The following is a 131,116-nucleotide window of genomic DNA, read 5'->3' on the forward strand; positions in this document are numbered from 1 at the left end:
CAGAGGACACGGGTTCGTGCCCCGGTCCGGGAAGATCCCACATGCTGCGGAGCGGCTGGGCCCGTGAGCCATGGTCGCTGAACCTGCACATCCAGAGCCTGTGCTCTGCAACGGGAGAGGCCACAACAGTGAGAGGCCCGCGTACCACAAAAAAACAAAAAAAAGAAAAGAAGAAGAATATGCAACAGAGACCGTGTATAACCTAAAGTATATTCTCTCTGGCCCATTAAAGAATATCTGTGAACACCTACTTAAAAAAAAAATATATATATATATATATATAGTTGTTGTTGTTGCTGTTTATCCATTGACTTCTTGTTTTTCAGCACTAGCAAAGGCTTTTCACATCCTACATCTTAGCCAGAAACAGAACTCCTTTTATTGTGGTTGTAATTTGTATTTCCTGGATTTGGGATGATGCTGCACGTCTTCTCACATATTTGCTTATTTGAACAGCCTCATTTTGTGGATTCTTTTGAAGCATCTTGCATGTGTTTCTATTTGATTGTCTGCCTTTTTATTGGTTTGTAGGTGTCATTTATCTATTCTGGATATCAGTTATTTGTTATATGTGTGGCAAATATTTTCTCCCACTGTGTGACTTGACTTCTTATTCTTCCAGTGGTGCCTTTTGTTGAATAAAGACTTTTAATTTTAATGTATTCAAATTAATAACCTATCCTATATGGTTAAGTGCTTTTAGTGTTTGGTTTAAACTATAGTCTTTTTTTTTCAATTTTATTTAATTTATTTTTTTATACAGCAGGTCCTTATTAGTCATCCATTTTATACACATCAGTGTATACATGTCAATCCCAATCCCCCAATTCATCCCACCTCCACCCCCACCCCCCTGTGTTTTTCCTGCCTTGGTGTCCATACGTTTGTCCTCTATATCTGTGTCTCCATTTCTGCCCTGAAAACTGGTTCATCTGTACCATTTTTCTAGGTTCCACATATATGCATTAATATACGATATTTGTTTTTCTCTTTCTGACTTACTTCACTCTGTATTACAGTCTCTAGATCCATCCACGTCCCTACAAATGACTCAATTTCGTTCCTTTTTATGGCTGAGTAATATTCCATTGTATATATGTGCCACATCTTCTTTATCCATTCATCTGTCGATGGGCATTTAGGTTGCTTCCATGTCCTGGCTATTGTAAATAGTGCTGCAATGAACAATGGGGTCCATGTGTCTTTTTGAATTATGGTTTTCTCAGGGTATATGCCCAGTAGTGGGATTGCTGGATCATATGGTAATTCTATTTTTAGTTTTTTAAGGAACCTCCATACTGTTCTCCATAGTGGCTGTATCAATTTACATTCCCACCAACAGTGCAAGAGGGTTCCCTTTTCTCCACACCCTCTCCAGCATTTGTTTAAACTATAGTCTTTTTAAACGATAGTCTTTATTTGCAAATTCCAGGAACTCAGAGAAGACCCAGTTGGCACTACTCAAAGGAGACTAAGAGGGTGACTGGTATACATTTGAGTTTTAGGTTATCCTTGAAAGCAGCTTTTGTAAACAGTAAGACTATTTGTGGCTTGGGTTTTTTAATTAATATTGAATTTATTAAAATAACAAAATTAAAAGTGAATATTCCTATTTTTAAGGTTAATTAAAACCTTAATATTCTGTTTATGAATCTAAGAGGACCTTTACAACTTATTGATCAAATTCCCCTAAATATTTTATGTTGCCTATATACTAGCATAACCAAGTTTCTTTCTAAGTTTGTGTATATTATGTAATCAATTTTCTTTTTAAACACTGCATTTGTCTCTAACAAGCATAGCTATCCCATGAACTTTGGTGAATCTTATAAATTTAATAAAATAAATTTTTACAATTTTGAACTTTAAGTTTTCCTTATAAAATTGGTTTAAAATAGAATAATTTTCATCGTTATAATCACAAGATTAAATCTCTTGCTGAAGCACATCATTAAAATTGGGATCATGGGCTTCCCTGGTGGCGCAGTGGTTGAGAGTCCGCCTGCCGATGCAGGGGACACGGGTTCGTGCCCCGGTCCGGGACGATCCCACACGCCGCCGAGCGGCTGCGCCCGTGAGCCATGGCCTCTGAGCCTGCGCGTCCGGAGCCTGTGCTCCGCAACGGGAGAGGCCACAACAGTGAGAGGCCCACGTACTGCAAAAAGAAAAAAAAAAAGAAAGAAAAACTTGGGATCATAACTCCAAAATGGCACATATACCAAATTCTTATGCACAAGTTAAATGTTCAATATGCACTAATTATTCTTAAAATGAATGCCCAAAATATGAATAACATTGGTTGTATTTATTTTATTTTCTCTTGAAATAGTTATAAACATTCCAGGTTTTTTAAGCTACTGCCTAAGATGTTAGTTTTTAACTGGGATGGTACTGCCGCCTAGGGGACATTTTGGAAAATTGCTGGCATGTTTTTAATAGTCGCAGTGATGGAGGGATGTTCTAGTATTTAGCCTACCCGGACCAGGGATGCCTGACATCTGAAATACACAGGACGGAAATGCACAACTAAAAGTTATCCTTTAAAAATTTCAAAGGTCCCTTCACATAAGCAAAAAACTCGTAAGTATCTAAGCCTAGAACTTCACCATGTTTTACATGCAAGTATTTTTTGCATAATTTTAATACAGATTGAATTTTCTAGGAATTGCAATTATCTTGCAAATCGGGGAGACATTGTACTTTGATTTGTTCTGGACTTTACCGAGAGTTATTAACCACTTCAAAAAGCTGTATCATAGTAGCAATGTCACTACTTGACATGGTACTTGAATCAGTCTGTATGTGCAGCTGTCCCATGCATGGTGATTAGATATAGATCTATGAATGTACAGGTATATGTCTTAAGCCCTTGCTTCAAAGTATCAGCTATAAAAAAAGTGTTAATAAGTTTTAATTGAGTAATTATATTAACCTAAATCTAAACTTAAATGGATGCAAACAACTGATTCATTTTATCTTCTGGTATAATTGTGCTTGGTCACATACATATTGAAATATACACTTTTTAATTATAAATAGATTCCTTTTACTTCTCTTTCCTATTACTTTTTTGGCAATGTATTGTGTGTAGCTAGATGATGTTACCTATGAATTCCATTTCAGGACAGTAGAGATCATTACAAAGTATTTTTAAATGTTTACAAAAAATACATAGCACTGGTTTAACGATTCTGATACTGCTATGCTATACACTGGAACTGAACAATTAAGTAAGTGGATGACAGGTGGAGAGAGCAATGTTTTTCCCCATTGGAGTGGGAATTAAGATAAAGGAAGAGAGGTTAGAATGACCCATGAAGTGATGGATTAGACTTGGAGATATCAGTGTGAACTCATGTCTGACTCAACATCAGTACACATAGAAATATTTACGGATGTGTGTACATATATGGGTTAGTATACATACCTATATTTCTTTGACCTGCAGCTGAGAGGACGTAGAGGCAATGATACCCCAGCAGCAATGAGCACACCTAGCTTGCAGAAGTTGCTGTCTAATACCATGCTCCAATGAAAGAAACCAGGGCTCCAATTCTAGGACTGGGCCAAGGACTATGCAAAATATTTCCTGGAGCATCTTATAGAGGCAGAAAGTAATGAAGTGCTACACACACACACACACACACACACACACACACAATGCTGAGGGTATGTCAAAGAGACACAGAAATCAACTGAGAGACACCCAGTGGCCAAAGCTGGAAAAACTTGAGCAACCAAATAATTAAGGTAGTATTGGATTATGCACCAAAGTATAAAATAAATATTAATGAGTCCATACTGATATAAACAAATGATGAAATTAATAAGTAGGGGAGAAGAGCCAAATCTCCTGGGCATAATTGCAAATAATTTATGAAGATACGCCATCCTCAAAGAGGTGAGGCGTCAACTCCCATTCCTGAGATGTCGGCTGCAGTGATTTCCTTCCTTAGAGGATGGTATGGAAAGGAATGGGGGAAAGTAGCTTTGTGGCGGAGACACCTGACAAACACTACCTCAGCCTGGTGATCAAACTCAACATTGTCAGTGGAAATAATCAAGAAGCAGTCTATAATAGGAACAGAAAAGAGTTCTATTCAAGCCAAACGAAGGACTATAATGCGGGAAATACAGATTCAAGAAGCACTTGAGTTGTGTTCTGCCGGACTACAAAATGGGGGAGGCCTATCTGGGCAAAAAGCACGACGTGACGTAAGCTGTTTGTCGAGAATTAGGATTGGGATGGACCTAGAGTCTGTCATACAGAGTGAAGTAAGTCAGAAAGAGAAAGACAAATACCGTATGCTAACACATATATATGGAATCTAAAAAAAAAAATGGTCATGAAGAACCTAGGGGCAAGACGGGAATAAAGACACAGACCTACTAGAGAATGGACTTGAAGATATGGGGAGGAGGAAGGGTAAGTTGGGACAAAGTGAGAGAGTGACATGGACATATATACACTACCAAACATAAAATAGATAGCTAGTGGGAAGCAGCCGCATAGCACAGGGAGATCAGCTCGGTGCTTTGTGACCACCTAGAAGGGTGGGATAGGGAGGGTGGGAGGGAGGGGGACACAGGAGGGAGGAGATATGAGAACATATGTATATATATGGCTGATTCACTTTGTTATAAAGCAGAAACTAACACACCATTGTAAAGCAATTATACTCCAATAAAGATGTTAAAAAAAGAAAGAATTATGATTGGAACTGGCAAGAAGTAAGGGTGTTTCTTAAGCAAGAATTGGTTGGGGTCCAACCAATTGCATAGTTACCAGGAGAGACCTTGAGACCACAAGGTGGCAGCTGTTAGCTGTTAGCAGATACTGTTTTGAGAATGACTAGTGGTGTCCTTGAGTTGGATACACTTCAGAAAATTCAAGTTCTCAGTGATGCAGGAATGTGTCTGGAACCACATCCACAATGGCCAGCCGGATCCACGTTGGATGCCTGAACCACAGTTCAACATCTTGTCAGAACAAAGACCGAACATGAAACATGACGGGGTGCATTCCTTCAAGGTTTCAAAAGAGACAGTCTAGCACGTGCACATGACCTTGGTGTCTAGTTGGGGGACTCTCATCTTCAAAGGAGTGCTAGCATTGATGTCACGGGAAGGGGGTAGGCATCCATCCATATCTTCAAGGTGGACATTCTAAACAATCGGGTATAACTGCATTCTTTTTGTTGTGGTGGTTAAGGCAGATGTACAATGGATATTTGACAGGCCGTCCTAGTTATCATCATAAAGTTCAAGCCAAATCACATATAAGCCAAAATGACTTCCCCATACCTCAATATGTGAAAATGTCTCCCATCAACATCAACAGTTATAAGTCAAGCATGTACCTTTGATATGCTGCGATGAGAATCGCAATTTACCTCTGTGACCTTCCTCCCCAAAACTCATAACTCAACTAATCATGAGAGGGAAAATTCAGACAAATCCCAGTGAGGTAACATTCTCCAAGATACCTGACCAGTACTCCTCAAAATTATTAAGGTCATCAAAACAAAGGAAAGCATGAGAAATTGTCACAGCCAAGAAGAACCTAAGTAGACATGAAGACTAAATGTCATGTGTTATCCCGGATAGGATCCTGGAACAGAAGGACATTAGGTTAAAAATAAGGAAATCTGAATAAAGTATGACTTTGATAATAACATGCCAACATTGGTTCATTAATTGTAGCAAATGTACCCTATAATATAAGATGTTAATAATAGGGGAACTTGGGTGCAGGGTATATTTGAACTCTCTGTACTATCTTTGCAATTTTTCCTTAAATCTAAAATCTTCTTTAAAAATAAAGTTTAGGGCTTCCCTGGTGGCGCAGTGGTTGAGAGTCCGCCTGCCGATGCAGGGGACACGGGTTCGTGCCCCGGTCCGGGAGGATCCCACATGCCACGGAGTGGCTGGGCCCGTGAGCCATGACCGCTGAGCCTGTGCATCCGGAGCCTGTGCTCCGCAACGGGAGGGGCCACAACAGTGAGAGGCCCGCATACCGCAAAAAAAATAAATAAATAAATAAAAAATAAAGTTTATTTAAAAATATGTAGTCCTTGTACAAAGTCCTTGTTTATTTAAAAATATGTATCCTTACACAAGGATATGGAAAAAGAATAAGTAGAAAGACTTATCATATACCTTGATAAAAAATTACTTTTGCAAAAATGTTTCTCCCGGAATATTTATTCAAAAATTTAGCTCAATTTCAATCAAAACAGCAAAAAAAATTTTTTTGAAATTAAAAAAATTTCATCTGAAGAACTAATAGGAAGGAAGAGCCAGAAGATTTTATTAAACCTAAATGAAAATGAACACAGATATTAAATATTAATTATTATTATATATTATATTATATTATTTATTATATTATATTATAATATAATATAATTATATTATGTTATAATATATATAATATTATATATAATATTAATATTAAATTTATAAACATTAAAAGTGTGTTCTTGTTGCCAGAAAAGATAGCTCATTGGAACAGAATACAATATTCCAAAACAGGTATACTGGCATATATACAAGTATATGAATATTGAATATAAGGTTGGAATTTCAAATCAAAGAGGAAATAGAAGATGATTTAATGAATAGTGTTGGAATTTAATAAATGGTGTTTATATCTGAGCTGGTTGTCTAAGACATACATAGATATGTAAAGTACCCTATATGTACCAAACTAGATTCCATATGGATTAAATAATTAATTTTAAAAAGTGAAAAAAAAACCCCAAAATACAGGTGATGATGTATCTGATAGCTAGCAGAAATAGCCTTTTTAGGCACACAAAGGAAAAAATAATAAAGTAAAATGTTGGCACATTTGCATAAATATTAAAAACTTTTCTGTGTTAAAAAAAAGTCCCCCTACCCCCTCAAAAAAAAAAGTGATGAACTGGAAACAAAACTTTGCAATGTCTATGAGAAAGGATTAAAATAGTTAAATATAAATAAATTCCTATATATCTGTAAGGAAAAAAAGTAACACTGCAACGGAAGAAAGGTCCAAGAATACTAGAAGATAATTCACAAAATAAGACTGCATAAGCCTAAGTAACTTAAAAATGGTTTAGCCTGATTAGAAGTAAAAAAGAAATGTAAATTAAAGTGTCATCATCTTTCACCTTCCATCAGCAAAGGTCTTTTTTATTTTAATGACAAAGCTAACTGTTGGTTAGGAGTAGAGAAAAATAGATCCTCTCTCATACTTTTGGGGGGAGTGTAAACTGATGCAATATTTTTGGAGGACAACCTAACAATGAAGTATCAAGTGGCATAAGACATGTACAGTTTCTGACCCAGCAATTCTTCCTCTAGGACTATATTATCAGAAAATACTTGTGAACCGTGATGTAAGCACTTCAAGCCAGGATAACTTATAGAGGAAAAATAAGAATTTAAACCCTTAAAAAGGGAGTCCTCCCTGGTGGTCCAGTGGTTAAGACCTGGCACTTCCAATGCAGGGGCACCAGTTGGATCCCTGGTAGGGGAACTAAGATCCCACATGCTGCGCTGCGAAGCCAAAAAAAAAAGGCTGGTGGTGGGGGGAGGCGCGGACTGATACATTGAACTATAGTTTATCCCCAGGACAGAATGTTTGATGACAAGCAAAAATCGTGTTGAAATTATACAAAAAGGCAAATGTTTAGGGACGGAAAACTGATCATAGGCCGCTACGGCCGGAGCTCAGGGAGGGGTTGATGAGGAAGGAGCATGAGAGAATTGGGGGATGGGGGAGATGGGTGATGAAAACGTTGTGTATCTGAGCCGGTGTTTCACGACTGTGAAAGTTTGTCCAAACGCATAGAAAAGTACACTCAAAAGTTGAGCTTTGGGACTTCCGTGGCGGTCCAATGGTTAAGACTCCACCCTTCCATTGCAGGGCGTATGGGCTCCATCCCTGGTCCAGGGAAAGCAGGGCGGCCAAAAAACAGTTGAGTTTTTCTCTGTGTAAATTATACCTCAATAAATTTAACTTAAAAAATTCTGTTGAAGGATATTAAACAGCCTGGGGAAACAAAAACGGCCGATTAAATAAAATGAGTAATTTACAAAGTAGTGTGCAAGTGTGATTGGAACTTGGAGGTGAGGTTACACATTCAGAGAGTGACGGAGATGGGGCGGTCCTAGCGAAATAGCCTGGAAATGCACCAAAATCTACGACTGTCTCCCTCTGGAAGTGAAATTAAATTTTCTTCTTACGTTCTGTTTTTTGTTTTGTTTTGTTTTGTGGCGAACAACTCTTCTGTCATCAGGGGGCAAAATGTTACAACTTGGAACCCCGGTCCGCTTGCAACGGCTTCCAGGTGCTTTAGGGCTCTTTTCCTTTCGGTGGAGCCACCAAACAAGAGAGAACCACCCGGGGGGAGCCAGCAGAGGCGGCGCCGGGAGGAGAAGGACTAGGGGGATGAAGGCAGGAGGCGGGTAAGACCGGCGAGTAGCGGTGGGAAGTGGGATGGGGGGCGGGCGAGCAGGCGCGCAGAACGTGCGTTCCTGCGTTTTGCTGGGGTCGAGATGCTGCGAGACGCCGGTCGCGTCCCTAGTGGTTCTCCAGGAAATAACAGCATCTCGTGGAGCTTAGTCATTTCCTGAGCTCAGCTGCTGCGAGGAGGGCGTCACCATGATAAGTAAGTTTCTCTTCCCCATCAGGCTGGTGGCCTGGGCAGGGGGCGGGCCTCCCAGACCCCAACCCACGGAGGGCCAGAGGACTCGCTTCTTTCCCTCACTCCCTCAATCAACTCTCTCTCTCTCTCTCTCTCTCTCTCTCTCTCTCTCAAGGACGGGCAGCTGCTGCTGCGATAGGAGGAGGTGACTTTCCTGGATCCCCACATCGCCAGGCCTTCAGCTGGCCTGGGTCCCAGGGTGGGGGGGAGGCCTTAGAGAGGTGGCGCTGCCGGGCGTGTGAGAGCTGGTCCGTCAGCCTCCCTCCGCTCCGGGAGCCACGCGGGTGAATCTTAGGGGCCGAGAGCCGTACTCGCTCGGAAAAGGTCACCGCGATCCCCGACGTAGCTGCAACTCTAGTCCTTATATGTAATGAGCATGTAGAGAAGATTTCATTTGAAACGGGGTTTGCTGCTAAAAACAGCAGTGGTTTATTGGTTTATTTCACCTCTACATTTACACAGACACAAACCTGAAGCCCAGGGTGGGGTAGTGACTTCCCCGTAGTCACCCAGCAAGTTAGAGACCCAACCAGGGGCCTACGCTAACCTACTGTCCCAAGCTGGCTCCACAGCCCCATCTTCTTTACCTTGGGACCCCTCTCCAAGCGGCTGCCTCCCGTCTGCTCCCAGCAGACAGTCCCCAGAAACTGTCAAGGAATTCCTAAGGGAGTCCACTCCTCTGAGCCCACGCCCCGACCCAGCTCCTCTCCCCCTACAGCCCTGGCCGTGGGGGCTGTGCCCGTGGTGCTGGGCGCCATGGGCTTCACCGGGGCAGGAATCGCAGCCTCCTCCTTAGCGGCCAAGATGATGTCAGCGGCCGCCATGGCCAATGGGGGTGGAGTTGCCGCCGGCAGCCTGGTGACCACTCTCCAGTCCGTGGGTAAGTGTCCGGGCGGGAGGAAGCGGGGAGGGTGTGACACAGCAGCACAGGATTCAGCCCAGCGGCTAAGCCGGAGGGAGGGCCTGTCTGCTCTCTCCAGTTTCGTGGGCATCAATGTCCCTGGTCCTTTGCCTCTGCCGCAGTGTCTTCCCTGAGTCCTGGGTGAGGTTTGGGGGCAGGAGGGAAGCGGAGCGGTGAGGGTGTTCTGGAAAAGAGAAGGAGGGAAGGAGCCCAGGATATGTGATAGCTGGGCTCTGGGTCTAGCCCTACCCAAATCTGACACCTGGGTGGCCTAAGCAGGTCCCCTCCCCTCTCTAGGCCTCAGAGGGACCTGTAGCTCTTGGGGTCTGTGGCTGACTCTCCCTCTGTCTCTCACTTCCCATGAATTCACCCCTCCCTCTGTCCAAAGCAGAGCCCTGGGGGATTCAGGACCCAGGGGAGGCATCCAGGTGGGATCTCTGGGCCTCAGGCCTCCTGAGGGGCCCCAGCCACTGGCCACTGCACCCTTCCTGTGCTCACCTTCTGTCTCCCACAGGGGCAGCTGGACTCTCCACATCATCCAACATCCTCCTGGGCTCCGTCGGATCAGCTTTTGGGGCTTTGCTTGGAGGTGCAAAAGCGGCACCTTCTTCCTCTCCTCCAGGTGGACCCAGAGCTGAAGGGGACCAGCCAGGAGAAAACGTACCCCAAGTCGAACCTCCAAAACTCCCACTCGGTTCCGAGAAGCATGAGAAATAAAGATCATCTGCAGATGCACCTGCCTGTCTTTGTTCCTTGCAGCCCTGGGGGGTTGTGAGTTGTGAATTGGAAGTTTGGAGTTCTCCCCATCCTCCCAACCTGCCTTGTGGTAGAGGGGCAGAGGGGGGTGGCAGGCTGATCGAACACAGACTCACTTGGCAAGAGGCTCCGGTTGGTCACCATCCTACAGGGGATGGGCTGTATAACCCAGGGCCATTTGTGCACCATCGGTGGGTCTCAGTTTACCCCTCACTCAATGATGGGGTCGACAAAGCTTCCTAGGGAGGCAGAGGTGAGGGGTAGCCAGGATGCATATCGAGCCACTGACCCCAGAGCCCTCGGCCCTTGCTCATTAATGGGCACCAGACATCCAGAGGTGAGCAGGACCCTATACAAAGTGCTGTGGGGAGGCTGACATGCAGACCACCAGGGCAAGGACAGGACAGTGTACCAGTGTTACAGTGGGGCTCTGGGCACCTCGAGAGGAGGAGATGGAATCAGGAATGGTCACTACGCTGTGTCTGGAAAATCGAAAGGCAACTGGCATTCACCAGTTCCTTTGCGGCCGACAGGCGTTCCTGGTGTCCCCTAAGACTCCATTCACCTTCAGAGTGAGGTCTCACTTCCTTCCAGAGTGGCCTCATTTTCTGGAGTCTTTCTAAAGGATGAGATATCAGTTCTAGCACTTCTGCTTACACCCCCAATAGATAGTCTTGAGGAGGCGTCCAGCGTGCAGGCGCTGCATTCTGTGGGCCACTCGCCGACCTATCAAGAAGGAAGAGCTGCTTAGGATACAGGAAGCTGGAGAGAGCATTACTCCCACCCGACAATAAGAAAAAGCCGGAAAACCTACAAAAGCGTAACTTTCCTTGAACCCCTAAGAGAGCTGAAGAGGCAGGGCCACCAGATGGCCTGAATTCTCAGGGAAGTCAGGTGCCTCCAAGGAGAGCACTGAGCCACCTGGGGCAGAGCACAGGAGGGAGGTGCAGCCAGAGCAGGCAGTGCAAGTTCAGCTAAAAACCTTAACTGATCGCTCAAGGGCAAGGATGGGCTACCATGAGCGCAGGGAACTCTGGGAGCTACAGTCACAAGGATGGATGCTTCAGGCCAACCTTAAGGTTTTTTTCCAAGGACCCTCTGGGTGCTCCCGAGGAAGACTGGAGTCAGGAGAAACTTCCTTCACTGAGGCAAGACTGGCGGAGGGGAGCTGCAGCCCTACCCCCTAGGGAACAGAAGCCTCATGCTGCTGGGGGAAGGGCAGTAAACTCTGCAGCCTGCAGAGCACAGGTGAAGGTCAGTGTAGATGGGAAAGAAAAAGGGAAAAAAACCTCTACCTCTGAATTTGGGGTGTTAAACTTTCCGGGGCTCACACAGTAAGGATCAGTCCACTACTAGGGAAGCAGGGGGAGGGGAACGCTTCTGAGAAAATCCCGCCCCCAGGCCCAGGCCTACAGCGCCTGCGCAGACTGAGGCTAGGTGGGACCACAGAGAACCCTTTTGCCCTTGCTGCCAGGCTAGCTAGTGACAAGCAACAGATGTTTACACTGCGGGTGGAGCAGGCGTGCAGAGACCCTCTCCAAGATGCACAGACCAAACGGAAGCCTTTAGCCAAGGGTTGAGCAGACACTGAGAAAAATCAGCCTCCACCGCAAGCCCAGGGAACCCTAATTGGAAGCTGGTGGATCACAGACAGCAGCCATAGCAACAGCAAAGTCCAAACCCAGATGAACTCCTGATAAGATCGACCTCCCATGTGCAGGTCCTGGATAAATACTGTTCACCTCTGTCTCTACTGAACTTGGGCAACAGACACTGTCGGAGCCTAGCCCGTGTCCCCCGGGCATGTGTCTCCCAGTGTCCGCCTGCTGTTCCCACTGCCAGGCCCCGCCCCTGAGGCCTACAAGGCTGGCTGAAGGTGTCAGGTGTTGGTCCCCCCCAGAATAGCCCTCAGCCAGTGATGGATTTTAGTTGGGGGATAAACTACCCCAGAGGTCTGCAGCAGGAGTCAGCCTCAGTTGCCCCCAGTGCAAACTCACTAATGGGCCATTTCTCAGCTGCCTGTCTTTCCCTGTCACCCCCCATTTCCCTGTTGGTGCTCTCTGGGGTCACCTCCCAAATTAACTACTTGCACTCAAATCCTTGTCTTGGGGTCTCAGCCTAAGACAGCTTCCTGCCTTCTGCTCAGGCCCCACTCAGGAGCCCAGGGGTCTGACCCCAGACCGCCACAGTGCTCTCAGATTACTCCTGAAACCCGCCTATTTTCAGCCTTCACCCATCTCCTTCCATCAGGATGAGGCACACACAGGAGGCTCCACAGTCTGTCTCATGGTGACCCACCAGGTCAGGACCCCAGATGGGCCCAGATCTGTTGGAATCCCAGCAGAGAACACAGCTCAGCTTTGGGGCTGGTCCCCAGCTGGCCTACCCTGCACAAAGCCACAAGCCAAGGGCCTTGAGGGAGATCACTCAAACCAGTGGACAATCCCTAAGTCTCTGCAATTTGTCAGGGAAAGCCTGGCACAATTTCAGTTTGAAAAATGTTCCTTCTTAGTTTCCTTTTCTGCTGGAAAATCCCTGTTACCAAAGACACTGATGCCAAAAAATATTGACTCTCTGTGCAGGACGTTGAAAAGAAATACGGAGACAGAGTTTTGGAGGAATGAGGAAAATGGCTTTAATCGTTGCCTGGCAAAGGGGGTAACATAACAGGCTAGCACCTCAAGAACTGTGCCCCCTTCCCTGGGGAATAGGGAAAGGTTATATAGCCCAGGGCTCGTGGTCTGGGGTAGGTGATAAGGCTCAAAGTAATGAAGGTCTTTCATTCCTTTTCTTCTGCAAATTCATGGCCAAAGCTGGTGTCAGCTCAGCAACCGGGTCTGGTGTCCCTGAAGTTATCGGCCCCGACCTTCTTTCTTTTTCCTTTCTTTCTTTTTCCTTTAAATTTATTTATTTATGGCTGTGTTGGGTCTTTGTTGCTGCACGTGGGCTTTCTTTAGTTGTGGTGAGCGGGGGCTACTCTTTGTTGCGGTGTGCTGGCTTCTCATTGCTGTGGCTTCTCTTGTTGCAGAGCACGGGCTCTAGGCACGCGGGCTTCAGTAGTTGTGGCACGTGGGCTCAGTAGTTGTGGCTCACTGGCTCTAGTGCGCAGGCTCAGTAGCCGTGGTGCACGGCCTTAGTTGCTCTGCAGCATGTGGGATCTTCCCGGACCAGGGCTCTAACCCATGTCCCCTGCATTGGCAGGAGAATTCTTAACCACTGCGCCACCAGGGAAGCCCCATGACCTTCTTTCTGATATGAAGAGTGCTTTGAGGGAGTGTAGGGGGAGAAGAAATGCCACATGCAAAGCGTAATTCGTATGGAGTCAGAGAGTAATCAGCCTTGTGAAGGACACGTGTAGCTACAAGTGTGTGTTAGTAGTAACAGCTAAAGAATAACCAAGATTGCTTAACTCTTTCAGGTCTGTTTATGCTGTTTCCCAAGCCTGTTCACTGTTTCCTTATTTTCCTTGGCAGAAAAGCCTCTTTTCTATTTCTGCTGCAACAACATTCGAGAGAGTCTGTCCATGGCTGGCTGGACAAGAGTTGTAATTGTTGAACTACTCTATCCCCCACGCCAAATCTCATCAATTTGAAATTGATTCATTATGAAAATTATTTTATCTTCCTGAACACAGGCCGACTGCTTGAGAAGGCAGCTGGGACAGAGCAGGTGGGCAGCAAGCCAGGTAAAGACTCCAAACCTCCTGGAAATAACCCGCAAAGTAAATGCGAGTTATGGAAAGATGCCCGTCTTCAATAGCAGCAGGAGTTAGGGGCTTTGGATCATCTCTTATAGGTGCTTTCAACAACGTCTATGAAAACAGGGGCAGCAGTGTTGCCTGTCTTGAAATAGTGTGCGGATTTTATGTGGTGAGTCACGGGCAGTGTCTTAACCAGAGTAAATATATTTTTAATGTTATTTACTTTGATCCTCTTGTCCCAGGGCGTTCAGAATTGCTCTGTGGGTATTTAGGTTGCCCCAAAGGTGTCCCGGAAGTTGCTGTGGGGACTCAGGAGGACAGACGGTGGGGCTCCTGGGAAACAGAAGCCCTTTCCTCCCTCCCCCAGCCCAGGTGCCATGGATGTCCTGACACCTTGGTCTGCATCCCTTCTGGGCCCGCTGCACTCCCCCCACCTCTGTTTTCCAGCCTCAGACCAGCCATGCGGCCCCCTTGGTCCCTCGAGTCTTTCAGGGGGTGGGTAAGCCAGTGGTGAAGCTGCACTTCTGTCAGAGGGTGAGTGCCCCAGGGCCGAGGGTGAAAGGTGGGAGAGGGCCAGAGACGCGGGGGGTTAGTCTGCTTCCCATTTATGTCTGAGGTCTTCACAGATGTCCTATGACAGGCTCTGCCTCAGGAGCGGCTCTTGTCAACTTCGGGACCGTGTGTGGTCTGGATGAAACTTTCATTGGGCCTCCCCTTGCCAGGTGTCAGAACATGAGCATTTCTTTTCTTGGGCTGGTAAGATTCCCAAGAAGAATCTTTCTCCTTCTGTTTTGGATGTTATAACCTGGCTGCAGCGTTCTGGTGCCTATCAGTGAAGAAGACTGAGGGTCTCAGCGCTTGTGTGGAGACTGTCATTCTTACTGTGCAGCTCCTGGTGCCTCCTGGCCCAGAGACCCAACCTCACCAAAAGTAAACCTCCAGGCGTCTGCTGGAGGGGGCTACCTGGGGGTCTGCCTGCTTCCTAAATAGACATCCAGCCAGCCCTCTTGCTGCCAGTCCACCTTAATGCCAACCTCCAGTAGCCACTCCAACGGCCGAGGTTCTGGTGGTCCTAAGGGCAAAGTTGCCTCTTTCTCCCCTTCCCCACTGACACCTTAAGATTCAGCTTTCTCAGGACTGCTAAGTGGAACCCCGTGTCCAGGTGATTTCTGGCTTCTAAATTGTGTTACTCTCATCTTCTCTTCCTGTCTCTTTGTTGTTGTGGATTTAAGCCTTTCTTTAGTCCTTTACTGTTATTTTAGTGGGATTTTGAGAAGGAACAGGTAAAAGCAACTCTCTTTGTTGGATTGATTCTTCTGCTGCTTGCAATCAAAAGATCCCCCCATGTTCATGAAAATCTACGTTTGCTTGTTGTAAAAGACGCCCTCTTGGCTTAAACAAGAGAAGTTTCTTCCTCTGTTACTTGGTTTTGTAAGTGTCTCAGCTGGAGGGGTGGTTCTGCTCAGGGAGGCCCAGGCTCCTGCAGTCTTGTTGCTCTGCTTCCTTAAGGTGCTGCTGTCATCTGCAGGGTGGAAGATGGTCACTCCCCCACCTGCAGCAGAGCCCATGGGAAAGGGCCAAGGGGCAAGGCGGACTCACCCACTCCCCTTACGTGCATACCCAGAGAGTTGCATACTTCAGTTCCACTCACATCCCACTGGCCAGAACCCAGTCTGGTGAGCACACCTTCCCACAAGAGGACTCGGAATGCAATCCTTGGCTGGGAATCATGCACCTGGCCAAAAATCAGGGCTCTCTTTATATGCACCAGAAGGAAAGGGTAGGCATCGGGTGACTGCCTGATCAGCCTCTGCCTGATGAAGACAGGAATCTATCCTAGGTTCCCCACAATGAGAATTTGCCTCTGCCTCCCCGTGTCCTACTGAAACTGCACAACTCAGATGGGACTCAAATCCAGCTGAAACTGAGATTGGGACTTGAACCCACGGGCTGGGACTCTAACCCACACGATCTTAATTAAGATCACACACCTGGTCTCAGGACTTAATGAAGCTGGGGTCCTTTATGTTTCAGCACAGAAGGAATTCAGCAAGAGGCAAAGTGATAGGCAAGAAGTGGATTTATTTAGAGAGAGACACATTCCATAGACAGAATGCGGTCTGTCTCAAAAGGCAAGAGCAGCCCTGGGAGAAGCACACTCCACAGACAGAGTGTGGGCCGTCTCAGAAGGCGAGAGGCCCGGAAATACGGGGTGGTTAGTCTTTATGGGCTGGGTAATGTCATAGGCTGATGAGTGGGGGGATCGCTCCAACTGTATTCCAACTGTTTTGAGGATTATTCCACCTATTTTGGCCACTGCCCAGTATTTGCCCTTTAATGGCCTCAGAACTGTCATGGTGCCTGTATGTGTGTCACTTAGCGTGCTGATGTATCACAGCGAGCATATAACGAGGCTCCAGGTCTACTGGAAGTCGGATCTTCCACCCTTTTGGACCTAGTAGGTGTGGGGGAAGTTAACAGGCTTGTTCAGGCTTCAGAGGCCATAATAGGCCTTTGACTAAAAGAAGACCCTGAAAGGAACTACATGCCGAACTGCTGGACTACGTGCAGGTCAACAGAAACAGCGCTAACAAGTCTTCAGAACCAACAGATAAGGAAGGGAGTAAGTCACGAAGCTCCCTCGGCCTAGGGAATCTGGCCAGTTCCCAAGGATCAGTGAACATTCTGAGACTTACACTAGAGAGCAAAACATTTCTGATAACAGCCAGAGCTGCATATTTGCACATAAGCTGGTGATTATCAGCTTGCGGCTTGGCATTAAAAGCAGGACTCCTGGGTGTCCCTGGTGGTGCAGTGGTTAAGAATCCACCTGCCAATGCAGGGAACACGGGTTTGAGCCCCGGTCCGGGAAGATTCCACATGCCGCGGAGCAACTAAGCCCATGTGCCACAACTACTGAGCCTGAGCTCTAGAGCCCGCGAGCCACAACTACTGAGCCTGCGTGCCACAATTACTGAAGCCTGCGCGCCTAGAGCCCATGCTCTGCAATAAGAGAAGCTACCACAATGGGAATCCCATGCACCGCAACGAAGTATAGCCCCTGCTCATTGCAACTAGAGAAAGCCTGTGCACAGCAACAAAGACCCAATGCAGCCAAAAATAAATAAACAAATTTATTAAAAAAAGAAAAAAAAAAGTACAGGATTCCTTTGAGCAGTACTCTGAAGCCTCACCCACGGGGTGGCTGCGCTGCTCGGGACCTTCCAGCTGGGACTCCAGATCGCTGTTCCAGGGACTTCCCAGTGTTGCTTGGAGCTGGATGTAGGTGTTTCCCCACTTTGGTGATGTCTATACATTTATTTCTTGCTATGTTGCTTGTCCTTATGCTGTAACTTACTACTTCCAATCGGGACTCCGGATCGTTATTCAAGGGACTTCCCAGCCTTGCTTGGATCTAGATGTAGCCGTTTTCCCAATTTGGTGATTGTAAATTCATTTATTTCTTACTATTTTGCTTATCTTCGTGCTACGATTTATAACTAGCCTAATAGACTTTCTTATCTCTTACTTAATTAAGTGTAGAGTGGTTATTTTGCCAACAATCCTCCGAACCTGAAACCTGAGAGTAAGTCTCTCAGCAAAACAGTAGGTTCTAACCAGTTTGTGTTGCATCCTCCATGGCTGTGTCATTCTTTTAAACGTTGTGCCCTGCCCCCTTCCCTCCTGTTTCACTGCCCTGCAGCACACTGGGCCCCTGTGTGCAGGAACATGGTGATCAGTGGATGTGCCTGGCTTCTGACACTGGGGACTCCTGAGAGCAGGCAGGAGTCCACAGGGGCAGGGTGGGAGCCAGCTGAAGCCAGAAGTTTCAGGAATCCTGGGGTGGCCAGAGTGTGTTCAGCCAGCTCCTGAGTGAACAACCTCAGCTGGGTAGAGAGAGAGGGGGAATCAAAGCTGTATTAGTTTCCAGTCCTGTGTAATAAATTACCACACAATTAGCAGCTTAACATAACACGCTTTTATCATCTGATAGTTGTCAGTCAGAAGTTCAGATGGTCTTGACCTTCCAGGAAGGTGGTCTCCATCCTTCCAGATCCAAATCAGAGCAAGCGCCCTTCTTGTGGGAGACTCGGACTTGTAGCTAAGGCGGGGGCTTTTGCCCTTAGCGCCAGGAGGACCTTTGGAGGCTCTAATGAAGGACTTGAAGTTAGAGCATTATTTTGGGAATGTGTGCATTTTGGGGGGAAACATTCACAGCTTTTCTTAGATTCTCCAAGACATCAAAAAAATGGGGGAAAGAAAAAGAATCAAGTGTTGAATTAATTACTCCCCTAAGGAGTTTACTCCTATGGTTGGGTACAACGATGCTTCACTGACCTCACTGGGAGCCACTTGAGCACACGGATGAGTTAACGTTTAAAAGGTCCATAAAACCAGACTCACAAGTTTGGTTCTTGTTGGAAACTGAGATCCTGCCAGGCTGCTCATGGCATCTAGGACAGGGTGTGCAAGGGTGTAGTGTTAGGGGAACCACGGACCAAAACTGCCCACCCTGGCCAGGCAAGATAGTAGCCACTTGCATGAGTTATCCTACAACAGGAGGTCCTGGCAAAGACACAGAACTAACAAGATATCACTAACCAGAAGAATTCAAGAAAGGTCAAAAGGAGAGAGGATTCGCCCGTCCATGTGTCCTGCCAACCTCCCAGAATCCTTCTCACTGGAATCCATCTTGGCTGAGCAATGCCCACGCCACCAGGAAGGACCCTGAGTCAGAATGATTGGCCAGAGACAATCCAGAAGCTAACCCCATTACCGTAAAACCTGAGACTGCGAGCCACGTGGCAGAGTAGTTCTCCTGGGTTCCCTTACCCTGTTGCTCTCCACCAGGGCGCCCCTTCCCAATCAAGTCTCTTGCTTTGTCAGCACGTGTGTCTCCTCGGACAATTCATTTCCAAGTGTTAGACAAGAGCCCACTCTCGGGACCTGGAAGGGGTCCCCCTTCATGCAAAATAGGATCTGTGGTAGGGTCACGGTCATGTTGAAAACCCTTCAGTGTTTCTCCAAAACCCTCAGATAGAATCCAAGCTCTCCTTCCCCAATATACTTGCTATGGTCTGAATGTCTGTGTCCCCCCAGAATTCAGAAGTTGAAATATTAACCCCCAAGGTGATGGTATAAGGAGGAGGAAACACTGGGAGGTGCTTAGATCATGAGGGTGGAGCCCTCATGAATGGGATTAGTGTCCTTCTAATAGAGGCCACAAAGAGCTCTCTTTCCCCTTCCATCATGTGAGGACACAGTGAAAAGACAGCCACCTAGGAACCTAAATGTGCTGCAGCCTTGATCTCGTGACTTCTCAGCCTCCAATACTGTGAGGAATAAATTTCTGTTGTTTATAAGTCACCCATTTTATGGTATTTTTGTTATAGCAGCCTGAACGGACTAAGACACTGCTGTGACGTGCCTTCCCTCTGGGCACCCCCAAGGCCCTGGTCTGGTCTCTGGTGTCATCAGAGGGCAACATCAATGGCTGTCTGCCTGTTGGTCCACCCACGCAGCAGACCAAGAGTGCTACCTAGGAAAGGCCAAGTTTCCTAGCGCACAGCCCAGTGCCTGACCCACAGCTCACGCTCAAAGAGTTTGTGGAAAGGAAGAGTGAATCAACATGTAAGCGAATTTTCTGATGTTCTGGGATAGATCCCATCCTGGTGATGAGAAGTTTCTACAAGACCTTGTACTGGGGGGAGAAGGATATTTAGGGACCATGGTCCTGAAGCAGAAAGATCAGAGCCCTTGACAAACTAGATTTTCTTTCTAGCTGTTGGGGGAGAAAGGCCAGGGCGCTGGACTTTGACTTTGGGAGGAACCAGTGACGTCCTGGGGCCGTTGCTTTCTGAGCCTCAGCCAGGCCACTTAGGAAATAGCCATTGCATATGCAGAGGGTAGGAGTGGGGTGCGTGCAAATGAGGCTCCACACAGGATGCTCCCTCCCCTTCCATTCCTGACTCTGCACAGGAACTGAGCCAAAACACCCACCCTGGCTGGGACCTTTGAGGTCTTTCAGACCAACTCCCCATATAGAGAGGGCCGAATGCAGGCCCAGAGCAGAGGTGACCCACCCAGGGTCACACACAGAGTCTGAAGCTGGGCAAGGACAGGTTCCAGGCTTCACCGTTTGACTCAGTCCATCTCTGGGCACCCCGACACCATGTCGCTCTAAGAGAAGTGAGCCTTCCCCCACCGCGACTTCAGGCAAACAAGAAGGAAGGGATGCGGAGGGGTTGCAACAACTCATTTTTATTTCTTATTTTCCTCTGGGGGTGCAGCGTTTGGTCCCTTCCTTCATCAGGCTGGTGAGCAGGGCACTACCTGGTCCTCTTCTCTGCAAAGGGAGTGACAGGGAGCTGTCACAAGCCCACCACGAGGGACACAAGGGCAAACCCAGTGGATCCCAGGAGGACTTTGGGTGACAGAGAGAGTCCACCTGATCCTGGGGGAGAAGCAGAGGGTGAGTAGAATGGGATGGGCAGGCTGGGGCAGCTTGTGGGGCAGAACCATAGGGTCTGAGACTCCAGGGCCTGTCAGGAGGACCTCAGGCCCAGAGATCCCACCCAGAACCCTTCTCTGTTTCCCCAACCCCCAAGGATCTCTGTTTGGGCAAGGCTGCTGCAAGCAGGTACCCAAAGGCATGAACTCCGGTGGTGAAACCGAGTGCTGGGAGCTGCTTCTCTCTCTGGGGAAGAAGGCCGAGCCCCAGGTGGGACAGAGACGCCCCAGCTAACTCAGAAAGTCTGCTTTGGGCAGAGTCAGCCTGAGCCGAGCACACCCTAGGCCAGAGCACCTTCCCCCAGCAACGCACCTGCTTCAGAGACCCAGAGAGAGTGACCACGGAGGGTGAGACAAAGGCACAGGCAGACTGGGGCTCACCAGGGCTAAGGTCAGGGCTGGATGCTCTGAGGCTCTTGTCCTCCCTCACCTTCCACAGCAAGCCCCATCGGGGACACTCACCCACGGACTGGAGAGTGGCCGCCGGGCTGCCGGCGGCAACTCCGCCCCCATTGGCCATGGCGGCCGCTGACATCATCTTGGCCGCTAAGGAGGAGGCTGTGCTTCCTGCCCCGGTGAAGCCCACGGCGCCCAGCACCACGGGCACAGCCCCCACGGCCACGGCTGTAGGGGGCGAGGAGATGGGTTGAGGGGGAGATGGACACGCTCCCACAGCACACACGCAGAGCACATCAAGCTTGGGGGACTTCAGGGAGCCCGGAGAAGGGGTAAAGCCTGAGCTTGGGAGAGATTCCAGGCCCGGCCCGCAGTCAGGAGGCGAGGGCAGCACAGCTGGTGGGGAAAGCGGAGGGGAGGGCCGCGGGGTCACCGGGGTCAGGCCTCTGATCCGCAGCAGGACCTTCCTCGGGAAAGGCTTCAGTTTCTGCCTTAGTAAAATCCTGGAACTAAGTTGGGGGCGGGGCGGAGGTTTGCAAGCTTCTTGTCTTCGCTGAGGACATCTTTAATACAAGCAAATCTTACCCAGGGCCCAGCATAAAGCAAGGAGCACGTTCTGAGCCCGGCTTGGATCCCAACTCTGGGTCTCCACGGCATCACCGCAGAGCAACTGGAAGCCAGAGTCGCTGAGCCAGTGGCTTCTCCTTAACACACCTCCTGGGTCCAGACTGTGCGCGTGTCTCATCCTACGTAACCCTCACAATAAACCTGAGTGGGCAGCCTTGGCCTGATTTTCACGAGGAAAGCTGAACCCAGAGGAGTTCAAAGCCACGGGGCAGAGGCTCGGCAAGGAGGTTGGGCCCCCGCTGGGGCTGCCTCTGCGCCACACGGAAGCTCGCCATTTCCTCACTGTAGCGCCTCCTCCGCTACAACGCACAGGAAGCCTGGGGCAGGTGCAAGGCCAGCGGCTCCCCAAGTCCCAGGGCCTGGGGACGGACGAGGCGCAGGTTTCCGCGGCAGAGACTTACCTCCTCCCGCCACAGCTGCAGCAGCCTTGGCTGGAAACCGAAAGAACATTCTGTGAGTGGATCCACACTGGCTGCCCCTCCACTCCCTGAGCCCACAGCCCACCTATGGGGGGCCTTCCCCAGGCTGGGAGACACAGGAAGGAAGGACCCCTGCCTGCTTCTTCCTGAGAAGGTGAGCCACAGCCCTGAGCGTGGCAAGGGCTGCTGGGTAGGCGGGTGACCTGTCCTGAGTGGACCTGCATGCGTTGGCCTAGAGTAATCTGGAGACGGGGTTTGAGGGCCTTGTTCCAGAAAAATCCAACCATCAGACAGGGGTTTTGTTGCGTGTTTTTTAATGTCTGCGGACTGGTTGCTTGGGGGTTGTTTGTGGGAAGCACAGAAGTTCTTTTTTCTCTCTGCCTTCCTAGCCAGGTTTGGTCAAAAAAAAAAGCAAAACCCTTACAGATTTGGGAAGGAAGGTGTGCCGCTGCAGCCCCCTTCACGGCGAGTGTGGGACTCTTGGCAAAGTAATTTAGGGCGTGGTGGTTTGACTGGGGCAGGAAGAGGCGAAGTGAGTGTCACGCCCTCTGAGCCGGGACGTTAGTTCATCTGAAATAGGGTTGGTGTTTTCGGAGTGTGTGTCTGGGGGGCGCGTTATATAGCCTTCTCCTTTCATCCAGGGAAACCTCTTCGACAGCAGTAAATCCTTGTGGAGAGGTGTGTTCATTTTGCAGGACCCGGCTGAAATCAGGGCAAGCACTGCTGAAGGCCTGAAGGCTGCTTGAGAACACTGCTGGGACGCATTGAATGTTCCTGATTCTCCAAGGCCCCACCTGTTGCCCCTTCCTCTGGAAAGCTGACCCTGACCCTCCCAATCAGAACCATCCTTGATCCCGTGGCTGGAGCCGCTCACAACACTGGACCATAGTTGCCTGGCTCCCCAATGCTGAGAGTCCCTGGAACTCCCTGGTAGAGGTCTTGGTCTGCAGCAGCCAGTGGGGACCAGTAGTTCTAAAACTAGCAGGGTGTGCAGGTGTGAGCTCAGCCAGCTCCCCAAGAAGAGAGCTTTGGGGTGGCAGGGAAGGAATTAAAGAGATTAAGGGGTATGAAAGCTAAACCCTAAGTGACCAGTGGGCCACCTGGTTGGGGTATAGAACCAGAGACTCAAGAATCAGGAGCCCAGTTAAAGGGTATTTGAGGCTCAGCATTATTGTTTGGGAGGAGAGACGATGCCAGGCTGGCCAGCAGCTTGGCGCACCTGGGCCCCAACACACAGATGGCCCAGGGGAAAGGGTGCTGTCTGATGGCCTGCCTGCAGGGTCCCCCAGTGGACATCTCCGGGTGGAGGAGCATGGCCCTTCTGGGCTGTTCAGAACCTGCCCTGCCCTGAGCCTTCCTCCCAGGCCCCGACGCCTGCATTTCTGTTCTACTTCCTGTCCCAGGCTCCGGAACAGCTACCCACCCCACCTCACCTCCCAGCCTAGGGCCCGTGGACAACGCTCCCTTCATTTGTAAATAAGGGGCAATATCATCTTTCTCTGGGGTTCTTATGAGAATTAAATGAATTGATAAATGTCAACTGCTAAGCTTAGTGACTAGGATATCACAGGGTTTGATCAAATTCAGCTGTTCTGATTCTTTTCCTCTTATGAATCGTTTCTCGTAAGCTGAGGAGTCCCCATATTTCTGACCATGAGGAAGACTGCCAGTTGTGGCCCAGGTCTTAACTTTCTTGTCATACTCCCATGTGCTGGGTAGGCGTCCAAGGAGGGGTATCTATCACCCAGGGCCAGTTATCTCCTAGTGGGAAAGCGGTCAGGGCCGCAGCAGGGCATCCTAGCAGGTAGGAGCCATTCAGCGTCCCCAGCAAGGATCCCAGGGTAGATGTGGCCCCAGCCAGGGCAGCGTTGGATGACAGGGTGAGTCCTAAGAACAGAGGGTGATGCACAGGAGTCAGAGGTCAGAGGTTGGGCAGTGGTTGGAGGCTGTGTCACCGCCCACAGCCCCCAGCCAATTCCATCCTGTACAGTTTCTGTTGGCAGAAGTGGGAGGACCCCGGGGGTCCACCCTAGGGGCAGAAAGTTGAACGGTGGCGGATGCACACTGGAGCACTTTGCAGCGATTGAAAGCAAGGATTAGAAGCTCACCTATCGACCCTGAGGGATCTCAAAAACATAGCTGTCAAGTGTGGAATAAAAGAAATAAAATGAGATATACAGTACACTCTTCTGTATGTAAATTAAAACACATCCAAACAAAAAGCGACACCCATTTTACAGAAATATATACATATATACATATATATATATACATACATATATATACGAAAAACAGATACACGTTCAACATGTTAGAAAGGCTGACGTTCTAATATGAGAGGGGGGAATTGCAGGTAAAAGGGAAGATAAACAGAGAGAATAAATAAATAAAGCCAGAAAGGGGGCTTTCAAGAACTAATTGAAGAAAATGGGCCTGAATTGAAGAATTTTGTTCAAATCAACGCTCTGGATCTGAGATCCATCAGGACAAACTTACGAAAGGCTGGTTGGACGCTTAGGTAAAAACCTAAAGGAGGAGAATTCTGGTGGTGAATCCTGGGGAAGTGAGAGCCAGAGAGTGGGCCTCAGCCGCAGGGTCCCCCCTCTCTAAGAAGGAGAGGGCAGGGGGCCCAGATCTCCTGTGCCCAGGGACCTGCCTCCCTCTGACCCCTCTCAGAGAGAAAGCCAGGGCGGACACCCAAGGGGAAGGACAGGGGAGGGAGAGAGACTGAAGGTGATGCTGTTGTCCCCTCCCATGGGTCCTTGGGCAGGACCCTGTGCCCTCCCTAGCCCCCAAGCCAGCTCCCACCAGTCCCTGCCAGGGACACTTAGCCAAGGAAGTCCTGCCAAGACACCTCCAGAGGCTGCCCCGCCCACTTTGACCAGGCTCCCTGCAGACAGTATCTCGGAAGCCAGGTTAGAGGCTAAGAGGACAGCACTGGTAAATTCTATGGCATAGAAATTGACCGGCACCCAAACTGCTGAAACAGTGGAGCTTTGATGGGGAGATGAGGACGCCAGAACTGGGGTCACACCCACTGCCCTTAAAAATCTCAAGGGGCTCCAAGGGGTGGAGAGGCTGCTCTGAGCTTGTGGAAGATGCAGGCCTGGGAAGGGTCCAAGATATGGTACTGGGGTTACAGAAGGACCTGTGTGAGGGGAAGGTGGGGAGGCGGCTGGAGGGAGATTTTACTTCCCGAGGTGGGCTGCTTCCCTCCTCCTGAAACATAGATTTCTAGAACTCCCTTAGATCCCCATGGAGTAATTTAAAATATGCCAGAATTAGGAAATCAGAACGAATTACGTTTTTAAGGCCCATACCACGGCCAGGTTGTTCTGGGTTCCTGTTCTCATGCGCTCTCCTCACTAACTCAACGAGAAGGATGAGATTACTATCCCCATTTTACGATGAGGAAATACTGGCAGAGAGGGTAAGAGATTCATCCAAGATCACAAAGCTTGGCTTGGCAAAGCGGGACTCGACCCAGGTCCAGCTGCTTCCAAAGCGTGGGCTTGAATGGCTCTGATTCGGTTCCTCCTAATGCTTGTCTCTTCCCCCTACCCAGGCTCACGGCTTGAGGGTCACCCGGGCACGGACTAGGCTCTTGGCTTCCAGAGCCCCAGAGCCCAGTTGGGGGCTTAAGTCACTTCCCTCCCAAGACCCAGCTTCTCTGCCTGCAGCCACCCAGATGAGAAACATGAGACAGTTCTTCCAGTGGATGCAGACGGGTCTCCCCTCCACTCGCCGAGCCCCCCGCCCCCCGAGGGTAGGGGCGGCAGGAAGGAGCCGCCCCTGCCCACCCCTGCCTGTCTTACCCACAGGAGCAGACTTTCTGAAGATGTGGAACTGACCTGTGGGTCTTGAGCTTGTCTGTGTTCTGGGAGCCCTTGAGGCTAGCTGGGAGCTGTATGAGTGAACTGGGGCAGCATCTGAGGGAGAGAGCCTGGTGGAGGAGGGGCCGTGAAGGAAGACGGGGGTGAAGGCCAGAGTGGGGACCTGGGCCGGGGTCCTGGAGCCAACAGGACGAGATCTGAGACTCCAGTCTAAAGTGGAAGCAGGGCTGCCAGAAACTGGGTATGGGTTATCTGCATGGACAGACAGGCAGGTGGCAGAGGCCAGGTCAACACACATAGAATGCCCGCCACCTGACCCAGGGCCAGGCAGCCAGCGGGCCTTAGGAGACAGCTGAGCATTGACAAGCCTCTTGGGAGCACCACCAGGGGAGCGAGGCCTGTCTGTCCTTGCAGGTTCTGGCCAGTCTCCCTTGGAGCCCAAGGACCCTGAGCTCTACACCAACCGGCACAGAGCTCTCTGGAGAAATGCAAATTCTCTACCTACCTGAAGAGCTCCAAAGGCCACCAGGCCAGGCAGACAAGTGTTGCTGAGTTCCTAGACTCATGATACAGTCAGACCCAGAGTCTTGGGTGGGGAGGGGAGGGGTCAATAATCCCTGAGGATAAAGTGTTTCATAACTGAGGGTCAATGGCTCAAACTGACCCCAGGGCCAAGCCATCCTGTATTGCTGCCTCTGGCTGACATCTTTGAAGACATGTGATCCACGATCCCATCCAAAGAGCAGCAAACTGAGGCTCAAAGGGGAGACATGACCTTCCCAGCTGGGTGGCAGGACTGCAACAGACCTGGCTTCCTGTCGCAGACATCAGTGCCCATTCTTACAGACTTCCTGCTGCCCCCAACCCTGAAGCCATGGCTCTGCAGATGCACTGCACCCTGCCTGGTAGACAAGAATGCAGTGCAGACACTCGTGAAGGTCACAGCATCTCTTCTTTATTTCCTGTGCTTCTTTGAAGGATTTTAGGAGGCAGAGGACTTGTCATTTGGGGGACTGACATCCTGAGGCCCTGGAGGGTCATCTCCAGCCTGGGAGCCCCTCTCTGCTTCAGTACTGGATCCTGGTGGAGGACAGGAAGGGGCTTTCTTTTTTCTACCCCACAGCCAGGCCCCAAGAGCTGACCCAGCCGAGCCCAGGATGATGTTGGATGACATGGAAAGTCCGGCTGCCCCTGGGAGAGAGGAGGGGGTTAGAGCACAAGGGGACAGGCAGCCCCGGCAGCTCCCAGCAAGACTGGGGAGGACAGAGAACCCAGGACCCACAGGAGGCCCAAGACCCAGACATCCCAGTCCTGTTCCCTCCTCTACTTCCTGAAACCCCAGGAGGTCTGCTCTAGGGAGGGGCTGCTGCCCATGCGTGGAGACACGCACTCTGGCGGTGACTCCACCAGCGACAGGACAGACCCTCTGAGAAATGGCACAGGGTCTCTGCCTCTCCCTCCCCAGCACGAGGCTGGGCCCAGCGAGGGGAGGGCCCTACGCAGGTTTGCAGGGCTGATGGGGAACGCGCACCTGCTGCGCTGCACGCCCCCAGTGCCCCCAAACCCACCCCCACCAGAAGAGAGGACAGTGAGGGAGAGTCAAAGGACCAGGGACATTGATGCCCACGAAGCTGGAGGAAGCAGACAGGCCCTCCCTCCGGCTTAGCCTCTGGCCTGAATCCTGTGCTGCTGTGTCACACCCTCCCCGCTTCCTCCCGCCCGGACACTTACCCACGGACTGGAGAGTGGCCACGAGGCTGCCGGCGGCAACTCCGCCCCCATTGGCAATGGCGGCCGCTGACATCATCTTGGCCGCTAAGGAGGAGGCTGCGATTCCTGCCCCGGTGAAGCCCATGGCGCCCAGCACCACGGGCACAGCCCCCACGGCCACGGCTGTATGGGGAGAGGAGCTTTAGGGTTGGCCACAGGGGACAGACTCCCCAGTTCTCCCTGATACCTTCCTGAGGGGGATGAGGTGAGGGGTGCACGTCGCTCTCGTGAGAGCCACGGGGCCTGAGGCAAAGGAAGGCTGTAGAAGTGGACACGAGTGCACGGGGCCCTGCCGAGAAGCTGGATCCCAGGCCTGTGCATTTCTCTGTTTTGCTGTGGTCCTGGAAGGCTCACCTGTCCTCCCTGTGCCTCAACCGCCCTTGTGTGAAATAAGATGAAAGGAGCAGTGGTCTTCAAGCGCCCCCTTTTGGCAGGGAAAATAGCGTCTTTCCCCCTATCACAGGGCCCACAGAATAAGGACAGAGCTGCTCTTCTGAAGAGGTGCTGGGGTGGCGGCTTCTGCCCTCTGCCCTGCAGCTGCCTGTGGGCGTCCCCCCAGGGGTCCCCTACATCTCCAGAGAGTGCAGTCATAGAACTTTCTGCAACCAGGAAACGTTCCGTATCTGCACTGTCCAACACGCTGGCCGCCTGTAGCCAATGAGCACCTGAGACTGTGGCTGGTGTGACAGAAATGTTTTCATTTTCTTGAATTCTGGCCACCGTGTTAGAGGATGCTGGCCAGGGGCACAGCTGGAAACCTCTGGGCTCACAGGATAAGCTAGAGGGTTTGTAAAGCAGTCCGAGGAATCCCTACAGCTCAGCTTACACATCCCCTACAACCCTCCGGAGGTACCACTGGCCCTGCTTTCTGGGCAGGAATCATGGGTTGAGACAGATTTAACAACCCGCCTGGATCACACGGTTTGCACTTGGGAGAAGCTGAGATTGGACCTGGGTGCTTTGAATGGCTTTGCTTCGGTTCCTTCTTGGCAAGGTTCTTGTCACCTCGAGTGTTCCAACTCTGTCCCCTGCCCACTGCACCCTTACCCACCTATGTCCTGGGGCTCAAAGCAATCTTGGGCTTGGTCAAGGCCAGGTGGTCCCAGGGTCAGATGAGGGCTTGAGTTTCTTCCCAAAGAGACTCACCTCCTCCAATCACGGCTACAGAGGCCATACCTGGAGACAAAAAGCACCCCCATGAGTGCATGGCACTGGCCTCCCCCTGCACCCCCGCTGCTGCCACAGTGGGAGGGGGTTCCCTGGAGTTGGGATCAGAGAAGAGAGCAGCCCCTGCCTGGCCTCTTCCTGCTTTTCCTGAGAAGTCTGATTTTCTGAGAATGCAGAGGTGGATGGACGAGAGTCTGGAGCTCTGTTATGCTCCAGATGGCGAGGGGCACCTGCCTTGAAAAAGTTTCATGCTGCTCTGTGAAGTCAATACATTTGGTATCATTTTCTCAAAACAAAACAAAATCAAGAAAAGCATGCTATTTTCATTTGCGATGGAATAAATTTGACTTTTCTGGTCTTTCCCTCTTCCAGACACCCTATACCCTTCTCAGGCTACAGTTGGAGCGAAAGCCCCCCGTCCTCCAGGACTCAGCCTACTTGTCACTTTCTGCAGGAAGCATCTCTAATTCCCCCACCAGAAGGGACCCTGCTTTGGTTCCTTCTTGGCAAGGTTCTTGTCACCTCGAGTGACAAGAACCTTAAATAAGGTAAATAATTACCTTAAATGTAAATGGATTAAATGCTCCAACCAAAAGACACAGGCTCGCTGAATGGATACAAAAATAAGACCCACATATATCCTGTCTACAAGAGACCCACTTCAGACCTAGGGACACATACAGACTGAAAGTGAGGGGATGGAAAAAAATATTCCATGCAAATGAAAATGACTGCTTCCTGACAGTCATTGCCAGGAAGATACTGGAACTCACCAAAAAAGGTGCCCCACATCCAAAGACAAAGGAGAAGGTGCAATGAGACGGTAGGAGAGGCGCAATCACAATAAACTCAAATCCCATAACTGCTGGGTAGGTGACTCACAAACTGGAGAACAATTGTACCACAGAAGTCCGCCCTCTGGAGTGAAGGTTCTGAACCCCACGTCAGGCTTCCCAACCTGGGGGTCTGGCAACGGGAGGAGGAATTCCTAGAGAATCACTCTGAAGGCTGGTGGGATTTCATTGCAGGACTTTGACAGGACTGGGAGAAACAGAGACTTCGCTCTTTTTTCCTTTTTTATAAATTTATCTAGTTAGTTATTCTTGGCTGCATTGGGTCTTCGTTGCTGCAGGCAGGCTTTCTCTAGTTGTGGCGAGCGGGGGCTACTCTTCGTTGCAGTGCGCAGGCTTCTCATTGCGGTGGCTTCTCTTGTTGTAGAGCGTGGGCTCTAGGCGCGGGCTTCAGTAGTTGTGGCACGCAGGCTCAGTAGTTGTGGCTCACAGGCTCCAGAGTGCAGGCTCAGTAGTTGTGGCACACGGGCTTGGGTGCTCCGCGGCATGTGGGATCTTCCCGGACCAGGGATGGAACCCGTGTCCCCTGTATTGGCAGGCGGATTCTTAACTTCTGCGCCACCAGGGAAGTCCCAGAGACTTCACTTTTGCAGGGCACACACAAAGTAGTGTGCATATCGGGACCCAGGGGAAGGAGCAATGACCCCAGGGGAGACTGAACCAGACCTACCTGCTACTGTTGGAGAGTCTCCTGCAGAGGCAAGCGGTGGCTTTGGCTCACTAAGGGACAAGGACACTGGCAGCAGAACTTCTGGGAAGTACTCCTTGGCGTGAGCCCTCCCAGAATCTACCATTAGCCCCACCAAAGAGCCTGGGCAGGCTCCGGTTTTGGGTCACCTCAAACCAAACAACCAACAGGGAGGGAACCCAGCCCCACCCATCAGCCGACAAGCAGAATAAAGTTTTACTGAGCTCCACCCGCCAGAGCAACACCCAGCTCTACCCACCACCAGTCCCTCCCATCAGGAACCTTGCACAAGCCTCTTAGATAGCCTCATCCACCAGAGGGCAGACAGCAGAAGCAAGAAGAACTACAATCCTGCAGCCTGAGGAATGAAAACCACAATCACAGAAGCTAGACAAAATGAAAAGGCAGAGGACTTTGTACCAGATGAAGGAACAAGGTAAAACCCCAGAAAAACAACTAAATGAAGTGCTTTCCAGAAAAAGAATTCAGAATAATGATAGTGAAGATATCCAGGACCTTGGAAAAAGAATGGAGGCAAAGATCGAGCAGATGCAAGAAATGTTTATCAAAGACTTAGAAGAATTAAAGAACAAACAAACAGAGATGAACAATACAGTAACTGAAATGAAAACTACACTAGAAGGACTCAATAGCAGAATAACTGAGGCAGAAGAACGGATAAGTGACCTGGAAGACAGAATGGTGGGATTCACTGCCGTGGAACAGAATAAAGAAAAAAGAATGAAAAGAAATGAAGACAGACTAAGAGACCTCTGGGACAACATTAAACGTGACAACATTCGCATTACAGGGGTCCCAGAAGGAGAAGAGAGAGAGAAAGGACCCAAGAAAATATTCAAAGAGATTATAGTTGAAAACCTCCCTAACATGGGAAAGGAAATAGCCACACAAGTTCAGGAAGCATAGAGAGTCCAATACAGGATAAACCCAAGGAGAAACGCGCCGAGACACATAGTAATCAAATTGGCAAAAATTAAAGACAAAGAAAAATTATTGAAAGCAGCAAGGGAAGAACAACAAATAACATACAAGGGAACTCCCATAAGGTTAGCAGCTGATTTCTCAGCAGAAACTCTACAAGCCAGAAGGGAGTGGCATGATATACTTAAAGTGATGAAAGGGAAGAACCTACAACCAAGATTACTCTACCTGGCAAACATCTCATTCAGATTCGACGGAGAAATCAAAAGCTTTACAGACAAGCAAAAGCTAAGAGAATTCAGCACCACCAAACCAGCTATACAACAAATGCTAAAGGAACTTCTCTAAGTGGGAAACACAAGAGAAGGAAAAGACCTACAAAAACAAACCCAAAACAACTAAGAAAATGGTAATAGGAACATACATAGCGATAATTACCTTAAATGTAAATGGATTAAATGCTCCAACCAAAAGACACAGGCTCGCTGAATGGATACAAAAATAAGACCCACATATATCCTGTCTACAAGAGACCCACTTCAGACCTAGGGACACATACAGACTGAAAGTGAGGGGATGGAAAAAAATATTCCATGCAAATGAAAAGCAAAAGAAAGTTGGAGTAGCAATACTCATATCAGATAAAATAGACTTTAAAATAAAGAATGTTACAAGAAACAAGGAAGGACACTACATAATGATCAAGGGATCAATCCAAGAAGAAGATATAACAATTATAAATATACGTGCACCCAACATAGGAACACCTCAATACATAAGGCAACTGCTAACAGCTATAAAACAGGAAATCGACAGTAACACAGTAATAGTGGGGGACTTTAACACCTCACTTACACCAATGGACAGATCATCCAGACAGAAAATTAATAAGGCAACACAAGCTTTAAATGATACAACAGACCAGATAGATTTAATTGATATTTATAGGACATTCCATCCAAAAACAGCAGATTACACTTTCTTCTCAAGTGCACATGGAACATTCTCCAGGATAGATCCCATCTTGGGTCACAAATCAAGCCTTGGTAAATTTAAGAAAACTGAAATCATATCAAGCATCTCTTCCGACCACAATGCTATAAGATTAGAAATCAATTACAGGGAAAGAAAACGTAAGAAACACAAACACATGGAGGCTAAACAATACATTACTAAATCTCTTCACCAAGAGATCAGTGAAGAAATCAAAAAGGAAATTAAAAAATACCTAGAGACAAATTACAATGAAAACACGATGATCCAAAACCTATGGGATGTAGCAAAAGCAGTTCTAAGAGGGAAGTTAATAGAAATACAAGCCTACCTCAAGAAACAAGAAAAATATCAAATAAACAATCTAACCTTACACCTAAAGAAACTAGACAAAGAAGAACAAACAAAACCCAAAGTTAGTAGAAGTAAAGAAATCATAAAGATCAGAGCAGAAATAAATGAAATAGAAACAGAGAAAATAATAGCAAAGATCAATAAAACTAAAAGCTGGTTCTTTGAGAAGATAAACAAAATTGATTAACCTTTAGCCAGACTCATCAAGAAAAAGAGGGAGAGGACTCAAATCAATGAAATTAGAGATGAAAAAGGAGAAGTTACAACGGACACCACAGAAATACAAAGCATCATGAGAGACTACTACGAGCAACTCTATGCCAATAAAATGGACAACCTGGAAGAAATGGACAAATTCTTAGGTATAACCTTCCAAGAGTGAACCAGGAAGAAACAGAAAATATGGACAGACCAATCACAAGTAATGAAATTGAAACGGTGATTAAAAATCTTCCAACAAACAAAAGTCCAGGACCAGACGGCTTCACAGATGAATTCTATTAAACATTTAGAGAAGAGCTAATACCCATCCTTCTCAAACTCTTCCAAAATATTGCAGAGGAAGGAACACTCCCAAATTCATTCTATAAGGCCACCATCACCCTGATACCAAAACCAGACAAAGATACTACAAAAAAAGAAAATTACAGACCAATATCACTGATGAATAGAGATGCAAAAATCCTCAACAAAATACTAGCAAACAGAATCCAAGAACACATTAAAAGGATCATACACCATGATCAAGTGGGATCTATCCCAGGGATGCAAGGATTCTTCAATATACACAAATCAATCAATGTGATACACCATATTAACAAATTGAAGAAGAAAAACCATATGATCATCTCAATAGATGCAGAAAAAGCTTTTGACAAAATTCAACACCCATTTATGATAAAAACTCTCCAGAAAGTGGGCATAGAGGGAACCTACCTCAACATAATAAAGGCCATATACGACAAACCCACAGCAAACATCATTCTCAATGGTGAAAAACTGAAAGCATTTCCTCTAGGATCAGGAACAAGAAAAGGATGTCTATTCTCACCACTATTATTCAACACAGTTTTGGAAGTCCTAGCCATGGCAATCAGAGAAGAAAAAGAAATAAAAGCAATCCAAATTGGAAAAGAAGAAGTAAAACTGTTACTGTTTTCAGATGACATGACACTATACATAGAGAATCCTAACGATGCCACCAGAAAACTACTACAGGTAATCAATGAATTTGGCAAAGTTGCAGGATACAAAATTAATGCACAGAAATTTCTTGCATTCCTATACACTAACAATGAAAGATCAGAAAGAGAAATTAAGGAAACAATCCCATTCACCATTTCAATAAAAAGAATAAAATACCTAGGAATAAACCTACCTAAGGAGGTAAGAGACCTGTACTCAGAAAACTATAAGACACTGATGAAAGAAATCAAAGATGACACAAACAGATGGAGAGATATACCATGCTCTTGGATTGGAAGAATCAATATTGTGAAAATGACTATACTACCCAAAGCAATCTACAGATTCAATGCAATCCCTGTCAAATTACCAGTGGCATTATTTACAGAACTAGAACAAAAAACCTTAAAATTTGTAGGAGACACAAAAGACCCCAAATAGCCAAAGCAGTCTTGAGGGAAAAAAAACAGAGCTGGAGGAATCAGACTCCCTGACTTCAGACTATACTACAAAGCTACAGTAATCAAGACAATATGGTACTGGCACAAAAACAGAAATATAGATCAATGGAATAGGATAGAAAGCCCAGAGATAAACCCACATACCTATGGTCAACTAATCTATGACAAAGGAGGCAAGGATATAAAATGGAGAAAAGACAGTCTCTTCAATAAGTGGTGCTGGGAAAACTGGACAGCTACATGTAAAAGAATGAAATTAGAACACTCCCTAACACCATACACAAAAATAAACTCAAAATGGATTAGAGACCTAAATGTAAGACCGGACACTATAAAACTCTTAGAGGAGACATAGGAAGAACACTCTTTGACATAAATCACAGCAAGATCTTTTTTGATCCACCTTCTAGAGTCATGGAAATAAAAACAAAAATAAACTAATAGGACCTAATGAAAATTAAAAGCTTTTGCACAGCAAAGGAAACTACAAACAAGACGAAAAGACAACCCTCAGAATGGGAGAAAATATTTGCAAACGAATCAATGGACAAAGGATTAATCTCCAAAATATATAAACAGCTCACGCAGCTCCATATTAAAAAAACAAACAACCCAATCCAAAAATGGGCAGAAGACCTAAATAGACATTTCTCCAAAGAAGACATACAGATGGCCAAGAAGCACATGAAAAGCCGCTCAGCATCACTAATTATTAGAGACATGCAATCAAAACTACAGTGAGGTATCACCTTATGCCGGTCAGAATGGGCATCATCAGAAAATCTACAAACAACAAATGCTAGAGAGGGTGTGGAGAAAAGAGAACTCTCTTGCACTGTTGGTGGGAATGTAAACTGATACAGCCATTATGGAGAACAGTATGGAGGTTCCTTAAAAAACTAAAAATGGAATTACCACACGACCCAGCAATCCCACTACTCAGCATATACCCACAGAAAACCATAATTCAAAAAGACACATGAACCCCAATGTTCACTGCAGCAGTATTTACAATAGGCAGGATATGGAAGCAACCTAAATACCCATCAGCAGATGAATGGATAAAGAAGATGTGGCACATATATACAATGGAATATTACTCAGCCATAAAAAGGAACGAAATTGGGTCATTTGTAGTGATGTGGATGGATCTAGAGTCTATCATACAGAGTGAAGTAAGTCAGAAAGAGAAAAACAAATATCGTATATTCACGCATATATGTGGAACCTCGAAAAACCAGTTTACAGGGCAGAACTAGAGACACAGTTGTAGAGAACAAGAGGGGACAGTGGTGGGGGGTGTGCTGGTGGGATGAATTGCGCGACTGGGATTGACATGTATACACTAATATGTATAAAATGGAGAACTAAGAAGAACCTGCTGTATAAAAAAATAATAAAATAGAATTCAAAAATTCAAAAAAAAAAAAAAGAGAGAAGTCACCCTGCTTCCTCTGTGTGTCCTGCCTTGTGGCTGGAGCCCCTGGCACCACGGGGCAGAGCATGCCTGGACCATGTCGAATTGCTGAGAGCTCTTGGGGCTGGCAGGGACATCTGACAGCGGCAGGGACTGGGGTGCTGGGGCAGCTGGGACAAGGAGTTCCGGAGATTTCAGGAGTTGCAGGAGTGAGCTCAGCCAGCTCCGCACGAAGAGAAGCCTTGGTCCCAGGCAAGGGAGAGAAGGTACGAAATCAGCCTCAGACCTCGTCATTTCTTGAAGGCTGCAGCTCATGGCTCACCATCACCTCTCCCTCCATCAGTACCCCTGACCTGTCTTGAGGGTTTCCGTTTCTGCACAGATGATATTTCCAACAAACTGGCCTTGAAGTTCTCACGCCTCACTTCCAAGGATCTTGAACTCTATGCCACACACACCCAAGGTCATACACTAGGCCCATGCTGCCCACTATAGGAACCACTAGCCATGTGTGCCATGTAAATCTTAATTAAAATGAAATAAAATTTAAAACTCAGTTCCTCAGTCCCACGGCCCACATTTCAGGGACATGTGGCTAGTCCACATGCGGTTCCTCTGATTCTAGAGCATCATTGATTTCATCTCTCATGTATACTGTGCCCTTTTTCTGACAATGTGAGTGTCAGAGAGATTCTATCAGGAAGGTGGGCCTGACACTGACAACTCAGAAGGCTGAACTGAGCAGTGGGGAGTTGGGTGAGGGCCCGTGGATTGATGCTCAGGGATCAGTTACCTGCGTAATGGGCGAAATTGCTTCCTCCAGCCTTGGGTGGGTCTCTGGGGTCAGAGCCAGATCCATCTGGCCCTTGGGGTGGCCCCTGTGGTGGCTTCCCAGGAGAACCATCAGAGGCCTGGTCGGTTGACTGGGAAGGTTCATCCTCCTCTGGAAAAAAAAAAAAAAAAAAAGGAGGGGGAGCTCCCAGCGGGGTGGGCAGCTGAGGGACTAGAGGCCCCACACGGCGCCCTCGACCATCTCCCGAAACTCCCAAGAACTCTGACGTTGGGAGGGGACCTCAACGGCAGCTGTGCTAAGAGGTGACAAAGATGCTTGGAGGTGAACCCAAGGAGAAGACAGAGAGAGGGAGACCCAGCACCAACGCGGAGCTGGCAGATTCCAGACTTCACAGAGCAGGAGTCTGAGGCCCACGAGGTTAGAGACCTGATGGGGCACAGTGCACCTGGTGGCAGGTCCAGGCCAGAACCTAGAAGACCCCCTCTGCCCTCGTTCAGGCACCCCAAGCCCTGGGCCACCCCACCCTCTGGAGCTTCCCTAGAGCACTCACCATCAGAGGGATATTCCAGCGGGCTGAGCTCAGTGGCATCTCCTTCCCCGCTCTCTATGGCTTTAGCTGACATCTTGGAGGCAGTGTGGGAACACCAGATGCAGAGCCAGGGACACCACTATCTTTCTGAGAAACAGAGTATGAAAATCGGAAGTGCTCTGCCTGATTTATGATGGACTGGTGGGGGGAGGGCAGGGGCACCTCTCTGTTGCCCCAGCCTTGCCCTCTGTCCTATAGGAGCCTGTGGGCACTTCCATCTCTGCCCATACTGCCTCCTTGGTTATCCATCTCTGCCCCACCCACTGCCCGGCCAGCCTAAGTCCTAGGGCTTCAGAGTGACCTGGGTTGATACAAGACTGGAGGTACCCAAAGTCTCCTGGTAAAGGTGGGCTCAAGCCCCTTCCCAGCACACTCACCTCTGGTCACAGTGACAGCTGCCCTGGATGGAAGCAGAGAAGTAAATGTAATGATAGCACCTATTTTGTGAGTGCCTATGCGCATCCAAACTAAGGCCCGTCAAGGGTAATTCACTTGCCAACGGTCACAACTAAGGATTCCAACCCACGCACTGGTCAGAGATCATGCTGTTAACCATCAACCCGTACTGCCTCCTTGGTTATTACAGATATGAGATTAGGGCTCTGTGTCATTTGTCAGCCAAGGTAAAATGTTTTGGGCTATAAATTTGTAAATCATGGCAGGCAGGGGAAGGATGATCTCATACAAAATAAAGTTCACAAGAATTGCAGTCGAGTTTTATAAAAAGGAGGACTATGGATTTCTCGCATATCCAAGAAAGGATTTTGAGAGGGAAAATAATGCTCCCGCAGAATGACTCACCCACGCAGGCCTCATCCTTGCATTAGCATGCCAAGGTGAGTTCTGTCTGGCACCAAACCTGGGAAGAGATAGACTCACTTCCTCCTTGGGCTTTTGGGCTTAGACGTCATGCAGCATGGAGGGGATGGAAAAAGATATTCCATGAAAATGGAAATCAAAAGAAAGCTGTAGTAGCAATTTTCATATCAGACAAAATAGACTTTAAAATAAAGACTCTTCCAAGAGACAAAGAAGAACACTACATAATGACCGAGGGATCAATCCAAGACGAAGATATAACAATTGTAAATATTTATGCACCCAACATAGGGACAACTCAATAAATAAGGCAAATGCTAACAGCCATAAAAGGGGAAATTGACAGTTACACAATCATAGTAGGGGACTTTAACACCCAGCTGGTGTCCTCGGCAGCCTCACTACCTGCAGAACTTCTGACACTGCTCTTCCTTCCCAGACAGTGACCTCCCAGGGTAGGCAAGGGCATAGGAGGTGGGGGAGGGGAGAGAGCGACAGGACTCTGCTTCCAGATTAGTTCCCTAATCTCATATCTGTAATAACCAAGGAGGCAGTATGGGTTTTATTTTTTATTTTTATAATTTTATTTATTTATTTATTTATTTTATTTTTTATTTTTATTATTACATTTACTTCTTTCTGTTCCTTACCCCTAGTGGATTAAGTCTCATGAAAAGCGTAGATTTGTCTGTCTTATTCCCCTGGGTCAGGAGCTCAGTAAATATTTTTTAAAAAAAATTTTTTTGATGTGGACCATTTTTAAAGTCTTTAATGAATTTACTACAATATTTTTTGTTTTATGATTTGGTTTTCTGACCGCGAGGCATGTGGGATCTTATCTCCCCAACCAGGGATCAAACCCGCACTCCCTGCATTGGAAGGCGAAGTCCTAACCAGTGGACCGCCAGGGAAGTCCCAGTAAATGTGTTTTGAATGAAAGAATGAATAAAGAGAAAAAAGGGGGAAGTGAGAATCTCAGTGTGAAGCTGGGGGGAAAAGGAGGAGCAGGAAATGAAAGAAGGGGCAGAATCAGGGCTGGAAGAGGGCTCTGCTTGGAATATGCTTGAATGTCCTGGGAAATGAGGCTTTGTTCCTCGTGCAAGACAAGGACATGAGGGACCAGACCTAGGACCTGTCTGTTCCCCACCCCCACCCCTGCTTAGCTTTAGGACAACAGCCCCAAACAGCTCAGCAAAAACGGCTCCAGTTTTCCCTGGGATACTGGGGGACACTGTCCATGGGACACAGAGGGGAGAGGTTTTCAGAGCAAGGTTGCAGGAGCCCCTCTTCTGTAGTGGAACAACTGAGGACATGGAAAGGAGACGTGACCCATGAGCCGCCCCCCCCAGCAAACTGGGGGCTGGCGAATAAGCCAGAACTGCAAACAGTCCTGATTGCTTTGAGCCCCCCCCGGCAAACCGGGGGCCTGCGAAGAAGCACTGAGTGCTTTGGGCACTGATCCATGAGGTGTCCTCAGTATAATCAGAGTGGTGGGAGCGCAAGGAAGTGTCCTTGTGCTACTTCAGTATAATCAGAATAATGGTGGGAACTCTGTGCTGCTTTTGCGCTCAAGGACGAAGCACGGCAGGTTCTCACGAAAGCCAATTATTGCTTCTATAATTAATAAAAACATAGGTTGCTGCTTTGGCACTTCTGAAATGTTAAGAAAACAAGTCTTAAAGTGTAAACCTAGATAATGCTTTAATAAAAGCTACCACAGCAGGACAGACGGCGCTGTTTTGCCTGAGCGAGCAGCAGCCCTCTACTGCTGTGCTTTGGCACCATTCATCTCGTGTGATGAGCTTACTTTCGGCCCTGTCCTAAGATAAACTACAACATTCTTCCTCGTCACTTGGTATCCAATCTACTTTCCTGGCGGAATTCAAGGCATGAGAGGCATCCCCCTCCTGGAGAAACAGGCCTATTGGTTTCTGTGAATTTCCTGTCACTAGAAGACAGATAGAAAGACAACCTACGGAACAGAAGAGACTGGTACCATCAGACCACATGTGACATTAAAAACACCACAAACAAGGGTAAGAGACATGTAATCTACTGAGGGGGGAAAAAACCCACAATGCCCTTTGCATCATTAGAATCCCCAATGTAAAGAAAGTTCTTATGAAACAATTTTTCAAAAGAACTGTCTTTAAAAAGGAACTCAGACTAGAAGAGGTGGTTTCTAAAAAAAGAATTATACATGGCCAATAAATATTTGAAAATGTGTTCAATCTGCTAATACTAAAAATAATTTTTAAAAGAGAAAACTCTGTGTGTATGTGTGTGTGTGTGTGTTCCATGCACCTGTTAGTCAGGGTTTGGCTGCAGAGAACAGAAGTCACTCCAGGTAACTTAAGCAGAACAGGTTTTCTGGGTTGTTTTGGTCGAACTCTTGGGGTTCTGGGCGCCTGGGTCCCTCAGTGATGACGGCTGGGCAGGGTTTGGGGACCTGGCCCAGAGGGCACCACAAGCTGAGATCTGCCTCCTTAGCAGGGCCTGGGCACTCGCGGGAGAACCCAGACTGGGTGCTGGACTAAGGGTCCCGGGCAGGGTAACCTGTCTGCACAGAGACCCCCTCCTCTTAAGCACTGCCTGGACCTCGGAAGGTGAAAGTTGTGCCTTGGGACCTTGCCCTTCTTTGTCAGAACAGAGAATAACCTTTGTTTGGTGGAGGTTTACAGGAACATGGTGACCGTGACCTGACCTCAAGAACAAAGGATGTGACACCCAGAAGTTTGCAAACACTAACCACGCCCCTCCCTCACCCTTCCTATAAAAGGGCTTTGCTGAAAGCTTGGGGAGTTCTGGATTTTTAAGGCATGAGTCACCCGTCTCCTTGCAGGGCCCTGCAATATACCTTTCTCTGCTCCAAAATGACGTTTTGGTATTGTTTGGCCTCACTGTTCGTCAGGCACACAGACTTGCATTCAGTCACATGACCTCTTCCTTGGGTTTGATAATTTGCCAAAAGGCTCACAGATCTCACGAAAGCACTTTACTCACCATTACTGATTTATTACAAAGAATATTAAAGGATACAAATGAACATCCAGATGGTAAAGTACCTATGAGGAAGTCCGGAGCACAGGAAGTGCAGTCCCCGTGGACTTCAGGCGCCAGGTGGGTGCAGACTATGCCACCCAGGCTCTTGGGGACACACTGGCAAGTTCCTCCAAGAAATGAGTTGAGCTGTGTCCCATGGTGGCTCCGGGGTGGTGGGGAGGCTCACTCGACCTAAGCTTGGTGAATTCCCCCGTTGTCCTTTAGGACTTCCCAAAGTCACCGGACATAAAGACAGTGTATGGGAAAGGTTTCCCAGATGGTCTGGTGATGCCCACCTCGAAAAACAGAGTAACTACCGTGAAGCTGATTTCTCTGCATATAACAAAGGACCCAGTTTAGCTTGATTATTGGAGGCAGCCCGACCTTCCCCAACCATCAGTGAGCAACAGGCGAGGCATGAAAACCTAGCGAAAACAACACCTCCAATACAGGCTGGTTGAGTTGTAAATTAAATGCTAAAACTTCTGCGAGGCTCCAGGCATACAGCCAGTACGTAAACAGCCACTGCACTAAAACCAAAGCAAGAATACAAGAATTTACGTTCCCATACATGAGCTAGAACAGAGCCCCTTCAGAGGAAGTACGGCGGGCTCCACCTGTTGCTCCCGCTCCCTAAGCCCGAGACGAGGACCTATCAGCGCGGCCCCTTGCACTCACCGTCTGCGCTCTTGGTACCCGCACTGCGGAAGCCCGCCGCGCGCAGCGAATTAAGTGCGGGGTCTAGAATGGCGGCGGGACTTCCTTCCCAATGCGCACGCGTGCGTGGGCGCAAGCCCCTCCCCGGAACTGCGGTGGACGCTACCGAGGAGGGCTGGTGCAGCAGTGTCTGAGGCGGTTAGTCGGCGTCCCTACACGGTGAGTACCAAGGCCGGAGCCGGAGCGGGGCCGGGGCCGGACCCGGCACCCGAGAGGAGCTGGAGGCGGCCACCCAGCGCGGGTCTCTCCAGGCCGTTGGGTTCTCGGGACCAGAGAGGGCGGCCGCCGGCCTCGTCAAGCGGCCTGGCCGACCCTGCGCCGGGGTCCCCTCGGTTTCTCAGCTTCGTGAGCCGGTTCGTGCCTGACATGAGGCGCCAACGCCGGGCGCCTGGCCGGGCGCCAGGAGGAGGGACCCCTCCTGCTTGCTCTGCGGGTCGCAGTCCGCGTCCTCGCCCCCATGTGCCTCCCTCCTCCCCCCCCGTCGTTGATCCGGGTTGCTTGTGATCGCGGCGTAGCCGATGCTGGGGGTGAACCTTCGTTGCGCTCTGGCTTGCTTTGCCGTCGGGGCGCCATGCTGAGCAGTTCTGGACCTGCGTCATCTTTTTGTCTTCGCGTGACGTTCCAAGGAGACACAGACCCTCATCATCCCCATTTTCCAGACGAGGAACTGAGGCTCACAGTGATTAATACGTGCACCCCAGACCCAGAGCTGGCCAGTGACGGGTTCAGATTTGAACCAAGATTTCCCTTTGTCTTTCCACAGGATCTCGTTTTCTCGGCCTTTCTGAAAAGGGAGAACGTGGCTCGAGTTCCAGTCTGACGACTTGTGCATAGATCACTTGTTTTTAAATCACTTAAAAGGTAATGAAAAAGCTGGTTGGGTTTTAAGCCATTTGACAAAGGCCAGAGTCCTGGCAAAGGCATCTGCCCTCTTGGGGCAAGGCTTGAGAAGGAAGAAAGCTCTGTGCACTCTTAATAAAGCTGCCCTCCTCACCCACCCTCCAGCGACCCCCCGCAGATACTTATTCAGCCTTCAGAATGGCTTGGGTGTGGCAGGCTTCACCCTCCGTGCTTTACATAATGTTATTTATTGCAGAGAACATTTTGGGACTTAGCTAGTAAACCCCTCCCCCCTTTTTAAAATATGAGAACACTGAGGTTCAGAGAGGATTAAGCAGGACCTGCCAAGGGCACACGAGCAGTCAGTGTTGAATCTGGAATCCAAACCAGATCTAGCTCATATGTCTTTGCTACACCTCCTGTGTCCCCTCTGTTGCAGACCAAGCTGCCCACTGTGTGGGTACATTTCTTTCCTTCTTTGATCTTCTCTAGCTGGCAGCATCACCGTTAGAGCCATCTTTGTGTCCACTTCTTTGCAGGGCCTGATACTCTATAGGCTGCTTAGAAAATATTTGTTGCCTCAGAGCCCTGTGCTTCTCAGTTGCCAATCTAGTGGAACATTTTCTCTCCTTTTCAGCAGCCATGAAGTTGAAAGAGAAAAAATCGAGGCCAAAGCCATCAAACTATGGCCGAATTCAGAGGAAGGGCATCAAAGTTGTGGGAAAATGGAAGCAGGTGAAGATTGACCCAAATATGTTTGCAGACGGACAGATGGATGACTTGGTGTGCTTTGAGGAACTGACGGATTATCAGTTGGTCTCCTCTGCGGAGAGTTCCTCCAGTCTCTTCTCAAAGGAGGAGCCCAAGAAGAGAAAGGCACAAGCTGTTTCGGAAGGAGAGTCTACCTCCTCAAAGAAAAAGATGAAGTTAAAGAAGAGTAAAGATGTGGAAACTGAAGGAACCAGTGCCCAGAAAGTGTTTGAGGGCAAAGATACTGAGCCAGGGCCCCAGGGAGATGGCACAGTTTGTCCTGATCTAGAGGTAGGGGAGATGGCATCAGAAAGCCCGGCCCAGACGGTTCCAAAAAAGAAGAACAAGAAAGGGAAAAAAACCTCAGAGCCTTCCCAGGGTACTACTCCAAAGGCACCCAAAAAAGCAAAGACCTGGATGCCTGAAATGCATGATCACAAGGCAGATGTATCAGCTTGGAAGGATCTCTTTGTACCCAAGCCAGTTCTCCGAGCGCTCAGCTTCCTAGGCTTCTCTGCCCCCACACCAGTCCAAGCTCTGACCTTGGCACCTGCCATTCGTGACAAACTGGACATCCTTGGGGCTGCTGAGACAGGTAAGGGCATCCTTACCTGGCGGCCAGGGCAAGATTGCTTCTGGATTGAGCTTGTGGCTGCTAACGGGCTGGTTGGTTGGGAGCATGACCACAAAAGCACTGTTGAGTGAAGGTTTTTAGAAGTCAGCTAGCTCTGGGTTGAAATAGGCCATGTGCTGATTGGTGCCCTAGGCAGGTCACTTTATTTCTCTGAGCCCTGCAGACCCTATTAAAATGGAGATAGACAACTGCAGTACCTCCTTCTTTTGCTATGTGGGTTAAATATAAGTGCCTACTAAATTTCTACATTTACACAATAGTAAACTAGTAACAAAAAACAATAGTAAACTAAAATTTACACAGCACATTGTAAGTGATCTGCGAATGGTAGTTTTTTTCCAGGTCTTGAGCCTTTTCTGAATGGCTCAGAGGTAAAGTAGGGCTAATAAGATCAGCCCTCTGGAGAGGTCGATCTTCATTAGTATAAGGAAGAAGTGTCTCGTTCGCAAGAGTTGTCCAAAGATAAAAAGGGCTGCGTTGGGAGTTGGTGGGTTTATTGGCATTGGAAGGATTTGAGTTTGTGTAACCATTGGGTGGATTTTGTAGGCAGATTGGGGCAGGAGGTGACTATTGCGACTAGGCATTGCTTAAAGCTCCCTCATTCCTTGGGCCACCTGAGACTTTGTGAAGCAATGACAGGTACACTCACCCTGGGGAGACTAAACTACTGATGGGGGAAGGAGCAATACAAGCCTGGAGCTATTAGTCTAACTTGACCAGCAGTAGCCAATAGAAATATATACGTAATGTGAGCCACATATGTAACTTAAAATTTTCTAAGAGCCATATTAAAAAAGGTTTTTAAAAAGTGAACATTAATTTTAACAATATATTTAACCAATTACATAACATATTTCAGTACGCAATGAACGTAAAATTATTGAGATATTTTACATTCTTATTTTTATACTGTTTTCAGACTCTGATGTGTATTTTCAAGTTGCCGCCCATCTCAGTTTAGAGTAACCACGTTTTAAGTGCTTGACAGCGGTATGTGGCCAGTAGCTACTATATTGTGTGGCATAGAATTGTAACCAAAAGTGGGGTCCAGCTGCTCGCTGCTCAAAAGCCAGTAAAGAGGCCAGGTTGGTGAAAGGAAAGCTTGCTTTATTTTGGATGCCGGCAACGGAGGCGGGGGGTGGCGGGGCGGGGGGTGCTTCTGTCCGAAGGCCGACCCCCCCACCCCCCCAACCAGTGGGCAAGAGCTTTTATAGATGGAGGGGAGGGGGCCGCAACAGAAACAGCACAGTCGGCTGTTGACAGTCACCTTGAAATTGGTCATTGATGGTCTGACCAGCATCGTCTTCATTGTTTTAAGTACAGTTGATCTTCAGTTCCAGGGTCGGTTTGTTTCCATTTTCTTGAGGCCAGTTCTCGGAATGGCAGCTTATGTCATGGCTACAGTCTGGTCATCATGTAGTTAACTTTTTCCACCTGGTGGGCGTTTTATCTGTAGATACACAGAGAGAATCTACAAGACAGCTCACAGGATATGGCTCAGAATATTATCTATAGCCCTTGAGAAGGAACTGAAGGTCCTTAGCTATGCTTATTGACTAAACTATTATTATTTAGTCTTGTCGGACTGCTTTCCTTTGCTTCTGCATTTTCTCACTTCTCTGATTAAACTTATTCTTTGGCTGAAGTTTTTCCACAGACAAAATGCAGGCAGAGGACATGGGCGAGAAGGACCATAGAGTCCTGCTCCATTTCAGAGCTGGACCATGTAGACCAGCGGTCCCCAACCATTTTGGCACAAGGGACTGGTTTTGTGGAAGACAGGTTTTCCACGGAAGGGGGTAGGTGGTGGTTTCAGGATGATTCAAGTGCATTACACTTATTGTGCACTTTATTTCTACTATTGTTAGTTACATTGTAATATATAATGAAATAATCATACAGTTCACCATAATGTTGACAGGAGGCCGAGCTCAGGGAGTAATTTGAGCGATGGGGAGCGGCTGTAAATACAGATGAAGCTTCGCTAACTGGCCGGGCCGCTCACCTCCTGCTGTGCGGCCTGGTTCCTAAGAGGCCACAGACCGCTACTGGTCCATGGCCTGGGGGTTGGGGACCCCTGATCTAGACACTTTGTGCCTTGGATTTCTGGAAGAGTGGTCAGGAAACTTGAGGTGAGGTCTTGTATAAGAGTCATGAAGATGGAAGAGGGAGGAATCCCCAGGAAAGGGGATGGAGGTAACAGTAATAGCTTAGAACATTTATTTAACATTTAAAATACATCACGCCCTGTGTTACATGCATGAAGTCAGTTTCTGAAAACCACCCTGAGGTAGATTCCTTTATTCCATCTTACTGAAGAGGAAACTCGGCCTCACAGAGGGTAGACAGTGTCCCTAAAACTGCCCCACTGAAAAGTGGTAGTGCTTGAATAGTTCTAGGCTAGGTCTATGTGCTGTTAAGCATTCTGCTACACTACTTTGGTAGGTGCAGAGAGGCCTGGAAGTCTGTTTCTGGAAGGCAGAGGAGAGACGTGAGCCACTTTGGCTAGAGATTGACATTTGGATTTATACCACAGCTCCTATCAGGCTATTTCTATGGAATGCTGTGAATCCACAGGTCCAAGTCTCAAAGAGTTTTGGGGCTGTGGGCAAACTGCTGCCAATGCAGATAATGAATATCCATCACCCCCAAAAGATGTTTGGGCCCCTTAATAAATCCCTCCTTCCCTAGGCGCCCCTCCTTGTTCATCCCCAGGTAACCTCTGATAGTCTTCCTATCGCTATGAATTAGTTTGCATTTTCCAGAATTTTAAAATGGAATCATACAATATGTACTTTGGGGAGGGAGAGTGTCTGCTCTAGCTCAGCATACTTTGAGATTCAGCCATGTTATTGCAAATACCAATGGTTCATTTCTTTTTATTGATGAGTAGTATTCCACTGTATGGATATAGTGCAGTTTGTTTATCTTATCTATTGATGGATAGTTCTGTTCTTTTTAGTTTTTGGCATTTACAAGTAAAACTATCATAAATATTGGCGTAAAAGTCTTTGTATGGATATATGCTTTGATTTCTGTTGGGTAAATACCTAGGTGTGGAATGGCTAGGTCTTATGGTAAATGTAACTTTTTAGGAGTTTTCCAAAGTGATTGTACCATTTTACATAATCACCAGGTTATAAGAGTTCAGATTGGTCCATGTCCTTGCCAGTACTTGGTGTGGTCAGTCTTTAATTTGATTTAGACTTTAAAAATTTTAGTGATCTTTCCTTGTGGCTTTCATTGGTATTCCCCTAGTGACTCCTTGAGCAGCGTCTTTTTCAGTGCCTAATTGTATCCATATTATCTTCTTTGGTGGTGTCTGTTTAGTTCTTTTGCCCATGTTTTAATTGGGTTGTGGTTTTCCTATTATTGAATTCATAATATATTCTAGATATACCTCCTTTATCAGATATGTGATGTGCATTTTTTTCTCCCAGTCTGTGGCTTATTTCTTCATTCTCTTTACAGTGTCTTTCGAAGAGCAGGAGTTATTTATTTTGATGAAGTTTAAATGATCATGTTTTCTTTTACAGATGTGCTTACCTAAGAATCCTTTGCCTAACACAAGATCACAAAGATTTTCTCCTGTATTTTCTTCTAAAAGTGTTACTAGTTTTAGGTTCTGTGTTTCAGTCTGATCCTTCCTGTGTTAACTTTTATGGGGAGAAATACAGATCAAAGGTTTTGTTTTGTTTTGCACGTGGCTATGTAATTATTCCAGCACCGTTTGTTGAAAAACTACTTTCTCCACTGAATTGCCTTTGCATCTTTTTTGAAAATCAGTGACCATATAGGTGTGGGTCTATTTCTGGAGTCTTTTCTTTTCCATTGATTTATTTGTCTATCTTTACTGTTTTCCCAGTACCTCTCTATGTTGGATACAGTAGCTTTAAAATCAGGTAGTATAAGTCCTCCAATTTTGTTCTTTTCAAAAGTTATTTTGGCTGTTCTAGGCCCTTGGCATTTCAAGGTGAATTTTAGAGTCAGTTTTTCAATTTCAACCAAAAAGTCAGCTGGTATTTGGATTGGGATTGCCTTGGTCATAGAGCCAACTGAGGACATGACATCTGGACAATATAGAGTCTTCCAGTCCATGAATGTGGTATAGCTCTTCTTCTTTTTTTTTTTTTTTTTGCGGTACACGGGCCTCTCACTGTTGTAGCCTCTCCGGTTGCGGAGCACAGGCTCCGGACGCGGCTCACGGACCCAGCTGCTCCGCGGCATGTGGGATCTTCGCGGACTGGGGCACGAACCCGTGTCCCCTGCATCGGCAGGCGGACTCTCAACCACTGCGCCACCAGGGAAGCCCTCCATTTTTTTTAGGTCTTCAGTTTTCCTTAGCAGCGCTTTGTAGTTTTCAGTGTGTGCACATGTATTAGATTTATCCTTAAGTATTTCATATTTTTGATGCTTTTGTAAATGGTAATTTAAGATTTCCTATTTCTGATGCTAATAAATAGAAATCTGCATATTTGTATGTTGATCTTGTATCCTGCAACTTGGTACCATCAACTGGTTTCTTGAAGATTACATAGGATTTTCTTCAAAGATGATTATTCATCCAGTCTGGATGCCTTTTGTTTACTTTTGTCTTATTTATTGCACTGGCTAAAACTCCAGTACAATTGGAATTGAAGTGGTATAGTGGACATCATTGCCTCGTTCCTGATCTTTGGGGAAAGATATTCAGTGTTTCATCATTAAGTGTGATGTTAGCAGTAGGTTTTTTCCTATTTGTCCTCTATCAGGTTGAGAAAATTCTCTTCTGTTTCTAGTTTGCAGAAAGATTTGTATCAGGAATGGTTACTGTATTTTTTTAAACGCCTTTTCTGCATATATCGAGATATATGTTTTTTCCATTTTCAGTTTGTTGATAATGGTGATAAACAGAACTTAGTCGCAGTGTATTATTTGTACATTGTTGGATTTGATTTGCTAAAATTTTGTTGATGGTTTTTGAATTTCTGTTAATGGGATATTGGTTTGTAGTTTTGTCTTGTAATGTCTTTGACTGGTTTTGGAATCAGAGTAATGCAGGCCTCAGAGTGAGTTGAAGTATTCCCTTCAATTTTCTGAAAGAGTGTGTATAGAATTGGCATTTTTCTTCCTTAAGTATTTGGTAGAATTCATCTGTGCTTGCCCTTTTCTGTATAGGATGGTTTTTAATTATGAACTTAATTACTTTACCATATTAGAAATATTTTTATTTTTTCTTGAGTGATAGTTTTCTACTTGCAGTTCAGTTAGTTTTTGTTTTGTGAATGTTGAAACCCTGTTATTAGATGCATAAATGTTTAGGACTATTGTATCCTCTAAATGAGTTCACTTTTTTCATTAAGAAATGGCCCTCTTTTTCCCTGAAGTATTCTGTGTTCTAAAATCTCCTTTGTCAGGTTATTAATGTAGCTTTTCCAGCTTTATTTTGACTAATGTTAGCATGGTGTGTCTTTTTCCATACTTTTTGTACTTTTGTCCTATTTATATCTTTATATTCAAAGTGAGTTTTTTATAGGCAGCATATAATTGGGTCTTGCTGTTTAATCCAACTATCTTGTCTTTTAACTGTGTTAAGGTCGTTTACATTTCATGTGATTATTGATAATGGTTGGGTTTTAATCTGTTTTGCTATTTGTTTTCTGTTTCTCCCAGCTATTCTTTATTCCTTTGTTCCTCTTCTACCTTCTTTTGGATTGAATATTTGTGATACCATTTTATCTTTTTTATAGTCTTATTAGCTATAACTCTTTGTTATGTCCTTTTGGAGGTTGCTTTTGGGTTCGCAGATGATGTCTTCAGTATATTATACTCTACCTTCAAATGATAATATACTACTTTATATATACTACAAGAATGTTAGAAGAGTATATTTCCATTTTTTCTTTGCTTTGTGCTTTTTGTTTTATACTTTATATGTGTTAGAAATCCCCAAACACATTTTCATTATTTTTCCTTTAAATAGTTATTTTTTAAAGAAGTTTTAATAAGAAAATGACTTTTTATATTTATCCATGTGACCGTTTCTGGTACTCTTCATTCCTTCGTGTTGATCCAGATTTTCAGCCAATATCATCTTTTCTTCTACACGAAAGACTTCCTTTAATATTTCTTGTATACCAGGTCTGCTGATGATAAATTCTTTCAGCTTTTGTATACCTACAAAAGTCTTTATTTTGCATTTTGTTTTGAAAGAGATTTTTGCTAAGTGTAGAGTTGTAGATTGTCAGATTTTTTTCCCCAGGTCTTCAGATAAAAATGTCATTGCACTATTTTATTGCATTTGTTGTTTCTGATGAAAAGTGCTGTTTTTCTTCTCTGAAGTTTTATGAGTTTGTTTTTGCTTTCTTTCTTTTTTTTTTTTTGTTATAGTTCTTGCTTATAGTACCTCGTTCCTGAGAGATGCTCATTTTCCTCTGAAAATTATCTGTGAGAGTTCTTTGAGGTCTGTGATAAAAGTTTCTTTATACAGAGATCACTTATTTGCTTCTGCTTGGGGCATTTTAATTTTGGAACCACTTTAAATTCTCAGCTTGAAGTGGTTTGTTTTGTTTGTTTGTTTTTGTCCACACAGATGGTGTGAATACTTGGGCTCCATATACATTCAAAGGCTAGTTTGAAAATGTTCAAGCATAGACAAAAGTTTTAAAATTTTCTCGAAAACTACGAAAATTTTCTTTTACTCCCTCCTTCCCCACCAGAGAAAGGTTTTGGGAAAGTATTATACAGATTTCCATTCCTTACCCTTCAATTTTGTGTTCCTGTACAACAGCAACACACACACACACACACACGCACGCACGCACGCACGCACAAAACTTGCCCATCTCTTTAGGGTTTCATTGTTTGGACATTTGTCTGTAGTTTATTGGTGACCTCAGCCCGCAATGCCAGTCTGTCAGACTTTTCCTCAGACTCCTAATTACAGGTGCCCTCTGGTTGCAGTGCTGTAGGGGTACCATACCTGTGTAGGGTAGAAGGAGCTTTGGATTGGTCAGGGTGGCACTTGGCTATTTCAGGGTCCCTTATTCGGTGTAAAGGATAGAATCAGGCAAAAGTATGTACATCTGTTGATTCACACTGTTTTTGTTTGTTTTTTGTTTTGCTTCTAAGGAAGTGGGAAAACTCTTGCCTTTGCCATTCCAGTGATTCATGCAGTGCTGCAGTGGCAGGTGAGGAAGAAGCCTATCCCAGCTCTAAGTAACACAGGAGCACCGCCTGGGGAGACCAGTAATGAGGCTGGAGTTGAGATGGGATCACCAGGCAGGGCTGGAACTGAGTCTGGAGCTCTGCCTGTTGAGATTGGAATTGAGGGTGAAGCACTGCCCAGTGAGGCTGGAGCGAAGGCTAGAGCACCACCCGGCCAGGCAAGAGCCAAGATTGGAGCCACAGTCTCAAACCAGGTGCTGCCCTCCTGTGATGATGATGATGCCGGTGAAGGACCTTCTTCCCTGATCAGGGAGACGCCCATTCCCAAACAGGATGAAAACAAGGAGGAGAAGCTTGATGAAGAGCAGACTAGAAAGTTAAAACAAGAATTGGGTGGCAGAATTGCACATCCAAGGCGTCCTCTGCTTGGACTGGTTCTGACTCCCACTCGAGAGCTAGCCATTCAAGTCAAACAACACATTGATGCTGTGGCCAAGTTTACAAGTGAGGTTTAATTCCATTTAATAAATGTTGCCTGAAAGGATTCCAGTAGCTGGGGTGGCAGAGGTGAATCAGCTGTGCCCGCCCTCTAGAGGGAACCTTTCTCTTCTGCCAGAGAATTAAGCCCGACAGAAAACTGTTTGAGTGACACATTCTTTATTCTCCCAAGGATGACACATAGCTAATGCTATTCTAGCTGCGTAGGAAATTAGTTAACTTATTGGATACAGTAGATACTTGGGGCAGCGTTTGGCAAACCACTGTTTGGGTTTTTGTGGGTTTTTTTTTTTTTAAATAAAGTGCTGCCACACCCACTTACTTACATACGTCTATGGTCACTTTTGCATCACCAGTGCAGAGTGGAATAGAGGTAGTAATTGTACAGAGACCATTTAGCCCACAGAGCCAGAAATGTTTACTGTTGGAAAAGTTTGCTGACTCTTGCCTTCGGGCATTAGAACTTAACTTTTTCAGGGAATTCTTTGGGAAAGGCTGCAGAGTCGGGGTTTCAATTTTATAGTAAAAGGAGCAGTTACTTGTCAAGCTCTGACTGTATCTTACAAGGCACTTTACTAAGCACTTTGCTTGCCTGACCCTTTGTGTTCCTTCCATACTGGCTACCTTGCAAAGTCCTCCACTAGAGAGGAGAAGAGAACACTAACCATCAGAGGAGATTCAGTTTAATTTTAATTGAGGGGCATGGGCAGGAACTCCTAGGGGAGGTGTGTCACAGCTACAAGTTACATCTTTCCCAGCACTGTGGTGCACCACTGCTCATTTTTTCCAGAGCTTTGGATGTCACCATGCCTGGGTTCAAATCCAGCCCTACTGGTGTGGTTGGAGGGGAGAGAGTAGAAAAAAATGAGGTTGGGGAAATAGTCAGGGCCTAGATCATAGAAGACCTGGTAAGCCTTCTAGCAATGGCATCAACAGGGCAGGCGAGCTCTTAGCACTCCCCTGGAGAGGGGAGCTGTGCTGGTGACTCGCAGCCTTTACTAATCTGGGGGCACCTGTGTCAGCGTTGGAAGAAATAAGCAATCAGTCTGAATAACAGTGTCCCTTATGTTTTGTGTACCACAGGCATTAAAACTGCTATTTTGGTTGGTGGAATGTCCACACAGAAACAGCAGAGGATGCTGAACCGTCAGCCTGAGATTGTGATTGCCACTCCAGGCCGGCTGTGGGAGCTAGTTAAAGAAAAGCACCCTCATTTGAGCAACCTTCGGCAGCTCAGGTGAGAAACAGTGCCTCCCCTTTCCCGCAGCCCCCGTTCTGAAGTGGACCTGAGGTGACATGGCACAGTGTGCAATGCCTTCTCCCTGTTACAAAGTGCCCTGGTGTGGCACTAGCCAGACTTGGGCCTCTAGAAAGCTGAGCATGTGTGAGGGGGGTTAGCTGAGGGCCCTGGGGGTGGTGGGGCGGTAGAGTATATGCCGTGGGGGACTCCTCTTACCTGCTGCTGACCAGGTGATGTGGGTCTGTCTGGATCTGTAGGTGCCTGGTGGTCGATGAGGCTGACCGCATGGTTGAGAAAGGCCACTTTGCTGAGCTCTCCCAACTGCTAGAGATGCTCAGTGATGCCCAGTACAACCCGAAGAGACAGACGCTTGTTTTCTCGGCCACGCTGACCCTGGTACATCAAGCTCCTGCTCGAGTCCTTCACAAGAAGCACGCCAAGAAAATCGACAGGTCTGCCAAACTTGACCTCCTCATGCAGAAGATTGGCATGCGGGGCAAGCCCAAGGTCATCGACCTTACAAGAAAGGAGGCCACGGCAGAGACACTGACAGAGACCAAGATCCACTGTGAGACTGATGAGAAAGACTTATATCTGTACTACTTCCTGATGCAGTATCCAGGCCGCACCTTAGTGTTTGCCAACAGTATCTCCTGCATCAAACGCCTCTCTGGGCTCCTCAAAGTCCTGGATGTCATGCCGCTGACCCTACATGCCTGCATGCACCAGAAGCAGAGGCTCAGAAACCTGGAGCAGTTTGCCCGTCTGGAGGAGTAAGTCAGGCCTGTCCACAGATTAGCCATTGGGTCTATGTCGCCAGGATGGTGGGAAGCTACCTTCTCTCATGGGAGCCTTATCGTAGAAGGTAGCCTTTTTTTTTTTTTTTTTGCACAGCGTGAGGCAGGCTCACTCTCATCTAGTACATTTGGTTGCTGGTAATACCCAACAGAAACTTCTTTAATAATGAGTAATGGTGACAATAATACCTATTATTATTGAACACTTAACAATAGATTAAGTATTGTGCTTGCATTTTAGATACATTATTACATTCATTCACTTCTAACATCCTCGAGAAGAATAGAATCATGGTTAAGAGCACAGACTGGAAGCGGACTGCTTGAGATCACATCCTGGCTGTGTCACTTCTAGCTGGTCAGATTACTTCTTCGTGTTTCAGTTTTCTCATAATCAGTATAATAATAAAAGTTATGGCAGAGGGTTGCTCTGAGGAGTAAGTGAATTTATGCATTTGAAGTGTTCAGAACAGTGCTTGACACATGGTATGAGCTTGCTAAATGTTAGCTTTAATACTTAACCACTTGTCATTATTCTTATTTTATAGATAAAAAAAGTAAGGTCTAGAAAAGCACATAAGCTTGCCCAAGGTTTCTCAGCTTGGAAGTGGTAGAGCTGGGCCTCAGACCAGCCTGTCAGACTGTGGAGCTCATGCTGTCATGTCCATCTGCTTTTGGGCCAGACTGATGGTCAGGCAGGCAGCACGGTGCAGACTGTCAAAATGAGGGCCTGGGAAGCTGGACATTAAACTGGTTTCTGCCCACATTGTTTTGTCAGGTTACCGGTTACAGATTAGTTTCAAGAACAAGTGGTTCACTTCCCTCTCAATGTCAGTAAGTAGAGTTAGTGGTTCATTGGATCAGGAGTTGGCAAACTATAGCCCATGGGCCAGATCTGGCTTGTTACCTGTTTTTATTGGTAAAGTTTTATCAGAACACAGCGAGGCCTATTTATGTATCGTCTATAGCTGTTCTTGTGCTATAATGGCAGAGTTGAGTAGTTTCAACAGACATCACCCGTGAAGCCAAAAATAGTTTACTCTCTGGCCCTTTACAGAAGAAATTTGCTCACCTTGACTTAGAATGGTGGTTTAATATTTTACAAACTTTAGTTTGCATCATATTCCGCAGCCCTATCTCAGAGATGCAGGAAGTGGGGACCCTGAAGGGCCTAAAATCTTTAGTTTTTAAGACATACCTCAGGTGCTTTTGACTCCCCTCAAACTACACATACATTAAGAAACATCACCCAGTACATATTATTAAATGCTTGCGGTGAACCTGGCACTGTTCTAGGGGCTGGTAATAGAATAGTGAGTAGTGCAAAGTCCCTGCTCTCGTGGAGTTTACATCCCAGGGGACAGAGGTAATAAACTGAAAAGTAAGTATACAGTTTGTCAAGTGGTGCTAAGTGCTAAGAAGTAAAGTTGTATAGGGAGTTGTGCAGACTGTGGGTGTGTGGTCTGGGAGGCTTTTCTCATAAGGTGAGATTTGAGCAGAGAGTGGAAGAAAGTAAGGAAATGTGAATATCTGAGGAAGACCTTTATGGCCTAAGGTGCACTAAGTGCACAGGCTGGGAGGTAAGAGCAGGTTTGGCATGTTTGAGGAAGAGCGAGGAGAGCAAGGACGCCTGTGTGACTGGAGGGAATTAAGTGGGAGGGTGATAGGAGATGAGGTCACCGACCTAGAGTATGGCCCCATTTAATGCACTTGAGGTAGTCTTTATTATTGCAGAGTGTGGCCTGTCGATTGCGGCCATTGAAACCCAGGTTTGGATCCTGGCTCCGCTGCTGAATAGCCATATATATACCTTGGGAAGTTAATCTCTGAGCCTCAGCTTCTTTGTCTGTCTAAGGGAGATGTGTAATAGTATCGTCTCGTAGAGTGTCCGTAAGCAGTCGTGTTTAGAGTACTCAGTTGGTGGTAAGAATTTGACTAATGACAGCCGTTAGTCGTTATTAATGAGCTTTCTCTCTCCGCCACAGTTGTGTTCTCCTGGCGACAGATGTGGCAGCTCGGGGCCTGGATATTCCTAAAGTCCAGCATGTCATCCATTACCAGGTAGGGACATTAGGGAATTTGTAGGCATCTCCCAACATTGAGTGGGGAATTTTTAAAGCAAGGGTTGAGGGAGGGAGGAGGAATTGTTGGTCCCAAGGCCTCATGCAACAGAGAATACCACGAGCGTCTGGTGACCAACTGGCTGCTGCCACTTTTAGAACACTGTGGTGAGAGTTATCCTCCAAAACCTCTCGACACTGTCTGATGTCAAATATCAGATAGCCCCTTTCTTTTTGACTTGGGCAGGCTACTTAATATGGGCAGGTTAGAGTCTTAGTTTCTTCCATGAAATGGACATAATAAGTTCAGCATGTAAAATGATTACCCTGCTTGTAAAGAATAGAAGAGTGTGGTAACTAAGTCCTGCCTGGGCTTAAATCCCAGCTGTGCAACCTTGAGCAAGTTACTTAGTCTCTTTGTGCCTCAGTTTCTTCATTTGTTAAACGGCGGTTATTACAGTATCGACTCCTCAAGTTCTTATTAAGCTGAAGTTATGCGTGAGGAGTTTCGAAAGCCAGGTGGCACTTCCTGAACGTTAGACGCTGTTGATACTGACATGAGGATCAGCGCGTGTGCCTGGTAAAGGCTAGCCTAGAGCAGCCGTCAGGCGTGCGGGCTGCAGAGCCGCGCTTCCAGCGCTCGAGTGCTTCTCGGCTGCTGCCTAGCGGGTTAGCTCTCGGCATGTTACTCCGTATCTCTGCTTTCAATGTCATCGTTTGTACATTGGGAGTAATAATGCTACCTGCGCCATAGGGTTATCACAATTAAATGAGCTAACAAAATACCGTTCTAGCCCCTAAGAAGTATCACATCCACCAGAGGACGTGAGGTGACCTTGCCCAGAATTTAAGGCAGAAGATATTAGAAAGCTGCAGAATAAAATCGGAGAGAGAGATAACTGCTAGTTTGGGAGGTTAGGAGGTTGGAAAGTGCTTTCTAAAAGATGCTTGGCATTTACGGATGGAGAGGATTTGGGCATGTAGAGGTAGAGAAGGAAGGAGAAGGAGAAAACGTGGAAGGGGGCAGCTGACAGGGAGTGAGAAGAAGAGGATGTTATGTGTGTATGTATGTTAGAAGAGGAAAGTGAAGAAGGCATCATTTCCCACACCATTACGAACCACTGATAATCGTGCTTGGAGCACTGCATTGGAAAAGATACTGAGCCTTGTCGGGGCTCAGTGGAGGAGACTGCTCTTGGTTAGTGGTGTGTGCCGTGGGTGTGGGAAGGGAGGGGTTGTCGGCTGCCGTGCCACATTATCTGTGGATAATGTATCCAGATTTTATTGGAGTAGAGGCAGTAGAGCCCAGGCGTTAGCATGGTCTTTGGAGCTGGACTGCTTCATTTCAAATCCTGGCTCCACCATTTAGTTGGGTAACTTAGGGGAAATTGCTTAACATCTGTGTGTTTCAGTTTCCCGGTCTATAACATGGATAATCCTGAAAGCATCTATTTCACGTTATTGTTGTTGAGGGATAAATGGGGTAGTAATACATGCAGAGTGCTTAGAATTGCCTGGCACATTGTAATTATTTAATAAATGTTGCTTATGATTACCATCATCAACCATCCATGCAGAGTTAATGAAGAACCATTAGAGTTTCTTTAGGTAGAGGGGTTATGATGGTCAGAGCTTTGACTCAGGAAGATGACACTGGCAGCTTTGGGTTGGGTCAGGGGGGCAGTGGCAGGACTGGAGACCAAATAAGAAGTGACTGCCATTGTCCAGTTGAATGGTCATGACGACCTGAACCAGGGCAGGGGGCACGGGAGGGCAGAGCCTGCACAGTGAATGGGCTAAACCTGGGACAGTTTGGATGTGAGACTTAGGGACAAGGGCTGGATCTGCCCACAGTGCTGGAGAGGTTTCTAGCTGCCTGGCTGAGAGGGGGGAGGGTCCAGCCTTGGGTTGTTGGCCTTGAGGGGAAGAGCAGTGCTTGGTGACAGCCACGATGACCTCCCAGTTCCTCCTTTGGCAGGTCCCTCGTACCTCGGAGATTTATGTCCACCGAAGCGGTCGAACTGCTCGTGCCACCAGTGAAGGCCTCAGCCTGATGCTGGTTGGGCCTGAGGACGTGATCAACTTTAAGAAGATCTACAGAACCCTTAAGAAAGATGAGGACATCCCGCTGTTCCCTGTGCAGACAAAGTACATGGATGCAGTCAAGGTAAAAAGAAAAGTTCGAAGCCTAGTGCTAATGAGGGGAGGGATTCGGCTGCTCCCTCACTTTGCTGTGAGATTCTTGCAGTACCACCCTTGGAAACTAGTTAGTAGTTCTGCCAATAGCTAAGCAGGGAGATTTGTAAAAAAAAAAAAAGAAATGGGTGGGGGCCACTGTGTCTGGCAGAAGGGGGGATAGGGCGAGTGGCCAGAGTGGGAGGAGTTTTCTTCATGAACCCTTCCTTCCCTCCGCCCCTGAAACCTCCACCACCACCACCACCACCCCCCGCCCCCATGGACAAGGGCAGTGAGCATGGCTGTCTGGACATGCCTTTGGATGGAGGGTTATAGGGAAGTGAGGTCAGTGTGTCATGCTGAGGCAGAAACTAAAGTTTTGTCAATCCCTGAAGCAGATGCCTGTAATTCCTACCTTTGGGGGTTTATTTTTAACTCAATAAACATTCCCTGAGTGGGTGCTGCTTATTATGGGCTGCAGCGTGTCAGGCACCAAAACAGGGTGGGTTCTCTTCCATAGAAATCCACTGGCTCGTGAGGCAGGTTGAGTCTGGCTGAAGTTCAGGTACAAATGGAGCACTGTGGACTGGTGGGTATATGGTAACATTGGTAGGAGATTTAGTTTCCTCCAAGCCTCCTGCAGGCAGAGATGTGAAGGGGTGAAGAAGGGATGGACTTCCAGGAATTGGGGGAGCAAAAAGCAAGGAATGGTTCAAGCTCTGCTGGCTCCTCTGGCTCGAAAGGACTGTTAGCTGTGCAGGGAAATAGGGCGGGAGGTGAGATGGAGCAGTGGGGAAAGCAGAGGGGATTAGGAGCCACCCTGGCTTCCCGTGGCTCTTTTCCCTATATCACAAGATCCTTCCCATTTTCCTGCTGTATCCTGTCGCTGCGGTCTGAACCCAGAACCCAGGAGAAGGAGAACGGAAATGTTTTTGGCAGAGGACAGTGTGGAAGAGGGGATGGAAGTTCTGTGACAGTTCTGTGTTGTCCCTGTGAGTGAGAGCGGGGCCCTAACTGAGGGCTCTCGGGGTGTCTCCAGGTCTCAGCTCAGCTATGGAAGCCAGCTGCGGTGTCTGCGGAAACAGTTCCCTTTGGCACGTGTAGCTCGGGAGTCTGACAGAGGTGGGCTGCCAAGAAGAGGGGCTGTTCGAGCAGGTTTGGAAAGCCAGCTCTTGTGGTTCGTGTGAACACGCTCACAAGGAGCAGTTGCCCTCTGTGCTTTCATCAGGAACCAAAGCAGATGCATTGTGATGGGAGCTGAGGTGCATCTCACTGAACACTGATCTCAAGAGCTTGTTTAAAAACACAACTTAAATGAGACTTTTCTTCCCAGAACCCTGAATCCTCTGTCAGATGAATACTTTCTGTTCCTTTCCTCTAGGAACGAATCCGTTTAGCTCGACAGATTGAAAAAGCTGAGTATCGCAACTTCCAGGCTTGTCTGCACAATTCTTGGATTGAGCAGGCGGCGGCTGCCCTTGAGATTGAGCTGGAAGAAGAAATGTATAAGGGTAAGGGGCGAGACGGACTTGAGGAAGGGTTCATTCAGCTTGTATCTTTCGTTTTTCCCTTCAGCTTCTGTCTGTTGGAACCTCCCCACCACCATGGGTCCTATCAAAATCGGCAGGGCGCCTTTTCCTTCTTCGTGACAGGCCCTAATCTCAGATGAGCCTAAAGCCCTCAGCCTTGGTCTGCTTCTGTCATCGTTTGTCTGGAGCCTATAGTTCCACCCCTCGTGTGGAGAGGCAGTGGAGTACAGTGATGTCAGGGCAGGCTCTGTGGCCAGGCTGCATGTGATTGACTGCTGCCTCATCCCTAACTAGCTGTGTGACCGGGTCAAGTTATTTAACCTCTCTGTCGTACCTAGGCTGTCCTCATTTATAAAACGCAGGTCATAAAGTACCTACCTACCTCATGGGGTTGCAAAGATGGCTTGAGTTAATGAGTATAAAGTGCTTATAACCGTGCCTGGCAAATAGAAGGTGTTGGGTACATTTTAAGTTATTTATTGTCACCTGTCTTCCAAGCTGACAAAGCACTTCTGTCATCATCTCATTTGATCTTCTCCAGCCTCATGATGTAAACAGAGCAGGAATTGTTATTACATTTGGGAACTAGAGGCTCACAGAAGCGATTTGTGCAGGGAAGCAGCTCCAGCACCGGGTGTTGACTGAGCCCCTGCTCCGAACCTAGGCCAGAGACTAAGGATTCAGGGATGAATCTGTGTGGTCCTTGCTCTGGAAAAGCTCCTGACTCTAAGAAGTGGTAGAACCACATCTAGAACTAACACCAGAATTAGGTCCAGTGCCCTTTCCACCCCACAAGTGGGCAGCTCAGCTGAGGTGTTGGCATCTCGGTGCCAAAGCCAACAAATTCAGAGGCAGGCTTAACTGCTCTCTGCTCAGCATGGAAGCCAGGAACCAAATCACTAGGCTCGATGACAGTCAATGGTCCTCCTGGTAGCTCAGGCTTGGGGCTAGGGCTGTGATGTGAGGCCCTGGCTTCCCTTCCTGAGGCCAGGCTGGCGTGGAGCCCTCTGGCCATGTCCGCCTCTGCAGGTGCAGTTACAGCGCTGGCGGGGAGATGCAGGGGAGCTGGGCTGCATAGGTGGCTTTCACTGTCTCCTGAGGGGTTTGTAGCCGTCCAGTCACCAAATTCCAGGCAACCAGTGGGTGGGTCATAGGAAGAAAAGTGATCTTCAGGTCAGGAGACTGGGGGAGTAATCTCAATTTGGCGGCTAGCTCTGTGACCTTCGGCAAGTGACCTGGATTTCCTCAACTGTAAAATAAAGGTAATTCCTGTCTTAGAGGGGTTTTTGGAGGAGTAAAGGACAGAGTGGCCCTGAGTGGTTCTCCTAAACTGTGTTGGAAGTTAGCCAACACTAGTTTCTGCAGAGAGCTTTCCTCCCCAAGAGTCCCAGAACATTTCTTATCACAAGTGTTATCCATCAGGGGACACAGAATGCTCCTACAGGTCATAGTAAACATGATCTATTTTGAATTGTGTTTCAAGGAGGAAAAGTTGACCAGCAAGAAGAGCGTCGGCGACAAAAGCAGACGAAAGTCCTGAAGAAGGAGCTGCGCCATTTACTCTCCCAACCGTTGTTTAAGGATGACCTGAAAACCAGGTATCCCACTCAGTCTGGCAAGCTGCCCGAGCTCGTGTCCGCCCCAAGAAACGGCGAGTCCGCGCTGAGCTGCCTCTCCAAACAGAAGAAGAAGAAGAAGAAGCAGCCGAAAGAGCAGCAGCAGGAACAGCCACGGCCAAGCACAAGTGCAGGCTAACTGCCCCCCAGGTCAGGGTCTGCTGGTGACCGCACGTTGTGTCTGTGTCCTCTGGTTGTACGGAAAACCTTCGCACCTTTGACTTCACGCCACTGTCAGCCCCAGTTACAAAAATCTCTCTCTTGCACACACCACCTCCGGTAGCAGGAGAGACCTCATGCAGATCTGTGTTGTTTCACAGTACGAATTCTATGTATAGCATCTTATATATTTCTACGTTCCAGTGTTTACAGGCTCCTTGTATGGTTAACTTGATTTCCTCAATTAAAAACAGTGGTCAGAACCAGCGCATTTTCTTGAGTTTTTAGCCAGGATATGGGGACACAGTCATAGTCCTCTGGCTGCAGGATGCACGCGGGGTGCGTCTCACTCCGCTGCACGGTGTGGATAGAGCGAGAGGCTGGTGAGCTTCGCAGATCACTGTAAAGTCATTTTTGCCTGGGTCTGCAACGTGTGTTCCCGTTTTTCTCCACAGAAGAATCCTAACAGCTCCTTAGCTCTACCTCACAGCTGCTGTCTTGTCTTAGCCTCGCTGGGAGGTGGGCAGGGAAGAGATTGCTGGCTTCCAAGGGAACACAGCTTCCGTGACATCACAGAGCCACGTGTGGGGAAGCCAGGAGCAGTCTGCTGAGTCTGGCTGTGAGGCACCTGGGATCTGGCCTTGGCCAGTCTCTCCAGCCTCGTCTCTCTGCTTCCTTCCTCTGTGTGACAGAACCGGTTGCTGCCCACGGTCTCACGCCCCCATTCTTTTGCCCTGAGCCTTTGTCCAAGCTTTTCCTTGGCCTGTTTGCCTTTTCCTGCCCCTGAGCACTGCTGGCCCCTGAGACCCAGGAGGTGATGTGTTCCTCTCGTGAGCTCCCACAGTACCCAGGCTCACCCTCTTCACGGCACTTGCCACACTGGTCTCCGGCACCTTGCTGAGCTCCCTGCAGGCAGAAGCTGCTTATTACTCCTTGCAGCCCTTGCACTTAGATCAGGGCCTGGTGTAAATATGTGCTGAGGGAACCCGAGACCTCCCGGCGCCACCGCAGCTTCCTCCGGGTCAGCCTGGGTGAGTAGCCACAGTCATGGGAGAAGCACTGATTTCTGCACAGCTAAGTCTGGGCTTCTAAACAGACGTTCCCTTGGCCTCATGGTTGGCAGCTGTGTTCCCTCGGTCCCTGTGGGCAACTGCAACAGGGTAGTTGGCCTAAACTCAGATTCAGATATCACTGAGTGTTGGTTAGGTATTTTTATCTACTTCGATTGTCATCTGGTTTTCCGTCAAGGCCCTGGGACATGAGTCTTAGAGTACCCTCTTTTGCAGTTGAGAAAGCTCACTGTGAGTGGCTAAGACTTGCTCAGGGTCACACGGCAGTCAAGTGGCAGAGCTGGGATAAGAACCTTGGGTATTTCCTTGTAGGCCCAAGGGAAGTTCAGAAAACTGCTTTGGTTTTAAAAGTCAGCAGTGTTGCCAGAGCCTGTCTCCCCAGTGTCACCAGTGACTGGGAGAGGAGAATGCAGAAGAAAACAGCCCTAGTCTGTGAAGCTCCTGAGTGACAGCTATCAGAGGATGGCAGGGGGGCTCTCCATTTTCCAAATGATACAGTGGAAGTATACGCAGGGTCAGGGTCCCTTAGCAGCACCTGAGCCATGAGAGGCCTGAGGATACTTGGCACAGGCCAAACAGAGCCACTAACGTCCTGTGACAGCCTGTCCTTGCCCTCTAACAGCAAATTCCTTTTTGTGGGGTAACATGTTAAAGAGCTAGGTTTTAAAAGATAGGGCCAGCCTCCCTGACAGTTTTGCTGTCTGACCTGATGAGGTGAAGCTTTGGTGAGGCCTGTGGTTCCTTTGGCACCTCCAGCCCAGCCCAAGGACAGAGTTTCCTGAGTGTCTGGACCTTTCACTAAACAAGGACACTCCTACCCGTGCTAGTCCACTCACACGTACAAGCCCCATAGGATAGCAGTGTTGATTTTTGGTGCATACCAGGTACCAACTATTAAGAAGCCAGGACGAACAGTTGTCATGGAAACCATTTTAATGCTAGGAAAATATTTTTACCCATTGCCCGAGGAAGCTGTGGGCCTGGCCTACGTCCCACGGGACAAGGGGCCCCTGGGGAACCATTTACTGAGCCACAGCCCCTGCCCCTATTTCCGCTCAGCACAGGAATGCGTTTGGTCCTTAGACTTCTTCCCTGTTTGGGAAACCACAGTGCCACTGCCAAGGTGGCATGTTTTCCCATCTTGCAGTGTTCTGCCGCAGCCCGCTGGGAAGGGTCTGTGGGGGGAAGCATCCCACTTGTAGGGCGCTCGCTAGGCGCCAGGTCTTGCGATTGTTTTCACATGTAATCTTATTCCACTTGAACCGATAATTCTGTGACGTGTTGTCTCCATTCCACTAATGTGGGAACTGGAACTTGGAGGTGAAGGGACTTGGCCAAGGTCATATAACTAGTTAGTGGCAAAGCTGAAGATCTGAACCCAGGCAGCCTGGCTGCAGAGCCACTCTGTGCTTAAAGTAGGAACCAAAAGCAAGGACAGTGGTTTTTGTTGCCAGATATTCGCACTGGTTTGTAAAGTTCCCTTTGGAAGGAAGGTAACACGTGCAGTTGTAAAGACAAACTCTGAAAGCAACCTTCCTTCCAGCTTTTGGTCTGCAAAGAGAAGGCTTTGTGGGGTGGGTGAAGAATTACCCAGGAAGTGTGATTGCTGGCGTGGCTGGCTGCGGTACATAAGCAGGGCAGTGTCCACGGGTGACTGGGTTTTACATTTGTTACTTAAAGCTTCTCTGAATTCTGCCACTCCTTTCCTCCATAGTGCTTTCCCTTCAGAGGCAAGATCTGAGGGCAGATGTGAAGGGAAGAGAGCAGTGGTTTGGATTTGCCCAATGGTTTTATGAAAAACGGGAGAGCAGAGAGGAAGGTCATGAAAACAGCCTGCCTCTCTTGGGCATTCTGATTCTAAACTGATAGGATCTCTCTTGGGAAGAGGGTCCCACATGAGCACTGGCAGGCTCTCCGGCCTGGAAACACAGCACAGACACACCTCAGGGGGAATTTCTCCAGCCTGTCTGCCAAAGAGAAAGCTTTGCTTTTGTGAATGCTACACAAGCTACAAATGCAGTTAAGTGGCCGCCAGTGCTGATTATACTGTGCTCGAGAGCCCAGCTGGAGGCCCAGGACCCATCTCACAACTGCTCAGAGCAGCCAAGATTCAGCTCAGTGTCCTTCAGCTTGGAAACAGGGATCGTGATACTCACAAAACATGTAACATGTTACCCCACTCTTACAGTGTACTTGTCACAGCACTCCTGTCCAGTGATCAGAGATCAGGGTCAGCTTTACATTCCTGTGAAAAAGTGACAGTCACTTAGCTTGAGCCCTTGGGGTCCAAGTTCCAGCCAAGGGCAGTATGGGAACCTGGGTCCCTGCCTGGCATTAAAAGCACCCTGACATCAGTTTTCACAAAGGCGGAAGACTGATACCAATCTGACATTTGTATACAAGGGTTGGGAGCAGTCTGTCACCCAGTCCTCCTGGTGCACAGTTTGCCTGTCGGCAGACACCACAGCCTGGCACTGCAGCACCAACAGGTTCTAACAAACCCCTGCAGAACGGAACGTGTGAGGCCTTCGATTAAGGAAGGCAGTTCCACACCCTCGCATTCTCCACTTCTTCCCAGAGAGGAAGAGAGCTTGCTGGCAGCGCCCCAGCCCAGCCAGGGCTCCTCGAGATCCTGAGGCAGCAAGGTGAGGAGGTTATTAAGGGGCATATGGTGGATGAACAGGGAGACCGGCGAGCGCCAGGGCTCTTGGCTACCAGGCGGTTTCCCCAGAGGTGATCTCCCCCCAGACCGGCGAGCGCCAGGGCTCTTGGCTACCAGGCGGTTTCCCCAGAGGTGATCTCCCCACGGCCAGTCTCCTCGGCTTATCTCTGTCCTTTCCCACTAACCTCTAGCCAGCCCGTAAGCCAAACAGAAGCGGGGGAAGGGGAAAGGAAGCCAAAGACAGCCTCAGAACACCTTGTGTGTTCTGCTTAGCTGGCGTCTACGGCTGCACGTGCTGATCGATGTCTCCACCTGGCTGAGGATCCATGTTCTACTTCCAGGATGTGTTGGGGACGATGAGACACCTTCTTGGCCCCAGACCTTAGGCTTTCTCAGTGTCTGTCCAGGTGGGGCTGGCGGCAGAACCCTGCAGGGCTGCCCGCCAGAAAGCAGGCAGTCCTGGCCCTGAGGGAGATAGAGGGGCCCGACAACTCGGGCTTCACGCTGATGGCTACAGGCCTCTTTCTAGACTTTGGCATAAAAGTATCTTTTTCCTCAAGTTAGGGGTAAGAAAACAGTCATGAATGCTTGGAAGTACACTGAAGCCCTCGCATTCAAATTGGCCTCAATTCACCGTGTGCCCAAGTCCAGTCCAACAGCTGACTGGACTTGATTTTTTATAGAACTGGTAAGTCACTCAAGACAGCTGATCTTGGGCTTTTCTTCTCCTACAGAGAGGCACTGCCCCTGGTGAAAATAAACCAGAGGACCCCATTTTTATACCACAATGGAATGTCAACACTGGCAGGAACCGCCTCCAGATGAAGAATTGGGCCCAGAGAGAGGAGGTGTCCTATGCAAGGTCTCAGAACTGGGGTAGAGCCAGGGCATATGGCTTCCTAGCCCAGAGTTAGAAAACATTTGATCCTTCATGAAGATAAATATTAAAAATATCGCCAAGTTACCACCAGTCCATAGTGAGTAGACCTTATTCCCAGTGACTTTGCCCAAAAGGCTGCACATTTTCTAACTATAGTCTAAATCGCTTAGAAAAATTGAAAAGCTGCAATGTTCCATTCAGAATGCAGTCCTGTAGGGCTTCCCTGGTGGCGCAGTGGTTGAGAGTCCGCCTGCCGATGCAGGGGACGTGGGTTCGTGCCCCGGTCCGGGAAGATCCCACATGCTGCGGAGCGGCTGGGCCTGTGAGCCATGGCCGCTGAGCCTGCGCGTGCGGAGCCTGTACCCCGCAGCGGGAGAGGCCACAGCAGTGAGAGGCCCGCGTACCGCAAAAAAAAAAAAAAAAAAAAGAAAAAACGCAGTCCCATTAGGTGACAGGCTCCACTGCATGGTCTAAAATTAATCAACGTTTATCGGCTGTATAAAGGATGTTGTAGTGGGACGTTTTATAGAGCAGGTAAACGGAAGGGACGGCACACTCGGGGAACACGTGGTGGTTCAGGGCCGTGTCCATTTCGTCCACATACTCCACCTGCAGGGCAATGTTCAGTGCCTGGGACAGGGCCGTGATCTGGATGTGGTCACACTCCGTGGCCATGGGCTCTACTTCCTGCAAAGGTCACAATGAAAAAACAACCCAGTTGAGGATGGAGGCCTGGCAGAGGACAAGTGAGAGGTCCAACCCTGGCTTTCGTGGTCCTAGGTCAAAACCTGTGCGCTGGGAAATAATCTCCACAACAACCTGTGAGGCAGATGTTGCCATCTGCATTTTCCAGAGGAGGAAACGCAGGCTCACTGAGGAGGTGACGGATAGGCATTGCCGCAGTTGCAAGGCTTGAATCTAGATCTTTTGGATTCTGGACCCCCTAGCTGTGAGAAGAGGACACTACTTTGAAGAATCTGGAAAGGGGGGCAGGAGTTTTTCAGCTTGGGCTTCCTAATGCACAAAGTCAAAGAATCTCAGCAGAAAGGGACTTTATCATAAAGGGGTTTCAAGCTTATGTGCTTACAGAGGGCTGGGTGAGCGAGTGGGTGAGTCAGTGGAGACACAAGCTGCCTACTGAGTCCCAATAACTAGGGCAGCTGCCACTTAGCTCCTGCTGGTTACTGCCGGGCAAGAAGAAGGCCTGGGAAGGACTTCCCTGGCGGCGCAGTGCTTAAGCTCTGGGCTTGCTACTCTGTAATTTTGTGAACAGTCTAGTCCAAAGCCCTTATTTCTCAGATGAGAAATCTGAGGCCCAGAGAGGGAAAGTGACTTGCCCAAAGCCACACAGTTTGGGCAGAAGGAGGATGTGTTCCGGCTTGCTAACCTAGTGCTCTTTGAATTGCAATGTAGACATGACATCCAGGTCCCCTGGTTAGGGAATGCTGGTGCTAAAGTCTCCTAAGGAGAGAGGGATGAGAGCGGAGCCCAGGGCCAGAGGCCGAGTCCCCAAAGCCTGGGCCCCGAGGACCTACATGAGTGCAGAAGTCTTTGATGTCCATCTCCTCATCGATGAAATGTCGGAAGAAGTCTCCGCGGTTCCTGATGAAGGCTGATGTGAGCAGGCGCAGGAACTGCACGATTTGGTCCGAGGAGCTCTGGTCGTTGAACACCTTCAGCAGGCTGGACACGGAGCTGTCCTTCTCCACGAGCTCTACCACACTGTAAAACTGCAGCCCTTGGGCCCTCAGCCAGGGGACGGGCAAGCCCCGCCCCTCCCTCCACGGGCATTTCCATCTTCAAATCCTCAAGTTGAGGCGCCAAAATCAATCAATCAGATCCCGCCAAAGCTCAGTAACAGGGTTAGAGAGATTCTGTAGTGAGTCCCTCAGCCCGGAGTCACGTCTAAGGAGCAGCGGTTAGTCTCCCTCCTCATTGCCGTGGTTGCAATTCTTATTTACAGATTCAGAACTGACAGTCTTCCAACCCCACCGCCTTCACTAGTGGGGTCCGGGGAATGGGGTGGAGAGGGGAGGGGCTGAAGGAGGCTGGGGGAAGTTTCCAGCCTGAGAGCTAGTGCCCCAAAGGAGGTACCTCCTCCCAGAGAGACGGCAGGGCCCTGGGCTCCCTGTTCCCTCCATGTCCCCACAAGCAGGAAGCAACCCTCAGCCCTTCCCCAGCTGGGAGGAGCCAGAGGGGCGCAAGGACAGAGCCCTGGGCGGTGAGGGGACTCCGGCCAGTGCCCGCTCCTGTCTGCTCTGCCAGCGAGGGAGGAACTGGCCCCTCAGCTGTCGTGCCCAGGTTAACTCACAGCATTAAAGAAGTTTTGGAACTTGTGCTCCTCGAAGCCAGCAGCCAGAAGGTCGTTTGGGGTCTGCAGTACACGCTCTTTGAACCTGGAGGGGAAAGACTGGTACTTACAAGGAACTGCAGGGGGCGCTGCTGTGACATCAGCTGTCATCCCACTCACCCACCAACCCCCTACACACCTGAGAGGGTACGTGTCATTTTTCTACTAGGACTTTTTTTCTAGTAGGACTTTTCTACTTTTCAAAGCACTTCCACGTGGACCACACACTGATTTGTTCCGTCCTCCCCTGTACAGTCATGGGAGGTGGGTAGTATACCCATTTCACAGATGAGGAAATTGAGGTAATCACCACCCACTCCCAGATACATTGATTCTACCTTTCGAAGGTCTGTTGACTCTGTCCCTCCTTCCTGTCCCCAGGGTTCCTGGTGTGTCAACACCATCTCTGGCCTGGGCCACACCCAGCCTTCCCTCACTCCTGGTCCCCTCTCCACAGGGACCTTAGAGTGACCTGCCACAGCCTTCTCCCTCAGGACACAGCTCCTCAGCACAGGTGTCCCGGAAGGGCCCCTGCCGAGCTCAGCAGCCTCATCTCTAGTCAAGTCTCACAGCTTCCCTCACACCCCACAGTCACTACCCATTTGCGTTTTCACCCCTTAGCCTCCACTGTCCCCTTAGCCAGGGATGCTCTTCTCAGAGGTGTGCTAGCGCTGGTTTGTACCTGCTCACAAGAGCTAGTTGTTAAATTTACGCATTTTGCCATCCAGGTGTTAAACAGCCATTATTTAAGAATCAAGTGATGTAAACTTAAATAACTTTAAAACACAAATTATAATCTATGCTCTCGAGGTAATCTTTGTCTATTGGGCGTGGATGGCGGCAATATGATTTGGACTATAGCATGTGTTACGTATCTCTTCCCAACTCCCTGTTCAGTGACCCCATGATGGTAGCTTGGAAAAAAAAAATCATGACAAGAGTATTTATACTACAGAAATCAACTCGCACCACAAATCAGGCCTCCCAGCCAAACAACCACTAAACTTCGGCCAGCACTGACCATCCCTCGAGACCTGGTCCAGGGACCCCTGCTTTGTTAGTGCTCCCACTGCAGGCCCCATCTGGGACCTGTCCTGGTCCCCTTGGGGATGGCGAGGAGCTGCCCCAGGACACAGAGTTCAGTAGCAGAGATGAGATACAGTCCAAGCGATTGGTCCACAGAAGGGGGTGCATCCCCCGCAGGAAGGACCAAGTGGAGAGGCTCTGGGGGACCAGCTGGCATGGGCGTAACCGCAGCCTGTCCCCTGGGAGGGGAGACCAGACTCTAGGGTTTTCACGAGGGACTAAAGGCACAATGAGAAAGGCCTGGGAGGCTTAGGTGACCTGTGGGACAGGGGAGGTGAGGGGAGGGTGGTGTGTGTGAAGTGGAACCATCTAAGCTGGAAGGTGAGGCGCTTCTGCCGAAAGGCAAACCACCAAAGGCTGGGCCGGCCGGCGTATCTGAGCCCGGTTTGGCCAGGGCAGGTGTAGGAAGGAGTGCTGTGCTGGGAGCCGCAGCCCTGCTGCTAAGTCGCTCTCCGGCTTTGGGCCATAGGCTCCGCTTTCGCATGGCAGGGGTGATGGTAACAGGCCTCCACGAGGGGTGCTGGGAGGGCCCCTCTGGCCACTGTTCTGTGAGGCTGTGAATGTGCACAGCTCTGTTCCCAGCTTTCCTACCTTCACACCCTTCCCCTCCCTGGCCACACACTCCTGAGCCCCCGCCGCATCCCCCCACTCATTCCTCACCAACGACTGCTGGCCCCGCCGTGCCAGCCCTGGGGACACAGAGACGGCGACACAGAGACCCAGTCAAGCGAGGGACGAACACCCAGGGCAGGACTCCCGCCCCGACGAGGTGAGGGAGGAGAAGGACGGAGTCAGGACTTGGAGCACAGGCCCTCTCAGAAACACACCAGCTTTAGTGGGACCTTGGGCAAGTCACTTAACCTTTCCGAAGCTCAGTTTACTCATCTGTAAGATGGGGTAACACCCTCCTGGTACTTCCCACTGGACCCCACTTGGATGGCTCACGGGGATTTCGGACTTAGCAACATGGACCTCCTGCTTTTTTAACTCTCAGGCCAAACCCCAGGCACCCATCCTCGACTCCTCTCTCTGCTCACACACCCCACTCCAGCCACGAGTGAATCCTGTTGGCGCCACCCCTGCAGGGCTCTGCGATCGACCTCCACCTGCTCAGGCCACCGTCACCACCCCTCCTCTGGGCTCTCCTGGATCACGTCCCCTGCTGCTCCCTGGCTGCGCGCCGCGGCACTTACCCTGCACGCAGCAGGCCGCACATCAGGCCCCTTGCTCTCTTGAACCCTCTGTGGCTCCATCTCATTCAGGCCGACATTCAAGGTCCTTAAAAAGGCCCCTGAGGCCCTACCCCACCTGCCCCCGCTACCTCTCCAACCCCTACTTAAAACTGCAGCCTCTACCCCTGGACAACCTGGCCTCCTTTCCTGCCTGAGTTTTCTTCCCACAACGCTTATCACCGTCTGACACATCAAGTACGCTTCGTATCCACTGTCCCTCTTTTCCGGTTAGGATGCCAGCTCCACAGGCAGGGTGTTTTGTCTCTCTCGTTGGCTGCTGCATCCCCAGGGCCCACAACACAGTCTGCGTGTGGCACCCAGTTGGGCGATGGCTGCAGGAGCAAGGGGGCCCCGGACGGAAGGCAGGGTAGAAACCTGCCTCGGCGAAGGAGTTCTGGTGCCGGAGTCCACGGTTCAACCACAAGGGCTCTGTGACCTGTGGCCACTCTGCACTCTTTCCCAGGGTATGTGGGGAAGGGTGTCTGACAAGGAAGCCCGGGGTCCTCATCCAATCCTGTAAGGGCTGTGAGACCTCCAAGGGCAAGAAGCAGCTCTCAGCTCCTTGCTCCCCAGCATGGTCTGAGGCCCAGCGGCAGGGGCGGCTTCTCCAGGAGCTTGTGAGAAATGCGGAATCCCCCGCCCTAGAGCTACTGAACTGGAATCTGCATCTGAAGAAGATCCCAGGGGGGTTGCACAAATGATGAAGTATGAGAAGCCTCGAGCTAAGCCAAAACCCGAGGGTCTAAGGGAGGATCGCTACGGGCAGCAGCTGCGGGACAGAGGGACCTTGGACAGCATCAACTCTGGATCCAGGCTGACCAGGTGGACCCCTGGGTTACTCAAGGTCAGCGAGATCATCCAGAACAACGGGGCAACGCTTCTTTGTGTTCTCCTTGCAGTGAGTCTTCGAGAACGCACCCAACGCAACTTGCCTAAGCGCACTGAGACCGGGGGGCTGAGAGTGCCCGCTAGGTCACTGTGCCTCCCCAGCTGGCCCCTTGGCAGCCCACCCAGCATCCCCTGTGCCCCACTCACTTGAGTATCTCCCTGCTCTTCCCCAGCAGAGATTCCAGGTAGGAGTAGCCCAAGGCCCGGTAGAAGCAGTTCCCATCCCCCTTGGTCTTGCGGATCGCAGTGAACCTTTTGCTGAGTTCCTGCGGGGGGCAGAGGAAATGTGGGTGTCTGCACCAACAGCACCCCCGTCGTGTCCCGTCAGGGCCGGGGCCCCTGCCTCCCCCACGTAACACCTGCTTCCTCCTCTCAGACTGGCTGCCCTTCACGGTGTCCCAACTCTCATCCCACAAAAATAAAACTACTCAGAGTGTGTCCTGTGTCAGACACTGAGCACGAACGGGGTGGGGGGGTCCCACGGCCCTGCCCTCGGGAGCCTACAGTCTGAGGTGAGATGGACAGTCAGATGATCGTGACAGGAGGACAGGGGAAGCGCCGGGGTGCCACGGAGCAGTGGCATCTACATCAGACTTCAGCAGTCCAGGAAGACTTCCTGGAGGAATGGCACTGAGAGGAGGTGCAGCGGCGTGCATGGTGGGGCAGTGAGGGTGGGCATGCCTGTGAGGTGGGCCAGGAGGCTGCAGAGTCGGTAGGAAGGGCCTCCCCAGCCTTCTCCAAGCAGTCTGGCCAGTCCTTCAAAGGGTTTCTTGGGAGGTGTGGCCTCCCCATGCCACCCGCTCCGGCTCTGCTCCTGGCTGTCAGCTTCCCTCTGAAACGGCCCGGAGTCCCCATGGCTGCCTCCTGGGCCTGCCTACCATCAGGGTTCTGACAGCAGAGCTGGTTTTCAAGGGGTCCCACCAGAGTGGAGCTGACAGGGCCCACCAGAGGCAGGCCGTAGGGAAGGATGCGCTCCTTGAAAACTCCATCTCAGCTCCCGAGGGGGTTCCAGGGGACACGAGAGTCAGTGTGCTGCCCAGCCTTTGCTCCTGTCCCGGCGGGAAGCCGAGAGGTGGAGAGGGGGCACCAGGGGAGCGCCCAGGCTCCTTCTTGTTCTGTGACTGTCCATGCATCCTTCCAGCAACCCTACCCCCACTTTTTCATAGCCCAGCTGGAGTGGGCTTTCCCTCCTGAGAGATGCCCTTGCAGGGCGGTTACAAAGACGACTTTTATGAGGTCGGCCGCCTGGTCTAAATGCCAGCTCCTCCACGCACTAGCAGTAGGGCCGTGTGCTTGCCATTTAACTTCTGTGCCTCGTTTTTCCTCAGCTGTAAAACGTGGGTAATAGAAGTTCTGACCTTGCAATGTTGTACTGAGGTCTCAGGGAGAAAGGAAACACTTAGGAGAGTGCCTAGCTTTTTAAAAACAAAAGTGCTATTTTTTTTTCTCTTTGCAGCGAAAGGATTTCTCATTAAGGCAAATGCCCAACATCACAATATTCTGGGAGCCCTTTAATTTGCCCAGGAACCTGGTCCAAATGCGAAGCCTTTTTTACCTTCAAAGTGTCACCTCTTTCTCTGCTCCCAACTCCAGCCCATTTCATCTAGGCTCCCCTTCTTCTGACCCTCTGCCTTACCTGGATTTTCCTCTGGTAAATCCTGTTTTCAGGATGATCCCGAAGAATTGACAGAGTGTCACATTTTTCTGATATTAGGTTGAAAGATGCTTCACTCTGAAAGACAGAAAAAGGAGCGAAGCTGTAACAATTTTCAAAAGAAGCTGTTGGGCTTTCACCAACAGAAAGCCTCTGAACTGCTGGCTGCAGGACACAGTGAATGTTACCTCCCCCCGACAGAAGCATCTCCGGGTGTGTGACTAGTATCCCAGACGCCATGGTCCCCGGTGGGCAGGGAGCCAGGGTCAGGCCCACCATACAGGGGTATCAACTTGTAACTTCCAAACTGATTCGTTTTATAGAACATAATACCTCAGTGCACAAAAATAAATTCAAAATGGTTTAAAGATTTAAATGTAAGGCCTGAAACCATTAAACTTCTCTAGAAGAAAACATAGGCAGTAGGCTGTTTGACATTGGTCTTAGTAACATTTTTTGGATATGTCTCCTCAGGCAAGGAAAACAAAAGCAGAAACAAACAAATGAGACTACATCAAACTAAAAAGCTTTTGCACAGCAAGGGAAACTTTCAACAAAAGGAAAAGGCCATCTACTGAATGGGAGAAGCTATTTGCAAATAATATATCTGAACAAGGGGTTAATATCCAAAATATATAAAGAAGATATACAACTCAACATCAAAAACACAAACAACCCAATTAAAAAACGGACAGAGGATCTGAATAGACATTTTTCCAAAGAAGACATACAGATGACCAACAGGCCCATGAAAAGATTTTCAGCATCACTAATCATCAGGGAAGTGCTAATCAAAACCACAGTGAGGGGCTTCCCTGGTGGCGCAGTGGTTGAGAGTCCGCCTGCCGATGCAGGGGACACGGGTTCGTGCCCCGGTCCGGGAAAGATCCCACATGCCGCGGAGCGGCTGGGCCTGTGAGCCATGGCTGCTGAGCCTGTGCATCCGGAGCCTGTGCTCCGCCATGGGAGAGGCCACAACAGTGAGAGGCCCGTGTACCGCAAAAAACAAAACAAAAAAACCACAGTGAGGTATCACCTCACATCTGTCAGAAAGGCTATTATCAAAAAGACAACAAATAACAAGTATTGGTGAGGGAAAGTGAACACTTGTGCACCATTGGTGGGAATGTAAATTGGTGTAGCCATTATGGAAAACAGTATGGAGATTCCTCAGAAAAATTAAAAATAGAACTACCATATGACCCAGCAATTCCACTTCTGGGTATTTATCCAAAGAAAACAAAAGCACTAATTAGAAAAGATATATGCACCCCTATGTTCCCTGCAGCATTATTTACAATAACCAAGATATGGAAGCAACCCAAGTGCCCATCAACAGATCAATGGATAAAGAAGATGTGGTATATATATGCAGAAGAAGATGTGGTATATATATGCAGTGGAAAATTATTCGGCCATAGAAAAAGAATGAAATACTGCCGTTCGCAGCAACATGGATGGACCTAGACATTATCATACAAAGTGAAGTGAAAACAGAGAAAGACAAATATTACATGATATCACTTATATGTGGAATCTAAAAAAACAAATGAACAAATATAGCAGAACAGAAACAGGGTCATAGGTGCACAATGTGCAATACGTATTTGTCCCCAAATGCAGACACATTCATAGGAAAATGACTGTTTACCTTCTACTGGCAAATCTTACCCCATTTATCTTTAGTATAAAAATATGTCCATCCACTACAATAAGATAAAAAACGTGTAGGATAAATTGATAAATTCCCTCACACTGATGTTCCTGGAAACCGCTGTTGTCTTTGCTCCAAAACTTGCTGAATTAGGAGTTGCTGCTGTTTCTGTGAAAACTGCACCACTTCTGGACTTCTTAGTAATGACCGTCTTTTCTGATTTAACACTTGTTCTAAAAGAGTAGGTCTTGCAGGTCGATCCCCAAAAGATCCTGTTCTCTGTTTAACAGTGGAGAGTGTATTACCTGCACTTTCCTCGAGTTTGACGTTTCCTGCGCCACCAGGCTGGGCGGCCCCACCGCAGTTCAGGGCCTGGTGGCTTTTCTGCTTCTTGTACTTATCCTTGGACATCTGGTTGCGGTGCTTCTTGCACATCCACGGCTTGTGCTGCTTGGCCACCTGGCTCGGGGTCTGGCTGCAGCCCTCGTAGGTGCAGGTCTTGCTCACGCTGCCCCCGCCGCTGCCCCGTCTCCGGGCTCCACCGCTGCCGGCCTCTCCCCCAGAGTGGGTCCCCTCGTCCTCCAGATCCTCCAGACTAGCTGTGCTCTCGCCTCCCCCCGGGGGGGTCCAAAGTGTCCAGCAGGTCTGCCTCGTCTTCTCCCGCCTCCCCCTCGCCATCCCCCCCGCCACTTGGCACAGGTACCGATCAGGCAGACTGGGCGCTGCCCCCCAGGGCCGGAGCCTGTCGCAGGGCGCCCTCGGCCACAGCCTCGTCCTGCCCTCCACGGGGGCGCGTCACCAACAGGGTGAACTGCGAGGCCGCGGCCGGGCCGGGGGCCCCGGGGCGGAGCACGGCCCTCCCGCGCTGCTGAGACCTGGTGGGGGTCCACGACCCCGACCCTTCAGCACCTGCCGGGCCCAGCTGCATTTAGCAAACCAACGGCCGGGAACCCACTAGAGGAAAAGTCTCCGGCCATCATTTTTGACAGCTGTCACTGGGCGGCCTCTCAGCCTCCTCACTGACTAGACAGTGGCCTCCACCCAATACCGCAGTGCTTGAAAAGGAGCCTTCGGTGTTACAAACCCCTCCCCATCTGGAGAAATGGGTTGGATTTTGATGATGAGATTCTCCAGAGCTCACCACCGGAAGCAGAGAGCTGGCCCACAGAATTGTACAATGAGGCGTAAGGGACTTCTAGGCTTACCTGGTCTCCACCCTGGACAGACTCTAAACTTCTGTCTGACAATGAGCTTCTTTGGCTCTGATTCCTGTACTCGGCATCCAGGCTCTGTGACTGGGAAGCGGCATTTCTGGGGGGCCTGGAAGCTCCCAGCCCTCAAAGGCTCCAAAGTCACGCGGGCCTCCCTTGCCAGCGGGCAGCTGTCAAACCATCTGAGACCTTCCATTCACTTGATTCCCCAGGGCCCCTCACAGGGCCCGAAGCAGAGCAGGGGATGAGATGTTTGTTGAATGAATGAATAAAAGCCATCTCCCCGGTGAAGCCTCCCTGGTTGCCCCACCCCATCTGAATCAGGCTTGGGCCCTCCCTTGAACTCATGCTTTGTTCCTTTTTCTCCCTTTCTGGTGGCCCCAAACATGCCCTCCCGAGACGTGGGACGCCCGGGCATCTTCCCAGACGAAAGCCAAACAGTGAGAAGATGAATGTTGTCCCTAAAAACAGCAGGAAAAGTATTTCTAAAAGAAGGGAGAGAGCATGCAAATGCTTGTGGGTGGGCGAAGGGATTCTAGGTGTTGTTTCCGGAAGCTTCTCTTCTGTACCCAATCTTTGTTGCAAAATTCAGTCAGTCTCAGGCTCCTTCCTCACTTCTGCTCTGACACCACAGTGGCAGGCTGGCAGGGCAGGGGAGAGCCATCAGGAGGAATCAAATAGCCATCCTGGGGCAGATGCTACGAGCTGCTTTCCCATCAGCCATTACCCATTTCTTCCCTACAGACAGGATTCCTGTTTTACTCTGGGCAATGCGATGGAAAATGCCTGGGCTAAGTCATGACAACCCTAACCTCCTCCTTACTGATTTTCCTAGCCTCCCTTGCAGCTGTGGGCAGCCAAGTGACCGGGGCTGGCCAACTGGACTCACAAAAAATCTGCCGGGGGCTTTGGGGAAGGCTTTTGGTTTGGGATGTAAAGAACAGAGACAGCATGTCCGCCTCCTCCTTCTTCCTGCCTTAATACTGATGCCACGTCTGCATTCCAGTAGCCATCCTGTGACCATGAGGTTGAAAGCCAACGCGTGGAGGATGGTTTGATGATCTGCTGCTACCCTAAGCCCAAGATGTATGAAATAATAATGGATGCCATTACTGTACACCAGCTGTGTGGCCAAGCTCTGGGACCGAGGCTTACATATTCCCATTATTTCATTTAATCCCGACTGACAGTTACTAAACCCACTCTACTGACAAGGTTGGGTCCCTTGTGCCAGGAAGAGGTTTGCTGCAGATCTGCCTGACTCTGAAGCCCATGGAAATTCTACCAAGCCAAACTGCTAAGCAGACAGAGCTCAGAGTCCAGGAGCTCTAGAGGGACCAAGGCTGCTAGGCCTCAAAGGAACACTGTGTGCAGGGCAGTCTGGGGCTTCTCACCTTCAGGCTGGGCCCCTGCAGTTCCCCCTCCATCCGTTACAGGCAGAGTGCTCAGCCCCGGACCTCGGTGCCTACAGCAGGGTCCCCCAGTCTGAGGGCTGCTCATCACAGGTGGAGTGAGAGATCATTTATAGGTGGTGTCTGGACATGGGGGTTAGAAGACATTGGCGACATTGGGAGCAAAACTTAATCTCTTTTCAACTTTCTTCAAACCTTTTAACTGCACCAAGGAGAAAGCAGGCTTCCAGTGTACCTTTAACTCCTTTCCACTGTGCTAGCCTCTTTTGAAGGGTGAGAAGGCCTCTCACTTGGAGCATAAAATGTTCCATTTTCATTTGCAATTTTTTTAACTTAAAACAAAACTTGTTAACTTTTTAAAAATTTTTTGGCCATGCCTCGCAGCATGCAGGATCTTCCCCGACCAGGGATCGAACCCGCGCCCCCTGCAGTAGAAAGCAGAGTCTTAACCACTGCACCGCCAGGGAAGTCCAAAACTTATTAACTTACTAACTTCATTGGCATAGTTATAAAAAGTGAACATGTTTGGACCTATTCTAAATCATGGAAGACTTACATTATTGGCATAATAAATACCAATGGCTGGTGTACAGTTAATTTTGCACTCATACGGTGTGCTCATAAAGCGAATAGCCACGGGATCCCATGAGTTTCAGAATTTACAAATCCACCTCTGCTGACCCGAGGGTAAGGCGGGATGACAAACAGGTACTATTCAGAAACAGCACGTGTCCCCACTCGACAATGCCCATCTCACGCACTCACCCACCCGCCGTCTCCTTTCATTCCAAAGTCCCATTATTTACCTATCTCACCAACAAAAAGTCTTGTTTTTACCCACAGCAGACTTAAAATTATGGTTTGGGTCTTTTTAAACAATGGGCGATTAAAAAGCAGCGCAGCTGTATTGAACGCTGCTCGCGCTTGGAGTGCCCCCCAAAAAAGACGGCAAATGGTGTGGGAGGATGCATAAAATCAGTTCTGTTTGATGGGCAGTTTCTGAGAAGGTATCGCTGCGAGAGTGGAAAGGAGTATAAGGAATTAATCTTACATATGTAGAGATAAGTATTTAAGATGTTAGAAAGCCCGCCATCACCAGTCAAAATGAGAATGTTAAAGGTGGGTCAGGAAGGGGAAACGGGCCTCGCTCAGGGAAGCCTCCCTAGCTTTTCCACTTGCCACAGTCATATCGACTGGGCATTCGAGACAAATTGACTTAGGCTATTTAAAAGTCAACTTAAAAGAAAAATATTAAACAGCAGTTTGGGGGCGGGGGGTGGGGGGCTCTGGGTCGCTGAGAGCCAAGCTCGTCACACGCAGGGTTCAAGAGACCCACTGTGAGCACCGGCCTCTGCAAGGCATTCTGTCACCTTTTCCCCCTTCATCCCTGATCGCTGTGCCCATCCCGCCATCCCCCCACCCTCTATAGGTATTCCCTATGGTACGTCTTTCAATACGTATCTGCCTTTTTAAAATTGTGCTAAAACATACATAACACAAAATACACCATCATAACCATTTCTAAGCGTGCAGTTCCGTGGCATTAAGTACATTCACATCGTTGTGCAACCACTACCGTCCTTTCCAGAACTTTTTCATCATCCCCAGCTGAAACTCTACCCGTGAAACCCTAACTCCCCATTCCCTACCCCTCATCTCCACACGGCCCGACCCCTGGCAACCACCACTCTGCTTTCTGTCTCCATGAATGTGCCTATCCTAGGGACCTCATGTAAGTGGAATGTATGTCTTTTTTAAAATAGAGTTGTTTTATGTATGCACGTGTTTTAAATATACATACAAATTATTCTATAGATATCGTGGCTTTTTTTTCCTTCACTCAATACTATTTAAGATCCACCCCTCCTGACAAATGGCTCCCAGGTTGGTTGCCCTGCCCTGTAATGGAGCTGTGAGTCAGCTCCAGCGCCCCCTCGTGGTCCCAGGTGTGTTTACTGGCGCCACTGGGAGGGGTGAGTGGAGTGGGTTTCTGCTCTGGCGCCTTTAAGTCCCTGCCTGGCAGCCCAGAGTGACCCAAGTCAGCCCGGGTGGTCCCCGCCCCCTCCCCATCGGCACGACCCTGGCCACACCCCCGGAAGAACAGCCTCAGTATACGGGCCCATAAAGCAGGTACAATACTCTGGGTTTGACCTTGACTGACTCTAAGTGGTGGTTTGTTTTTTTAAATCATGGCCCCAAATTTCCAGGATGTTATGGAAAAAGGACAGGCCTCGCCTGACAACGTCCTGTCAGACCTAATCAGGTTACCTAATCCTAAAGGATTTTAGCCTTAAACTGCTGGTTTGCTAATTAACTAAGCCAGGCAGAGAGCACCTCTGCTTGGAAACAGCTTTGAGCTATTGAGCCGAGGAAGATATTTCAAAGTGAGAGAAGAATGTTTCTCCGATCATCAGAGCCAGCACGGAACCACCTACAATAGTGCTGCTGACCCCGCACTCGATCCCCATCTCTCATCCATATACCCCGCCCCCCCCATCCATATACCCCAATCCATGGATCCTGCCCCACTGGTGTGGCATCTGAAGCCCTGAAAGCTTCCGGTAAGGAAGTGACCAAGCAGAGCCAGAGTGAGGTCCCACTGCCAGGGCAATGCAGGAGCTCCCATCCCACAAGCTGCTGTGCGCCCTGCCCACAGGAACCCCACGTGCCCAGCACTGTGCGAGCATCTCCAGGGGCCCCCAGCAGACGGTGGGGTGGCAGGGAGCTGCAGGGTGGGGAGGGCCACACTGCAAGGACTGGGCCCTGGCAGCTTAGTCCTGCAGGCCTGACCCATGACATGACCTGTGACCCAAACCAAACCCCTGCCCCTCCTGTGAGTTCTCCGTGGGCCCCTCTTGGAACAGATACAGTTCACTTCAGAGTTTGAATCCAGCTTCTCTGAGCTTTCACGAGAGGTGAAACAACAGGAGAATGAAGTACCACAAGGACAGGGTCCTTTGTCGCTTTTATCACAGTACTCCAAGTGCCTGGAACAGCAGCGGGCCCCCAGAAGGCACTAAGTAACCACTTGTTGAATGACGTAAGTTACCTTTGCCGGGAGGTCACCGTATGCCAGGCGCTGGGGATGATCTCACTTAGGCCTCGCAGTAGCTCTGTTTTACAAATGGAAACTGAAGCCCAGAAAGGTCAAGCTCTTTGCCCGAGGTCACACAGTGAGGCAATCCAGGGAGAAATTTCAATGCTGGTCACCCAGCACATCAAAGGTATTCAACAGACCTGGGTGCCTTTCTGCCCCAACTCTCCACAAAGAGAACCCACCTGGCCCTCGTGGGCCCTATCATCACTTCCTGATGGCTCCTTAGCAGCCCGGCCTTGGGCTCATGCGTCTGCCTACAAACCCCCTATAACGTACCCTTGGGCGCCTCTGTGTGTACCCCCAACCAAGGCTCTGAGGTGCTGGTGGGCCTCTCCTGGGCCCACCCTGGGCCCCGGCGGGCAAGGCCAGCCGTTAGCCTGCCGGACCTCCCTCTGAGGCTGCTCTGCTGGTGTGCTGACCCCGGGCCACGAGTCAGCCTCGTGAACCAGGCCCAGCCCCGAGAAGCCACAACGCACCGCGTGGCCTGACCTCAAGCTACCAACTGCTCCACGGCAGAGGCCGGAGCCTGCAGCCTCACCACCAGAGGGCCAGGGCCTAGAACACAGCAACCACCTCCCCTCAGAAGGTCCCTGCCACTTCTAGAGGCGCCCCGTGGCTCCCAACCTGGCCTTGCCTGCTTGGGGCTGGGGTCTCCACAGGGGGCTGTTTGCAGGGGCTGGAAGGAAATGGCTTTTTAAATGTCTCCTTCAGGGTATGATGTATAATATACCGACAAACGGGATAATCAAACGTTTTTATTGATGAGTGATCAAAAACATTTGGAGGCCCAAGATTCAGGGGAGACCTAGTGTCCTGAATTGCTTCCTATTGCTGCTGTACAAACAGCAACTAGTACAAACTCAGTGATTTAAAACAAGGTTTCTTATCTTACATTTCACGGGGAGAAGCCACTCCCTTACCTTTTTCGGTTTCTAGAAGCTGCCTGCATTTCTTCATGATCCCTCCCTCCCACTGTCAAGTCTCCTCACTCCCAGCCTCCTGCCTCTTCCTTATAAGGACCCTTGTGGTTACATCATTGGGCCCACCTGGGTACCCCAGGGTACTCTGTCCATTTCAGGACCCTTAATTCATCACAACTGCAAAGCCCCTGTTGCCACGTGAGGTACCCTAGTCACAGGTTCTGGGGATTAGGATGTGGGTGTCTTCGGGGCACTGTTACTCAGCCTACCACCCACATGCCCCCATCTCTGCAGTTCAGTTCAGGAAACAGAGAAGACTCTGCATCTGGACCCCTACCCGCCTTGGGTCACAGTTATTGGCTGGCCTTGCAGAGACCCCGAAGTCAGATGCTGGCCCTCTCTCATCTGACCCTGGACTCATACATCCTCCTAACGGACCCTCAGATCTCCCGCCCTGACTTCCCCCTAGAGCTCCGGCCTCAAACACCACCAGCCACCGGGATGTCTGACCAAGATCCCAGAATTACTGTGCCCCTAACTGCTTTCTCTCTCCACCCCTGCATCCCCTCCAGGTGTCACCAGATCCTCAAAAGCCCCTCCATCCAGACAGAGCTCATGCCAAAGACCGGGGAGGCCTCTTCTACTCCTCCCCCTTCTTCCGTCAGCTCAGCTCCTGTGTCCGTCCAGAGCTGCCACCATCTGCCCTCAGGGAGGCTGCACCACGTGTCTGCCCAACTGACCTCCTGGCTCCCGCTCCCAGCCCCCAGCCCCACCATCCTCCACAGCAGCCAGCACAGGCTCCTACCATGTGAAGCAGATGAGGACATGCCCTTTCCCAGTTCCCTCCAGTGGCTTCCTTCACATGGGAGAAGACTCAACCTCTGGATGACAACCACCCAGGTCCTACCCCATCCGGCCTTGCTCCCCTCACTCTCGTGAGCTCCAGTCACAGTGACCCTCCTTGTGTTCCCCCAAGACACCTCAGGGCCTTTGCACATGCTGTGCCTCTGCATGGAATGACTCTCGCCTCTTTACGTGACTCAGATGACGCAACCTCCTTCCCTGACCACTCTGTGAAAGTTGCCCCTTCCCCACCCCTACTGCCTTGACTTGTTTTATGTCTTTTGAGCTCTCTGACATGTAGGTTCACTCATTTACTTGCATGTTGTCTGTCACCTTCCACGAGAATGTCAACTCCATGAGGGCAGGGACTTTGCCTGCCTGTCATGACTAGATTCCCCAGTGCCTGCCGCACAATAATGCCCCCAAAATGGATAACGAGCAGATGAGTGAACAGATGTATGCGCTGGTCTCCGACTCCAGCCTGGCCACTTCCAACCCTCTGTCCACTCCATTGCCAGATGGCATCCAAAGCAACCATCTCTTATTTGTCAAAAATATGTTATGGTCCTCGCCCCTCCCCAGCCACACCTGCAGAATAAAGTCCAAAGCCCACGGTGCAGCATGCGAAGCCCTTCATGGCACATTCTGACCCCACCTGCTTTTCTAAACTCACCTCTCCTCCCTCCCCCAAGCTCCCTGCATCCATACAGACCGCTCACCTTTCCCAGCATATCCCACTCTTAACCATGTTTACAGGCCTGTAAGCACACTGTCCCACCGTGACCGGAATACACTCTTCCCCAAATCCTTCCTGAAAATTCCTATACATCCTTCAATACCCCATTCAAAAGACTCCTTTGTGAAGCCTTCCTCAACACTCCCCACTCCCTCAGAATGCATGGCTCCCTGCTGTGCTCCCCAAGCCCATGGTCAGGCCTCTTAGGTCATGACCAGTAGCTCAAGAATTGCTTGTGTCCAGCTCTGCCTTGTCCAACAGGCAGTGAGCTCCTAAGAGTGGGCAAGCCCCTTGTCTTTCTCATCAGTGCCCAGCATGGGGCTGGACTAGGGTACCTACTGGGGCTTGTTTGACAAACCAAAGAACAAAGCACAGAAGGGCCCTGTGGTTTTGCTATTCACATCCGACCCTCGTTCTTCACTGAGTGTTAAATGCCCTTTGAGTGAGCATGAGACCCCTCACTACCTACAACCTCTGCCAGTGGCAGCCCCAGGCTTTGTCCTCACCCTGGCCCCTGCATTCCCAAGGGGTTCTGTGTCTTCTACCTGGGACCCTTCATCAAGCTTAGCCCCGTGACTTTGAAACGAACACAGAAAGAAAACACCGTATTCTCCAAAGACATTCTCCTCTGCCCACCACACACACACTCACCTCCATCTACACCACACAGACTCAGAAAACCACCAAAGGGCCCAGCACGGTACCTGCCAAACAGTAGGTGCTCAATAAGTGCTGGGTGAACAGAAGAGAACACACCCTGCACTGCCTCTGCCGCCCCCACCCTCCCAGGATTCCCCGGCAGACGTCCTATTTTGTGAGTTAACAACGTCATCCCTCTCCAAGGCAGCCACGCCACCCCTCACAGGCTGAGGGCTGATGCTCTGACTCCATCTGCCCTCTGACTTCCGGTCTTGTGAGTCCAGGGCAGACGTGAGGATGGAGTCAGAGGCCTTACTGTGCAGCACGAAGGCCAGAAGTTCAGGTCCCAGCCCTCACCACCCCTGCCATGCTCTCAGCTACCCAGTGGTGGCTGGAAGCCCCGCCAGCCTCGGCTCCAGGGTGGCTAAACCCATTATTACCTCAGCTCTGGCCACTCCCTGGCGGGCGATGCAGAAACACCTGGGTCCTCTTCCAGGAGCAGCAGAGCCAGGTAAACCCTTAGGTACTGGGTAGAAGCAGGAAGCTGGTGCTTCCAGATGCCCCAGAAGCCCTCAGCCACACCCAGCAGCAGGCTGGTTTGTCTAGGACAGGCCAGCACAGATGACCTGGCTGCCCACACCACAGTCAGAATGTGTCAGACCGTGAACAGTTTCTGACCTGTGCCCCAAGCCAGCGGCAGCCTGCATTGGTGACCCATTCCTCTGCCCAGACATGGGAGGGAGGAGGCCGAGCACGAAAAACCAGGCACCCGTGCATGCGCGTTTGCAGGACGCTGTTTTCACAGGGAAAGCCGTGCCCAGTTATCTGAGCCAACTGATCCACTCGCATCACCTCACGTGGTGCTCACAGCAGCCCAGTATACAGACGTGAAAAATAGTGCCGGGGATGGGAAGCGACCAACCAAAGCCTCTTGGCCTTCCAAGGGATGGAGGTGAGATTTGAACTCAGGGCTGTGTGACCACAAGCCAGGCCACCAGTCCTTATACTCTACAAGCTCCCTGGAGCAGGGGGGCTCAGAGTTGAAGAGTTTTAGGCACTCATCATACCTAGTCCTCTGCAGAGTGCCTGTCCCCCGCCTCCCCTTGCCCCCAAGATGGACTGATGTAGTAATACAAAGAGCACTGGACTGGGAGTCCAGAGGCTTGGCTTCAGGTCCAAGTCCACCACGATCAGTCCCAGCCCCCTCCCTGTCTGGGCCTCAGTGGCCCCAGCTGACCAAGCCCCGGTTGGCCTGGCTCAGAGGGTCTCTAGGGCCCTTTCTGCCTTCTGAATCAGGGGTTCCTCTAGTCTTTGCTTTGCCGGGACCCCTAATTCACGTGTCTCACAACCTGAGACAGCCTCTCCACGTGGGTCCTAACTCCGAAGACCTTCTGTTGACGTGTAGGTCGGAGAGGATGTCCGGACACCCTTGCACTCCCCAGGTCCACTCTTGGGGCTTGGGAGTGGGAGGTCTCTCATGGCTGAGCCCTCGGATGGCTGGGGCCGTGAGCTGCCGACTGGAGGTCTACTTAACAAAAGGGAAGCGACCCTTAGCCCTGGAGCCTCCGGGTGCCCACCGTCGAGCGGCACTCGGGGACAGCCGGGACGAACGCGCCGGGACGAACGCGCCGGGGCGGGAGGCCTGGGAGCCGGGCTGGGTCTCCGTCGCTGGCCGTCCACGGGGGCCTTCCAAGGAAGGACTGGGGCCCCCGTATTCCTGGGGTGTCCGAACGCATCAGGTCTGACGCCGGCGGCCGAGCCTCGCGCCCGACCCCCAGTCCGCGAGTGCACATGCGCCCAGGCGGCGACCCCGCCTACTGAGCCCCCCTTCCCACTCCTCCTTCCCCGCTTCCCCGCTACGACCACTGACCATAGTGACCGGAGCCGTCGGGCCAGGTCCCGCCCCAGAGAGGAGAGATCGGTGCGGGAGGGCGCCCCGGGAACCACTGGCTGGCTCCGCCGTTGGGTCGGGCGGCGGGGGCTTCGAAGGCGTGGGGGCGAGCGGAGAATACACCCGACCGCTCCGCAAACCAGAGGTTAGACCACCACTGTGTCCCAGCAAGACACACGCCCCTCGATTGACGTCTGAGGCGGACAATCAGAAGCCAGGTCACAGGACGTCACAGAAAGCGGGTGGAACTTCACGCGCCTCCAGCCTATCCTTTGGGGCACACTTGACAGGGTACCGCCTCCTTTTAAAGACACAGAAACCTTTTAACTGGCAAAGGAGTTAGCCCAACCCAGGTTGTAAAGGCTGAAGGGCTTTTGACCAAAACTGCAAATTGAATTCTGAAAGATTAGCTGGCCCTCATTAATTCATAAACCAGGTCATATAAGTATAGTTTGCTCAAGACCAGAGGACAGGCGCTTAGGGAACACGTGTCCAATAACATGAAGTTACCTGCCTGCGTGTGTAGCTTCAAAATAATATTTTACACCCTTCCAACTCCTGAATCAGTAGGTTGCCACGCACCCAATTAATGTTTGTCGAATGAATGAATTTCCAGGATCTTTGATTCTGTGCCTGTGGAACTGTACGGCTATATACAAGGCACAGACCGTGAACCACGCTTGGTGACTCACCCTGCATACGAGCTCATTATTGCTGAACATCAGACAGAGGAATATGTATCGTTCAGAGATTCATTCATTCACCAGCCCTTGACCGCTGGAAGACGGTGCTCTGGGTGGGGAAAGGGGGCTCCAGTGAATTGTATGCGGCCCTTTTATAAGTATTAATACTTCCTGGAGCATGTATTAAGTAATTCCACACCACACTCTCACTCCCCTGCCCCAGGCACCAGGCTAGGCTCTTGAATAGACAAACATCTGTATCTTTCAAGTGCATATCATTTACTAGTTGGGGAGTTTGGGGTCAATCAAGACTCAAAGAGCCATAATAATAAAAGCTAATTTTTACTGAGTACTTACTGTGTATCCAGCATCATCCAAAACTCTCAAACTGGGCTTCCCTGGTGGCACAGTGGTTGAGAGTCCGCCTGCCAATGCAGGGGACACGGGTTCGTGCCCCGGTCCGGAAAGATCCCACATGCCGCGGAGCGGCTGGGCCTGTGAGCCATGGCCGCTGGGCCTGTGCATCCAGAGCCTGTGCTCTGCAACGGGAGAGGCCACAACAGTGAGAGGCCCGCGTACTGCAAAAAACAAAACAAAACAAAACTCTCAAACTATATTATCTTAATTTTCTCGCAACTAGTTTATGGCGGTAGGTCCTATTATCCTTGTTTTACAGACAAGGAAACTGGGACACAGGGAAATTAAGCTGCTTGCCCACGTTGACCCAGGACACAGTGGGATTCAATCCCAGGCGGCCTGACTCCAGAGCTGGGTTTGAATTTGCTCTGCTGAGGAACAATGCCCGTGTTTGCAGGGGCTGTGTACTCCCAGTGCCTCTTTTTGCACTTGGAGAGTTTCTGCTCTGTGTTTTTACAGCCAAGGAAGCTAGAGAGGTGACAGGCACAGCGCAGTGCTACTCAGCTAGGAAGAGGCTCAGCTGGGGTGGATCCCAGACTTCTGACTCCTCATCCAGTGCTTGGTCCAGACTGTGTTAGGTAGGCTTCACTCGCTGGAGGAATGACTGAGCCAGGTGTGGCCCCTGCAGGTGTGGGCGAGGTGTCTTTGCTGAGGAGAGCCGGGAAGGGCCTGCGAGGGCATTGCCTGGGGCCTGGTCTCAGGCTTAACCCTGGTCAAGCCCACATCTGAGGCATCTGGGGCTTCCAGAAGGAGGGCTTCTAGGAACCCTCATGCTGGGCCATACTAAGCCCTGGGCCTTTGGCCCATCTCCTTCTCTCCCCAGGCCACAGCAGCTCCAACCCAAGCCAGCACTGGCATGTGCAAGGAGCGCTGAGCTGGAGTTCACAGGCAACCCTGAGCCCCAGGCTGGCTCTAGACTCTGCCGCTCACTGCTGTGTGGCCTCAGGTGACATCCAGGCCCTCTCTAGGCCACTGATTCCTCACTCAACGAAGAGATTGGACAATGTAGGCCATTAAAAGAAGATTTTAAAATATATTTTTACTATTGAAGCTTTTAAACAAAAACACAATCTTACCCAGAATCTCAGTATATGGAAACTTTCCTCAACTGGGGCTCAAATGAGCAGGGAAAATGTGATCTCTTTAGTCTGTAACTAATCAGACATCTTCCTGAGCTCCCTAAAGTCTGGTTAGAAGAGAAAGAAAGCTTCCAAACAGTTCAGCCAGTTTTCAAGCTGAGATGGAGCTGCAAATGTGAACAGTCTCTGTAGGGGCCGCCCCCTGGCTGGGTGTAAGCGTGTTCTTTCTGGAATGAATCTGCTCTCCTCTACCGGCTCCGCTTCTGCCTGGCCTCCAGGTGTCTGGGTTGGGGGGGGGGGGTGTCGGGGGATGGCTGTTATGACTTCACAGGTTTGGAGAGGGGTGTCTTGTCCTCCAGGAAAGGACCTGGGCACCTGGGTGCTGGACACCCCCAGACTTTGGGGCTGGGCTCTGTGGCCCCTGTGACTCCTGGCCTGGCCTTTCTCAAGCTGGTCAGACCCAGAGAGCTCTCGCAGGTTGACCCCATTTTACTCTCTACAATGTGCCCACCTTTCTCATCCCCTCTCTCCCTCACTTCCCCACTTCCCCAGTACATGAGCATAAGAGGCTGACTCCAAGGGCCCAGAACCTTCCCCATTTTTCCCACCTCTAAGCCTCTGCTCCTCCTGGAATGTCCTTTTCACGGGCTTCACTTGTCAAAGTCCCCCATCCTTCAAATTCTGGCTCCTCCTCCATGAAGCCATCCCAGATTGCCAGGCTGGTCATGAATTCCTCTGAATTTCCACTACATCATCTCCGGCCTTCTGTGGTGCTGATCCTTTGCAGCTGTGATTTGGAGGGGGCAGTAGGACCTGGTAATTACAAGTAGGAGCAATGGCATGAGGTATTTATTTGTGTTGTGATTGCCATGGCAATGCTCCTTGAGAAAGGCATACCTCTGTTTCCTCATCTGTAAAGTGAAGGTATTCATACCCACCTCAAAGGGCATTCGGGAGGACTCAATGAGACGATCATGAAAAGCACCTGACACTGTACTTGGTATCCAGTAAGTGCCCAATACAGGTGGGCTTTGCCTGGTACTTACTGGGGCCTGAGTCTTGTTCATCTTGTGTGGCGAAGCCTGAAGAGGACAGGCAGGGATTTGCATGTGGCAGGAAGGAGCCCCAAGGAGGTTTGTGTCTTTGCCGGAAAGGAGGGTCATCTGCCCTCTCCCAAATCTGTGTCCGGAGACTATGATGGGAGGATCTCATGCAGCTGTACCCCTGTTGGCAGGAGCTGTTTTAGTGCAGACCCACCTTCCAGTGTTCTTTACGTCGTGCTGTTTCACGCACTTGACCTTCTCTGCTCTGCGAGCTGCAGGGCGGGGTGCTCTGCAGAACCCCCGGGTTGTAAGTTGGTTCACCTCCTCACAGGATGTCAATGCCGTCCTCCTGGCTGCCCCCTGCCCCTACCCTTCGCATCAGAGCCTGCAACTTTGAGCTGAAAACTTTGTTGAGATACAACGTGTGTGCTGTTTCACCGCTGGGAAGAATGAGATAGAATCAGATTCCCCCTCCCCCTCCCTCACTCCGGGTCGCAGAGCTGTGGGCCAGCCCTGGAGTCAGTGGTCTACCCTGGCTCCCACTCCTAGGGGCATTGTTGAGAAAGAGGCTTTTATTTTTAAGAAAAGTTCTTTCCGGAAAGAACAATGGAACTTGGGGGATTAGGGAATTGGGAGTTGGGGCTGACTGAATAGGGAGAACTTTCTGGAATTAGGGAAGGGGTGGAAGCAGGTGTCCCAGAACAAGAGGAAAGGCCTGTGTTCCCTGGGGGAACGCTGGACGCTGGCCTGGCTGGCCAAGACCCCTTTTGTCCCTCCATCCAAGGCGCATGTATGTTTGGGCAAAGACTGTGGCCACGGAAAAAAAGACCCCTCACTCAACATTCAGCAAAGACTTATTGCACATCCACTGTGTGCTGGGCACCGACTGTGCACATCTGTGCACAAAACTGACAGAAGTCGCTGGCCTCGCTCAGCTCCTGTTCTGCTGGGGTGGTGACCTCCGGCTCTCTGCACTGAATCTGTGGTCCAGACCACACAACCCCTATAGGGTGCGGGCAGGACAGGAGGGAGCCCCTTGGATGACTGAGATTTAATTTTCCACCAGGAGACACAGTGAGAGTTAATTTGTGGGGGGCGGGGGGGGGGGTAGAAACAAAAGGAATGTACCTGCCAGGCTGCTGTGGCTTTTCAAATGAGGCAAGAAAATCTGGAAGAGAAATAACCTTACAAGGCCCAGTTATACCACATCACAGCTCACTTTTCAGTTTAAACATAACCCACAGCCCTAGGAGGCTAATAGATAGGCCAGTTTTCCAGCCAACTGCCCATTTGTGGGTTCCTCCCAGGCCTGGGTTTTGAAAGCTAACGTTTCTCCAGTCTGGGTAGCAAATGCTCATAGCCCACACAGCCTCCTGGGCTGAGCAGGGAATACTCCCGGCTTCCATGGGAGGAGAAAGCTTTGGGTATGGTTGACAGAAAGCCAAGGCCACTGGGGGGTCCTGGGCTTGGCAAAAGGCTCCTGTCCCCGCCCCATCCTCACCTCCTTGAGGCGGGACAGAGAGCCTTGCCCCTGAAGGAGGCTGGAACATGTCCTAGCTAAAAGATCTGGGGCAGGTACATGACCTCTGTGATGGGCAGCCTCTAATGGCCTCCAACAACCCCGCCTCCTGTGTTCATGCCCTCGTGTAATTCCCTCCCCTGGAGCGTGGGCTGGACCTAATGACTTGCTTGTGACAAACAGAGTACAAGAGTGATGGAGTGTCATTTCTGAGACTAGGTTACCCAAAGACAGTGGCTTCTGTCTGGCTCACTGTCTCTTCTCTCTTACTTGCCATGCTGTAAACTGCCCTATGGGGAGGTCCGCAGGACAAGGAGCTGAGGGAGGCCTTCAGCCAACAGCCAATGAAAAGTTGAGGGCCTTAGTCCAACAGGCTATGGGAACTTCATCTGCCAACAGCCACACGAGTGAGCTTGGAAACCAATTCTCCTCCGGTTGAGCCTTCAGATGAAACCACAGCCCTGGCTGACAGCTTGATTGAAGCCTTGTGGAGAGATGCTGAACCAGAGGACCCAGCTAAGCTATGCCCAGATTCCTGACCCACAAGAATAATGAGGTAGTTAATGTTCATTGTTTTAAGCTAAGTTTTGGGGTGATTTGTTACGCAGCATTAGATGACTGATACAGCCTCTCTTGCTCTCAACCTCAGTCTGCTCCTCTAGGAAGTGGTGTTAATGATACTCACATCTCTGGGTAATGGTGTGGGTGAAGACAGCTCTGGGGTTACTTCCTCAAGCCCCCACTGGAGGCAGAGTGGATGCTCCACAGCACATTCCTTACTACTGCTTTAGTCACAGGAATCAACGTCTAACTGCAAACTCTGCAATTGCCGGGAAGGAAGAGAACAGGGTGCTGTGGGACCAGTAACCCAGGGCTCTGGCCTTGCTCACGGGGAGAGAGAAGTCTTCTCAGAGGAGGTGAATTTTGACTGAGGTCTGAAGGCTGAGTTGGAGGAGGGTTCATTTGTCCTTTTCCCTGTCCCCAGCCTGTTGGTCTCTTCTTTAGCACTTTGTGATTTCCTGTCCTAGTGTTTATCACAGTTCATCACCGTTAATGTGTGTCTGCCTGGGGGAAGCTCCAGGAGGGTGGGGACCAGGTCACCACAGCACACCAAGTACGTGACAGGGTGCCTGGCACGTCGTAGGTGCTCCAGAAAACTGAACTGAATGAACGAGTAGGCACAAGCAGAGACCAAGGGACAAAGCACTAGAGACAGAGGGAATGGCATAGGTGAGGATCCAGGGAGAGGAGCTGGTGAATTCTAGGAACTGGGAGAGGCCCGTCAGGCTGGTGCCAGTCAAGAAGGGGAGAGTGGTTCACATCAGCCTGGAGAGGGGGTCAGGACCAGGCCATGCAGGCCTTGAGGCCTCAGGTAGGGGTTTGTCTTGAGGGCAAAAGGGAGCTTTGGAAGGGGCAGGAGGGAGGGTGGACACAATCAGATGTGCTCTTTTGAGAGATCGTTGTGGCTGCTATGAGGAGAATGGGTTTCGAGAGGGTGGGGGTGGAAGCAGAAGACCTGAAGGCCAGAGATGAGAGGGCTAGGGCCTAGGGTGGGGCACAGAGATGGGGGAAGTGGACAGTACCCAGGGGCAGACGGTAACACAGACAGGACCTGCAGTGGCTGGATGTGGGGCAACAGGAGAGAGAGGGTCTGGGGTGATGCCACAAGAGCACAGCCTCCGTTAGATTCAGCAGATCTCAGAGCCTGAGTGAATCCCCAAACTGCCATCCCCAAGGACGTGAAAAATGGAGAAGTTCAGGGCTGTGATCCCTGGAAACTCTCTAGACCCCTGGAGAGCAAAGCTCAGAAAAGCTTCGCCTTGGAGGTGTTGGTAAAAGCTTCTTGAAACTTGAGCTTTTGTTTACAGATGATGGAGGTTGTGTGGGGTAAGTGCTGGCTCCCCAGCCCAGGTCCCTGGGGCCCCCAGCTCTGCCAGGCAGAGCTTGAAGTGCTGCATAAACACTGAGCAGCTTCCTGGATCATCTGTTTTCCTCAAAGATTTTTACAGGGAAGAAAACATGATTTTTTTTGTATAAGAACAAAGTATTATGAAATAGAAGGCAAATTGACTAACATGAAATTTTCAGATGAAAATGCAAAACTGCAAAAATATTTGGTCTCCCTCAGGTCTGAGTACCAGGCCCCTGAAAGTCTGAGTAAACGCTTCTCTGCCACTGGACATATTTGGCGGGAGAGGGGTGGGGGAAGTTCTAGGCTTTGATCAGGACAAGTGCTCTAACTTTGAGGTCAGCCAGACTTGGGCTCTGCCACCTGATTGCTGTGTGACCTTGAGTGAGTTACTGCACCTCTCTGAGCCCAGGTATCAGTTTCAGTTGCCCACGAAAGACCCTGCCACTCCCATACTTCAAGCAGTTGTTCCTCGCAGACTAGCTTTCCAACTCTCACAATTCTCACCTTTTTGCCAGTTGCTGAAGGAGAATTAAAATTTGTTCATCTTCTAAGTGGCAGCATTTTGCCTAGAATAATTTCTTATATGAGATCACAGGAAATAGACAAATGAAATCAATCATTGCAGGAATAAAAAACTGTAGGTATTCCCACTCCCCCGACTATATCTTATGCAAAACTTTATGGTAAAATCCAAACTGTATAAAGGTCTTAGATCAACTTTTTGAAATCTTTTAAAATGATGTGCTACACTATTCGGTATGAAAGAAAAAAAAGAAACTTTGCAAGTTCCCAACCTTTGGATCAGCCATCTTTATAGATACCATGTGATCTTATTTTTAGTCAGAACTTCCCAAGTCCATCCTCCAGAGCTGGTGATAATCTATCCAGCCATTATGTATAAACTAGTAATAGACAGAAATACACACACACACACACACACACACACACACAGGGGTCAATCATGTTTTTCTATTCTCTTCCATTTCATCCATCCCAACTCCACATGTTAAAGGCCAGTGAGGACTGAAAAAGCCCTGTGGGCCTGTGTGGCTTCACTCACCCCAGAGCAAGTCTCTGCTGGCTCCGAAGAGGTGGACACTGTCTGTCACAGGCTCCAATGTGGGCACTGGCTGTCCTGAGGCCCCCTCCTTCCTCATTCCTTGGAACAGCCCAGGTGACTGGCTACAGCATTCCTATGATTTATGATGTTATGGAGAGGGGAGAGAGGGAGCTCTTCCCCTAATAATTCCCTTGGAGGACTCATTAAACCCTTGCCTGGCTTAGCAAGGCTCACCCTACGTGACTGCTGGGGAGACAGCTCATCCTGGAAAGTGGCATGGCCCCAGGTATCCATCGGCATCGATGCATGGGACATGGATGACCCTGAGGGCCAAGTGGTAGCCAAGATTCCTCTGTCCCCCCAAATATCCCTCACTTTGGACTCCTACATGGTCCTTAAAATTTTTCACTTAGAGATTCACTCCTTTGCTTAAGACTTTTGTTCATTCGTCCGTTCCTTCCTTCCTTCATTCTTCATTTACTCAGAGGATATAAGGATGCAATCATTCAACACATATTTCTTGAGGGCCTATTCCACAATGGGTACTGGGATATGTGGCTAAGACACAGCTTTTCTTCTTGAGAACTTCTCCTTCCAGTGGTGGAGATACAAATGTAAACAATTAAGTGACACCTATAAGGAGGTAATTACTCTTGAGAGCCTTTTACAAGGGGGTGGCAGCCAGAGGCGGGCTCTGCTCACTCTGCCTGGGGCAGAGGCAGCTGGGGAGGCTTCACGAAAGAGGTGAGGCTGGAAGTGGATAGGGAAGGGACGGGCAGGGAAAGAAAGTCAGGGCAGAAGGAACCTCCCTCGAAGTACATATGGACCGTGTGCAGCTCTCAGTGGGAGCCCAGGTGGCTGATTGGCGGGCTAGAGACATCGCCCCTCCCAGTTCACAGACAGACACCCCTCCCAGACCCCAGCAGAACCCTGATGATGAGAGCTGGTGCTGTCCTCGGGAGTTCCACCTTCACCTGAGGGTAATGCCAGGCTTGCCTCAGAGCAAATCAGACCAGCGCTTTACTGTGCACATGGATCCCCAGAGGACCTTGTTAAAATGCAGGTTCTGCCTTTCTCACAAACTCCCAGGTGATGCCCACGACGCAGGTCCCCGGACCACAATTTGAGCAGCAGGGATCTATAGTCGCGCACTCTCCCTTGATCCCACCTGAGAACTTGATTCCACCTGGATTTGAACGTAAGCCATTGACTCCTGACTCTAGTTCATGATTCACACCCATGTCCCCTTCAGCCCACAACATCAGCTCTGAAAGGAGACAGATGTGGGGCCTGCCCCCTGGGCTGTGTGACCTCGGGCAAGCCTTCAACCTCTCTGAGCCGCCATTTCCTCATCTGCAAAATGGGATAGTCATTCTCACAGGGTGGGCATGAAGGCTGCAGGAACAATGACGAGCTTAGCAGAGTACATGGCACACAGCAAGCGTCCAGTGCATGTCAGTGCTTGTTCTTAGAGTTCTTTTTGCTACCAAACTGTTTCCAGTTACATTGTTCCATCTGGAGCCCGATGGACTTGAGATAAATGTCCCGGCTCAACCACTGAGCGGCTGTGTGACCCCAAGGTCACAGAACTGCACTGAGCTGCAGCTGCCCCTTCTGTAGAATGGAACTGGGAAACTGCCACTTTCTAGATCACGGGTTGTGGGGAGGACCCAGTGAGGTACAGTGGCCCAAAAGCAGCATCCTAGTACCACATCAGGAAGTTCTCACTATGGGGAGAGTCATCGGGAGCCTAGCTCTCTTGACTCACACATCCCCCCTTGTCCAACACTGAACACCTGCTCTGTGCCAGGTCCTGACTAGGCATGGAGATTTAGGGGTGAGGGAGATGCAGCTCTGGGCCTCACATCTCCCCTTGCGCAGTGCTGGAGAGCAGCTTGGAGACCCAGGGCTGGGCATCCTGGTAGCTGGCAGCCAGGATGAGCGAGCTGCAGCATCAAAGGGCAGGGAAACAGTGCAGCATCTTCTGAAGGTGCCTAGTAAGAAACAGGGACATACTGGTGCCAGGTGGGCTCGGGTTTGAAGACGTTTGAGATGTTCCCATGAGCTGGCCAGCACTTACAGTCTCGGGCACAAGCCTCGAAGTAGCCAGGCCATTCCTGGGCCAAGAAGAGGGATGGGCAGAGCCTGATGCCCCAGGGTGATGGGCTGGGATGTGAAGGCAGGAATGCCCAGTGCCTTTGCAGGTGGAGCCATGTCAAGGAAGCCTCTTCCAGACGTATCCTGTTATCCCTGTCTGGCCAACTTCCTTACCTGGAGAATGGAACTCAGATTGGGACACCACATTTTAAGGCTAGAAACCAGTGGCGTCCATTCAGAGAGTGGAGACACATTCAAGAATTGCTGAACTTGGAGAAAAGACAGCGTGCAGGGGCCAAGAACCCTGTCCTCAGCGACTTGAAGAGAGTCCTGTGGGTGAAGGACTTGACGGTTAGCTTTGTTCTTGGAGACGCCAAAGGTTAGGATCAGTGAGATGCAAAGAAGAGTTGGTTTCCAATTAATTTTTCCAATTTTTGAATAAAGTTGTTTTTCCCCTCTGGTTATAAAAGTTAACCACGCTTATTGCAGAAACTTTGGGAAATATGCAAAAGTAAAAAGAAGAAAATTCAAAATTAGAATCTTCCAATCCAGAGGATGGGTTGATGAACATGGCAGAACAGAGTTCCTAATCCTTTTTTGACACCTCAGCATTCCTCAGGAACCCAATTCCCGCCCAGCAGGTGGATTGGCTCCCCACACGCTGGTGATTCTTGGGTTGGAGAGAGCATGGAATCTGAAGAAGTGCGAGGGTGTATCTGACAGCTCTTGCTGTAATACTGTGTAACAAACAACCTCCAACTTCACTGGCTTACAATTATAAGCATTTATTTCTCACTCCGCGGTCCGTGGATTTAGTGAGGATTGAATGGTCGGTGGATCTGAGCTGCAGGTTGGTCTATGTCAGCTCCCTGTGGCTCTCATCCCCCTGCAACCAGGAGGCTCCCAGAGGCACACAAGTCCCACTGCACAATAAGTCTTAAGCCTTTGCTTGTGTCATAATCCACTGACATCCCATTGGCCAAAGCAAGTCACAGGGCCGACCCAAAGCCAAGAAGTGAATACTGAGCCTGTGGCAGGAGCGCAGATGTAGACGCCACCACAGGGGGTGGAGACGAGGGACCACTTACTCAATCTACCGCACCCGGTGGGTATAATACTTCCCACTCCACCCCAGGGTCAGGATCCTCCCACGTAGAAGCACTGCTTTAGTCTATTTCCTTCTTTTACATATATAATTTTTACTAAATTGAGTTTATATTCAACTTAAAAAAAATGCTTGCTTTTTTCACTTAACGTTACACCCTCTAGATCATTTTCCTTACATTATTTTTGAAAACATGGAATTTAATGGCTGCAGAATTATAAAATCATAAAGTTTTGCATCATTGACTGAACTCTTCCTCTGAGATATTGAGTTTGTATCCAGTTTGGCTACTGTAAGTGACAGCGTGGTGGACGTTTTGGTACAGACACCGTTTCTGTATTGTAATGGGCATTTCTGCCTGGTGCCTGCCCAGCGCCAGGCCTCACCTCCCTGGGATAACAACTGCCTGATTTCCCTTTGGGGAACCCTTCTTTCAGTTCATATGGTTGGTCTCCAGCCATGAAAGATACTCCACCTCACAAAAACTCAAACAAAAATTTGATCAAGTCCTGGAAATCAGAGCATGGAATCTCCCCTAGTTACAGAGATTCATTCAGGACGCACAGGGAGCCTAGGCCTAGCCAATCAGAGATTTGTTTAGAGCGACACCTGACTCGAGGTGATCCAATTAGAGTAAATCCTGGGACTTGCCAGGGTTTACTGGGAAGAGACATTCTCTCTTTTCCTCTGACTTCCACTTTAAAGGATGCGGGGCCGAGGTTGTTGCCAGCCATCTTGTTTATGCTGAGCCTGAAAATGAAGCCAAGCTGCGGCAGAGCAGAGCCCACAGACAGTATGGATTCCGTTGCCACTGAGTTCCTGATCGAGCTGTTCCTGAAGCCCTACAATCCCTGGTCTTCTCGTTTCATAAGCCAATACCTTCTCTTTTTTGGCTTAAGCCAAGTTGAGTTGGGCTTTCTGTCATTTCGAACCAAATAGCTCTGGTTTTATTAACTTAAATTTCTTGACCTAGAATTGCTGAGCCAAAGGACATAAACATTTTGTAAGCCTCTTAAGATCTCTTCTCAATTGCTTTCCAGAGAGTTTATGCAAACAGCCTCGCAGTGTTGGAGAGCCTATCTTATATGCATTAGTGTATTAACTAAAAATGTTTTGATGGGCAGAAGTTATGAGGTGTAATTTTATTTTTAGTGAAGTGAAATACCTTCCATGTTTATAGGCCATTTTTATTTATTTTGTGATTTGCTGAAATGAACAATTGATGTCATTTTTTTTTTTTTTTTTTTTACTGTGTAAGCGTTCTTTAAATATCAAAAACATTGATCCTTTTTCAAATTTCTCACCATTTCCCCCCAGTTTATTGTCTTTAGATATTTGGCTGTGTTCTGAGGTGGATGCATTTTTCATTTTTACATGGTCAAATTATTTTCAGGTGTCACTTCTGTTGCTTTCATGCTTCCAAAGTTCTTCCTGACTAAAGACCAGGTAAATGTGGAGCAGATTTTCTTCTTTTTGACATTGAGATATTCAGTGTTTCTCACCCTGTGACTAGAGACCAGTCTGCACTGGAACCATCTGGGATGCTTGTTCAACATCCAGATTTTGGGGGCCTCATGCCAAAATCAGAATTTCTGAGAATGAGCCCTGTTTAACAAGTGTCATAGGTGGGTTTTTTTGTTTGTTTGTTTCTTGTTTTTTTTTTTTTTTTTTTTTTTGCGGTACGCGGGCCTCTCACTGTTGTGGCCTCTCCCGTTGCAGAGCACAGGCTCCGGACGCGCAGGCTCAGCGGCCATGGCTCACGGGCCCAGCCGCTCCACGGCATGTAGGATCCTCCCGGACCGGGGCACAAACCCGTGTCCCCTGCATCGGCAGGCGGACTCTCAACCACTGCGCCACCAGGGAAGCCCCACAGGTGGTTTTAATGAACATTAAAATTGGAAAACCATCATTCAAAGGAACTGGAATATACTACAGTATGTGGTGTGGAAAAAGGACATAATTTGATTTTCCTGCCAAATAGCCAATTTTCTCAGCACCAGCCAGTAGCTAATAGTCCAACTCTTCCTGGATGGTCTGTAGAGAGAATGTCCTCACACTTGAAGAAAATTAAAGCTGGAATTCGATGTCAGGTAATGAGCTCTCAGTCTCAGAAAATGTCCAAGCCCTGGGCCTCCTAGTGTCTTGGGGTCTCAGGATCTGGATGGGCAGTCAGATGAAATGATATTTCATAAGGTACCTGAACCACTGTGGTTTTCTCCAAATGCCCTTGAAGGCCTTTCTCCAGCTAATATGGAACCCAGGAGGAAAGTGCTTTAAAGGTACAGGGTCAGGGCTGAGAGAGCTTTCCGTCTGACAAGAAAGCCCAGCAAGGATAAACCCCAGCGTTCTAGTACATGCCAGCAGCCTGAGAGATCAGGGCCCCTAAGTGCAGTGCCCAGTTGTCAATTTCATGACCCAAGCTCTGCCCAGAGGAGGCTGGGAGCTCCTAAAAGACTCAGGTGCCCACTGCAAACTTAGACTAATGGCCAGGTCACTGCCACCCCAGGTATCTGTTCTGATGGCCCTCCTCCCCCAGGAGCGTGCCAAACATCTGAACTAGACCTGCAAACATACACACAACATGTGCACAGCAGGCAGATGGCAGAGGACAGAAAGACAACAGCTCTTCACAGAGCCTCTGTGGGCAAAGTGAGAGGACTGTTCCCTGGGCCCCTAAGAGGGTGTCATGTTCAGCACCTCCCAGGAGGTCAGACGGGGTGGGGATGGCCCTCCCAGGATGCCAGGTCCCCATGACGCTTGCCCCATTGTGCAGATGGGGACTGCAGGCCAGGCAGGGGGAGTTGGTACTCCAGGAGAAGCAGAGCCCAGCTTAGGCGTTTGGGATTTGCCATTACTCCCAAGCAGCAGTTCTCAAAGTGTGGGCCTGAGACCAGCAGCAGCAGCATTACCTGGGAACTTGTCAGAAATGCAGATTCTAAGGCCTGGCCACCCTAGGCCTGCTGGATCAGAAGCTCTGGGGGTAGACCCACACTCTGTGTTGTGACAAGCCCTCCTGAGGAATGTTCAAATCTAAGAATTGCTGGCCTAACATGTGCCCACATTACAGGGAGACTAATGAGATACTTCAGATCTCTTAGGAACGTGGATGTTGGGTGGAGAGAAAGTAAGCAGTGAGGTATGGGTGCGAGATGCTCCCTGCAATGGACTGAATGTACCTGCTCCCTAAATTCCTAGGTTGAAATCCTAACCCCCGTGTGATGGTGTTAGGAGGTAGGGCCTTTGGGAGGCGATTAGGTCATGAGGGTGGGGCCCTCATGAATGGGATTTGTGTCCTTAAGAAAGGGACCCTGGGAGCTCCATCACCCCTTCCACCACCTGAACCAGGAAGTGGGCTCTCACCAGACACCAAACCTGCCAATGCCGTCATCTTCGACTTCCAGTCTCCAGAACTGTGAGAAATAAACGTCTGTTGTTTAAGCCACCTGGTGTATGGTATTTTGCTATGGCAGCCAGAGTGGTCTAAGACACCCCCAGGTATGGCCTCCAAACCTCGTAGCCTGGCCTTTGGGACCCCACAGTGGCTCCCCAGCCCACCATCTCAGACTGCCCGTCGGGTTCTTTGTGCTCCAGCCAAACTGGAAGCCCTACCCTGTGTCCCCTTCAGTTTCTTCAGCCCTCCCCCAACCTCTCTCTTCTGAAATCTGACTCAAGCCCTACCTGGGATGCTCTCTTTGCCCCAAAGCCCTGAGAGTCAGAAACTCAAAATGATGCTTTCTCTGCAGCTCCCCCCAGCCTTTAAAAAAAAACTGCTCTTAAGACCTGACCCTACATAACCTTCTTTCTTATATTTAGCTCCCCTAAATATTTCAGTGCCCAAGTCCTACCCAGCCTCCCACCCCCTCCCTCCGAGCCTCCCGTCCCCTCTCCCAACAGCACCTGGAAAACAGCAGACCCTCGGTGCTTGTTGAAGGAATAGCAGCATCTTTTCTGAAACTCCCCTTTGAAAGGTAATTTGCTGATGCCCCACCATTTGCTGCAAATCAGTTGCCCCGAACCTCTAAAGTTAACCTAAATCAGTTACCATCAGCAGACCCGCAGAAGTGAATCCTTTTCAGGGCTGCGGTGGCTGCCAGGGTGATTTCACCTCCGTGGCTCAATAACACCAAGCCAGTGCCATCCACGCAGAGGCCTTTCCAACCTTGACCTAAGAACGTCAGACTGGAGAGAGGATTCCCTTAGACATCCTTGCACCCAATTTCACACGTGGGAAAACCAGCCCAGAGAGGGGCTTTGCCCTGCCCCCAGTCCCCCTGAGAGTAGCACTCATTCCAGGCAGCTCAGGGACACTCAGGTGGGGGCAGAAGGCACCAAACTGGTATCCAGCTTCTGGGAACCAGTGATGAGATGTTCTCCTACAAGCTGAGCACCCCCGGTCTGCTGTGGGCCAGGCCAGCTCCCACGCATCCTATAGCTGTAGTTCCTATGACTGCAGCGTTCCCAATAGTCGGGCGTCCATTCAAGCTCCTTGGCCCCAGATAGACCCACCAATGACAGCGAGAAATGCATCCTCGGCTTCCGGGTGCAGGTCTCCGACCTGGGACTTCCCACCTGGCTGCTGCCTCTGACTCGGGAACCTCCCTCTGTCTTGCCCACGGTCCCAGGCAGGCCTCACCTCGATCCCTGCCAATCCCCCAATGCAGGGAACAGTGCGCCCTCAACCCCACCTGGCCCTAGCTGCCCCACCTCTCACTGACCTCCGCCTCCCCTGGCTCCCACCCACTCAGGAGCGCTCGTGGTGAAAAAAGGAGGCCAAGCAGGTAAAGAGATGGTCATGATGCTGGCAGGGCTGGTGGCCCTGGGTTGTGTCAGTACAGGCTGGGGACTCTGAAGTCTGGGTGCTAGGAAAGGGGGTCCTGGGGATCGAATCTTGACTCTTTGAATGTTTCCTGAATGGTCTGGGGGACCTTCTGAGGCCCCGGTCCTTGGGGTTGTCTGCTGTCCAGCACACTCTGGGTCCCCTGAGCACTGAGATGAATCTCACAGTCTCCACTGTGTCCAACATAAATTCCTAAGAGAAAAAAGAAATCTCTCTCACTTGACTGTACTCTGGCCCCTGGACACCACTTCCCAGGGACCAAAGCAACATCAAGGTTGACCTGCGTCTCCTTTAGTCTTCACAAGGGCGCTGCCAAAGATGTGGTATCAATGCCAATTGGCAAATGAGCAAACTGCGGCTCAGAGAGGTTAAGTGACTTGTCTGAAGCGACACAGCCCAGCAGTGGCAGAGCTGGATGGCTCCAAGCCCAGGTCCTTGTGCAGCTTCCTGAATGTGGTTGCCTGCCTCTTCTCACTGCTTCCTCCGAGAAGCCCACCCTGACTGCCCCCAGCCTCCCTCTCTGAGCGGCACTCATTTCTTAAGGGCCAGGTGACCTTTATCTCCCTCCACCTCTCTTTCCCTAGTACCATGCCGAGCGCATGTGGGTGACTCTGAGACTTGACTGATTGCTGAGGGAGATCTTTGGGACACCCTGACATCACTGGGTAATTTCTTCCTTTTTGCGGGGGAAGAAGATGAAATTAATACACTGTGACTGTAGGGCAAATGTGCCCTTACTTAAATGCTCATTCATATATCATGATGTGAAGGATCTATGCCTCAGGGGATGCCAGTTATGCAGCCTTCACTGTGAATGGTGCCCCAAGAGCTGTGTCATGGAGCAGAGAGGCCCTGATAACTGCCTGTGAAAGTCTCCTGAGCTCTTCTCAACTAAGATGCAGGCTCGCTCACTGTGGACTCTTGCTGCTAGAAAACATTGGCCATGGGACTCGCCCCCAGTGTCCCAGAGGCGCTAAGAATCCCGAGTTCAAACAACTCCACTGAACTTGCCTCGAAAGAGAAAAGCAAGTTATGACTTAGGATGAAACCAATGCTGAAGCTGGCAGACAAAGGAGGGTGGAAAGGATGGGTCCTCGTGGTGTCACTGAGCCTTGGGTCACACCAGACCTGAAACCCACCCAGACACGGAACTTCCACGCACGATGCAAGACATGCAGTTACAAGAGTAAAACAACCTCAAAAAGGAAAAGTGAGGCTGGAGGACTCACTTCCCAATTACAAAACTTACTACAAAGCTGCAGTGATTCAGACAGTGCTAAGGACAGACGTAAGGACCAATGGAATAGGATTCAGAGTCCAGAAATAAACCTTCACATTTACAGCCAATTGGTTTTTGACAAGAATGAGGAGACAATTCAATGAGGAAAGAGCAGTTTTTTAGCAAATGGTATCGGGACAACTGAATATCCTTATGCAAAATAATGAAAGTGAACCCCTATCTCATACCGTATACAAAAATTAACTAAAAACACATCATAAACCTAAGTATTGGAGCCAAAACTATAAACTTCTTACAAGAAAACTTAGGTGTAAATCTTCATGACCCTGGATTAGGCAATAGTTACTTAGATATGATGCCTAAAGCACAAGCAACTAAAATGAAAATATATAAATTGGGTTTCATCAAAACTGAAATCTTTGCGCTTTAAAGGACACCATCAAAGTGAAAAGACAACCCATAGGATAAGAGAAAATATTTTCAAATCGTATATTTGATAAGGAATTTTATCCAGAATATACAAAGAATATTTACAACTCAGCAGTAAAAAGACAAAGAATCCAGTTAAAAAGTGGTCAAAGGAACTGAATAGACATTTCTCCGAAGAAGATATACAAACGGCCAATAAACACGTGAAAGAATGTTCAACATTATTAATCATCAGGGAAATGCAAATCAAAACCACAATGAGATACCACTTCACACCCATTAGGATGGCTAAATTATAAAAGACAGACCAGCAAGTGTTAACAAGGATATGGAGAAACTGGAATCCTCATAGTTTGATCATAGGATTGTAAAATTTCACAGCCACTTTGGAAAACAGTTCAGCAGTTCCTCGCTGAGCTACCTCGTGAGTTACCACAAGACTCAGAAATTCCACTCCTAAGTATATACCCAAGATAACTGAAAAGACATGTCTATGCAAGAACATGGGCATGAATGTTCATAGCAGCATTATTCATAATAGCCCCCAAATGAAAACAACCCAAATGTCCATCAACTAATGGATAGATAAACAAAGTGTGGTCTATCCATGCAGCAAAATATTATTCAGCCATAAAAAGGAATGATTTGGGCTTCCCTGGTGGCGCAGGGGTTGAGAGTCCGCCTGCCGATGCAGGGGACGCGGGTTCGTGCCCCGGTCCGGGAAGATCCCACATGCCGCGGAGCGGCTGGGCCCATGAGCCATGGCCGCTGAGCCTGTGCGTCCGGAGCCTGTGCTCTGCAACGGAGAGGCCACAGTGGTGAGAGGCCCGCATACCACAAAAAAAAAAAAAAAAAAAAAAGGAATGATTTGTGCTGCCATGTGGATGAAACTTGAAGACATCATGCAAAGTGAAAGAAGCCAGATACAAAATGTATTTTGGGGAGGTGATGACAAGATTCAGGAATTAGATACTAATGATAGTTGCGCAATTCTGCAACTGTACTGAAAACACTGAAGTGTGCACTTTAGAAGGGTAAATCTTAGGGTACTAGAATTATATCTCAATAAAGCTATTATTAAAAAGAAAACAAGATATGTTGCTGTGGGTGGAAGCCAACCTGATCACATGACCTCCATTACTGCAGCATCAGCATTATGACTGGTGGGAGTTTGGTCCTGGTGGGGACCCTCCGACTGAGAAGGGAAATCTCAGTGGACTTGATGAGAGTCTGAAGTTTAAAATGAGGACCCTGCACAGAGGCTCCGTCGGTCACTGAAATGTGCCTCCCCGTGTAAACGTGACTACATCTGTGTGCACCTTGGTGTGTTTGTTTGCAGGTGTGTCAGCGTATGTTTTGTGTATATTGCAGGGTGTGTGGAGAGCCCATAGGAGTGTCTGTGTGAGTGTGTACCCCGTGTGTGTGTATGTGTGTGATGTGCCGGGGTGGGGCTACACATTAAGACCAGGCAGGGCAGGAGTTCCTTTACAACCCTCTGACCCTGCACCAATGAGCGTTCATTACAAGTTTGTTGAGAGCCTAAAAGAGACCCTGAGACCCTACCGCACCTGTGCAGGAGCCATGCAGCCGTGGAGGAATAGGGCAGCTCACCACCCATGCCCCATGAGCCGAGGCCGAGGACAGGCTCAGGCCGGAGGCCAGCCCGGGCACGAGAGTCCTCACCCGGATGAGGTCGAGCTTGGAGAAGAGACCCGTGCCCTTGGGCATGCCGTGGGCAGAGGCGCAGCACTGCTGGGCCGTGCTGTTGATGACCATTTGCATGCAGTTTAGCAGCCGGCTCTGCAGACTCGGGCCCCTCCCAGAATTCCCTGCCCCCTGCCCCCAGCTCACTCAGGCCAGAGACGTGTCCTGAAGCCAGGAGCCGCCTCCTCCTGCTGGTCTGGGCTCTGCAACCAAAGGGGCTTGGACGAGTCCCTCTCCACCTCGGGGTCAGAGCATCTGCCTCTGCAAAGAGGGACACCAGACCGACTAACTTCCAAGAGGGTCCTCCCGGCTGGGCACATCCGTGGTCCACACCCAGGGGAGGGGCCAGGAGGGGACATGGGGGAACCCAGGGCTCCTCACTCTGGGAAGCTCCAGAGGTGTGGACTTCAGGCCTTCAGGGTTGTGATCAGCAACCTTACTTCTCACCTTCAAGAGGAAGACCCATAACAGACTCTATAAACTGTGGCCAATCCAGTTCCCCGTCAAAGCTCCTTGGTTGGAAGTCAGCAGCCCACAGACCCCAACCCTCATGTCTTCCAAACTAGGATCCCACAAGAGCCTGAGAAGGTCCCGCATTTGCTGACTGCGTCCTGCCCAGGTGGAGTGTGCCTGGCACAGCCCTGTGCCCCAGCCTTTGCTCCCCCGTGTCCTCCAGGCAGCCCCCAAGGCCAGAAGGGCACAGGCTCTGCTATGGGGAGGACCCGGGGGTCCGGAGAATAACTAGTCCACATTCTCCAGGCCAGGAAGGAGTAGCTCAAGGAATTAAACCCAGAAATCCTGGCCCTGGACTTCAGCCCTGACTTCCTCTTTCCAAGCTTCGTTCTTCTCATCTGTGAATAGATATGAGGAAGATTGGTTACAGATAGTAACCAATATTTAGGAGTACAGATGCTAGGCCCTGGGACTGTACGGGGGCATCCCAGCTGGTCCTTAACTATCTGTGGCTTCAGTTCTCCCACCTGTCACATGACATCTGGCTCGTCTTAGAGAAGCCCTTTGAAAGCTAACAGTCACCAAGGAGAGGTAAGTGGGTAAGTGGTGTGCGTGTGCGTGCGCCTGTGTGTGCGTGTGTGTGTGTGTGTTGGGGGCCGATCATTATCCAGGAGACAGCAGCCCCCGGCCCCTGCGCTGCCCGCCCCCCCACCCCCCAGCCAGTGGACTGGGCTCACATCACAGCTGCCTGTGTCTTTCTGGTAGGTGACACCGTGTCCCAGCTGCCGCCACTGCTCCTGCTTGCGGTGACCCTTCTTCTGCAGCTGGCATAGCCGGATCTTGAGGCTCTGTGGCAGGGTGGCTGGTCAATTTGGTGCAGCTGACCTCCCGGGGCACCCGCCCCGGGCCTGGTCCCGAGGAGCTCACGGCTCAGGGGTCTGAGTGATGATGGGGGTGGAGGAGGGGAAAGTTCTGGGTGGTCAGGACCCTTTAAGGCACCAGGAGATGCAGGAAAATGGACGTGTAGGATGACTAGGGTTCGAATCCCAGCTCAGCTCCTGGAGCCCGTTTTTCTCACCATAAGCAGAACCACCTGTCTGGGCCCTTCCGGCTGCAGGAATGGCTGGGAGGACACCAGGGGGCAAGGCTGTGATAGCCTCTGCGGCCCAGGCCTGCGGGGCACAGGATATGCTGGGTGCACTCCCACGCCAGGCCCCGCGGAGATGTGTTTGGAGGACACAGGATATACATGTGTCCACACTTTTCTGAGGCCTAGTTTTCTTACTTTGAAAATGAGAAAAATGGCATGCCTGGGACTAAGGTGCAACATTTAACTCAGAATTAATATAAATAATATTTGAATGCAATTTTTTGGTTTGGTTTTGGTTTTGGCCGTACTGCACAGCTTGCGGGATCTTAGTTCCCCAACCAGGGATCGAACCTGTGCCCCTGCAGTAGAAGCGCGGAGTCCTAACCACTAGACCACCAGGGAATTCCCAAATGCAGTGTTTTTTAAAAATCAAAGTTAATGCAAAAAAAAATCCATGATGAACAAAGTATTAAAATTCTCAATAAAGTTGGGATCCAACCTTCTACTTTCATGCTCACCTCACTCCTCTCCTCTAGTCTCAGCTCTAGGAATAGAAGCACCTGCCTCCGGGTGCTGAGGTGAGGTTTAAATGAGATAAAGCTTGTTAAGTGCTTCTCACAGTGCCCCGCCCACGAAGGAAAAAAACCGTACAAAATGGTGTAGGTTTTCAGTGCTACCACTAGGGGGCAGAGACTGGCTGCAAACGCCATGCCACTGTCCTTTGCAAGAATCAGCCCACTCACCAGCCTCCCTTTCCCTGTTCCCGTCCTCTCCATGTCCCCATCCTCTGTCTTCTCCGTGTCCCCAGGCCCCAGCTGCAGCACAAAAATTCATCATGCCATCCATGCCTTTGCCAGGGCAGTTTCTTCCGGATGGAATGCCCATCCCTTGGGGTGAAAGTTCAATTTACTAGAAGATGAACCAACTATGAGGGAGATGGCCTCTTGGGGCACTTAACTCTGAGACAGTTTGTGTCTCACAACAGCCTACCGACTAGGTTGAATTGCCCCCACGTCACAGATGAGGAAACTGAGGCTCAGAGGGGGTCTAAACGTGCCCAGGGCCATGCAGCTAGTCAGAGGCTGAGTTGGAATTTGAACCCCAGTCTGTCTGAATCTAGAACTCCTGAGTTTTCTACCACGAAGAATACCTTTTAAGGATAAGCTGAGTCTTCCTCAGGAGAAACCCGGCAGAAAGGGAGGGAAAGGGGTACAGAACAAGGCTCTGGAGTGAGCGCCCCATTCAGACCCTCTCAGGAGCCCGCCCCTGCCTCAGGCCTTCTCTGGGGGTGCAGAGGGAAGGGGGTCCCTACGTCCCAGTTCTCTGGGCCAAGGAGGATGAGCCGGGCTTCAGGCAGCTGTTACCGGGATAAGAGCCCTATGGCCTCCCTCTAGAGACTCCCTCCAGGCTTTGGTGGACGGCCTGGCTCATCTTGAAGAAGGCCTCCAGAAGCTTCTGGATGTCCTGGCTGACTGCGAAGAGCTTCCCATAGTGCCCCACAGTGGCCTCCACCGGGGCCTCCTCTGGGTCCTCCCCTTGGTTGTAGCCTATAGAGACAGTGCATGGCAGGATGGGTGGGCATAGAATGCCCAGGCCTCACCTGCCCCCTGCAGTGATACTAATAATGTAGGTGGGACTTCTGCTGTCCACTGGAGCCCCGAAGTTGAGAGCGCCCCATCACTGACCTCCCACCTCTTCAAGAGAAGAATCTGCATTTGAAAGGCCACCGGGGCTGAGAGCAAGCATTCTGGATCAAGGCTGCCCAGTGAGGCAGGAGAACCCCCCACCGCCACCCCGGGAGGGGCTGCTGACTGGGGGAGTCTGCAGGAAGAGGACAGGGATTGTTGCTGTCCCGCGTGATGGGGTCCCCAGCTTTGCTCATTCTGGATGGGTTGAACAGGGTTGAACTGCTGAATTAGGAAGGTCCCAAACTAGGAGGCTTCTAGAAGCAGCGCTGGGTGCTGGGTCTGCTTCACAGCCCGTGCCTGACCTGGAGGCCTGCGCCCCTCCTTGGCTTGGTGCTCAAGGCTCTTTGGTGCTGCTCAACCTTCCAATCACATCTCCCAGCGACCCCTGGCGGATAATGGCGCTCCAGCACACTGGAACTCAACCCCAAACCCACTGCACAGGGCCTGGCTCCAGCCTGCATCTGTGCTGTTCTTCTGCCTGCAGTGCTGTTCCCCTCTGCTGAACGCATGTGAGCCCCATGAATGGCCCCCCTCCTCCATGAAGCCTTCCCTGACCTCCAGGGCAGAGTCCTTGGGGCTCCTGCAGCTCCAGAGCACTTAGCACAGTGACTCTGAAATCAGATAGACCAGAGTCTGAGACCCAGCCCCACCACTTCCTGTCTGGGAGACCTTGGTCAAGTCCCTTAACCTCACTGAGCCTGGGTAACACAGTTCTCAGCAGCTCCTAAAGAGGGGTAAAAAAGATTTACTAAAGAGCTTAGCGCAGAGTAAATATTTCATAAACAGTAATAGTTATTTTTATTGTTGGTGATGTAAAGACAATGACGATAATAAAATTATGTATGTTTGTCTCCCCTTCTCTTTCCTATCAAGTTTTCAGCACTGATAACAGTGGATTCTGGTGCAAATCATGTAAAACAGAACACAAAACTCATTTCAGATGCCTGTGTAATTTTAGTTCCTAAGAGCAAAATCAAAGACAGATGAGGTAATAATAATAGCTGACACTTACTGGGTGCTATAGCTAGACATCGGGCTCCAGGCTACGTGCTCATAAAGGACGATCCAGTCCACTGAACTGTTGCTGTTCCCACTGAAGAGAGACGTTGAGAACTTGCTGCAGGCCGCATGGCTGGTGCCCTGGCTGGCTCGACCACGGTGGCACCGGCCTGTGGACCCCCACTCTGCAGGAGAGCTCAGTGCTCAGCGAGCTCACACGCGCCCAGGTTCCCAGGCTGGGAGGTGTCTGCTGAGGAAGCTGCGTACGTACCCTTGGGGACTTTCTCAAGGACCTTGATCAGATAGTCTTCAAAAACCTTATGACCTCTCTCCTCAGCTTCCTCTGTCTGTAGAGACATTTCAGTGCCGGCGAGAGAGCCAGACGTGAGAACACGGTTTGGGGACTTCCAGGTTGTGGCCCCTGGCAAGGGCCAGCCTCTGTGGATCTGCACGGATCCGGGCTGGGCTGGTCACTGACCCCATCAATGGGCCGCTGACTTGAGTCTCTCCACCCCCATTTCACTGCTGAGTAGACTGAGCCACAAAGAGGTCAAAGAGATGCCTGTGGTCAGGCCATGAGGAAGGGGCCTGGGGACCAGCGAGGCCGGGCCTTTGTGGCATGGGGTCTATGGAGCCCCTCCTGCAGGCTGAGCTGGTGGCAGATGGTCTGAGCCCCCAGTAGCCGGTGATCCGGCCACAGGCTTTGCCTCTCTGTGCCTGGCTGGCCCGTCCGTAACAGGGGTAACCAGACCCTTCCCTCATAGGCCGGTGGGGACCGGGTCTGGGGCTCCCAGCACATCATAAGCACTCAGTCTGTGGTCGGGGCCCCGGCAGCCCCCAGAGGGGCGACAGCCACGTGCTGCTGCCCAGCCATCAGGGGGCATCACCAAGCAAGATGAGTCTCCAATAGCTTGCCCACCCTGGTCGCCTTCAAGGTCAGTGGTCAAGGGCATAGGGCAGAGCAGGAAAGGCTGTGGTGGGTATCTCTGAGTGACTGCTGACTTCCCCAGGGCAAGCCACTCTGCCTCTCAGGCCCGATTTTCTCATCCATACAGTCCTGAAAAATGCAGGAAAAAATTGTCTTCCCCCTGCAAATACCACATGGGGCCCTGTGAGCTACAGTGCTAAACCTTTCAGTGGGGAGGTTGGGAAGCCCCATGAGAATCCGATGGACCGGTTGGGACTTTTCTCCATAAAATCACTCACAGATATCAATCCATCCTTTTGCATATAACTCAGGCTTTCGTGGGCAGCCTGAAATTGGGAGTCACCAAGGGGCAAGGATTCAGGGTGTCTGCTTGGAGACACAGCAGCAACCTTGCAGGCTGATTTTAGAGGGGCCGAGCTGACAGAGGCGTAGGGATGGTCACCCACAGCCCTGCCTTCGTGGAGGGAGACTAAGCTTGCACAGAGCCTGGGACTGGCCCAAGGTCTGAGTTCAAAGGGCAGGAGCCAAGCCCCCCACCTCCCCACCACTCGCCAATCAGCTGCCCCTGCTGACTTACCCCCCCCCACCCCGGGCCTCAGTCCCCTCCCCGTTCATTTCCTGGCCTGGCCTCCTCAGGCATTTTTGCTCAGTCCCAGCTGCTTAGCCCACCGCAGGTGGCCCTGGGGCTGAGGCAGGGGGCACGGCGGGGCTTGGGACAGCTCGTACTATGCCTGGAGTTGGCAGAGTTCCTGGAACAGCACCTGCAGGTCCCGGTCCTTGTCACCGGTATTGCTCAGGCCAGCCTCCTGGCCTGTGTCCACGGTCGCCAACATTGCCCCTCACCACCTCAGGCTACACTGGAGGATGAGGGCCACGTGGGCCAGGCAGGAAGAAGATGGATGGCCACAGCAACAGTCAAGACAGCAGCTTTCTCTTCTGATTCTCCTGATGGTCCTCAGAAGCCAGTTCACATTCCCACTTCATAGAAAAGGAAACAGAGGTTCAGAGAGGCCCCTGTGACCAGCTTGAGGATGTACAACAGGGCTGGATTTGGACTCGGCTTTCATTAAGTTCAAAGTCTGAGGTCTTTGAGCTGTGCCCCCCAGCTCTGGAGGGACCAAATGTGCCATTCTGCAGTGGCATTATTGCCTTTGTCACCCCATAACTGGGACAGCTCCATCACCGTCAAGTCCCATGGGTGCCAAGATGCCTGGGGCTTCCAACAGGTGCTAGCTTCCAAGAGCATTCAGGAAAGACTCCGAGGGTCAGAGCTGGGGACGGGTGAGAGAGTAGCCCACATAGGAAGGAGATACCTTTGTCATCTATCTCTACCCACCCGTCCCTCCAGCCATTTATGCATTTAACTGACATCATATACTCTGAGCTTCTACAGAGCTAGACTGGGGACCGGGATAGACCCTTTGAATGAGCTCACGGTCAAGCTGGGAAGGTGGCCTAGTTGACAGGTGGTTTCAACACAGCCTTGCAAAGAGTTCCTGGGCCGCTCACCTAAGACTGGTCGCTAGTTATGGCCAAAAGAAGACAGTCTCCCTAAGCGTGCTGTTCATTGGCCATCTGCTGGGCCCGCCCCAGCACGTGGGAGGAGCAGGGGGAGAAGGGGTGGGGCTACACAGTCAACCTGTCCAGCCCTGAGCATCGGACACAGGTACATGAGCACGGGAAGGAGGAAGGGGCCCAGCTGACTCACTCGACAGCTCCAGGAGCACAAAGCCGCAGCTGAGCTGTGACATCACAGTGCTGGCTTCTGTCCTCATGATGTGTCCATTGCAGGATCGACCTGTGGGTGGAGTGGACGGCCTGATTCCCCGAGGTCCTGTGGCCCTCCCCACCCCTGCTGCCCTGGTTCAGTTCCCAAGGAGAAGGGGTGGAGAGGCGTTGGTGCCCTCAGGGGAGACTTGGGCTGTTTTTGCCTTTCTTTCAAGGATGGTCATCTGTGGTGGTCTTTACTGATACCCCAACCTTGCAAGCTTCCCCAATCCTACTGGCTTGTCCTGGGACTCCCCCTTTTGCCTCCTTTTACCTGATTTTGGGTGGCTATAGCTCGGGCACTTCCCCAGCTGGGGCACTCAGCAACCATGGAGGGTTCAGCCCTGTCCACGGCTCAGGACATAGTCTGGCCCAGGGCAGGAGAGGTGAGGAACAGAAGGAACCTTCAGGACCTAAACCTGGTCCTGCCCCTGCCCCTGCCTAAGGCTCGGCTCTGTCACCGCCTGTTGGAGCTGCAGGTCTTGTGCCACTGAGGGGAGTTGGGCGCGGCACCTACCTCTGATATACCTGCTCTATTCACCGCCCAATTAACTGGCCAGTCCTTCCCCACCGAAAGCCCCATTCGATCAGAGGCAGGGCCTCTACAGAGGGCAGCCTGGGTGGGTCTCACTGGGAAGGATGCTGGGGGTCTGCAGTGAGGGCAGAGGTGGGGGGAAGGGCCTACGCAGGGGCAGAGACAGGGCTGGGGCCGAGGGTGGGGTGTGAGGTCAGGTCTGTGGCTTGAGCTGGGGCAGCGGCTGGGCTATGACAAAGGCTAGCACAGGCTCTGGAGCAGAGGCTAGGGCTGGAGCAATGGCCAACCCGGAGGAGTCAGGCTCATTGTTATTCTGGGACGATTCCCAATCTCGCAGTCCTCAGCAATTCCCCTCGTGACCCCTCAGCAGCAGGCAATGGATTTGGTCCTAACTGGCTGAGGAGTCCCTGAGCAGGTCCCCAGGGAGCTGCCTGTATGACCCTCCATGGTTCTGGAGCCCAAAAAACATTTGTTGTGGCCAACTGAGAGATGGAGGTGGGTGGGCCTGCATCTGGTCTTGGGTTCAGACGAGGAAATGCTGCTGCTGAGGGAGAGAAGCCCAGGGCCTAGGGCTGCCCAGAGGGTCAGAGCCAGCCTGGAGGCGGGGGTGTGGTATAGAGGAGGATTGGAGGAAGTCCCCCCAGAGCTGACAATGTCTGAGGTGGTTCTTGGGATAAGAATGAATGAGGAGAATAAGGTGGGAAAGACATTCCCGGCAGAAGGAACAGCAGGGACAAAGGTTCAGAGGCACAAAGTAGCATGCATGGACTGAGAAATGCAGGCAGATACTTAAAAGCACAAGGTGAAGGTCAAAGCTGGGATGTGTCTGGAGCCAGAGTGTGTCCACCAGGATCTCTGAATGCCTGCAACAGAAACTGACAGGGCTACTCTGGACAAAGAGAGCATCAACGGAAGGCTGTGAGACATTGCACAGAATCGGAAGAAAGGCTGAAAACCCAGGCCCAGAGAGGACCGGGGCCTAGGGCAGCCCTGGAGATCCAGGCAGCAGGAACTCAGGGAGATAACCTCCCAAATGAACCCTCCCAACCCCTTTCCATAAGCTTCTCCATCCTTAAGGATCAGAGTCCTGGGACTTCCCTGGTGGCGCAGTGGTTTAAAATCCTCCTGCCAATGCAGGGGACACAGGTTCGAACCCTGGCCCAGGAAAATCCCACATGCCAGGGAGCAACTAAGCCCGTGCGCCACAACCACTGAAGCCTGCACACCTAGAGCCCGTGCTCCGAAACAAGAGAAGCCACCGCGATGAGAAGCCCGCGCACCTCAACGAAGACCCAATGCAGCCAAAAATAAATTTATTTAAAATAATAATAATAATCAAAGTCCTTACAGAAGGTGCCCAGCTGGCTGAGCCTGGGTCATGTGCCCGCCCCGTGGCTTGACTGACAGCCACATCATAGGCTCTGCCTTGGGGGCCGGAGGTTTCCCTGAGCAGATCCCGAGGCTGTGGACTCTAAAAGGGGAAATGGCCCCTGAACTGGGCCTCACCACGTGGAGGCTCAGAGGAGCCGGAACAAGGAGTCTGGGCTTCATCCTGAAGGCAACGAGCGGCTGAAGGAGAGGCGTGGTCAGACTGGCATTTCGGAGCCCGCTGCCGGGCTCAGCGCGGAGTGGAAGCAGGCAGGCCAGCCGTTGCAGCGGCTGACGTTGTCTGCATGCTTGTAAGCACTTTTCATGCGGGCGTTGATTTAATACGACACGTCCACGAGGTCAAACCTGTTAGTGTTTCGCAGATGGGAAAACTGAGGCCTAGAGAGGTTGAGTAACTTGCTCCAGGTCTCACCGTTGGGAAATTGCTGAGCTATGAATCCAGGAAGTCGGGACTCTGGAAACATCTGGGAGGATGAGGTGCTGGGACAACACCTTGGGGGTCCTACAAGCCAAGACATAGAGTGAAGGAGGCGGCCCTTGGGGAGATTCCATCAGCACCTCTAGGCGTCAGGCCTTCATGTATGAAGGTCACGTGACTGACCCTCTCCCGGCTGAAAGCAGGTCCTCGAGCAGCCTCACCAGACCCTCATCTCTCCCCAGGCTCAAAGCCCACAGCACCTGAGCTCCCAGGACTTAGGGCCCTAAACCACTTGACCCAGTATAGCCACAGGCAGGGGTTGCTGTGCGCACGGTGGCACCATTCGCTTCCCAGTGAGGATTTTATTTTATTTTATTTTTTTTTGTTGTTTTTGTGTTTTTTTTGCGGTGTGCGGGCCTCTCACTGTTGTGGCCTCTCCCGTTGCGGAGCACAGGCTCCGGACGCGCAGGCTCAGCGGCCATGGCTCACGGGCACAGCCGCTCCGCGGCATGTGGGATCTTCCCGGACCGGGGCACGAACTCGCGTCCCCTGCATTGGCAGGAGGACTCTCAACCCCTGCACCACCAGGGAAACCCGAGGATTTTATTTTTGGCCTGAAATGTGTCCCCCCACCTGCCCCCATGGACAAGGCTGGGAGAGAGACTGCGGCTCCGGAGATATTTCTCCCTGTCAGGCCCTACAGAGCCCTACAGAAAGATGGCCACAATTACCAGGGCTTGACACCGGTTATGGACTTACTGCTGCCTGGCTCTTTACCAGGCATCTCTCTTTGAATTCTCAGAACAATCCTCCCAGGGGGTGTAAGCATCACTCCGTTTTGCAGATAAGAAAACTCAGGATCGATGAGGTGAAATCACTTGCCAAGGGCACACGGCTCATACGCGGTAGCGGGGCTGGCTGTGCAATCTGTGGGACCCAGCGTAACAGGAAAATGCTGGGCTCCTTACTCAGAAAGTTAAGAATTTCAAGACAGCAATGACAGAACGTAAAACCAAGTAGGGAATCTTTTTTTTTTTTTTTTTGCGGTACGCGGGCCTCTCACTGTTGTGGCCTCTCCCGTTGCGGAGCACAGGCTCTGGACGCGCAGGCTCAGCGGCCATGGTCACGGGCCCAGCCCCTCCGCGGCATGTGGGATCTTCCCGGACCGGGGGCTCTCAACCACTGCGCCACCAGGGAAGCCCCGGGAATCTTTTGAGCCTGGGCCTTGTACAACTGCATAGGTCCTGCCCTGGGACTTGGACCCAGGTCTAGGGATTCCAGAACCTGTTCTTAAACACCCACTCCCTTCCAAACCCACTAAGCTGTCCCGGAGCCCTCCTCTCTGCTCTGGTTCGTCCTCTTCCTCCCCCTCCTCTCTCCAGCAAGCTGCAGTGACTAGGGGTGGAGTCATGGGCTTACCTTGGGGCTGAAAGGAACTTTGAAAAGAGGACATCAAGGCGAGAGAGGCAGGAACTGCCAAGGTTCCACAGCTGGTGAGTGGCCCAGGTCGCAGACCTCCCAGTGCAGCCTCTATCCCCTGGGCTTTGGGAGAGAGAAATCCAAGGCCAAGCTGTCTGTTACAGACAGCTGGGAGTCTGCTTCAAGGGCAGAGCCGCAATTAAATGGCAATAGAATCCCCTTTTAAAAAGCATTAACAAGGACTCAGTGGGGCTGGAATTTGACCCCAGGGCTTGAGTCTCACAGCACAGCAGAAGGGAAGGCCGGATCAGGCCTCTGCCCAGAATTCCAGCCCCACCTGCTCTGCAGCCCCAAACGCCCCCCAACAGGAACAAGGCTGGCCTTCTGCACCCATAGGTGATGCCCAAGATGCAGAGAGTGAGGCTGTGGGGCCAGGCAGTTCTACCAGCTGTGTGACCTTAGAAGAAGTACATAACCTCTCTGAGCGTCAGTTTCCTGAAATGCAAAGTAGAGATCATAACAACCTAGGATTAAATGAAATAATCCACATAGAACACGTAACATTATCTCAGTTTTTAAAAAAATAGCCTGTGTGTGTGTGTACAAAGAAGAAAGTCTAGAAGGATAAGAGTAAACTTTTTACAGCCTTATTTTAGGGGCTGAGTATGAGGGGAAACCTTCCTGTAATTTTAACTCTTTGAGGAAAGCAAGCAGCTCTGCCTGACACCTGGTAGGTATTTGATTAGTTTTGTTTTCTGTTCCTCCCTTCTCGCTTCTTGCAGAAGGTCACAGTGACAGTGATCCCCCAGTACAGGACCCTTTTCTGAGAGTGAGTTTTGACACAGGGAGGGGCTGGAGCAGATGAGCCCTGTTGCTGGGATTGGTGCCAAAGGCGGCTTCAGGGAAGGGACTGGGCGTGTGTGAAGCCTGTGGGGGGCGAGGGGGCGGGGGGGCAGGTGCAGGCAGACAAGCGGGGCTAGTGATTCTGCCGGCATCTCGCTAAGACCGGGCGCTGCTTAGATCCCCCGCTCCCACTGAGCTAGACTCTCAGATCTATCCCTATCCCCTCCCTCCCACCCCAGCAAAATCCAGAGCAGCCCCGGCCCCCGGGAAGCCGTGCTGTGGCAGCTCCTCCTCTGAGGTCCTAGACTGGTTCCAGCCCTGGTCCTTGCCCTGCCCCAGGGGAGGTCCCGCATCCCAGAGCTGGGAATCTCCCAAGCAGGTCGTAGGACCCTCCAAGACCATCTCTGGGGCAGCCCTCCTGGGGCCCTCCTGGGGCCCTCCTGGGAGGGAGGACAGACGCCATGGCCCCAGTGTCCACCAGTGGCAGCTGGGCCTCCCAGTGTCTATGACGGTGACATCTTGGCTCCTTCCACGCCCCACCCCCAACCGCAGCTCAGAGGACCCACCCTCCTGGGAAGAGGTGTGGGAAAGGGGTGCTCTGACCACAGGCAGCCAGGGACATCATTAATTATTTCCTCTTCATCCTAGACCATAAGCTTCCCAGGAAGAATCTTCATGGCAACTTAGGGAAACACTGAAGTATAGGAAACAGAAAGGGTTTAGGGGCCTGGTAGGCCTGGGCTCAATCATACCTCTTCCATATTCCAGACGTGTAACGTTGGGCAGGTAACCACCCTGCTCTGAGCTTCAGTAATGGGGTCATCTCAGCAAGGCCCACTGGTTCTGCCTTCAAAATCACTCAGATCAATCCACTGGCCCATCCTGGTCCAAACCCCCAACTCTCCAACATGGACCAAGGCAATGGCCTTCCCTGTGGGGCATCTCTGCAATGACATTCCCTGCAGGGCATCCCTGCTTCTCTGTCCCCTGCAGGCCATTCTCCCCCCTGCAGCCAGAGGGTGCTCCTTCAGGCGCAGATCCACTCTCCCCACTTCCCTGTCTAAAACCAGTGTGAGGCAGATAAATGTTTACCCACCTGCTGCCCATTTCCATGGTGTAAATACTCCCACCATGGCTGATTTCAAGCTACTAATAGTTTAACAACAGCAAAAATCCTGAAGATTTAACAGGTGGTTCTCATGTGCGGGCATGAGTGGGCTGCAGCACACCACTGCTTAAAAACCCTCTAATAACTACAAATGAAGCTTAAACCCTGGACGACCAGGCCCCCAGTGATCTGGCCCCCAGCTTGGCCATGCTTCCCACATTGTTCTTCTCCTGCCCCACTCAGAGCCTTTGCACCCGTGGTTGCCTCTGCCCAGAGCACCGTTCTCCCAGTTCTTCATAATACTTTTTCTTCTTTCCTTTCCGATCTCAGCTCAGATGCACCACTCAGAGTGGCCTCCCCTGACCATCTTGAACCCCCCTGACTCCTGCTTACCTTTGGTCTCGCCTCATTCTCGTTGAGGTCTATTTTGGTCTCATTACTCTGGGCTGTCTCTCTCCCTACTGGAATCTGATCTCCATCAGGGCAAGGATTGGGACTAAATTGTCCCTGCTGGGTCTTAGTGTCTAGAAGGATAGTACCAGACACACAGCAGGCGTTCGATAGTTGTATGGGTACAAGCACAGCTTTGGAGATACACAGCTTTGGGTTTGAGTCATGGCTCCCCCACCAACCCTCTACATAACCATCGCTGAGTCACTTAATCTCATTGGGCTTCAGTTTCCTCATCTGTAAATCGGGGACAGCAGCGCCTATGTGATGGAGCAGTGAGAACCTAAAGATGACATGTGTAGGATGTTCAGTACAGTATCTGTTGTTACCAGGGCCCCAGAAAATGGAAACAGCCTCTTCACTTGCATATATCCAGCAACAGGGACCTCATTCCCTCCCAAAGTAGCCGTGTCCACCTCTGGGCCACTCTGACCGCCAGAACATCTGCCCTTCCTTACACTGAAGCCAAATATGTTTCCTCATCATGTCCCTCGTTAAGTCCCAGTTCAACTGCTTCCCCGCAGAAAGTCTTGTGCCGTTATACCCACGTTGTTAATGTTGAGCACAGATTTATGTCACATTTCGGCACGGCAGTGAAGGCAGATGTGACAGCCCTCAGCAGCTCTTCTCTAGTCATGAGCTGTCTTGGCACGTCTCCTGACCTGGCTGAGCCTCAGTTTCTTTCTCTGGGAAATGGGGGTTAACATAGTACCTACCTCATACGTAGCCGTGGGGATTAAATTAGCTGATATACACACACACTTAGCAGCTGGCATGTAGCAAGTGCCCCCCGACACAAAAAAGCTGGTATTATCGCTATTACCCTGCCTGATGTTAGCCCAGCGTTTGTGCCATTTTCGGGTCCACAGCCATTTCTGGTTAAGGCCAGACCCTCTCTTGAAGCTCTGTAGCCAAGCTGGAAAAAGAGCCAGTTCTGTCTGGGTCACCCACCCCACGTGCACCCCCAGCTGCCAGAGCTGCCCCCTCACCGTGGACCCCTCACCGTGGAGTCTCAGCACTTCCCAAACTCTCCTGGGGTATTACCTGACCCTGGGAGGTCACTCCACCACTGAGCTTGGAGGCAAGGCCCCCAAACCCCAGGCCACGAGCTTCGCCGAGTAGGGGCTGAATCCCCAGCTGGGGTGGCTTCTGCCAGCTCCCTAGATGCTCTGGGCATCCCGATGTTCCTAAAAATGCTGGTGCTGGTGGGTGAACGGGGCGAAGGAGACCAAGCAGGAGCCGCAGTGAGGAAGGAGGACCAGGGCGGTGTGGAGTTCGGAAGGCCAGGAGGAAGGGGACAGAGGTGAACCAAGTTCTCACCTGGCTCCAGGGTTCCCCAGGCCCCGGGACTGTGAATACGACGAGCCATCACACTTGTGATGACATCACCTGTGCAGGTGTAATTAAGGTTCTGCATCAGTGGCCTGAGAAGTGGGAGATCGCCAGGTGGGTCTGATGTAATCACAGGAGCCCTGAAAAGGCAGCGCGTCTTCTCCCGCTGGTGGCAGAGGGGCGAGCCTAAGACTCCAAGTCCATCTGACACCCTCTCTCCAAACGTCCTTGTCCTGGATGCCACCCCCCTCGGGGTTCTGCTGTGAGCTCAAAGCTGAGGCTGAGAATTCGGCCACGTCTCTACTGATGGCCAGGACCTGCTCATGGGAATAGGGACTGGGGCCGTTTCTGCCCATGGCCCTGGGGGCATTTTAGGGGATGATGCCACGCAACTGCAGAGATGTCTGGGCCAGTCTCCTCATCTTTAGACTATGTTCCTGCCCCCAGGGAAGCCTCCCACTGCCCCAATACGAGAAAGAAGCAGCCTGTATGTAGCTCCGTCTCGGCAGGGCAGAGTATAAGAGCTTGAAACCCACCTATTCCTCTAGTCAGGGGTGGCTGGAAATGCCCATGACCTGAGGGATGTGTTAGTGTATCAGTCAGGGACTCTGCAGGTGGAATCACCAGGTTTAGAAAGAAAAATACAGGACACCCAGTTAAATTTGAATTTCAGATAAACAGCAAGGAATTGTTTAGCATAAGTATACCCCACGCAATTTTGGGGACGTACTTAGACTGAAGGACAGTTTATTGTGTCTGAAAGTCAAGTTTAACTGGACATCTTACATTTTATCTAATACAAGACACAGCAGGCACATGCAAAAGGTTAAATGAAGAGTTGATGAAGTTGATGAGGGGACAGAGGGGTGGGCAGGGTCAAGGCATTAAGGCAGACTGAGGCACCTGGTCCAGGAGCCATGGGAAGCTGTTACCGTCCCAGGGAGGAAATGATGCTCTGGAGCCTGGTGAGAAGCCGCCTGAAGAGCTGCAGCCGTGGAGGATGGAGCCCCTGGGAACCCAGGCCCAAAGCAGAGGGCGAGCTGGAGAAATGAACACCCCCGACGTCTCTCTTGTCCCGCCCACCTGGCTTCCCATTGGCTGGACCCAGTCAAAAGCCAGAGGGCAGGGACCTTGATGATGCTCTGGTCAGCCTGCCGGGCACAGAAGGGCAGAGCAGGGATCTGACAGCAAAGGGGCAGCCAGCACAGTGTGGAGAAGGAAACCAGGGCCTCTTAATCCCCCTTAGGCTCTGTCCCCCTGACGAGACTTACAGAGGACTTTCCCAGAAGGCTGGGCGGGGATGGGGCAGAGTCACAGATGCTACACATAGGCCCCCAGTCCTCCAGGAAGAGGCTCCGGGTGCAGGCCAAGCAGATGTGGCCAGATGTCCGCAGGGGCCTTTCACCCCTCAAAGCGTGGCTCCAACTGGCTGCAAGCTCATTAGGGTCTCTGGCCCTTCGAGTCCAAAACCTCTCCCAAGACTTCTACCAGTTCCAGGGCTTCTGCTCTCCTGCCCCACAAGGCCCCTGCTCCAGGCTGGCTATCTCCACCCAGACTGGACCCCTCCCCCTGTAGGCTCACTGTCTACAGCACCCACCCTTCAGGAGCCTGACTGACCTTCCTGGGAAATTCAGGCAGGTGGGAGGGTGCTACCCCTCCCCCCTCCGCCACTGCCCCTGGGTGCAGGGCTGGTCCTCCACATCGCCCTCCCCCACTGCCTCCTTCCTGGGGCCGCAATCTACTCTCTCTGCTGTGCGGAGCTTCTCCCCTTCTGCTGAAGGCCCAGAATGAGGTGGGAGTCACATCCACCCCAAACTTATATCCGAGTATCTCCCAGAAAAGACCCTCTCTCTCTCTGTCTCTCTCCCTCCCTCCCTCCCCCCACCCGTGTACCTTGCACCAGGCTGTAGAAATGAAAGGACCCTCCCCAGGCTGCTCTTTGCCATGTGAGGATACAACGAAAAGACAGCCGGCTACCTACAAGCCAGGGTCTGTCAGCACATTGATGTCGGTCTTCCCAGCCTCCAGAATTCCGGAGCCGGAGGCAACCCTGCCTCAAACATACAGATGATGCCAGGCCTTAAGGGATGTCAGTGCAACGTGAGAATTCGGGTCACCGACTGAGAAGCCAGCTACCCACCCACCTGGAACGCTGACCTTGGACTGATCCGCGAGAGGAGTAAAGGTCTGTCTTTGGTAGCCCCGAAGGAAACCAGAGCACCTCTCCATCATCTCCCCCACAGGCCAGGCCCTCAGTGTGGCCTGCAGAGCTCTCCTGGTCCAGCGTCTGCCGACTCCTCCAGCCCACGGCTGCCCTTCCCCACACGCTGCACTCCGGCCAGGCCCACCTCCTTTGGTTGCCCACCTGGCCGCGGGCTCCAAGGCCACGGACCTTGGCTTATGCTGTGCCCTCTGCCTGCGATGCCCTGCGCCCACCTGTGCACCGAGACAACCTTCACCTGCTGAGACTCAGGGTGGCCTGTTCCTCCTTTGTTGGAAGGTCTCCCGGCCCCACACGCCCCGCCCCACGCACTAACCCCTCCCCTCCCCTTCCCTCCCCCTCCCCCTCTTCCTGGCCCCTGCTCCCTGCCCCGCAGGCTGTGCCTCCCTGGGGCTGGGATGTAGGGTTTCTACATCCCAGTGGCCGACACTGCTTCTGGCTCTTAGTAGGGCTCCTGGCATTTCATTTGTGCCTCGAGGATAAAAATAGTGATAGTTACAGTTATCGAGCCTCAAGCAGCCACTGCCCTAGATCTTCTCATTGAAACCCTGTATCGGCCCCAGGAGGAAGGTGCTAGTTATGGCTCCTGACTTACAGGGGAGAACCTGGGGCCCCGAGAAGGTTGAGTAAGCCGTCCAGCAGAGGGAGAGGGGACATTCAGCAGACCACCCAAGCCGCATCTACTCTAGTCCTACACCAGCCACTGTGCAGAACCTGCCCAAAGGGTGGAGGGAAAGGGCATTGCCGCTCCAAGAGGGTCCAGTGCAGCCACGTGCAGACGATGGAGCAAGGTTGGGGGCACTGAGGGAACGAGGCTGCAGAAGGCGGGGATGATCTCTGGGGGGATGACCGCAGAGGCCTCGGAGATCCCACCAAGACCGCCTGGGCAGCACGCGTCAGATGCAGCCTGTTTTGATTCTCTCAGCATCCACGTGCCCTCTGGGGACGCAGCAGCCCTCACCCCGACGGGCACCAGACCGCGTGGGTCAGAAACCAGAGGCCACTGGGCACCGCAGCCTGGAGATTATCTTCAGGCCCCAGTGGTCCTTATCCCAGGACATGTGGCACAGCAGACACCTGATCCCGTTTGGTCAGGCTAAATAGAGACCTAGAGGCCTGGAGAGAAGGATAAGACTGAGGGGCCAGCTGGCCATCTGGGGCCACCCATAGGCCCTGCATCAACAAGAAGAGGAGCCCAGGGGCTGGCAGTCATCCCCCACAGCACAGCCCTGACTGCTGGCAGCACCGGTGTGCACCCAGGTCACACGCTTCTCGGCGGCCAGGCCAGGAGCGATGACAGTGCAGTTTGGAGGCGATGCTGGCTGGCTTCAGTGGCACCAGGAAAATTGGGAAGTAAGAGAGGAGGGGAAAGAACAGAGAGAGACAGAGAGAATTTTAAATCCAGCCCCTGTATTGACCGAGTGAACTTGGAAATGTATCTTAAAGCCTCCATCTCCTCATCTGTGAAATGGTGACTGCCACATCCGCCCCTCAGGACAGCGTGAGGCTGACCACATGTGCCCATGCTTTTCAAGCTCTCGGCCACCGCGTTCCAGTGTCCGCTCACCCCAGGGCCTCCTGGAGGGTCAGCCTCACTGGGGCGTGTACAAGCCCGTGTGTGCATGGGTGTGGGAGAGAGTGACCTGTGCAAACACATGTATTGACTGAATTCTGCCCAACAGCTAGTTACTTTGCAGTTATGTGTAATGGGAGGTTGAATCCCAGGATTCAGAGACTCGTCCAAAGCCATTGTTGTCCCATTTTTAATTTCTGATTTTGAAATAGTTACATAGGCTTGATTCGAATTCAGCTGACTTACAATTAGAATTTTTATTCTCAGAGAGCAAAGAGATGTGGGTACCCCAACTCACAGCTGCTCACTCTGGTTTCAGAGGCGTTCAGAGTCTGGAGGAGCCGGTGTTCTTAACAGCTCTCAGGGCCGTGCTTTCCTTCTTTTCTCAGGGCTCCAGAGAGGGGAAAGACTTGCATAGGGTCACACAGAACTTTCCAGAAGAGCCAAGACCAGCACCCTAGAGGCCAGGCCTGAGCTCTTCCCAAGGTGCCAGGTGCCTCTTACCACACACATGCGCCAAGAAAGACAGATCTATCTATCTATCTATCTATATATATATATATTTTTTTTTTTTGCGGTACGCGGGTCTCTCACTGTTGTGGCCTCTCCCGTTGCGGAGCACAGGCTCCAGACGCGCAGGCTCAGCGGCCATGGCTCACGGGCACAGCCGCTCCGCGGCATGTGGGATCTTCCCGGACCGGGGCACGAACCCGTGTCCCCTGCATCGGCAGGCGGACTCTCATCCACTGCGCCACCAGGGAAGCCCCAGATCTATATTTTTAGGAAACAAGAGACATCAACAGTTACTTAATATATTTATGAGACTAGTTCATTTGCTAACTGCCCTGCCAACTGGTAGATTAAATTCACCTCTTTTCTTCACTGAAAGAAGGTAAGCTGTGTGTGTAGTGTGTGTGTGATCTAAGCATCAACAGCACGTGTGTGTGTGTGTGTGTGTGTGTGTGTGCCTGTGTCTGTTCTGTGTGTCTGTCTGTCTGAATGCACCAGCTACCAGCGGGGACGCCCGGCAGCAGCAGGGCTGAGTCCCCCCCTTTCCTGCTTAACGGAGAACCCCAAGTTCATGGTGATCCTTGAAGCTCTTGGTTCTGTTTTGCTTGAACTACGGCTGCATTTCCCTCTGCTGGTGACCTTCAGGGCTGTTTATGAGCCCCTTTCAGTGAGCCATCCCTATACCAATCACAAGGTATTTGAAATCCAAACACCTGGCCCTCCTGACGGCAGCTATTCCTGAAATCCAAAGCCATCCTTGGGGAGCCTCTCTCCCTCCTAGAAGACCTCTTCCTCCCTTCGCACGCCCTCTTCCCACTGCACCACCTCACCGTGCACATTTTGACCATGAATTCTATGTTGGGGAAACTGTCCTGTGCACTGTAGGATGTTTAGCAGCGTCCCTGACCTCTACCCACTAGATGCAGTCGCATCTAGTAGGAAACCCACCTCCTTCTGTTGTGGCTACCAAAAATGTTTCCAGGAATTGTCAAATGTCCCCTGGGGGAAAACTGTCCCCAGCTAAGAACCACTGTTTTCAACCAACCACCATCCCCTCTGTCTCTATCAGGAAGTTTAAACTAATAACAACATCTAACATTTATTGACGTAAGTTTTTATTCTAAGAAATGTATATATACAGTAGTTCTCCCTTATCCATGGAGGATACGTTCCAAGGCCCTCAGTGGATGCCTGAAATGATGGATAGCACCAAACCCTATATATACTGTTTCTTCCTATACATACATACCTATGATAAAGTTTAATTTATAAAGTAGGAACGGTAAGAGATTACCGACAATAACTAATAATAAAACTGAACAGTTATAAAAGATATGTGAGTGTGATCCCTCTCTCTTTCTCTCTCAAAATACCTATAGTACAAATGCAGTGCCTTTTGCATTTAGCTAAGTGCTCATCACCCGCTGCGCCTGTAACTTTTGCAGTTTAAAGTTCAACAGCAAAACTGGCGCAAATTTCTTTCCTTCTTCACAATTTCACAGATAGAAGGTTTATTCTCACCCTAGATCTTATCAACCTCAGCATACGATTTTTCCCTTTTCTTATTAATTTGTGAGCGCCCACCTTTTCACTTAAAAGAAGCACTTCACGGCTTCCCTTCGGCACATCCGAATTCTCAGCATCAGTGCTCTTGCGCTTTAGACCCATTGTTAAGTGAAATGGTTACTTGAGCACAAGCACTGTGGTACCGCAACGGTCGATCTGATAACTGAGAGGGCCACTAAGTGACTAATGCCGGGATACGCTGGACAAAGGGATGATTCGTGTCCCAGGCAGGATGGAGCAGGATGGTGTGAGATTCTGTCATGCTACTCAGAACCGCTTGCAATTTAAAACGTATGAATTGTTTATTTCTGGAATTTTCCATTTAATATTTTCAGACTGCGGTTGACCGAGGGTAACTGAAACCATGGAAAGTGAAACCGAGGGTAAGGTGGGGGTGACTACTATATATAAAATTTAATCCTTGCAACCTTCCTATGAGGCATAGGTACTATCATTTTTTCCCCACTTTATAGATCAGAAAGCCAAAGCTCAGAGAGGTTAAGTAAGTTGTCCAAGGTCACACAGCTAACAAGTAGTGGAGCTGGTAGATGACTCGAGTCTTGGTTCTTAGCCACTTGGCTCTGCAAGGGAGATCTGGGGCAGTCAACTTACAAGCAATTCTGTGCTGGGAGTGGCCCCTGCCTGACCCCCTGGAGTGGGAACAAGGAAGCACGATGACATTGACACTCAAATTGCCTGTGCTTAAGCCTCCAGCTGGTCACTGGGGCTTGTGGTCTATTGCAAACCACAACCTCCCTGCCTCGAAGCATCTCTGGGAGTCTCCAGGGGGTAACAGGCATCGTAAATGTGCCCATGAGGATGTCTGGCCTACTTTCTGGGCCCATCCCCCTCTGACATGGTGGAATTCCTGCCAATTCGCCCAGCAACTGGGGTTTTAGTGTCCAGGGCATGATGTGATTATCAACCACTATGATCACACCGTAAGCTTGGGAGGGAGCTGCGGAGAGCAGAATGGATTTCTGGAAGCTGCGGCTTCTGCCTTGGTGAGCCCCTCTCACCCTCCAGCCTCAAATTCCCTTTTCTCAGAAGAAGGACAATGGAGCAGACGAGCCCCAGGACCTTCTGGTTCTGACATTTCTTCATCTTCTGATCTTTCAGTTCTCTGTGGGACCGAGGCTATGTGGACAGAGGTGTCACCATCACCAAGTACAGGCGAGTCCCAGGAGGGCCTTGGTTCCTCCATCAGGATGATAACACTTACCTCCCGGGACGGCCATGCGGGTGCCTGGACCCCTGCAGGGGCTGCTAAACGGGGGCATCTGCATCCCTTCCCACCCCCAGGATGTCGGGGCGCCTGGTCCACTGCCTGCCTCTTCCTCAGCGCTGCCTCCCACCCAGAACACAGGCCCTCCTTGTTGCAGCAAGCCCAGGAGCGCCAGATCTGGCTGACGTCTCTGCAGTGTCACGTGGCCACTTTGGATTCCCCGAGGAGTAAGGCCAAGGTGAAGCAGTCAGCTGCCTTTCAGCTGGCTGCCCTGCAGAGATGCCAGACGGGTGAGAGCTGCATTTCTGGAGTTGTCACTTTGCTCCCCGCAAGCTCTGCCTCCAGAGCGGCTGGCCAGGGCTGAAGACGAAAGGCTCCTGCCCTCACTGCTCCACTGCAGTTATGGAGGGATGGCGCTGGGCCGGCAAGGAGCTGCTGGATCCAGCAGGAAATGCAGCGTCTGACACAGCCTGGCCCATCCCGGGGCAGGAGGGAGGGCCTGCTCCATGCTAGTCTTGGTTGGGAGATGAGATGCCTTTCCCTCTTGCCAAAGGGCAATAGAGAGTTCCCAGACCTGCTTGAAACATGTTTATGTTCATGGATAATCTGTTCCCAGCAGCTAACAGAGCTAACTCGAGTTCCCAACAGTGACTTAGGCATGGTGACTCAGGTTGGCCCACAGGGTCAGCAGCCTCCAGGATGGCTCAGTCCAAGGCCCACTCACCGGTCACCTGAGCCTGCCTGACCCATGGGAGATGCCCTCCCATCCTGCACACACCTTCCCCCTGCAGGTGGCAGGTGGGAAGGAAGAAGTACCATGGATGAGCATCTCCTGAGTGCTGGGCCCTGGGTGGGCTGTTTGAGCCCTGGGACCTCATTTAACCCCTTAACAGCCATGGGAGAGAAGACTCATCACTCTCCTATTCTCAGACGATGAAACTGAGATTCGGAGGGGTGCAGGGCTGTAGCCAGGTCCCACAGCAAGCGAGGGCTGGGCTGGGATTAGCCGGCACCAATGCCCGTGCTGGAAACAGGACAGGGTGGTGCTAACTGGGATTGCATGTGGGTGGTGTCTCCGCAAAAGGAAGATGTTGTCTGCACAGGGCTGACCACGCGTGTCCCCACCAGGCCCAGGACCACCCCCTACTGGAACCTCCTCCAAGGGCAAGACACTCCTCGGAGAAAGAGCTTACAGACAGTTGGTGCTGGGGCTACAGTGCTTCTGCTGCAGATGTCCCGTATCCGAGGGCTGAAGCCCAGGAGGCGAGGTGGACGGCCTCACTCTGCGTCTCTGGGCAGGGATAACTCGGCGCTGCCAGCCGGGGATGGTGGGTGATCTGCATGACGGGGGATGAGGTATAGAGCAGGGAACTGTGAGGCTGGCTGAGGCCGTGGCTCTGCCATTCCTTCTGTCCTGCTGCTCTGTCCTGGCCGCTCTTGTCTGAAGGGTCTGTCGTGGATGGTCATGGCTCAGGAAGGCCCCAGCCGGCTGCAAAGAGCTCGTGTCCCACAATGGCTCTGTGCCTCAAATCCGCTAACTGTGACGCCATTGTTCCTCCCTTGACATGCATGGAGGCTGCTGGAGGGAGCAGGGCCGGGGTCAGGCTGCCCCTCGCCAGTCCTCAGGGGCCCCCTCATCCTTGGGGTGTCACCTGCACGTCTAGGGTGTCGATGGGGTGTGAGGCTGACCTGCCCTTCTCTCCCATCTAAGGGGCGGGGTTACACCCTCCCTCTGCTTTCTATGAATGGGCAGACTGTCTTCTCTCCCAGGTGTTCTCCTTGGCCCCCAGAGCTGGGAGCTTGATGGGGGTCCAGACTGCTCCAGAGGAAATATACCATCAGTTGACCGCACCCCAGAGGGCACAGCGTTCATTGTAAAGAAAGGAAGAGGGGTGGGGGACTTCCCTCTGCCTTCTCCTCGCCCCCTCCTTCCTTTCCACGATGCACCTCCCTCCCTCCCAGGACTTGGGGCCTTCGTCTGCCCTCCCCACCCCTGCAGGCTGCCCTCTGTGCTCTCCCTCCCAGAACTCTGCCCAGGGTGTGGATCTGACTCTTTCCTGTCCCTCTTCATCTCTTGAAACCAAAATAAACTGATATTAAGAGGCAGCCAGGGCTGGGGGCCAGGACGCCAAGGCTGCAAGGGTGCTTATTTTAGCAGGTGATATTCCATCACTGGGTCAGAACTGTCCCAGGACTCGGCACTGAACCACATCCCAGCTCCCGCCCCCTTTTTCTCCTTCTCCGGCTCTTCCTCTCCCCTCTCTCTCTTTCTCTCCTTCCTGAAAGAGGTATCGCTGTCATATGGAAAACATGCTGGACTTGGCTCCCTCTCTGGTGCCTACTAGGTGTGGGGCTCTATGAACTGCCTCCCTCCCCAAAACTTCACTCATTGAATTCAGATTAAAATAAACATGGAGGGAAGCCTGAAAGGGAGAGGTCTGGTGTGTGTGTGTGTGTGTGTCTGTGTGTGTGTGTGTCTGTGTGTCTGTGTGTGTGTGTCTGTGTGTCTGTGTGCGTCTATGTGTGAGATTGTGTGCCGCCAAGAACCAGGATGAGTCTGGTGGACGTGCCACAGCCCCTCCCAGTTTAGATCCAGGAGCTGTGTGGCTTGTGTGTCAGCACATATAGCAACAGCCATTTAATGAGCACCTACTATGTGCCAGGAACGGTTGTAGGTACTGATACTCAGCAGTGAACAGAAAGACTATTCCAGATGGCACAGACAGGCAATAAACAAGTGACAAATAAATATATAATAGTTAAGGAGGGGTGATAAGTGCTATGGAGAAAAATGAAGCAGGGTAAGGAGATAGAGAGGGAGGGAGGGGAGGCTCTGTGTAGGATCCGGAGAGTAGAACCCTCCTGGTGCCATGAGTGAGCCCTGGGGGCTTTCTCTTGGGGGCCCAGCCTTCTTTCTGCTGCCCTGCAGGTTGACCAGTTGTTTGGTTTCTGCCTCTGCGTCTCTGCCCCATTTAGCCCTTTCTGTCCCCATGAAAACCTTCGCTGGAGGACTGTTCCACAGGACCACCTCTGGGGCCTTGCACAAAGGCTCCAAAGATCACTGGGGCCAGGACTTCTCAGACGCTTGTGTAATTTGTTATCAGGGACACATAAATTAAAACTGCAGTGAGCTACCACTATCGCCCATCAGAATGGATAATGAGAGAAAAGGTGGAGACTGCCAAGTGTTGGTGAGGCTGTGGAGGAACTGGAACTCTCACACACGGCAGATGGGACGGTAAGTTGGTACAACGACTTTGGAAACTGGTAGTGTTCCTGAAACTGAGCCTATGCTGATTTTCTGATCCAGCGATTCCTGTTTTAGGTGTTGACCCGACGGAAAAGGGTATGGATATAGTCTAGAAAGGTAGTCACCAAAAGATAGTCTAGAAAGTTCACAGCTATGCTGTTCATGAGAGCCGAAAACTAGGTACCACCCAAAGGTCCATCAGCAGTAGAGTGAATTAACTGTGATATATTCATAGCATGGCAAGCTCCCCAGCAACAGGGAGGAACAGTCCATAACTACATGAAACAATATAGACGGACTTCACACTACACAGTTCAGTGGAGGAAGACACAGGCGTGACTCCATTCATATGAAGTTCAAACAACTTGAACCACTAGCTGTTAGGAGAGTGGTCACCCTTGGCAGGAGGTGGTGGGTGGTGGTATTGAGATGTGTGCAGGGAGCGAAAGGGGTCTTCTGGGGTGCTGGTAATATTCTCTCTTTGACGTATATGCTGGGGTGTCTGGGAGTCGATTGACCTGTATGCTTATGATAGGGGTGCTTTTCTGTGGGTATATTATTATTTAATGAAAAGTTTTTAAAGATTGGTGCTGTTCAGGCCTTGCCTCGGATGAATGAAATCAGAATCTCTGGGGTAGAGGCAGGCGTGGCTAAGTTTAATAGGATTCTAACATACAGCTAAGGTGGGGAATCACCAGGTTAGCCCAACCTGTTCATTTTGGAGTTGAGTGACCTGTGATGTCAACAGACAGGCCAACCGGTGTTTATCTCAGGGTCTGTGGACCTGTATCTGCAGCATCAAGCTTCCCAAGTGGGATGAGTGAAGGACCAGGGGAACAGCAAGTATTCACCAATTTAGAGTCGTAGCCTCGCAGGGCTCCTTGTTCTGCCCCAACATTTGGATTCCCATTACCTGGGGGATAGACCTGCATTGACTAAAAGCACTGGCTTTTGCATCAGGCAGATGTGGTTCAAACTGCTAAACCGTCACTTATAGATTCTGGGATTATGGACAAACTCCCCAGCCTCTCCGAGCCTCAGTTTTCTCATCAGTGAAATGGGGCGACAGGAGCACTTGCTGGAAAGGTTGTGTGAGTACAGCCAGAAGACGTTATCACATACAAGTCAAAGTGCATCTGGCCAGTCCCCTCCCCCTGCTGTCCACCCCCAATGCACTTTCTGTTCCCCGTGATCCTTCACCTACCGTTTGGGCTCTGAATTTTCAAAAGATGAGTGCAGGCCCAGGCGACAGGATTTGGAGACTGAGTTTCCCCAGGTTTCTTGACTATAAGTGGTTGGTCTGGACTGGCAGGGAGAGGCAAGGCAGAGGGTCACCTGAGAAGGGGCTCTGTGTCTGCCCATGGCCCAGCCCTCCCAGGCCAAATCTGAGGTCTGTGACACATCGACAGGAGAGGAATCTCTGCCCCATGTCTGGCAGGGATGCCAAGGAAGGAGCAGAACCCCAGGGATGCATTCCATGGAGTCCACTAGAACCCCTTCCTACTGAGAAAAATTCCCAGCCGTTAAAGAGCCCTAGACAGCCGCCACCTTCTCTGGCACCCCGCCACCATGGCACACAGTCTGGGAGGGGCTGAGCGTGAGCTGTCCTTGAAGGGTCGCCAGCCACAGTGGCCCGGGGGGACTGTCCCAGCGGGAGTGATGTAAGTGGCTGGGAGACGGCCTGAGACTAGTCATGTCCCCCCGTCCTCAGCCCCGGGTGAGCCCTCAGAACACTGAGCCGACTACCGGGCACCCTGAACTCACTGAGATTTATTTCCAGATGAACTACGCAAAGTGAGCCACGCCAGGGGGTCATAAATCCACTCTCTGGAAAGGGGGAAGGGGTCTTTGAAATTGAAATTATTTTCCACTTAGAGGAATAGACCTAGTGACACTTCCAGCCCCCTGACTCTGACACCTGAGAGCTGAAGACAG

The 131,116-nt window shown here is 50.5% G+C and overlaps 6 protein-coding genes, 1 long non-coding RNA gene and 1 pseudogene across 13 annotated transcripts; 2 read left to right on the forward strand and 6 right to left on the reverse strand.

Annotated features, from left to right (window-relative positions):
• The first annotated feature begins 8,529 nt into the window (after nt 1–8,529).
• On the forward strand, nt 8,530–10,329 carry LOC132529358 (interferon alpha-inducible protein 27-like protein 2). The gene is made up of 4 exons (XM_060165704.1): nt 8,530–8,657; nt 8,809–8,838; nt 9,412–9,573; nt 10,109–10,329. Exons 1-4 carry the CDS (start codon nt 8,651–8,653, stop codon nt 10,309–10,311), a joined length of 402 nt encoding a protein of 133 aa, XP_060021687.1. The 5' UTR covers nt 8,530–8,650; the 3' UTR covers nt 10,312–10,329.
• Nucleotides 10,330–20,290: 9,961 nt separating this feature from the next.
• LOC132524513 (interferon alpha-inducible protein 27-like protein 2B) lies at nt 20,291–25,190 on the reverse strand (the record flags this gene model as incomplete). Its single annotated transcript, XM_060156535.1, has 5 exons — nt 20,291–20,504; nt 21,023–21,184; nt 21,985–22,016; nt 23,763–23,889; nt 24,830–25,190. Coding segments are annotated over 5 exons (765 nt in total), but the record flags the coding sequence as incomplete, so codon positions are not given.
• Nucleotides 25,191–26,768: 1,578 nt separating this feature from the next.
• Nucleotides 26,769–41,656, reverse strand: LOC132529057 (interferon alpha-inducible protein 27-like protein 2A). 6 transcript variants are annotated; one of them, XM_060165489.1, is made up of 7 exons: nt 41,478–41,590; nt 40,930–41,202; nt 37,007–37,132; nt 36,457–36,606; nt 28,752–28,781; nt 27,567–27,728; nt 26,769–27,026 (listed from the first exon to the last, which is right to left on the reverse strand). In XM_060165489.1, exons 3-7 carry the CDS (start codon nt 37,077–37,079, stop codon nt 26,818–26,820), a joined length of 624 nt encoding a protein of 207 aa, XP_060021472.1. In that variant the 5' UTR covers nt 37,080–37,132; nt 40,930–41,202; nt 41,478–41,590; the 3' UTR covers nt 26,769–26,817. The 6 variants fall into 6 exon arrangements, with proteins under 6 accessions (XP_060021472.1, XP_060021313.1, XP_060021392.1 ...); XM_060165330.1 differs by lacking the exon at nt 40,930–41,202 and having other exon boundaries at nt 41,585–41,656; XM_060165409.1 differs by lacking the exon at nt 40,930–41,202 and having other exon boundaries at nt 41,478–41,618.
• Nucleotides 41,657–41,707: 51 nt separating this feature from the next.
• DDX24 (DEAD-box helicase 24) lies at nt 41,708–61,330 on the forward strand. 2 transcript variants are annotated; one of them, XM_060165796.1, is made up of 10 exons: nt 41,708–41,782; nt 42,387–42,484; nt 43,101–43,808; nt 50,958–51,497; nt 52,575–52,728; nt 52,989–53,504; nt 55,514–55,589; nt 57,567–57,755; nt 59,145–59,274; nt 60,776–61,330. In XM_060165796.1, the coding sequence occupies exons 3-10, from the start codon at nt 43,106–43,108 to the stop codon at nt 61,045–61,047; spliced, it is 2,580 nt and encodes an 859-aa protein (XP_060021779.1). In that variant the 5' UTR covers nt 41,708–41,782; nt 42,387–42,484; nt 43,101–43,105; the 3' UTR covers nt 61,048–61,330. The 2 variants fall into 2 exon arrangements, with proteins under 2 accessions (XP_060021779.1, XP_060021867.1); XM_060165884.1 differs by having other exon boundaries at nt 50,991–51,497.
• A 1,722-nt stretch (nt 61,331–63,052) lies between these two features.
• Nucleotides 63,053–66,047, reverse strand: LOC132529505 (uncharacterized). The gene is made up of 2 exons (XR_009543489.1): nt 65,055–66,047; nt 63,053–64,382 (listed from the first exon to the last, which is right to left on the reverse strand). It is a non-coding gene; the product is annotated as an uncharacterized LOC132529505 (long non-coding RNA).
• A 45-nt stretch (nt 66,048–66,092) lies between these two features.
• On the reverse strand, nt 66,093–85,447 carry OTUB2 (OTU deubiquitinase, ubiquitin aldehyde binding 2). Its single transcript, XM_060166003.1, has 6 exons — nt 85,272–85,447; nt 72,872–72,967; nt 71,383–71,501; nt 67,991–68,075; nt 67,215–67,409; nt 66,093–66,366 (listed from the first exon to the last, which is right to left on the reverse strand). Exons 1-6 carry the CDS (start codon nt 85,272–85,274, stop codon nt 66,160–66,162), a joined length of 705 nt encoding a protein of 234 aa, XP_060021986.1. The 5' UTR covers nt 85,275–85,447; the 3' UTR covers nt 66,093–66,159.
• On the reverse strand, nt 74,640–75,471 carry LOC132515580 (regulatory factor X-associated protein-like; annotated as a pseudogene).
• Nucleotides 85,448–100,948: 15,501 nt separating the features above from the next.
• CCDC197 (coiled-coil domain containing 197) lies at nt 100,949–111,490 on the reverse strand. The gene is given in 10 exon segments (XM_060157109.1): nt 100,949–101,236; nt 104,397–104,513; nt 104,799–104,864; nt 105,608–105,718; nt 107,325–107,360; nt 107,362–107,507; nt 108,919–108,972; nt 108,975–108,994; nt 110,302–110,553; nt 111,284–111,490. Coding segments are annotated over 9 exon segments (945 nt in total). The 5' UTR covers nt 110,409–110,553; nt 111,284–111,490.
• Nucleotides 111,491–131,116: the final 19,626 nt, after the last annotated feature.

Source organism: Lagenorhynchus albirostris, chromosome 1 (assembly GCF_949774975.1).
Source record: "Lagenorhynchus albirostris chromosome 1, mLagAlb1.1, whole genome shotgun sequence".
Taxonomy (NCBI): domain Eukaryota; kingdom Metazoa; phylum Chordata; class Mammalia; order Artiodactyla; family Delphinidae; genus Lagenorhynchus; species Lagenorhynchus albirostris.

Excerpts from the sequence above, each read along its gene's own strand:
- LOC132529358 (XM_060165704.1), top strand. Across the intron at positions 8,839-9,411 it reads TGCTGCTGCGATAGGAGGAG|CCCTGGCCGTGGGGGCTGTG; the intron begins GTGACTTTCCTG and ends CTCCCCCTACAG. Across the intron at positions 9,574-10,108 it reads GACCACTCTCCAGTCCGTGG|GGGCAGCTGGACTCTCCACA; the intron begins GTAAGTGTCCGG and ends TGTCTCCCACAG.
- LOC132529057 (XM_060165330.1), bottom strand. The coding sequence starts at position 37,079 with ATGTCAGCTAAAGCCATAGAGAGCGGGGAAGGAGATGCCACTGAGCTC. Across the intron at positions 28,782-36,456 it reads CAATTTCGCCCATTACGCAG|GTATGGCCTCTGTAGCCGTG; the intron begins GTAACTGATCCC and ends TTTTGTCTCCAG. Across the intron at positions 27,027-27,566 it reads GGCCACTCTCCAGTCCGTGG|GGGCAGCCGGACTTTCCATG; the intron begins GTAAGTGTCCGG and ends CCTCTCTCCCAG.
- DDX24 (XM_060165796.1), top strand. The coding sequence starts at position 43,106 with ATGAAGTTGAAAGAGAAAAAATCGAGGCCAAAGCCATCAAACTATGGC. Across the intron at positions 55,590-57,566 it reads AGCATGTCATCCATTACCAG|GTCCCTCGTACCTCGGAGAT; the intron begins GTAGGGACATTA and ends CTCCTTTGGCAG. Across the intron at positions 57,756-59,144 it reads AGTACATGGATGCAGTCAAG|GAACGAATCCGTTTAGCTCG; the intron begins GTAAAAAGAAAA and ends CCTTTCCTCTAG.
- OTUB2 (XM_060166003.1), bottom strand. Across the intron at positions 68,076-71,382 it reads AAGAGCAGGGAGATACTCAA|GTTCAAAGAGCGTGTACTGC; the intron begins GTGAGTGGGGCA and ends TTTCCCCTCCAG. Across the intron at positions 66,367-67,214 it reads TCAAAGACTTCTGCACTCAT|GAAGTAGAGCCCATGGCCAC; the intron begins GTAGGTCCTCGG and ends TGACCTTTGCAG.